The sequence below is a fragment of the Accipiter gentilis genome, chromosome 7 (genome assembly GCF_929443795.1).
Source record: "Accipiter gentilis chromosome 7, bAccGen1.1, whole genome shotgun sequence".
NCBI classification, from domain to species: Eukaryota; Metazoa; Chordata; class Aves; order Accipitriformes; family Accipitridae; genus Astur; species Astur gentilis.
The window spans coordinates 38,514,525-38,658,703 of record NC_064886.1 but is presented as its reverse complement, the minus strand read 5'-3'; positions in this window follow the sequence as shown (position 1 = coordinate 38,658,703).

Sequence of the window (144,179 nt, the reverse complement as noted above, 5' to 3'; positions counted from 1 at the left end):
TTAAAGTACAGCTGTCCTTCAGTCCAGAAGAGAAGTGAATGACCATAGCATCTGTAAAGTTTGTGTGTATATTTTTCGTATTGCTGAGGCATTTCAGTTTGCAATAACTGAGGGAGAAACCCACAAGCTTCTGTGACCAGTTCTGGCTACTAAGTGTGCATACACACATTCAAAAGTTCAACAAAGATAACCAGAAACTAGATGGTTCCCTGCCAATCACCAGCTAAAGTTAAAACGCCTATTTTAATATGTTGCATATCTGCAGTGTAGTGGCTAACCTTGGGACACAGCAAGCTGTAGGTGCTAATAAAAGGTGGGATTGGGGCTCTTAAACAAGAAGAACCTTTTTTGCACTCTGTGGTGTTCAAATGTGAAAGACAGTATTAGACTGGCTGTAGTTCCCATCTTGGGAGAAAGACTGGATACAGCTGGGCTCCTGGCAATTTCTGTCTTTATACATAATCATCAAAAGCCTGGACAACAACTGCCAATGGATAGGAAACTAGTACAGAATTGGGGTGAAACTTACTATCGATATTTTTTAGACAAGAGCTATATTTCTCATTACTTGAATATTCTGGGTGATCTTTGATGAAGGCCTCAATTAAACTGTCCAAAAATGTAGCCTGTAGTTTGATTATGCAATATTCTCATTTATTATTTCTTTATCTCAGTTTGGTCCAGAAGTAAGAGTTCCAAAGTATCATAAAGAGTCAGTGTATAACCAAAGAAATCTGAAAACACCACAGCAAGTGTACATACATAATTAGATATCATGATATTTCTCCATCACTAACAATATGAGCTCATTTACTAGGGTAAGACTGCTTGGAGCAATTTTGTTATTAGGAGTTTCTCCTGAAGGCTTTTTTTAATGTAAAGAAAGTTTGCGAACTTAATTGTGAGAGTTATTGGGACCATTGCTCATAGAACAGTGATGAGGAAAGTAGTTAGAAGTGAGTATAAGGCAGATTAAATTAAATATGAGGGAGATTAAATTTTGATTTGCATTTGCAGTTATTCTGGAAAAATCAGAATTCTTTGTTTTAAAGAGAAACAAATGCATTTGTAGAATTTATTTTACATCACTAATCTGTTTGGCAAACATCTGTGTCTATACAAGACACTGACTCTTTTCCTAAATGCTGCCCCTTGCGCATGGTGGGATTTTGCTGTAACCAGTAACTCCTAGACCAGATTACCTGAAAGCCAAGAGAAGGGGACCTCTTGATAGAGATACTTATTCTGAGATTCACATCCATTACTTGTCTGACAGAACTCAAGCTGCTGTAAACTTTCTGTCCAGTGTGAAAACTGTGGGGTTTTTGTAGTTATAATCAGAATTAGTGCAACTAGAGACTTGTTCTTTTGGTATTGGTGTTAATCTTGTATTGTTTTTAACCCTTCCTTCTTTGTAGGCATCTCAAGATTGCATATCTGGGTCCAAAACCAGAAATAAATTCAGTAGTAATCCAGAAAGCTTTTAGAGGTGGTATGTGGCCATTGTAAAACTTTTGGAAGGAATAAGGATTTGTGCTAGGTTGAGTTGTTTTATAACCCAGCGTTGCAGCCTTACCAGTTGCATTCTTCCTGCATGTGTCACTAACTTAGTGAACCTTTAAATGCTTTAGTCGCCTTCTTTAGCTCCATGTCAGCTAACCAGCAAAATGCATTATTCAGTTCAGTCTTTCCACAGCTAGAAAGCTTAGAAAAATGCCAAGAGAATGATAGTTCTAAAGGTACACTGAAGTGGCGTCAAAGCAGCATCCTGTGACAAATTTCTGTAGTGTTCTTGGAACTGGCAAGCTCTCAAGTAAATGTAAATATATGACTTTGACATCATTAGAGTGGAACCAGAAGCCACAGTGAAATACTGTATGCTATCTTTCATGTGGTGGAAATGTTTCTGTGAGGTTGTACATGTAAATTAAAAAATAGCCATTGGCACATGGTTTCCAAGTAACCAATGTATAAACATGGGTATGTGCTCTTTAAACACAACTTGAATTACACCATCAATCATGATTCGTGGGATTCTGTGTTCTCTTTCAAGTGGACACTTCAGTGCATCGTCAATAGCAGTGATCCATGATGTGAGGGCAGGAGCTACTGCCAAGTGCCAAATGTTGAAGGCACTTTTCAGTCTAATCCAGCTGCTTTCCCCTTCTTTGCATATCTTATTAATGTTTTCTCAAAATAGAATACCCCATGTCTTGAATGTAAGTTTTCACAACAGCTGACTGAGCAGGGGGATTTATCTTGTTTCTTTTGGGAAGATCTCATCTCCTTCAGAAATTGGTCTTTCAGAAGGTGTCAATTATCAGAGTTCCTGAATAGATCACAGGCAGGGATAGTATATCCCAATATCCCCTTGAGCTCAGGGGAAGAAGTGAAATGGGAACCTGAAGCATCGAAAGGTGATGATGTCCTTCCTTTTATCCTAACATCGTTCCTGGATTTTATGCAATGTTCAAGTTCAGCTCCTCTCTATATTTGAGGCGGGTTTCCTGTGTTCTAAGCAGTTGTTTTAAACCCATATTGCACCCTGTGTTTTGTGTGGCTTTTTCCTAATCTCTCCTTTTGTTGCTCTTTTACTTTGACCCATTAAATATTTAAGTATTTTCTAGAAAAGTTTTCTCATCTCATCTGCTGAACTTGCACATGAATGAAAATTAAAAACTGTTGCCAGCTTCCTTATGTACAGCAGCTATTATAAGAAAGTAAGTTCAGTAGCCATTCAGTGTTAAACTGTTATCACAATTTGTAAGTGATAGTGTGGAGTGCTGGTACTTACAGGTTTTCAGGCTGTGATTTTCTTGATCAAAGAAACGATCTCTGCTGCGGTATGAGTCTGTTGTTTGACAGCATTTGTCATAGTGTCTTCTTCCTCCTCTCTGACAAGTGAATGTGAGCCTTTTCAGCTTGCACAGCCCAAGGATTTATACTGAATAAACTCTGCTTGGAGATTCTCATGTCAATATAATAAACAGCTTTGGTTCTAGACTTAAAATCCTTTAAAAAAAATATGCCAGTGATAGTTGCCAAACAAATGTCTAAGCTCACTGGGCGTAAGTGGAATTTTGGTTACAGCATGCTCAGTGTGCAGGTAGGATGCAATTCAGGCAAGTAGAATGTAGCTGTCGGTCAACATTGGGGTAGCTTTTAAAAAACAGAAATTTAAAAAAGGAAAGTGTAGTTTTGTTCTTAAGTTATAACAGATGGATATAATTTTCTTTAGAAAGTCAGCTTTTAACTCTTTATGTTGGCAAGCTGCTATTCTAATGGCTATTCAGATCTGCTCCCATGTCTTAATCCAGGGAACTTTGTTTTCTCTTAAGTTGCCAGTCTTATGATGGTTCAACTGTGCTGACTTCAGTGGCTGTGATTTTGAGTGAGGGAAGGGAACTGGCTTCAAGGGCTGCCAGGAGAATGCTAGGATACCATCTCAGGTACTGATTCTGGGATGTGCTTAGCTGGCGGCCCACAGTGCCAGCTGAAATCTGTGTAGCTCAGGTTATTTAAAACATCTGATGCTGTACATTGAGTGGGTGTCTTCTTGTGAGGTTTTTTTCTCCCTCTGCTTATGGTGGTGCAGCAATCGTTATCCATGAGAACATATTGCTGAGAAGTGTGACAATGGCAAGTCCCTTAACTGCTGAGTGGTGGCATTGATGCATGAGGGATGATATTTAAATAGCACTTATTGGTCAAGCAACATTGACATAATGTGGAGCCATGACAAGCTGAGCCTGAATTCCATACCTAAAGAAGGTAAGCAAGCCGGTTAGGCTGTAGTTTGACCCCCAGGTGCTAGGTGTGTGACAGAGGTCGGTCAGTTCCTTGTTATGATCCCTTGATGTGCACATGCATGCAGCCTGCCCTCCTGTTCAAAGTTTCTTATCCTCTTGTGTAATTCCTAAAGCAAGTTTGTGTACCTTACCCCTCTCATCCTGGACTACACTTGGTCCTGGTAAATTTTCTGTGACACAGCTAGTACCGCACCTCTCATGCCTTCAGTGCACTTGACTCCTTGACTGATAACATGATGAAGGTGGAACGGATACATGGTTCTGAGAAAAATCAGTACTTTGAAGAATGTCCTGGATGTTTTTTACTGGAAATTTTACAATTTCTGGGGAATAATTAAGTCATGCAGTGGTTCTTGCAACTGGACAAAGTGCTTTAATGTGGCATTAGAAAGGGCACCTTTTAGGATGCTTGCTACTTCATGAATGACACACTTGATTCATGTTCATCTTTGGTCAAAACTACCTCTTAGTTTGGATTTAATCAGTCAGTTTTTCCACAAGGATGTAGCTCTATTTCTGGTCTAGTTCTGTGCTAGAATGAATACTGCATTAAGGCATAAATATCTTAACAACTTTAACCACATGCTAGCTTTTCTAGAAAGCATACTTAAGAACTAAAATTGTACACTATTCATAAATGTCTAGTTAGTTGACCACTCTTTGGTAAAGATAAGAGCTTTGAAGCAAGCTTGGACTTTCTGTGCAGCCTTTTAAATCCCAGCTGGGGCTGAATGATCTTTAACAAAAAGTGAACCAAGGCTGCAGATTGGAGCCCGTCAAGTACAGATCCTCTGCTGCTCCATCATTTGGAACTTCAAAATCTCTTAGGAAAAGCTGTAATAATTGACTTGGCAGATTAAGTACAACCGCTGCACCTGTAGAGCTTTTTCCTGCTCAAATTTTAGAGAACAGCATTTCTTTGGGGCTACCCAGCATATACTTCTACCTTGAAACAAATTTTGTGCTTTCTTTGGGGTTTAATGCTGTACTGAGCAAAGGAGGATATCCATTTGAGGCAGTCAAGTTATATAGTACCCGTAAAGCTGAAATCCCAGTCTCGTTTCTTTGCACTGTCTCAGTTCTCTTCCCTTTAAAATCAATGGCAGCACTGTAATTTTAACAGGAACACATCTGGTTTTTGAGAGCTTGTGCACGTTTCCCCTCAAGGAAAATAACAAATTGGTATTAATATTTGTAATGCCTGAAGAGGACTGGATATGATATAGTGAAGATGAACCAAAGACAGGCACTATTCGGTAATGCGTGCGTAAGTTCTTCGGTCAGCACCTGATCCTGAAATCTGCCTTCATTTTGAAGGCTAGGTGGCGAATCAGCACTTCCATAGTGGATCAGAGCTGTGAGTATTCTAGATCAGTATCTTGTGTCTGACAGTATTCAGTATATTGTGTTTTTATAGGCAGGTGAGGGACATTTTGCTATATAAATGTTAAAAAGAAAGTATCATTTTTCTGTGCTAAGAGTTCACCTCTTGTTGGGGATCTTTAGTTCCTTAACCTCACAGAGAACCAGAAGGTCTTGGCCTGTTAACGATGTGTTGTGTGATCTTGAGCAAACTACTTCACTTCCTTGTGCTCTGCTTCCCCTCCCACTCTTTTCTGTCAGTTTTCCAGAGCACAGGCTTTCTGCTATGTGCTTGCTCAGTGTCTAGTACAACAGGGCCCTGATCTCTTTTGGGGCCTTTAAATACTACCACTATATAAAATAAAAATAATCCATCTCACAAATAGGGATACAGGCTGGGAATTTCAAAAGGGCAGAAGAACGAGTCAGTTTTCATGGACTCCTTTGAAAGTCAAAGCTTTATGCTCAGAGGCTTAAGGCAATTTTCTGAGACCGGTCCTGTTGCTGTTGGCTTCAGTGATGTGGGACAGCAGAACAGACTCCAGAAATCTTCCATTGTATCTGTCCACCCTTTTAGATGTCACAAGGGAGATTTTTAGTGCAACAGATTGAACCTCAGATAAGATTACATGCTGTAATTACCAGTGGGATTTATTTGTCCAATTCTTTAAGCACTGAGTGGAAAAATGCATATACATCCCTTAAGAAAAGGGCAGTGTGTGCATTTTTCCACTCAAAGCTAAGTAAAGAATAAGATGACATGTAAGCATGGATGGGCAAAAAGATAAGTAAAGTTATTTATCAAAACAAATATTCAGATTTTCCTTGTACCAAATATGAGTATTTTGAATAGTTATAGAATGGCTGTAAAGTTTGTATTTTTTTATAGTTTTTTTTTTTTTAGCTGTAAATGTAAACTAAATTAAACTGATAGTTTTAATTAAATTTGAATTGGCTCTGGTATTACACCACTTTAAAAGCCACTGGAGAGACTCAAGTTGCATTTAAAATCTAGTGTTATAATTAGTGATATCTACATTTATTATCATGGTAACTGCACTTTAATGAATGTGTTCTGTACTAAACAAAGCTACAAAATCTAAACAGCTCTTAAGACCATGTTGATTTCAGTTACAGCTTATTCCCTTGGTCATCCACTTAGGTGAACTTGGATAATAAAACTACGCTTTAAAAGCTAATCAGGAGAAAGTGGTAAAAGTTAAGGGATAAAAATTAAATACTTTCCCTTGAAGTTAAGTAACTGTGCAGATGGAGTCTTCTGATCTTGTCTGACACCCCTGTGTCTAAGGTGCTGCTATCCTTTGCACACTAACCAGTGTATCTTGGAGACTTTAATGCGTTCTTCCACTTGATGTCCCAGGAGGAGAGGAAAGCATAGTTATAGTTAAAATCAGGAGTTCTTAGGTGCAGCACCATCTTTCCATCTGTTGGATTTACTGTCTGACTTCTTTCAGCCCTGTGGAAACTGAATATGGGGAATGGTGGTGGGTGTATGCTGTCATGTAATCTGAGCGAATACCAGTGCAAAATAGGGTAAAATTTACTACTGATGTTATTTTCACTACCCCAGACATATTTATTGTGAGGCTTTTTTTCCTAAGGGGAATCTTGTTAGGATATCCCTGTATTCATGAGGCTCCATCAGTGTTGGCTGCACCCCCTGTGGTTACTTTCATTGCTTCGGCCTCACTTGGGATTTTCAGGACATGTTTATTCATCTGGGAAAGAGTGGGTTTTGTACTGCTTTCCATATTGTTGCCTTTTCTGTATTTAGCTTCCTATTAAATGAAGGAGGTGTAAACATAAGGGAGTGGCAAAAGGCAGTATTTTACCAAATTTGGCCAGGAAGGCCAGTTTTTATGTGGGAATATTAGATCAACTGTGATTCCCTAGTTGAGATAGAATTCCCATATTCATTCTATGGGCAACTTGACTGTTCCAGAGAAAGGACACTGTCTCAAATGTGAAGTTGAAAAGCATTTAAGTTTTCCTTGTACTAAGCTACTGGAGAGGTTCTTGGCATAATTTTGTTCCTAGCTAAGCTGCATCAACATCCTTGGGTTGTTGTAAGAACTGTCTCGCTCCTCGGTTTCATGCTGTTCTCCTCTTCCAGGTGCAAAACAAGTTCTAGTAGTGTCTTCGGAGTGCTTTCCCTGGAGATTTCCCCTGCAGTTGTAATCACCACTATAGGATTCTCTTATGCTGCTTTGCCCATACTGTGCACTGTAAAGGGGCTGAGGTTGGGGGAGAGGATCTAACTGAAGGTTTTGGAGTAATTTCTGCAGAACCATATTGATTTCATTTCTATTAAATTCATTGAGTTTTCCCATAAGGGCTTTTTAATTTAACTGTTGCTAAAAAATGCTGCACAAATTACCTGGCAAGAATGTTGTGGAGTTATAAGCCCTTCAGGCAGTCCCTTAAAGGCAAAGCAGTAAAGTTGGGTGAACTATTCACAGCCAGGAGTTTTTTATTCAATGAATTTACCACTTTGTCTGTTCACAGATTACTGACAAACAGCCACTGACTTTTTATGAATTTGTTCATTATCCCAAATTATTCAATGCCTGGTTTATGCAATGCAGTTTTAGCTTCAGGGCTGCTGGCAGACTGATCCACAAGTATTGTTTGAATACCATGGTTTGTAATTCTTACAGAAAAGCCCTATAAAACTCAATAGAGGCCTGGTGTTTTATTTCTGGGCACATCTATAAAACTTAGCAGAAAATTATATCCTTACCATAAAATTCTACAGCTTGGTTTAAAGTAGTTATAATTTTCTACTGATTTCTATATGTTTTTAGTAGCATTTATGTAAAAAAAAAAAGTTTTTCATCACTGTTACTCTCAAGTTTTTGTAGTTTCTGAGCACGGAGAGAGTTGATAACATGGATGTAAATCTTTGGGAATTGACCTCTTTTGTCCTTGAATTTGGTTACACTGCAATTATGCTGATGCCCATTATAAGACCATTTTTTACTATTGGAGTGTCAGACCCTACTTGGTTCTGCCTACCATTAATCCTAAAATGAAAACTGAGGCATATAAAAAGAGACTGCCTAATATGCAAGTACATAAGATTTCTTGGTCCTTTTGAGTGGAAATAAATGCTCATGTCTTGTGATGGCTCCTCAAGGAATGAGGTTTCATTAGTGAGAATCAGGCTCCACTCAAATTCCAAGATGCCTCCGAACTTCAGAAGTGTTTTCTTGGGTCCAGACATGCACATTGGAAGTGTTATGACTGTTGGAGACTCGTGACACCAGTGTTGTTCCACTGAGATAAATAGCTTTGGCTATTTACTTAAATGAATTGAAGATATAAAATTCTCTTCTGGTAGGTTGTTTTGGCTTTAATTTGTTATATTTATGTTGTTTTTAAACATGTTCCCCACTGGCTTATTCTGGTGTGACAAGAAAAGGTATAGGTCCATGGAGAAGGAGTTGATCCTCTGGTATGTTTGGTAGACAACACTGTTAAAAAGTCTTTGATTAGCAAATGTGCATAAGGAACCAGTAATTTACCTGACAGATTGTGGGATATCTCCTTTTTGTGTAGTAATAATGTTACCAACATTGCATTAACTCTTAGTGCTGTATTATCAGCATGGTTTAAGGAAACCTCCCTACAAGCACTGCCCATGTAACAAGCTGGGTGTCACACACTGTTTGCAGCCACTTCACTGTTGAAGTACTGTATGGGAAGGGTGGATTGTAGGTTTTGCTACTTTTGCTTCTGGAACTTGCCAGTGTTCCTTTTATCCTACCTGAAATACTAGCTTCCAGTGACCTGTTGAATGGGAGTAGGATGTTAGTTTACCTGCTAACTCCATTGCTCTGGAACAGAGATGTCTTTAGCTAGTCAGATATAAAAAGAATTAAAACATCACTAGATGACATTTCTATAATGCGTTGGTGTTTCTGTAAGACATAATAAAATATTCAGCGCTTGAACAGATGGATATAGCCACAATCCTTCTGAAGACGTTATTTTAAGGATGTGGATTATACTGGATTAATAGGCCAATAACTTGGCAGAACTCAGCTTTTTGGTGTTTCAACTTGTAGAGCTAGTTATAATTTCCAATGATTTAGCTGTAAGTTACACCATTTACAAAAGATGAAAATTAACTTCTAAAATATGGATTATTTTTTCCTTTAATGAAAATTCTATTTCTAGATAATTTTAAGAACCTTAATTCTTTTAACTGCCAAACTGTTTCCTCTGGGCTAAACTTTGACAGATGCTTAGGATTATCAGGTTAAAATGTAATGGATAAAAGATGGTGAGAGGCTATGGAAGAGAAAGCTGTTGTTACTGAACATCAGTTTTCAGTAGTGGTTTTTTTTGATCCATCAGAAGATTTTTAAAATCTTGACACCTGTCAAGAAGGTATTACTGGTCATGATAAACCATATAGTCTTTAAATGCAATATTTAGCAACACCAGAATTATTCTGTAGTTAATGGTATTTTCTTGTTCAGCAAGAAGGAATAGAGTTTATACTGTGACCTCCAGAAACCCATACTACAATAGATCTTAATAATGGTGTGTATTTCTTGATTTAGATTTGGAAGCTGGCACATGTTGCCATGAGTTCTCCAAAATAAACTTGACTTTAGCCTTAGAAAATTCATTAAAAGGACCCAGGACAGTTACAGGAATCATCCTTTCCGTTTTAAAGAAACAAGGCATATAAAGGAAAACTAGCATCTTTTATTAGGCTATCTCATAAATTTGGAAGAAATACTGGCTCAGAGCACCAGCATAAGTCTGTCATAGTAAAATTCTTCAGCAAAACCTTGTGAGAACTTTTTGCTTATTGGGATACTCTGTAGCGTACAATTGTTTCACTACTGTCCTACCCTGGCACCAGAGGTGAGAGCTGGCTTAGAGGGGGGAGTGGTAGCTTTTATGGAGTTTATTTTAACTTACAGGAAAACAAGTTTAAATGGATCAATTTCTTATTACCCAATGCAGTTTTAAAAGAATGTTAGACAGATTTCATCAGCATTAGTTTACTACATTATTAATATAGTTATCATTAAAATCTCAACAGTTACTGTGCAATGCTATTTGAACTATCACAGTTATCTTTTATACTTAGCATGGGAACAACTGCAGCATCTCACACCACAGTGCATCATGGTGTCTGCATTCTTGAAAGCTGGTATAAATCTGGCACGTCCTCCTTGAATCCTGAGTGTTTAACAGTTACAGTGTGCAGATGTGTTGGTTTTTGGTAATGTGGTAAATCAGTGTAATAAAAAGATGGTACACTTTCCCATCGCATGGTTAAGAGAACATTCCTTAATTCAAATTTAATATTAAAATGTTTTGAGAGATACCAGTTCTGGAAAAAAATAGATGTGGTTCATTTACATGATTGTACATAAAATAAAGTTTTAATGTGTAGTTAATGCTTCTCAAGTTTAATGTATATTACCTTGGGAAGACTGTTTAGACGCTTGAGGAAAACCCATAAAAAAGACTTAATCTCGAATATTGATCTCCTGAGATCAGAAGATGATACTGCATAGCCAAAATATGGAATTATAAAATGTTGAGGTCATTCATGGAGAAACAATATTTTTATCCTGTGAGTTTACAAGGGGTTTCCTGAATCTAACTTTTGTCTTTAGATCTGAGTAGATAAACATATTCTTCTTTTGCCTTTTTTTTTTTTTTCTTTTTTGTCTTCTTGAAGTGTTTAACAGGGCTGAGGTGTTTTGCAGTTTGTAATTGTGCCTTTGCTATATTAAGGTAAGTGTAGACCTGCACTTGGCCTTGAGCCAGGCTTTGGTGAAATGTCTGGAAATAAACTTGTTAGAGAAACTTACATACTGCTATCAGGGTGAGGTTTTATCACGTATTTTCCACAGTGTATTTTCAACTGCATCTCTACCACATAATGTTTCAGGTATCCTAACCTAAGATACCATGGCTTATTCAAATGCTTAAGAAAAGTATACTGTGACCTATCATTGAAACAATCTGACATTATTCAGTGTACATGTCCTTCACTGCTCGAGTGTTACTCAAAGTGTCCATGATAATGCACTAAACGAAGGATGTTTCATGTGTTCTCAGCAAATAATTCATACACCAATCTGTGGTACTACTCCAGAACACCAGTTAGTGTTCTTATTGTGCTTTGAATGTGTGAGATGCTGAGTGTTCAGTATTGTTGTCAAGGGATTATCTTAAGTGAAGATCATAGTGGAAAAAGTGCAAGTGCTTTGTTTTGCTATTATTTTTTTCAAGTCCTTGGGAAAGATTATTTGCAATGTCCTTGCATGCTCTATAGCATCTTTACATGATCTTTTGATCATTTTTGTCAAATTAATATGCCTTTTATTATCACATTGAAGAGTGTCTTTCAGCCCATAGAGCATGTAAATTTTATGATAATGAGAAGCTCTTAGTGAGACTAGCATGCAGCATCTGGAGGCATTATAAAATGCATTAAAATGGCTGAAGACACCTACCCCCTCTTTGTCCCACCTCAATATAAGAGGATAAAAATTTAGCAGTTGAAAAGCATCATGTCAGGCCTTGCAAAAGTATTCTTGTGAGTTGTCACTGGTATTGCATAGCAAGAATGCCGACAGGGACTGCCATCCAGCTCTGTCTGTAATGAGAAACTTTCGCAGGGGTATGGCATTAGTACAGACAAAGCCCATCACGTTTTAGCAACACATCTGCAGGAGGGCAACAAAAAAAATGTCATTATTGTCCTATCCTTTTTCTTGTGCTTTCCACATGGAATTCAGCAAGCCTTCTTGGTTTAGAATATATTCATTACTGGAATTGATTTCACTTGAGAACTCTGATTACATAGTCTTGCATGAAAACCACTGCTTCTGGCTCTAGGCTCTGCACCAGAAAAATGCAGGCTCCAGCACTGGATCTGGTAGAATACTTTTGGAGACCTCTGCCACAAGAAGGAAACGGTGCTCAACTAGTATCTGTATCTGATTTACATCAGTTGAGCCCACAGCACCTCATCCTTTGCTGGGATACCTAAACTGGTAGCCTATATTTTTGTTCTTTTAACACATACCCCCACCCAAAAACCCCACCCACCAAAACCAACTAGCCCAAACCTCAGAGGTCTAATTCTTCTATGTTCAGTGCTGAATTGATTTCACTGCATTCCCTCCTGCTGTGTGCAAGTGTAAACAGGAACATCAGGCCTTGTGTGTGTTCATTTGCTGCTTGATGTAATGTATGCTGCTTACATCTATTGCTGACTTTGGCCTCTTGTTGTGTGCCAACACATTTTATGAAATGTAACTGAATTGTTGTATGTTGTTGCTCTCCCTCGCTTCAGCTGATGGCCGCTTGTTTTTGAACTAGCAACTGAGAAACAGTTCATCTACACGAGTCCATCACTTGCCTTTCCAGTTTTTATTGGAAGCTGAATCCTCCTTCTCCTGTCACTCATCCTTCCTCAAGCTATGGAGGCCAATCCCAGCAAATCTTCACGCACCATTGTATCTTTTCTAAAAGCCTGAATTATTTTTGCTGCCTTCTGATATATCTTTCTGGTTTTACAAATGTTTTCTCTGAACTGAATTGGGGAATAGAGTGATGCGTAGTATTGTGAAATTAGACCTTGTTCCTCACAAAATTCCTAAAAAACTGTGACTGATTTATCCTGCACCTTTATTTATAGCTTTTAGTGTGTCTTGTCGTCTTGTTCTATACCCAGATGGTTTTTTTTCTGGAAATCTCACTGCTAAGGAGATAAATTCCTAGTGAGGAATACTGAGCTGATTCTACTGTGAATTTTCCCAACTCCATACGAATGGAACTTCAGTAGTTAAGCTGAATTCTTTCTCTTTGCATTTGGTTCCAAGATCACATTTGAATCTGTTCCATTCTTTCCCAGTTAATTAGGCTAAGAACTGGGTTCAGAAACAAAGCTTGACCTTGACTGTCTGTGTAGAAGGTAGCCTGGTAAATGGGACTCTGTGCTGCCACAGACTGTGAGATGCTGGGCCAAGGTTGGGACCTTCTACTGCTGGATTAGTCTGTTAAAACAAACAAACAAAAAAACCCCAAACAAAACAAAAAACTCTGCATCAGCACTACTGTCTGTGCCCCATGTGTGGGTATAGTAGGAGGACAAATACATTCAGGAATCTGAGCCAGTTGTATACTGTGGCATTTCTGACTTAAAATTTGCTAGTCTGTGAAAGTATTATGATTTCTTGGGCGTACCATCATGGCTATTTGTTATCTTTTATTTTCCCTTTGGAATATATTTTGCATTCATGATATGTTCAGATTGAGTGGTACCTCTGAGGACTTTCTAAAGTAAGAAGCATAAAGAATTCTAACCCTGGGGCTGAGTTCTAAAGGACCCTACATTCATCATTATGGAAATAATTTGTCAAAAGAGCTTTGTTCGTATTTTGACACTGGAAGTATTAGTTAGCCAGACTTTTCTCAAGTGCTCAACAGATATCTGAGAATTCAGCTCTTCTATAACCAGCATTTCTGTATCTGTCCTGTGAAAAATCATGCTCCTGTTTCTAACAGACTAGAGGATGTGGACGGGGAAGTATCTGGCAGCTAGTAAACGAGTCATCCTATAGAAATAACGTGTATCTAGGTTGACACCACCTCACTCAGAATATACTTCTGGTGATGCTTCCTGAAGATATATGTGCTGAGCTTCTGGAAGTGCCTGTTCATAGTGTGTCTTTTGGAGCTATTTAGAGATATCTTTAGGATTAAATCATGTTCTCATGAATTTTGTCCTTTGACAGTTGCCCTTCCTTCAGAAATCTTAATCATGGAAATGTTTGTGAAATTTGTGTGTCAAAGTCCATGCAAATTCATTTAATCAATGAAGGGAATGTTGATAGAAGATTTTCAGTAGTTACTCTAGTGAGGAAATGCATGTTGTTTGTATTCTAGTTCAGCTTAAGGTCAACGTGTCAGATACTGAAGATACATAAACAAGGAGAGCCAAAGAGCTTAATCTCAGTTACCCTTATTGATGGTTTTCCTTCTTTGATCTTTCTCTAGCCTTTGCTAACAAGGTCTTCTAAGGATCAGTAACATCTTCAGGGGTGTGAATTAGGATTAGAAAACTTTTCCTTAGTGATCAAAATATATTGTTTATACTTTATTTCTGTTTAAAATCTTACATTTCTTTAAAAATTGAAACCTATCCACTTTGACAAAATAAGCCTGAGCTATGAGAAACCTCATCTTCTTAAATAACCTCTTTGACATGGTTTCTGTTTACTCTTTTTCCTAAATATATTTTTGAAGAGTTGTCATCATCAAAGACTCGCTGCTCCTCAGCTGATTGCATTTTTTCTTTATGTTTTATATAAAAGGACAAATCTCAGCCCTTTCGTCAGTGGGGCTGAAGAAACAGAGTTCATTCATCAAGGCAATTCAGAATTCCTTCACTGGAAATGCGAGCTCATGCCAGTTAGGAAAACTGCGTAGTGTTAGTCAGTATGAAAAATGCTTCATTCTTCCATCTCTCAGCCTCTCAGGAAACATCCTGACCTTCTCAGACTGGAAGAAAGTGTTCCCTGGAATATTGGAGAGCTCTGAGACATGTTTGAAAGTCCCACTGGAGCAGAATCTACCTAACATGGAGACATTGTTGAGGTTTGTATTCCTTTCAGGAAGATATTTTGTCATGTGTGGCTTTTCAGGAGAAAAAAACCCTGCAGTTGCTGATTTTTTTTCTATGGAATTTCCTGTTCTCTTCCTACTTTTTTGAAATTGACTGTACTCTATATTTGGAGAAAAAGGTAAAGTCCAAAAAAGATCAGACTGAGCCCAAATCCTCTGCTTTAGAGCATGATTAAAGACTTGCATTTCCCCAAACAGCTGTGTCACAAGACGCCAAGTGCAGAAGGCATGAATCATCTGTACCTTATCTCTATGAGAAGCCATCTTCAAAGCAGAAAGGAGGACAGTTCTAACCTCTAGAGATAAATGGCATATCGTAAATAGTGTGAGGCACTCAGATACTGTGATTATGAGCTCTATTGAAATGCCTATAAATAATACTAGGAGATGCCCAGATACTACAGCTTACTTAGGAAAATAAATAAACCACATAAAAATCTGGCAAGATGCAAGCTTCTCTCCCATATGAGGACACTTCACTTTCCTTTTCCATTTTCTATTCTGAGAGCAGGACCTGTCATGCAGGGACTAGGTCCTCATCCTTAACTTGCAATCCCTTGAGAAACAAAGAAGTAAATCACCATGTAAATTAGCATGAAAGCATCAAGGGTGGAAAACTCTTAAAGGCATACTTAGCTGTGTATCCTTTCCAAATTTTGAATCTAAAAGTAAAAAAAAGTAGCTGAGCAGAAACTTCTAGAATCTGAATTTTGAGAGTATTTGAATGTGACAGTGCAGATTCTGGTATGAAAGAAGAAAGAGGCAGATTGTCTACTGACTTCAGTGCGAGCATTAGATAAAGATTTCACAAAGGTGCTCATAGCAGTAATGCATTAGCTTCTGGTGACCACCCCACTTATCTGCTGGAGAACTGTACCATTCATTCAGCAAGATCAATATCTAAGGAAAAAAAAATAAAATGCATTGTTTGGAATTGTTCCTTTTTGTGTGTAATTTTTTTTTTTTTGTAGGCAATTTCAAGCTGTTGCAGTTCTGGTTAGTTTTACTTTCTCATCAAACATGTTGCTGTTAATATTACTTTTGTCCAATAGGCTGCAAGTAATTCTTGATATCAGTTACATGATGAGCAGGTCCAGAAACTCTGAAGCACACAGTTTGTGTTGGTAAGATCACTGAATTAGCCTGCTCTGTTACCAGTAATGTTAGTGAGCCTCACCAGTGGGGAAATTTGGTTGCAATGTGGATATTTGAGAGAAAAAAAAAAAATACTGCAATGAACTGAAGAGAATAATTTTTAAATTTGAAATATTACTTGAACAGAGATTCCTGTATTTGCCTAGCTCAGTGTGGTATGTTTCTAGGGGAGCACATACAAATCACTGTCTCATGAGTTCTGTCTTTTGTACAAAGACAAATGCTTTACAGTAAATTGCCATGGTTTTTCTTTCAGGTCTTAGCAAGTGCTTTTATTTCTCTCTTCTGATAATCCACTGTTTCATTTGAAGAAAATATTAATATTTAATCAGCATTTAGAATAGGGGAGGAAAGCTCACTTTCTTTTATACCGTCAGTTTTATTTTACATCATTGTTTATAAATGAAGAGCTAAGGAAATGGCCAGTGCACAAATCCAGTTTTACTAGCGTTCTTGATTACGTACAGTGCTCTGGAGCATCTTGGGGGGTAGGATTCCCCTTAGATAATGCTTTGGATCATGCTGAGAACATATGTGTTCTGTATAGATACAGCAGTTTAAAATAGAACTGTTGAGTTCTGGTTTTACTCTTCCAGTTTCAAAGGCAATGAGTCCCTTAGTCAGGTCTTGAGGAAGAAGGCGGCCATTGCTGAGAAAATTAAGTTTTTCTTTCTGTTGGAAATAAACTAGGCACAACCTTAAAGTATATATGGGATTTTGTTGATTCTGTGGCACTCACTGCAGGCTTCCTCTTCAGGATGTAGTGTTTAACCCACAGTCATGTTCTGCACACAGCAAAAATGGGAGGAGTTGCATGTACTAGGCAGTGTACAGAACCAGGTGCCTATGCTGTTTGGCTTACCAGTATAGTCTTGACATCTCTTTCACTTGGATGAAATTGAAGTGAGATGGAAAAATTTGAGCTTGCCAAGTAGTTAGAACAGGTTTATTTGTGCTGTAACACTTTTCTAGAATGATAAAGTGTAAGATTTTGAAAAGGTGTTTGATTAGATGCTCTTGAGATTTGCTTAAGCTGTAACTGTGAGAAGTGAAGAAATGTGTGCCTACCCATGCTTAATTTGCCAACTTTTTTTAAAAAAGAAAATCTCAAAACTTGTTTTGGTTTAAGCATCTGGGTGTCTGTAAGGTGCGAAGTTCACTGAATTCCTACTGTAGATGCTGTGAGTTGATGGGCATTGAAACTCATATCCGAAAGCAGTAGATCAAAATTAAGATTCGAACCATAACAATGTTCAACGGTTTTGGAATTCCATTTTAGTCCCATCATACTGATGATGTAAAACTGTGATTTAATTCTGGGCAAGTTTAGGTGCAAAGCAGTAGTTCATAGCTTTTGCAAGAAGGTATTTTTTCTGGAAATGATTATAAAAACTTTAGGCAGATAAACTTCCATAATTCTACAACTGTAAGGGAAAAAAGTACAGCTCTTATACCTTAGAAGCATCTTTTTACTATTAGTAGTACTAACAGGAATTGATAATTCTATTGTGAGCAGCACACTAGAAACTTCCCTGTGCATGGCACTTTGAATGCTAGGAGCAGTGTGATAAAGATAGGTGATAAACCTCATAAACAGAGAACCTTGCAGAAAGAGGAAAACAAACTGTGTGAGGGTATTTAGGCTTGGGGCTCTTGTAAGCTTTTTGGTTATGCTGCTGCAAGCATGAAATGGTTTGTAACATTTAAGTCAAGCCAAGTTCTCTACTTGCTAGTAGCGGTGAGAGGGTGAAATTTTGGATCTTGTTGACATCTGAGTAATCCAGCATCCAGTAATCTGTGGGTAAAGGACTTCTGCAAAAAAATTCTCTATCCTGATCTTTATAACCAGAATGCTAGGTGGGAATTCATGAAGTGGAATGGAGTAAGCTTCCAGTTCTACTGATCTGTTCTGTCTTTCCAGAGCTGTTTGATTCACTTTGTTGGTGACTGACACATGGTGTGACATGTACTATTGAACAGAACTCACTGACTCAAAATACAGCTTCTTGATCCTGTATCTTGCTCCTCTTTCTATAGAAGAGGACGGATGCTTAGGGCTGTGCTCACACGAACTGCGGCTCTTCTATCACCTGGTAATTTAATGAATCTTTTTCTCTCCCTCTTTCAGCCTGGGTGGCTCCACTGTGTGCATGGAAACTTACTTGGTTATTTCTTCTCAGAAGTAATGAAAAAGTCACAGGATTTTGGTCTTAAGTTCAAGAATATTTTGGTATGTGGTTATTTTGGTAAAGGGCACTCAAAGCTCATTCACTATTTCAGGAGTCCAATATGTGTTTTTTGAAAAATAGAAATAAAAATTGAGGAAACACTGGCTCACTGAAGTATTAAATATTCTTCTCCTATAAACTATGTCATAAATCAAGGAGACTTTCAAAACTATAGTTTGATTGTATATGGATGGATTGATTGATGGTACTTGTTTTAATTATATGTATAAATGTCAAGCAATTTCAGTAGGTAGTAGTCTAGTGGGCATTTATTATGACCAAATACCTACTTGAAATAGCTTGTAGTTTCAGAGCAATCAGTCTGGGTCTAATGGGGGCTGTCAGGGCCTTTGCCACAAAGTCTTGCTATTCATGTAATGGAAGTGTCGGCTGAGCCTTAGGTTCTCTGTAACATAACAGTAAATACTTTTGGGGGACCAAGGTCTTCCCAGTGGGCCAGCTCTTTAGAACTGTGTATTTGCAGCTGTGTGCAAAACCTAATAATTATGAACACAGTGTGATATCTTTGCTATCGTTTGCAAGTTCAGTTCCTGCAGATGATATCTGCATGTGGTACTGATAGATGTACATGTGTACCAAACAGGATAGCTTTGTGCTTCATGTTTGTGCAAATGTGGTCTCATCCTAGGAAGCTTGAAAATTAAGTCATTTGTATGTTAGGATTTGCTGTTCTGTGGATGTGTCCATTTCTTGATTTGTGCTATTATGAAATGAGCCAACAAGTTCATGAGTTTGTTTAATGACACAGAAAGAAACTTCTATGTAATATTCTCTTTTCTGAATTGTTATTGTTAGGAGATGTTGATATTTGGACATCAATGTTTTTCTTCTCTAGTCCTCAATTAAGAACAATTCTTAAGTCAGGTTATTGCTGCTGTATTTTTTCTGAAGGCCTGAAACCCCACATTCTTAGGAATTGTTCCCATTGTTGGTATCTAAGAGAAAGTAAAATTGGCAGAAAAAGAAATGTGGAAGTTCTTAATCTTTGTTTTAAGATATTTCACGAGCTGGGTCAGACTGTCAAATTGCTTGATGGATCCAAAACAAAGAGCAATGCTGTGAAAACATGTGAAAGACAAAAAAAGGTTAAAAGATTTTCTGGGGTCTCTGCACATTGAATAGTCATCAATTCTGTTACCAGAATGGCTCCTGGAATATGTCTGAAGATGCTAGTGAGAACATGGCCTCCCCTCTAATTAAATTCTCATCTTTGCCCAAATGGTTGAAAGGGCAACTGTCTTAAACCTTTGAACTTTATTTGTAATACAAAGCTTCAATTAGATAAAAGACAATAATTAGCAAATCTTTTATCTTTGGGCATAATTAAATCTTTAAGGAAGGACATCTTAATCAATGACTTGTAATGACAAGTTCATAAATAAATTAATTCCTCCAATGAGTGTCTGGCAGAGATCAATGAGTGTTAAAAGAGATTCAGGATGAGGGGACACCACTATAGAAACACTGTAGCTCAATTACACTTGGTTTAAAGATTCTCATCTATAAAGTATTAGCTTGTTCAAAAGATGATGTATTATTTAGAGAGATCATTAAAATATTAACCTCTAATATTGTAGAGCCTTTTTTGGAACTTCTATTGTTACGTATATATGTATTTCACCATGGTTTATGATTAGCTCTTTGTATAGGTTCTCTACCAAAATACATAGTCAGTTTGTTGCTGTCCTTGTTAAGTCCTGGTGACAAGTCTCATTACTGAAAGTAAAACTTGTCTGAGCAGACTAGATGTGTGCAGCCTCATTCACTTCACTGGTAAGGATATCCCATCCAGGTGAAAACTTCTATCATTAAGCTCAATATGCTTAAATGTTCTTACTCAGGACACTACTACATTTCTGTTCATTTAACACTTTAGCAAAGTACATAACTTGAGGGTTTTCTGTTGGTATAGGAACAGTAAAGTGAAGAAATAAAACAAGGTCACAATGGAATCTGGTCCTCTGAGACCTCTTCTGACCAGGGTGTTACTTGTGAGATGTTAAGCCCCAGAAGCTAACTCTTGCTGGAGGGAATGCAATGGCAGCATACCTCCTAGAGTTGTTAGTGGGAATTAGACCTTTTTAATATTACAACAGTGTTGTTCCCAAATGGCATTGGTAAATAGTTTTGCCTTCTGTCTCCCACTTACTCTGACCTTCTGGTTTTAGCTGACCAAAAATGGCAGCAGCTTTGCACCATTTTGTTTGTGTGATGCTCTTATTAAATCACACTTCTTTTCTTCCTCATTTAAATATCATAGGTATTTGTGGATATGTTATTTCGGTGCAATATTGGGTACCTCCCTCCCTCCTTCTCCTATCCTAATACTTTAAAGTTGAGTTAAAATAAAAAAAAGTAGCAAGTATGGCCAGCTGAACTCCCTTTTATGACATTTTTCCTGGGTTTTGCAGCGTTTAGAGTTAGAATATCTCTGAAAATAACTTTTTACATTCAACTTTTGAATGTGCCTGTCTGAGGAGTGATGATTTTGCTTGCTTTCCTTGTCTTTCCCTCTCTCTCCTGCATTCTCTTTCTGCTATAGGTAGCAAGAAGCTTGATACAGGTAAGTGGAGAATAAGTGCTGTAGCTTTTGATAAGGTGTTATCACCATTGGACAAAGGGACTGCAAACTGACAGAATAGGTGCTAAATCACTATGGTTGAATCTATCTTGGTTTCTTAAGGAGACAAGAATTATGAATGAGCAGTCTCTCCTACGTATTTCTCTCCTTCTCTGTATCACTTGAGCCTGCTGATTAACAAGTGCAAATGGACTTAAACATGCTGAGGTTTTCCAGCAAGCCTGGACTACCAACAGGTTGGGAGCTGTAGTCCCCCTAACCTAGCTGGCAGACCTGCAGCTGCTCTTGTGTTTGGTTTGCCTGGCGGCTAAGAGGAAGAGCTGTTTGGCCAATCTGCACGTATAGGTCTGGTCTAGTCACAGCCAGCGTTGTTCCTCTCCATCTGGAAGATGGAGCAAAACTAGACTAAACATGTGGAGATATTATGGTGGAGACAAGCTGGGAAAGAGAGGTTAGGGTGTTGCAGTGGAGAGAGATCCAGGACGTGCCAGAGCTTGAGGGTATGGAGGTAGGGGAGGAAGTCAGTGTAAGTAGAAACTGAGGAGGTTGCATTTAAACCAGAGGAGGTGAAAGCATGGAAAAGTCAGCTATGTTAGGCTGCTTTGATCTCTTTTCTAATTTAGGGAATGAAAAACTGAGTAGTTCTATACTGTCCAACAGTATTAATTAAATAATTACAGTTTCTCCTAGTTTATTAGTAAGCTGCACTACAAATTTATTTTGGTTTTGAGTGGTGAAAATATGCAGCTTCTAGAATGATCGATTCTTTCTGTTGTGCGGGGCACTGAATATCAGATAAAGTTGAAATGTTAGCAATTTCCGATCTGAAACTTGTTAAACAGCACAACAGATGGAAAGTTCTGTTCAGGTTATGAGCGTCCAGATCTGTCACTGATTAAAAGAAGGGTAGCATATGCTGGTGGCTGGTCTTGTTAGATATCTCTTTAGAATAGAAAGACAGGTTTCCCATCCTTGTAATCCAGTAGCCCTGCTGCTGACAGACAGTATCTGCTGCCCCTCACATGTTGTAAAGATCAGTTGCTATCCATATGAAACTACATTATACCTCAGAGCATCTTTGGACAGATTTGTTCACAACCTGGATGTTTGCTGTTCTTCAGAAGGGTGATAGGAATCTAACCTCTTGCCTCCTCAGAGATATTCTCCCTTCAGAGCTGTCATCCAGGTTGTCAAAACTTATCCTTAGCAAGTTTCAGCTTTAAAGTCCTCTTATCAACACCGTAACATTCCTGTCCATCCCATTATGCCTTGTCAATGAGAGCCTTTGCGCATTTCATTTGAAGCAGCCTAGGAATCTTTTGCTAAATTCCTTCAAAGGAATTTAAATAGTCCTAATGATCATATTACCTTACAGACTTTTAAATGTTTCACCAGCTGCTCGATTCAGTGCAGTATAAATTGTAAGCCTTTCTGCGGTAATCTCAGCATTTGTTTGGAAGTTAAATATTAACAGATTTTTTTTTTTTTTTTTTTTTTTTTTTCTTTCTCTCAGACACTAGGCTCTTGCACCTGCTTAATTCCCTGCAGGGTCTGTTAGAAGCAAATGTTGCTTTCCTTTCAAGAGCTCTGGGTTTTGTTCTGTGTATGTGCTTTACATGAGGTCAGTTTGAAGAAGACTTAGACTGATGGACCTCTCTGCATCTTGCAAACATGCATTCTGTCCCAGTAGAAATCTTAGTTGGCGAAGGAGCTCCCAACTGCATAGATAAACTCTAGCTGAGCAGTGGATTTGATGCAAACAGATTAATTCAGTGTGATGCCCTTTACAAGGTTTCATTCTACATTATTACTATCCTGTTCTTCAGCATGCTGGTACTTTAGGTCATTCAAGAAGAGAGGAAAAAGCACAAATGAAGGAAACAAATTAGTTACGTATATGGGCTAAATACTGGAAGCAATGTAAGTGGCTAAGCCGATACAACAGTCTTATCTTAGGTATTTGTCATTCAAAGACACAAAGATGGACTGCCTCCCACTCATTTCAAAATGAATCTCAAATGTATTATCATTTTCAATGATTTCCGTCAGAGAATAATAAAGAGATCTGATGCCTAGGGTACTTAATGTTCTGTGATGTGTATTGTAATAGCTATTTTAAGTGTAGGAAATACCCTAATAAGAAACAGTTTGCTAGTGTGCTGATCTAGTTGATTCTTATCATAGTATTCTCTGTAAAATAATAATTGGAAGATATGACAATAGAGATGTCTGATTAAACTGTTAAGATCTGATAAAACTTGGGCAAAATTAGACAGATCACTTCAAGAAGAGCCTTATTAAAAAAAACAAACCCTCAATTACTAACATTTCTCTTTTCAGCTACCTTTTATTTAAAACATTTTGTGACCTTTGCTAAATATAGTAGTTGATGAATTGAAACGCTCTGAATCTTAATTAAAGAAAAAAACAACCTCTAAACCCAGAACATGTTAAATATCTTTTAATAAAAGAAGTATCCAGTGAATCAAGACTGTACTTTTAAAGGAATATTTAACTGGTTGGAGATTTAGATTTTTTTGAAGTAGGTATTTAAGTCATTAACAAAAAAGTAAGCTTATAAGTAATTGCCTCTTCTTATATCTCCTGGCTTTCCCCTCTCTAACCACCCCCGTCCCCCCCCCCCCGTCCCCCCTGTCCCCAGATGAAAAATTGTTTTGTGTTGTGTCGTTCCCTCGCCAGTTTCTTGTTTCTGGCAAGGAAACTGTAGTTGCAGTGGCTTGTTCCTTTCCTCTTCTCATTCAGCATGTACTATTCTGTCCTTAGTGCCTGACATCTTTTCTGCTCTATGTTCCTCATCTCTCTCTCCGCACCCCCCCCCCCCCCCCATTCCTGTATTCATGAACTTGTTAGACTCGTCTGCTTGCTCATGTAACTTCATTTGGTGTCTGTCCCACATATATTACCTTTCTTTCTTGTAATTATACTTTCTTGAAGAATTGATTTTATTATGCTTTTTACAAGCTCCAGTTCAGCAGAATTCTTAAAAGAATTCAGTCTCATCCTGAATAAGACTACTTCCTTTCAATTTTCTGGGATTCATGAGCACATGGCTTAGTCCAACAGGAATTGTATTTTACTTTTTAACTGCCTGCTTTTTCTTTAGTAAGATTCTTTTTTGTCAGCCACGTTATCTATTATATTTTTTCCCCCTCGATTTTATTATCTGATAATTTATATTGGTATTCATTGATTCTGGTTTTGCTGTGTGTTTATATATATATATTTATTTTTTTTTAGTGCTCACTCTCATCTTCTCTTCCATTCTATTTTGATTCAGTTTTTCTAAAGCAAATGCCATGTTTTTCCTTAAGGAAGTCTACAATTCCAAGTCTTCTCACTTCAGCTTCACAATCCCAAAACTCCCATAATGGCAGTCCTTACCAGAATAGTCCATAAAATTCTGATTTGACTGGCAATATGCTTTGGTTTTTCCCAGCAGGGCAGTAACTAATTGTATCACCCTGCTGTAAAAACTCTGACCTCAGCATTTCCAAAACTCACTGCAACATATGGACCAGGTATGAAATATAGAATACGTGGTGCAGAGATTTAAATGTCCTATGTCAAAAGTAGTATTTCTGAAAAATTTTTCATTGATTGCTTTTAAGATTTTTCTCAGATTGTCAGCTGCTGGTATTACGCTGAAGCTGTGGTCTTGTTACTGCAAGGTTAGGTTGTGCTTGAACCTGCAGTTATAGTAAGCTTTGAAGGTGATAGAATCTGATCCAACCAAAAAAGCCTGTTTCTTCTTCAAAAAATATTATTCCTTGAATTCTGTTCAGTTGGGTTTTCAAAAATTAGAACAGACCTTTTCAGAATTTATTTGGTCTAAAGTGAGCATTGTAATAACAACTCTAGTAAATTTTTACTATCTTCATCTGTCTGAATAAATTCTCAAAGAATAGACTTTCTTTTGGTCTTTTGAAGTCTCCTTTCACTGTCTTTAATTCTCAGTGCTTACCTCAGCCTTTTAGTAGGTCAGTCTGAGGACTTACCTCAGTCCTCAATAGCTTCTAGATACCTTGGATTTGGGGGGGGTTGTGTGTGTTGTTGCGTTTTTTGTAGATTTTGTTGTTGTTGTTTGGGTGTGTGTTTTTTGGTTTTGTTTGGTTTTGGTTTTTTGTTTGTTTGTTTTTGTTTTTTTTTTTTTAAATTCTAGTACCAAGGATCTCCAACTCTGCAGTCAGGCCACTGGGATAGCTGAGCACTGAACGTATTAATGTAAATGATACAGTCACTGCACCAGCAGCATCAGCTCTGATGAATGTCAGGGAGTTACTTTTCCTGCCAAGTCTTAACTGAGGACTCAGTTTTCATTTGTGAGTGCAGGGCTCTGGGGCTTTTCAGGGATGTTATGTGCTTTCATTTTCATTTGTCCAGGATGGGAAATCAGCACTGCTTGGAAAGGGTGGCATATTTAACATCCCACCCCCAATTACACTGGTGCCAATATATGGGAGTCAGCTTAAATATATCCTCCTACTAACTACTGATGGACTGGTGCTAAATGTTTATTTTGGCTTAAAGGGATACTGTTGAGATGTAATCACAGGATGATTTTGTTTCAAATTTTCCATTCAGTGCATAGTTTTCTGGCTGACTTACTTGGCTGTGTGTTTCAACACATATATGTATATACGTGGTTATTCAGTGGTCTACATAAAAAATAACAACATTGCCTTTACACATTATTAATATGCATTTACAAATGAATGAGTAACTTAAATAGTTCCTTGCAGATGTTACTAAAATGAGCTAAAAGAAAAAAAATGGAGATATGTAAAAACTGAATATAATTCTAGTTATTTATGGGGTTTGCTTGCCTTTTTTTTTTTTTTTTTTTTTTAGGCTACTTTCTGGCTTTAAGTGCACTCCCTGCTTTTGGCTCTTATACAGTTGTGCAGTGGTGCTGTACGCTAGCATCTAAGAGGCATGAGTACAGTGGAGTGGCTTCTTTTTTAATGATTACAGAATCACAGCATATTTTTCTAGTAGAGAAAAACTAGTGTTCAGTTGGATGTTTAGTTTTCTGAGGTTCTGTAATGGTCATCTACATTACAACTCCACATTCTGGCCTTGAAAAGTAGTAAGTTGTTAGGGCTGGGTATATCAGTCTTGCCTTTGGAAGAAGAAATTTTTTATGAACATTAACAGCAAGGACAGAAGAGAAGTTAACTTTTTTATTATTGAGAAGTCTTGTTTCTTGTTCTGAGTTTGTGCATTCATCTTCGATCTGAGCATGGTAGTGACCTGAACTAGCCTGTCAATACATTATCTGCAATTTTGCATAATGATGTACAGACTAAGATTTGTTAATCACTTAAAACAAAAGGCTTTAATTGTTCATTTAGGATCTAACTTTCTTAGCAGCCATCCTCTTCAATTGAAAAAACCCTTGAGGCATCCACACCTCTATCTTTCTACAGAGCACAATCAAATCAATGCAGTCATATTTAAAGAAGTCAAAGTCTCTGATTACTGTCGTACAAAGGGTGGTCATTATAAGCAGTTCAGTATTATGTTCACTGTGATGTTTACCACAGTGGCACCCTAGTTTAGTCAAGACTTGAGGCAGCATGAGAATAAATTTATTATCTCTATAGCAATGGTTATATCCTTGGTCATCTTGTAGTTTTTCTGCCTGGTTTCTGGTAGAAAAAAACCCTGAGTGTGTGGGAGAAAAAGATGAATTGAGAAGCGGAAGAAAACTGTCTTGTCTTTTCTTTCACAAAGAATGTATCTGTTCTCACTTCTAAGTCAACCAGGAGTAGAGAGACACTTTACCAATAATATTCTTCACGCAAGTGATGCTATGGCTACCACATGGCTGTTCTATAATTGTAAGGTGATGATTGTGTGATGCCAACTGGGAGGCAGGAATGAGGTTAGGCAATGCTGAATTGGAGGGGAGTGGTACAGTGATGCAATCTGCTTATTACCTTGTAGCTGGTGAAGTGAGGTAGCCTCCTTTCAGAGACCTGGCTTCACAGAAAAAAATGCTGCTGTTGACATTCCAAGTAATAAAGATATCAAGAATTAGGTTTGGGGTGAGTTGTTGTTAGTTTGCTTTTTAGCACAGCTCTGCTTCTTAGCTATAAGTAGCGATGCCCTGATAGAAGTGAAGGCAGCTCAAGTCATTGGCACTTGTCAGCCACTGCCTCTGCTTTTTGGCATTGCAAACACTTCCAGCTCAGTGCTTCCCTCAGCACCTGGGAAAAGAAATAGAAACAATTAAACTTCAGGACTAGGTTTATTTTTAGATGTATTTCCAGCTTATTTGGAATCCTATGTGTGGCCAAAAATATTTTTGATATATTTTGAGTAAAATTTCCTGCAAAATATTACCTATTTCTGTAATAAGCACCATCTGAAAAGACTACAGGCTCAGCTATAAGAATATTGGAAAGTATCTGCATGTGTAGCAAAGCTGGTAGGAAAGGAGAGGATTTGCTGAATAGCTTATGGGATTTGGCCCCTATTTCCACCCCACCCCACCCCCCCCCCTTCAAAAATAATCAGAGAGAAAAGGATTCAAAGAGGGCACGAATAGATGCACACTCCACTACAAGGGACCACAACAGAACTTGGAGGTGCTCACCTCTGAAGGAGGTGCTGATTTAAAAACTTTTATTTGTTAATGTCCCAGTCATCTTGGTATCTCATCCTAAAAGAGCCCATGTATTAAATGCTTTCCTGCCACTTTAAAAGATGTACAGGTCAGCTGAGCCATCCTGGGTTTGAAGTAGATTTCATGAAACTTGATCGCTCTATACCAACATATTAGTCAAATAAGAATTTAGAAACAATTGAGAGTTGCTAGAATACACAAACTTTCAAGATCTGTAAACCTGAGCATCTCTGATTTTATGGGCTCAAGCCAGGCACAGATGCAATTACTGAAGTGGGTCCAACAATTCATTACTCAGGTATGAAATATGGGCACAAAGTTTAGGTAGGGGATCACTGATTATAAAATTTACAGTTGACACTAGTGTACATTCAAGTCTAAATTTTGGAATTTGGCTCAAATATACCCCAACTCTAGTAATAGTACATAAATACTTAGGGCAGTGAGCTGATGATATAGCTGTAGTACTGTAAGCTAAAATCCTGAAAATGGGACTGCAGCCATTGACTTCAGTGGAGCCAGAAAGTATTTCCTCATCCTTTTACATGGTAATTAGGGTTGGCCATGAAGTCAGTCCTCCATCTGTATTAAACCTTGGGGCCTACACTAAAGTCACTATGTGGCTGCTCTTACTCCAGAGTGGTTGCAAGATGTATCCCAGGTGCATATTGAGGGCCTCAGCTGCCTAAGGAATTGGTCAGTAGGCAACTATTCTTCTGCATATTTGTGTATATATAGAGTTGTCAGTAGGCAACTATTATTCTTGTGTATATTTGCAGGCAGGAGGGAAGGGGGAATGAAGGGGTCAGGACCAAGCATGTTTAGGGATGGTTGAACTGCAAGTGGGCCACAGTAGAGGCTGACCTGTCTGGAAGTATTTCAGACCTTTCAGGGCCAGACTGGACTGCTAGGGAGAGCTGTGTTTTGGAGTTTATGATTGGTCTCATAAGAGCGAGGATGCCTTTGATGTTGGCCCTTACTATCAGCACTGTGTGCTGATACTGCCTGAATGACTTGCCTAAATTGATGTAAGAAGCTGGTGGTGCTGCAAGAACAGCTTTAACTTACATTGTCTGGGATTTTAGGTTAGTATTATAAACCCCAGACCTCGCTTCCTTGTACTTTCTTTCAGGCCGTGTCTTTATCAGTGACTCTGGCAGCTGGCTGAAAGTAGTATTTGCACAAAGTTGAGCTACATTTGAATATTTGTTGTCACTTTTTGAAAACCTCAGAATTGTGACTTTTTCTGGCAAAGTAACTAGAGATGTAAAAATCAACGAAGGAAACAGTTAATAGACTTCAGGGCAATCAGAGGGCTTTGGCTCCTACTGCAAAATATTAACGGCTGTAATTTGACCTCTTAGCCAATTAATTTTGGCCAGTGTAAAATTCCATACACTAAATCTGTTTACGATACTTCACTATTCTAGGCATCTGATACTGTGCCAAGACCTTAATATGTCTCTGAACAGAGGTCAAGTCATGGCCTTAAAATGAAGACTTGAAATATAAGCTCTGTGTGGGTGGGTAGCCTTATGTCCCTAAGGGGCTTATGAGTTCCTTTTCTATTGCTGTATGATCTGAAACTCTGGTCGCTGCTTTCTGTATTACCTTCTTGTATTTCTCAATCAAAATAAATCCATCTTGCAGCTCAGATATGGCCTCTCTTTTTTGCAGTTTGTCCCTACCTTTGTTTTTCACACATGGCTTTATTTAGGTATGCTAGCAGTTATCTGTTGTCCATGTTGTACATATGTTCAAAAACTTATCTCTGTTAGATTTCCTTGACAAGTCTAAGTTATATCCATCTTGTACTTGGGATGAACCAGTTGTATCCTGGTCATTCTGCCTGTGCTACCCAGTCATTTAGCGTGTCATTTTCCTGTCTTTGGCTTTTGGGCCTGAATTTCCCTCTGTTAAAGTCTATGAATAAAAAAATCTCTTTTCCTTCCAGCTTGCAGAGTGAATAATATTGGTTGCTGCATGGCAACATATTAAGAATACCAAGTTGTGTTAGGTTCAAATGGATGCTAGTTACTTCTGCATATATACTGACTGGATTAAAGCCTATCTCAGTTCCTTTAGTTGATACCAAGCTGTATGTAGCTGGCATTTTGTTATGAATTGGATGAACTGGTATGCTTAAGTCCATGCTGTGTGAAACACAGTGCAGCACTATATTACCAGTGCCATGTAAATGTGCATCTAGTGGTAAGAGGCTCAGGGCAGGCAAAGTCTAAATTGTATCAAATTCTGTTAAAGTTGTCTGACTTCTAGGTAGAGGCCTGGACCACTGCTTTGTTCTCAAGAACCAGTTGACATGTGTTTTATATCATAATGAAAGAGCAGTTTTCTGAGATACTGTAAAGTTCTTGTGTACTTGTTTTATTAAAGTCTACTGTTGGCATGTTCTGAACATTTTTTTTGTGCAGGATTGAAATGTTGTGCACGGTAAGTTAAAGGTGTGCCAAGTAGCTTGAAAATGAAAGCATGAAGTACGTATCTGCTGTTCCACAGGCCTGGATGTGTTAGCAATCATGTGCCTGAGACCTTGAGAAGCATCTGTAAAAGGAAACAAAGCCTAACAAAATTATATGAGTCAAGTCTCCAAAACGTTTGAATCTTTAGATAATTAAATAAAAATGTCTCCCTTATTACTACTTTTTGGATTGTCTTCTAAAGTACTTCAGTATGTAGAAGTGCTGAAAGCAAATGGTAATCCAGTTGGAGTCACTCACTGCAGAATGCAGATTAAGATTAACTGAAGTGTAGGAATGGCAGATGACTGATAATTACCTGCCAAGGATTAGTGTGCCCCAGTTAAATGGCAAAGTAGTACATCCATCAGGGACTGACCTATATCTGCCTGCACAGCACCTGATACAACTATTGCTTTAACAGCAACTGCTACAATTATTTGTCTATTATACTTTTCTTTTATCTGTTGGCCATTACAGAGGATATTACTGTTTGAAAGATGAACTTTGAAGGCTAATAATGAAGAATGCCAGTAATAAGGCATTCTAACCTCGTATTAGGAAGTCAAAGAAATTTTGAGGCCAAATTCTTGATTCGCTTGAACCTGATTTATATTAAATTCAGTGGATATAAGCTAGTTTGCCAGAAGTCTAGTCCTTGACTGAAAGAATTTATTGGGGGGTGGGGGGAGGAGTTGGGGTGTTAGGGGATGATGGTGAGGGGGATGGGGAGTAAAGGGACCAAAATTAAAAAAACACAAGAACAAATTGCCTAGTCATTTCCATTTTGAATTTACTTAGCCATTAAAACAAATGAGATTGTCTTTGTCTGTGATATATAGTTCCCAGCTGATGTAAAGGGTATGAAAATAGTTAATGGCTTAAAGAAGAGAAACAATAGGGTTTTATATTATCTGAGGAGATTGTCTTTGTAAAGCTGTTCCCTGGGTACTGACAGGTGGTGTTGAATTTTGCATACCTTGTATACTTGAAAGAATAAGATTTTTAGAAGGAAATAAATCACAAAACCCTGTGCAGCAAAGGTTGCTTCTTGAAGTGGAAGAAGTTAACCAAATTTCCCAGCCCCTGAATGGAGCTACATAGTATGAATGGAACAACAGAACTAAAGCTGGACAAACTGGATGATATACCCTGTGGGGAATAACCCTTGTTTTAAATGTTTGTTTTGGGGGTTATTTTCTAACCTGTCATGGTAGAGAGCACCAGTGAAGTTGACTGGAGTGCACAGCCTGCAATCTTGTGTATCTGGGAGGGTTTGGGAGAAGTGTTCTAGCTCAAGCCCATCTGTTGAAGAGAAACCTCTGCCTTGCTGAAGCCTTGCTTTGCTCATGATGTCGAGGGACAAAAGAGCTTGTCACATCTGGCAAGTTTCTCCCACGTTTATAACTTGCTGCGTTGTGGAGTGAGCGCAACATTCAAGTAAAAACTCTATTGAATGAAACTGTACAAGGTGTGGGCTATTCCAGTATTTCAGGATAGGATTTAATCGAATCTTTTATATGATGGTGGTGGGGGAAGGAAGAGGGAGAAACAGCACAGAGGATGCGCACTTCTGTGATTTGGGTATTTGAGGTTTCTTCAGTCCTAGGAAAAGAAACTGGTTTTTCATAAGGTGTTAGGCCAGAAAGCACACTATATTGTTTTTTTTTTTTTCTTTTTTTAATGTAAAAGTTTTTTCAAACAGACCACCAGATGGTAGTGTTTCCTTTGTAATTAGAACTGTAAATGAGTACTCTTGTTTGGCATAGGTCACTCAAGGACTGCTCAATATGTAGGCAGAATTAGAGAATTCTAAGTAAGGAGCAATATTAGTTAACTAAGCAAAAAGAAAGGGGGGAAGCCCATCTGTAATCTTCAGCAAGTGAGACAAAGGAATTAGTGGGACAGAGGCTCATGTCCTGTGTACTACAGATAAGCTGCTTGCCTGGAATCACAGAAATATCGCAGGTGATTAAAGTAATAAGCCATGAGACAACCTGAAAATGTTCCATCCTTTGCAATAGTAAAAGTTACTGTTCAACTGCAGTGCTTTTCAGAAACATCAGACCTGACATGGTTTTGTTGTTTAAATGGGATGTACAGTATCACTTATTGCACAAAGTTTTGCTGGCAAGTAGATAGAGCACAGAGGTGATGGATTCAGGAGGACAAAATTAGCTGCTGGTGTCTGTCTTGGGCAAGTCTCTTCACTAGGGTGTGCCATGGGTTCCTTTTTTTCAGGTGAGGAAAAGATTACTGATAACCATTATCAGGTTCTTGGAGTGAACTAAAATATTATTCAAGAGTTCTGTATATTATTTCAGCTGCACATGGCTTTCATTGACTGTCTCAAATAATATATTTGGGTCGGTTTGCTTACATGTTTTGAAAGGCCTCATTTTTTTTCAGCCTCAGAACTGGAAACAGAAATTGTACCACACAATGTGACGTTTCACAGAGTTGTGAGAAAGTGATTTTAAAGACAGTCCTAACGGAGAGCTTTATACCAGGAGTTTTCAATTCATTTCTGGACAGAAAGTGATGGAGAAATACTGTAGAAGGTTACATTGGATACTTATTTGTCTTTTAAATGAATTACCCTACACCTGTGTGTGGTTACTTTGCTTTTGTTTTGTTGGAATACTCTCACAATATTGGTTTTGGGAAGTTCATGGATGCAAGGCATTTTTAAGAGGACGTATCTGACTATTAGTAGATGATATTTCCAATTACCATTCCTAAAAAGTTACAGTGGATGTCTGAGTCTGTATATGATATGATCATCCACTCAAACCAAGGAAAATGGCTGTAACGCCAACCTGTCTCGACATCTGGCTGTAAAAAATTTCAGACATGTATTTTAAAATGAACTGCTCACCAGTGAGCCTCAAATTAAAACAAGTATTTGCAGAATTACATTGTGTGGGCAAGGCAAAGGACTTTGTATGCAGAAAAAAAAATACTAGTTTCGGGTGATTCACCCAAAATGAAGGGGGGGAAAAAAAAGCACCCCTTCTTTGGATAACTGACTCTTATTGCCTGTTCAACTGTGCCACTAATAATTTTAGTGGAAGTTTTTAAAAAATTCATTATTTTCATAGAACAATATCGCTCTATGCAGCATAGGTTGTCAGAGAATCTTGGCCCTAATTCCCAGGGGGAAACCCACAATGTGTCCCTGTTTGTGTGTTGGGCTCTAAGTTCCTCCCTTGCCCCTCTGACCTGCTCTTTCTCTGGCCAGGATTCCTCCACTCCCCCTTAAACCTTGTGTCATCTTCTGTCTTGGTTCCTAAAAATCCTTCTTTTTTGCCTGAGGGACAGATGCATTTGCACTGGAAATGCTTTCTGCACCTGTGAGGATATAGACCGTGTAATTTCTGAGCTCTGGGTCTGCAATGTGTAGATTTTCCTGTGCAGCACTATGTAGGTGAATGCAGAATAAAATCTGTATTACAACATCAAAATAGTTTGCTTTAAATATGATGTACGCTTGCAAAGTAGTGTCCCACAGCCTTTGATGTGTACTGGTGATTACAGAATGCTAAGCTTACCGCTGAGTTTACTTTAAAATCTACACTTATGATGTTTAATATCACTTTAAACCAATGTCCGTGTTATGTGTATGGGGATCTAAAAGGACATTTTTGGACATTTTAGTTGATCAACACAAATGTGTGCTCACAAGAGTATGTGGCACTCTAAGATGTCCATAAGTAGGCAAAGTCTAGATGTTGGGACTGAACCTGTACAATGTCTTTGAATTCTGGGAAGATTCAAAAGCAAAACAGCAGCAACTGTCCAGCAAAGTGAGGTTAAGAAGTGAGCAGGTGAACTCAATAGTGAAAACATGTACAATAGCTGGAAGTCACTGCACTTCTGGCTCCTACATCATGTTTTGTATAATTCTGGGTGTGATTACAGCACTTTGTGCATCATTTTTAAACCATTGAAAAATGAGCCAATTTGTATGGGCAGAAAAGACTTGCAGAACAGAGAGCTGATCCTACTACCAAATTTTAAAAAAAAAAAAAAAGACCATATCTGCTTATAATAATGTTTTATTAGAAATGCATTTTAGTTGTGTTTAAGGAGTCTGTTTTCAAGCTGCAAATGGCTCCTGTAGAATTTTTCTGAGATAACTAAAGGCCACTTTTTTTATTGCAACATGCCTCATCCTTCGCTGAATCATTTTGATTTTCTCATGTTATATGTTTGTCATTCCTCACCGTTTTAAGATTTTGTCACTATCTGTCTTGTGGTGTTTAATCAATCATTTGTTGGTTGCATGTAATAGAGAATATTTCAACTGAGTATTCAAACACTGCATTGCTGCTACAGTGCTACTTTTGACACTTTGTTTTTACTCCTTTCTAACTCAAATACTAAGATGTTAGCTTGGAAAATAGGAGACATCATATCATCTCCAAATTTTTAACTTTATTTGCTATTTTAAATTTTATCTGATCAATATTTATCATATTTTTTTCAGTTGGGCTACCTGTGTGTCTTAGAAGTAGGTAGTGTTACATGTATAGTGGCAGCCAGAGGTAAACTCAATTAGATGAGCGGCAAACTCTTTTTATACTCCCAGTTTTACAGCGTGTGTGAAGCATTCCAATTTCTGCATGTAAAATGTTTTTAAAACATTTTACATGTTGCTGTTCAGGAGCTCCCAGTTCTGTGTAGGCCAAGCTGATACTTTGCTTTACAGTACAGTATGTATCTTTAAGACAAAGACACAAGGTAGGTTTTAAGAGAAGATCTGTAAGTAAGATGTGTTAAATAGTGAATACTGGACCTGTAATCCATGTTTCAATTAAAAACAAATATCCATCATCATACGAATGCCATATCTCTTTTCTTTTTGTCGAGAGCCTTAGGTGCCCCGGGGGGGAAATTGCGATTGTGGTTTGGTGTGGGGTTTATTTCTGCTCAAATGCTAAACTGTTCCTAAAGATTTCTCAGTATTTTGGTTTGGTTAAGTTTTTTGTTTGTTTTGTTTTGGTTTTTTTTCCTCCTGTGAACATCTTTTGTCCTTTTCATAATGTAATGGCCTTGATTTCATTATTCTTTCTTTTTAATACTATGCACATCTTTGACCTGTTACCCTGCCTCCCCCTCTCAAGCAATGGCTCTGCATGCTGACCAACACCTCAACAAGCTTTTTCATGTGTATTCTGAGGAAGGGAATATTGTGATGTTGCCTCCAGCTGCCTGCCTTCTGTCTGAATTACTTTTCTAAAGGTTATGCCGTGGTATGCACACAACTCCTTGGTGAACAAAAGACAGAAAGTTAAGTGTTAATATTTTGCTAATGTTACTTAAAACAACAGCAACCTTAGAATCAGGACACAGTGACCACTGTCACTGGCCAGGTTAAAATGGCCCTCATAGATAACTTTAAATCCAGAATTCCTTAGCAGAGATAAAACTTCCCATTAAATGCTATAAGGTGGTTTAATAGTAATAAATCTGGAGAAGGAAGAATAGTGTGCTCTGATAGTGTTAATAGCAGTTGAATATATGTAGTTCTGGAAAGCCCTACTAAACATCCCTCTAGGGTACACCTGCATCTGCACTAAAATATGAGACCATATTGCAGAGGGAAGTTACCCTACCATCATCTCTGTTCTGTGCTGTCTTCTCACAGGGAAATAGCAAACGAGTTGCTACCTCTTATCCTGGGAATTTGTGTATAGTGAGGAACTTGGTTACTGTGCAACTCAACCAGGGCTGCGTCTGTGCTTGGGGAAGGGAAGGAGGCTATGTGAAAGTAGCCTTTTTCTGCCACACAGTTGTATTTTAACTTTTTTTTTTATAATCTTTGGACATACTGTTATAACCCAATGGCAAGCAATTGCTTAGGTTTCCAGAGGAAGGGCAGAAAATGGAGGTTTAGCTGTCAGTATTGACAGAAAAACTTTTGGTTTCCTTTTTCTCATAGGCTGAGTTCAAATAAGCACATTATGGCCATTATCCCTCATGACTCAAACAAATTACATAAATCCTTTGCAAGAGCGAGCTGTAAGGAGGGACCCCAGGAGGAGCTGTGGTCAGGTCAGCCAGCAGAATTAATTTATGCCTATCTCTGTCACAAAAAAGTAAATGGCGTTTGAATTTGGTTCTGTCGTAACCTCTTGAGGTTGATCAGTCAGAATTAAAGCAAAATGGGAGCTGGTTTCCAGTCTCGCTCGCTGCCTCCCAACCTGCTGCTGTCAAAATGATTCTCCTTTTTCATATTTTTTTCCTTCAATACAAGATGTCCATCATAGGCCTAAATCTCAGAAATACTGATTTTGATCAGCTAACCCTCCTTTATTTTCAAATAAGTTCCAGTCGCTGTACACATTTAATTGGCGCTTTTCCCCAGCAACCTAATGCTCAGTTTGGAGTAATGGGAACACAAACCATTAATAAAAGATTAAAGAAAAAGCAAAACACCAGGATTTAAAATTCCAAACATATCTCTGTAGACTGTCTTTATAAAAGGCAGTTTCTTCGGCAGGCGTTGAAATGCAATTCTTCCTACACATTAAATAATAAAATCAGACATGTGAACTTTCAGATTGCTGTGCTGAGCAAAATGGATGTAGTTCTTTTAAGTCCATAAAAGTAAGGAAAGTCAGATTTTAAGAACCAAGATCACACTTGAACACAGTTGGAAAACTATAGCATGTTAGCAAAACCTCATTAAGCTGTCATAGGCTTTTTTGTGCATTTCCTTTCCCAGTCTTTTTGATTGCCAAGTTATTTATGTGTAAATACTCTTTTCTAACTCTATTCCCCCTCCTCCTTCTATGATACTGTTTGTGACAACATGGTGGTTACCATGGGGATTGTGACGTGTGATGTCATATACAGCAGTGTGACCTTGGTGAGCCAGCGAGTCTGCTGAAAGATGGAGATGGACAGAATAACTAAGGCAGCAAAAATGGAAAAATATTTCAGGAAAAATGATTGAATTTTAATAAGAATAAAACACTGGTGCGTGGGGTTGGTTTTGTTCTTTAAAGTTCACCAGAATGTATGTCAAAAGCTTTTCTTTTTTGGCCTGAAACTTACCGGTTCTGGTTTTTGGAATATATGCTGTGTGATATGTAGCTAAGGAGAGACCTTTCCTCTACCAAGACAAGCAATATGAGGTAAGCTTAGAATGAAAATCGTAACTCTATCCCAGCTTCCAGAAAAGGGAGCATTAAATCAGACGCTATAACTGCTTAGCACTTCTCTAATACTTAACATGTGGAAATGTTATTGAATCTTCACAACACCCCAATATGAAAAGTAAGCAAGTGCTAGTGTCCCCAGTTAAAGATTGGTGAATGTGCGATAATCTGAACAGTAAGTGAACTCTCATAAAGTGACTCATCAAATTATTGGCAGCAATGGGATAAAGATCTGGAAATTCCTATCTTTATAGTCCCATGTTTGTTTCACTGGATCAGATTTGCCTTTCATTGAGAATACAATTTTCAAACTTGACCTGTTCAATTAAATAATAGTCTCACTCATACCAATATTACTATTATTTTTTAGAGACGGGTAAGCCTAGAGTTATCACAGGATATTGATATTTCTTAAATGTGCAGAAGATTATGCGTAGAACTCATGCAAATGCTTTTGCAATGAATTTGTGAGCTGAATGGGGCTGAAATGGGCTCACCCATGTATATGGGGATGTCTGCAAATTGAGCATCATGTATGCAAAGCATCCTTTTTTGTTTTCTGGTTGTTTGGGTTTTTTTTTCTCCCTCCCCTGAACCTTGAGTATCTCCCCCTTCTCATACATGCCATGTGTGCGCTAACTCCTAATTTATATCCATTTCAAGTGAGAGGAGAATCAGGGCCTTTGACTTGTAAGTCTCACTCAATACACACTTTTATGGTCAGGGTTACAATGGAAATACTGACAAACTCAGATATTTAACTATAACAGCACAGTGTGTGACACGATAATAAAGATATGCTTTACTGCCAAACTGACTTGTGTAGACATTAGGGGAATGATGCTTTTTAGTTTGCCTGTTGTAAATATACATACTTTGGCATGGAAAAGGTGTTTGCCAGGTCAAAGTCATTGCTCCAAAAAAAAATGCAATAATGAAATAGTATAAATAGTGAAGGACCCAACACCTCCAGTAAAAGTTATCAACTTTGAAGACCAAACTGCCAAATTATTATTTCTTATGTTCATGTATCAAACACAGTATATCTGCACACCATTACTTACAGTGTCAACAGTATGGATTCTCTATGCATGTAACTCCCACTGAGATCATTAGTCGGTCTGTTTGTGAAAGGACTACAGACACACATCACTAAAATGTATGAAGTTCGTATTTGCAGGGGGTTACATCACATGTGGAACTTGAAAAGAAAGACCCTTCTTTGTTTAAAAAAAAAAAAAAAAAAAAAAGTAAGTATCTCGAGTCTTATCAGTGTAAAAAGCTGCCATTTATTTCAGTCTGGATCAGACAAATGAGGCTTTCATCCAGTAATGGATGGGGGAATAGGGCTGGTTTTACTCCTAAACATCTTTTGTAAATAGGACCTTCCTCTATTAGAGCTGAATTACTATCTTGGAGGTTTTGTTTCTCTTCCACAGTGCTAAAATAATGGTTTTTCTGTTTGAAGACCTTTTAAAAAATATGTTGTTTTGTTAAAGCTACAATGTCCTCCCACCCCAGACCTGAGACTGAGTCAACTGAAAGTTGAGCTTAGTGATGGGGAGAGTTTCTTTATTTTTCATCTATTATTTTTTTGCCAAAATGTCCTTTGCTATCTACTCTCCTTTCTCACTTTCTGTTCCTCCCAAGAGCAAAACAGAGGCTTATTTGCTATAGTGACATTTCTGAAAATCTGCATGGCAGCATCACTGTTGCCTATGGAATAGTCATCATGTTCAATTTTGTTGATCCTGTATTTGTTTGCTGGAAAGCAAATCCATCTATTATCTTCAAAGTCTATTTTCCCAGGTTTCTGTTGCTTAAAGAGCTATACCCAGCTAGAGCAGAGTCCTTGACTGCAAAAGCTTATGATATTAATGTTTTGCTCTGCTGTTCTAATGATCAGTGTGATGTTTTGAAAGTGTTCTGTCTTGTCAGCCCTGTTGTTTTTGCAGTCTGTGTTGATTTGGATGTCAGCTATGTTTCCAATAAACTTCTGAACCCTGAGTACTTTCTAGTGGGGAAGAAAAAAGATGCTTTGTTTACCATGCTATGAAAATTAGAGACCAAAGACTTTCAAAAATAGGAGCCTACAGTTAGGATCCTTAACCTATGTTTAGATTTCTGAAGCAGTGGCCTAATTTTCAACAGGGCTGAGCATCCAGGAGCTCCTGTTTGGGGTCAATACTCTCTGGACAGGTTTTTAGATATTCCACACGAGGAGGGTTTAGTGTCTAATATAAAATTTACTTACTTGTAGGTATTCAGTGTTGCATGGGATTTTGACTGAGTGGAGTGATACAGCAATAGTCCAAAATCACAACACAAACACAATATAGTGATTGCACCCTACAGCTGGATCACAGTACAAATGTCGCTCCCTTTGCTGGTCTCTACATGCTCACCATCATGATGCTGGGATTCCCTGGTCTCTGGGAAGGAATATGTGGGTTGAAGCCAGCTCAAGCCTGCTGCTTTCTCCAAAGTTTACTTTGGTTGTTCAATTTTATACCCTGAGCTGAGCCACATACACACTTCCCCATGTTGGTCTGGTTGGTCCAGGAAGATAATACTGACTATCAATTATTTTAAGGAAGTCCATTTACCAGTTGACCCACTCAACTGATACAGTCTTTGTCTAAAACAAAGGCCACCCTCTGATCCCCTTTGTGTTGAGATAAGTTCAACCTCCTTTAAGATAGCTGTGGTCACTTCCTACATTCTGTTCTGAGCTTCATGAGCACATTGTCTTTGCCTGTGTTCTCTGAGCTACCTTCCGTGGTAGGCATTCACTGATCAGTCACAGTATCCCACTGGGACTTATTCAATGTGAAGTGGACTGTGGGTAGCTCCTGCTGGTTCTTAGTGTGCAGTTGGTATTTCAAGAGCTCTTCAGTAGCAAAAACTGTAAATGCTGGTTGCAGATTCAATTCGGATTGTACTCCTGTTTTGTACATGCTTGTGTTATTTGGGGAACCTGGAAGGTGAGGAATGAAACTTCCTGGGATAAAATTTGGTTTCTATTCTGAACAGAACTCTTGCATATTTTTTTGGAATAAAATTTCTCTGCTGTATTTTCAGGCAAGAACAAAACCCAATATACTTAAAAAGAAAACAAAAGTTGGAATGAATTCCCTTCTCTCCGTCGAGCTTCATTTGTGGAGAGAATTTTGGCATATGAAATTTGGAGTAAAAGTTCTCTGGCCATGTTTTCAAGCAGAAACAGAGCAAATAGTCTTTACAAATAAGTAGTTGGAACAAATAATTTTGCTTTCAAGCCAACAGTGCATGCAAGGGTAAAAGGAAAGAAGCTGATGATGCTTTTGACTGAAGATTATATTTTCTTCCATATATGGAAAACAAGGTACTGGCTAATTCAACTTCAAAGACAGAGATGAGCCCAGATTTTATATTCTAGTCCTTCAAAGCCTTGAAGGAGAACTGGGCAGGCACAAGTGAAAGCTCAAGTATGTCTTCTAAATTCCCGGGCTGCAGCAGAATTTGAGATTTCTCAAGGGTTACTTGGCTATCTCCAGCTTCTTAGGAGGTTCCTGTACAGAGGAACAAGCACTCCTGCATTCTTTTTTGAACATCTTCTGGAGCTGTTGACTAAGCCAGTCCCCATGCCTTTAGCTAACTGTCCCACTAAAATTGACCTTGTGAGGAGATGCATAGCAGAGAAACACTTGTTCTGGAGCTGCTGGACTGGAAATGTAATCTCTTAGATCTTCTGCTGTTCCTCTGCTGCTCTGGGGCTGGTCCTGAGGACAACCAGAGGTTGCAGTGCAGCATGGGCAAATCTGCAGAGCATTCCCCAGGAACTAGCTCCTCTGATGTATTGATATAGCAATATCTTAGAAGAAAAACGTAAAATGAAATGATGGTAGAACTTAATGAGCATCTTCTGGATGTTTCCATGTCCTTTGTCTTTCTACTAGCAACTGCAACCCAACTTGTGCTTTGCTATTTTTAGTGTAGAGGTCAGTCTTGGAATGTGTCCTCAGATGCTCTTTGGCAAGCCCATGCAGCTAGGTTTGCCAACGGTTAAGCTGGATTTCCTAGAAGATAGTGAGAGTCTAAATGAGTCACCTAAAAGTCGGTACCTGAGATGGAAAAGCAACTGTGGAGCCCAGACTGCTCAATCTCTTGCCATAACCAGTAGGCAATGCTCCTCTTGCTAATATAAACAAGAGGTTCAGGCACAAACAGCAAATATTATCATATTCTCAAGAGTTTCTTAAGAATATATCAATTTAACACATTTTTTTCTTTCTTTTTAAAATATAGCATATGCTTCCGCCATTTTGAGCGTTAATCCTGTGGTCAGAATATGCCTCTTGGGTATTTTCCTACTAATGAAGTAACTTGCTGCAGAGATGCCATAATATCCTAACAATCTACATGTTCTCTGGCCACAGTACTTAAAGTTTTAGCTTCTTCTTGAATATGTTGGTTGGAAACATGCCTTTTTTAGAAGCTAGATACTTTTTATTGGATTTGATGGGAAATATAAATTGGGTTTGGAAAAGGGCTAACCCTTCAAGCCCTCGATTCTCCCTATTAAGATTTTCCTTGCAACTTGGCCTCTTTTAAACTCCCATCTCGTGCATACTCTTTTCTAATCTGATACCTCAGCGTACATATCTAAACATGATCAGTGACAGTTTTAGCTGCGGGGTGAGACTTTCTGTGACAAGGGCAGTGAGCTCTGATTTGAGACCATTCATTGCAAGTGACTTCAGCTGTCTCTTCAAGTGACATCCAGCTACTTGAGGAATGGGGGATGACGAAAGTTCTTTGGACAGAAAACTTTCACTGACAAGAAGGTGACAGGTCCTTGCACAGCTGGTCTCTGATATGCCTTGGAAGAGGCCTACATAGTTACTAATTTAGGTTTAGCGGTGACTGCAAGCATGGAGCAGACAAGTTCTTGTAGATTTGTAACTCATCTGCAGGAATGACAGGAGTTGGAGCTACACTTACGGTGCTTGTGTTGTATAAGATTTCCAATAGTCCATGTTTATTTAAAGAGCTAAGTAAACTGAACTGCAAGCTATTCTCATTCTCATTAATGCTTCTTAACATGTAGCTGAACATGGTGTATTCTGTTAATTTGTTCATATATTTAAGGTGGATACTGACCTTTTTTTAATGGTCTGTCAAGTTATAGTAATGGTTTCCTCAGTCTTAGGGCTGTCTATTCCTTCCTCTTTTTTTTTTTTTTTTTTTTTTTTTTTTCTGTCCTAATTTTCCCCAATGTCTCCTATCAGTTTTTCAGCTCTAGTGGTGCTATCAAGAATGAAAACTCTTAATATGTGGGAAGTGGGTGGCTGGGGTTTTTTTGTGGTGTTTTTTTTTTGTTTGTTTGTGTGTTTGTTTTTTAAAGGGACATCTTGCCTTGCTCAGAACAAATGCATGCAACTCCTAAATCACTGTGCTATGTGTCCACCGTTGCTCCCCCTGGCAATAACACTTAAGGGAAGTCAAAAGATCCTTCCAAACTAGGAGGAGAGTGATGTGGCAGCCTGAAAACACACAAGTGAACTGTCCAGAGTACAAGGGGTAAGCGCTGGCCATTGCACAGGCAGCTGTGATACTTTTTGGCATGTTTGGTGTCATCTAGTTAGGAATGTGGGCTTTTTGATCCCAGCTCTGCCACCAACCACTTTGGCCACTGTCAAATTGTTATACTATGGCACATAAGTAACTGCTGATTACTTATGTATCTGTGTATATGCAGTAAAGCTTTAAATGTTGGAAGCGTCCACTATGATGAATCCTCACTTGAGAAGAAAGTGTTTACCCCTTAAATATCAGGTAGCTCTTGAAATAAACCATGATGGAAACCTCAAAAATTTGAGGCCTTTGAGGCCCAGCCATTATCTTGAGAAATAAGGTGACTTATTGTGGACATTTGAATAATGCTGTTGTGGCAGACCTGATTTCAGAGGCTCCTTCTTTCCCACCATCACTTATGACTCCTGTTCCCACTGCCTACTGTGCCTTTCCTGTTCAGCTTTTTGTGTGGTTGGGCTCTAAGTCTCCAACAGTCATTGTATTTTATTCTTGAAGAACACCATTTCACATACATGATTTAGAGCATGGCCATAGAAGTGGTCAAATTGGCACAGCTGAGAGCACAGTCGCTTCCAGCATGTGGTGGTGGAGAGAGAATGGCAGCAGAGGGGTGAGTCTGCCAAATGTATCAAACGTGCTGCTGACAGAAGAGCCTTGCTGAAGCACTATCTCAATGGACTATTAAATGGAAGATAGGAGAAGTGAGACTAATTGTTATGAAGGAAGTAATGGAGACCACAGCAACACAAACACTGGGTGGTCCTGAGCTGAGCTCCAGGGGAAGTGTGGCCATTTACACCGCTCAAAAACTTGTCCTCTTCTGTGTATGGGAGTATTTGTCACCCTATCAATACAGTTTCAGCTCTCCTGTAAGGTCTTTGTTTTTTTGTATCTGAAATATCACCTAGTTTACATTTAAGATTACAGAAATGTAATCTGTTTCTCAGCAATTACATTTCAGTCCACAGCTGGTGTAAGTCAGCAGAGCTCAACTGACTGCACAGGAGTCATAGCATTTGCAGCCGCCGAGGCTTTGGCCCTCAGTAAATAAACACCAGTGTATTATTGCACAGATTTGACCTCATTTGTTTTTTTTTCCATCTCCTTGACACATCATTGAGCAAATTGTCATTGAAGCAAGGGAGTAGGAGAGGAGATAATTAAATATTACATAAGGATAATAAAGTGTGAGTAAAATTATTTCTATGGTTTAACATGTATGTGTTTTTTAGTAATTTCTTTGCTAGTTGGAAAATATGAGCTCTGTGTAATGCCAAATAAACAGTTTGCTGTAGATATTCAAAAGGACCAAGTACACCTCTTACAGATACTTTGTTGACAGTTAAAAAAATGACGTATCTATTATTCATGCTGAGCAGTATGACAGGAGGAATGTTGCCCTAACTTTTGCATGGTAAACAAGGAAAGTGGAAAGCAGTGTAGCTTGTAAAGGCAATTCGGTTTGCTTAAAGAAACCCTGTCTTTTCAGTAGCGTGATTTGTAGCATGACTGAGTTGAAACTTGGTAGACTCAGCACTACAGTGGCAACACTTCTTTTGATTTCAGCAGGTCTGTAATTTGGCTTTCTGTATGCATGTTTATGACTAAGGTCTCAGGCACAGAAACTTGATGCAGACAAGTATATATATATTTTTTTTTTTTCTTTTCCGGAAGTCACTATCCGTAAAGGAATGAGTGATGCTTGGCTTTCTGACAACAAACCTTTGATTCTTAATGACTCATCTGCATGAGCTGATAAAACACTTAATGTTGTGAAGCCCTTTCCTGAAGCGTTGGCTTGGCAGAATGTCATGTGAGGAAAAAAAAAAAAGAAAGAACAGCGTTTGGAGGTGTTTGTGGCTCTTCTCTTATTGAAGCTGGTATGCTGTTTTTAATTTCATGAAAATTATGGGTACACATAAAATAACAGTATATGGTGAGATGTCTGCTTTACACTTGATGATTACGCATTGCTTACTGTTGACATGTGATGTGGGTTTTGTTCACCAAAGGAAACTTGGTTACATGTAATGTGAAAGATGTAACAGAGAGCACATCTTAACTTACCTAGAAAGCTGACCAAAATGAAGGGCTCAGTCCCTCAGTCATTAAAACCAGTGTGATTCTGGGTTTACAGCTGCTCCTCACTTGCTTTCAAACGTATGTCCGAGTGCTTTTCTGCTTTTGTATTTGCCCTGCGTTTCTAGGATTTTAGTGCAATGTGCGTAATGCAGAAGTGCATGTCAATGAAAATTGTTCAATTCAGCCTTGCAGCGTGGAGGAGTAAGATGTGGGAGACAGCCCTAGAAAGTGCTGGTAACAGGGAAAAGATGCTGCATTTGCTGTCAGAGAAGTGGGTACTGCATATAGGTTTGATCCGAGTAAAGCCTGAGTACTCTCGGTCTCTGGCTGGGTAATACTCATCCTCAGAAATCTTGGGACTGTGATGCAGGGAGCCAGCTAGCAGTTCCTCTTAAAGTGGGCGCACATCGCAGAGACGAGCCAGGGTGTGCCTCCGGGATCAGAGTCTGTCCTTTGACTTAATGCCGAATAAGCACACTTGAAAATAAAAGAAATTGAAACAAATTGGTGCAGCTAATGAAGTTTTTGCTAACTTCTCTCACACTGTTTGCTCTCAAGCACAGCTTTGAAACAGAAGCGAAACCTTTGTGCAGTGCTTCGTAGTGAGGCATTGAAAATGCGCTGGTGGCACGGTGCGCTGCGTTCCTCCCCACCGGCGTGGGCAGCCCGCTGCAGGGATGTCTGAGCTGGCGGTGGCATGCGTGAGCACACGCAGGCAGGTGCCCAGCACACCCCTTGCTGTACTCCACGTACCTCGCATAAAACCAGGAGTGTTCTGCACCCACAGCATTCCTTGGTCTCTCCAGGGGGATAAAGGCAGGTACAGAGCAAAAGGGGAAATACACTGATAAAATGCTCCTTTTATTCATTATGCTCTTTCACAGGATGGGCTCCCTGGGGCCATGGGGAGGTTGGGTGTTGCAGTTGGAGTATCGTAGATCTGAATCCCTTCGACTCCAAGGACAGACCTAAGGGAGGTGGGATCGTGAACGAGGGAGCCATTTGGTTTACTTTAGGCCGTCTGATGATTTCCCATTGTACGCCATTGAAGGTTGACCCAAGACCTGTCTGTGGTCTTCTGGCTGAGGCATAGATTGCTTTGTGACTCCCTGCATCAAGAAGGGAGTGAGGAGAAGTGAGGCTCTAGTATTGCCCAGGTCTGCATCGCTCTACAGAGCACTGTGGCTCAAAGGTAGAAGAAATTGTGCAGGACGAGGAGCATAGCATAGTCTGTATATTTAGCCCATCTGGCAGGGCTCTTGGGAAGGGATTGCATCTTCTTCAGACCTGGTATTGCATCTGACTGGCTAAAAGTCACAAGTTGAGCCAACAATATTTCATCACTGAGTGATTGTTGTGGTGTGGAAGTAGAAGTGCCTAAGGCCTTGGATTTATCTGTGGCTGGTTTCTCAAGAAACCTAAGTATAGATTTATCTGTATAAGGAAATTAATTTTGTTCAGGAGAGAATTTGTAACGGAATGCAGAAATTATTCTGGAATAAGGCAAGTAAACTTGTTATTTAAATCGGCTCCATACCTTGTGATAAATAGATCAAGAAGCTGGACAATTTATTGAATAAATTGCCCAGACATGTCTAAATTATTTGCAGTGTCATTTTCACCTGAGCCTGAGGAATGTGAGGCCAAATTTCAGCTGACTATATTACATTCCTCTCTAGAGCCAGAAATAGGATATCAGCTGTTGTAAATTGATTAATGAAGGTATTGTTGTTTAGACCAGACCCTTAGGCTTGTAATGCTTAAGCTTTAGCATAAATGACCAAACCGAGCCATTCTTTAGAAGACATAGCTTTAAAAGCCATTTGTCTAGTTCAGAAGCAGAAAATATAATGACTTTCATTGTTTTGGGTCTTTTTATTGTCTGTGTTGCCTCCCAAAATGTCTGTGCCCAATTTACTTTTTTTTTTTTTTTTTTTTTTTCCTCCTGCCTCCTGAACCTGTATGGCATCATATTAGCATGGCACATGAAGATCCTGAGGTGAAAATAAATCCACAAAGATAAATATCAAACTTTGAGATGCTGTTCCATGTAACTGAATGTTTATCTGAACTTCACACACAGCATCCAGTTAGATAATTTGCCCACAAGGCAAGTTTGTTTCATTTTTCACAATGTTCTGCTACTTGAGATTACTTATTCACTGCAGCAGAGCTATGGACTAGCCTGATTTGTTAAGCAAGCACTGTGAGGATAGATACTGCAGTACTATCTTTCATGGAAAACTTCGGAGTGAGAAGCAATGAACTCTTGCCTAGTGCATCATGTTCCAGGATGGGCTAGAAAAACTGGTAAGGGTGCAGCTGTGGAGGTAAGAGGAGAGTCCTCCCTTGTGGAAATGTCTTTTCCCTCTGATCCCTTCTGCTTGCCCTGTAATAACCTTACACCAATATTCCAAAGCTCTTGATTTTTTTATTTTTTTTTTTTTTTTTTTAGTTTTTTTTTTTTTTAAAGAAAGATCAAGAACTTGATTGTATCTGTAGTTAACTTCCTGGATGTATGTTTAGTTAGCAAAATAGAGAGACGAGGTATTTATTCCACCAATAAGCACAAAAACCTTATTTCAGGCTTCTTAACTGAAATTTGATAATTAGTATTATATTAGACATTTCTTTACACTTACTAATCATTCTTGCATGAATGTGTTTGACAGGGGAAGCAGAGCTTATGTGCTGTATTAATTGCAATACATCTTGAAAGGCATTGTCATGGGATTTCTGTTCCTTTCCACCTTTATGTATATGAAGTTAAACTGCCCACTAAAAATTTAGCAAACTTAAACTGCAGCCAAAGAAAACATCTGCTTTGGACATGACTTACTTTATTTTCTAGCAGGAGGGCTCCATATATCAGTGCCTTGCCTTGTCTAATTTCATTAATGTGATCTTGTGTCCATCCTGTGGCAGTTTAATAGCCATTATTTGTGGCCTCCATCAAATAAAGCATTGACCATAAATCCAACTACACGTAAATGAAGATATAAATGTCAATCTGCATTACTGTATAATATTTATTATTTTAATTAAATGAAACTGATTGTGACATTTATTAGATCACAAGTTCCTTGTTAATGGCAATGAATACAAAAAAAATTTGCTTATTTTAGAATGGGAAAAAAGCTGCTTATTTTATATAATTTTTAGAAATTTTCCTAATGTTATTGTCTTAGGTTATCAAAGCTAGGGATCTGTGTGTGGAACACAGTGTTTGTGTTTCTTTTGGGGACATAAACTAGTTAGTGATGCTGAACATGACATATACTGCAGAAACATCAAGGAACAAATGTATTAGGAAGGTGAATGCACTGCTTTTGTTAGTCACTTCATAATACAAGTATTTACATTTAACTGAGCCATTTTTTTTCTTCTACTCTAAATAGCAGGAATTATCCAATCTAAAGTCAGATATTCCAGGTTTGTGCTGGTAGTACTTATAATTTCTTCAGTATGAGGATAATACGGTCTGTAGCTTAAAGGATTTAATTTCCAAAGTTTTGTGAAAAACACAGAAAATCTATAATTTTAAAATACTGAATTCCAATCCTGTATAATGTAGTCCCAAAGATAGAAGTCCATTACAAATTAGAGACTGTTCTTATTTATTCTCCTTTGGTTGCTTTGTTCATTGTGCTTTTAATGTACAGAAAGAACAGCACATGTTATTTGCATGGGATATAGGAAAGGATAATGGATAAAATTCCATGGTCTTGATGTTGGCAAAATTCCTTAATCTGGCAAATCTCACATGTCAGTAAGAAGTGTAAGAATGAAGGTTTGATATCTGGTACATTTCTTCAGTTGCAGGGAGTTAGATTTTATCAAAACTGAATTTACAGCAGCCTATTTAAAGTAAGAACAGCCTTTGTATGTCAAAGAGAGGTCATCAGCTTCTTACCAAGTAGACTGTATTTAAAAAAGCATCTGGATGATGGAGATCTTAAATTTTATTTAAGAAACAAAAGAACTGAGATATGGTTTATTGTTTTATATCAGAAAATATTGATCCTGCTCCTGTTGCTAATGAAATCAGTGGCAAAACCCCAATTAACTTGTCTGGAAGTGCAGAAACTTAGGAAATCAGGATTAAAAGGAAATTTCGTCTTTCTGTATATAACTTCATTTGTATTTGTTTTTCACAATGATTCCTTGAAAATGAATGGAAACATTCACACTGACTTAAAGGGAAATTGATTCAGATCTTCAAACATCTGAGACTGTTTTCAGAGTAGTTTCAAATGTTTTCTACAGATCTCTAATATCTTTCACAATGAGCCTAAAAGGTTTTTAAGCAGGAAACCACTAAATTGTCTATATTTCAGATTACTTTTAACTAAAAATGTTTATAGTGTATTTGTAACAAAGCTGGTCATGAGGTCCCTGTCTGTATCAAATCCGATTGCTCAGCTCTAATTTAATTCCATTAAAGAGGAGAAAATACTGCTCCAGAGTTTATCCTTTTGGTCAGTATTAACCATGTATATTCATAGCACTCTTTAAGTAATTACTAGATATTATCTTTAAAGCTAAGTGCTCAGCATTATATGGCATGACATAAAAGAAAAAAAATTAGCAAAAGCGGAGCTGAGAAGCTGGTACAGAAGAGAGACTGGAATCAGAGTAAAAGATAACAGTTTTCATTTTTCAGGTGCTACTCTCCTGTATTTATTTCAAGGCTTGTTTCCTGTGATGAAATTACCAAGGAAATGCTTTTTCCTTTACCAAAACCCTAAAATCAAATGAAGTGAAGGTGAGAATACTTCTGACATGGAGCCCCACTTTTAAGTTAGCAGTTTTATTTCAGTATCATTTTTTCAGCAAATACTTAAAAATTTTTTTCTGTTATTTTGTGTGCAGCTGTGTAGAGACATAAGTATGTAACACTTCTGTATTACTCCTGAGTTACTGTAATGTGTTTTTTCTTAATTTCCTCTTCGTTTATAAAAAAAATCTGTGCTTGTATAGATTTGTATTTTCTTGAAACTTTTCTAATAGCTAAAACAGATAGATCTTGGACTTGTGTTCATTCCCTCTGTACAAAACACTTTTTTTCTGTCTTGCACCGATGAGGTGAAAACATTCTTCTTTCTTTTTACTCTTGCAATGAAATGAGAATTGGCAATGTTGAGGTAACCACTGACAGTGTGCTTCACTTATTGCTTCTTTCAAACCTGGTCTTACACTCCTTCTAGCTCAGAAGCCTGTGAGAGATTTGTACGTACACACACTGATAGAAATAATTTCATTTCCAAATGCTGGTCCTGACAACGAAGTTTCATGTTCAGCATCTGCTGTGATGCCTCATCTGAATATTGCAGCACTATACCAGAGTCCTTTGCTCCAAAGTCTTGCTGACTGTTAGATGAAGGTCACTTTTAATGTACTGGAATATCAGTGTTTGGTAACGTGGTTGGTTGGCCCTGTTCAAATCCTATAACACAGTAAAAGTAAATTCACTTCCATGAATTCTGTCGTATTTTTGATATTCAGTCATATTTGCTAGATGAGATCTTTCTTTTGTCATCATGTACCAAACTGAATTCTTAAATGTTCTTGGAAGCTGTCTTAGATTACATTTATGTTCTTTCTTACATGTCAAGACCGTGGTGATTTCCTGAAACTATTCTAGCCATCTTGAGTTTCAAGTGCATTTCAGTGTCAGTTTAGGTTGTGTAACCCTCTGATACCAAAATGATTTTGAAGGATTCTGTAAATACTTAGCTTTTTGTTCTAGAAATTGAGAGGAGTCTACTCCATCTGTAAGTCTTAGCAGTCTTCAGTCATTCTGATTTCTTGATTCCTTGTTCCAACATGATTTTAATTTCCTTCTGTGTTTGTTCTTCCCCTGGGAAATTAATCTGAGTTCTGACATGTGTTCTCTATCTTCTTTGTTGAATCTATGAGGCAAAGAATTGATGTTGTTTGTAGTAGTGGCTATACCTCCTGCCAATAAACTATACTTTTTGCTGCTTTAAGGCATTGTCTTTTCTTCTACTGGTTCTTGCTTGTGTACCTAAAAATAAACCCTGACACTCTCCAAAGAAGTGGCTTTTTGTTTTTCTTCTTCTTGTGCTCTCTTCAGTCTTCTCTGACTGTTCCACTTTTCTGCTGTGGCCTGATGCATTCAGCTCCTTCCAAAAGCTGATTGACCCTCTCATTCCACATGCGCCTTTCCTTTCCTGTGCAAAGTGTGAGGGAGTCTGGCCTTCTAGGCTCATTTTCTGAAGTGTCACTGATTTGTTCTGTTACTTTAGGCAAGTCACTTAATCTCACTGTGGTGCAGTTTATCCACTATAAAATAAGTCTAATAATCCTTGCCCGCTTTGCTGAGCCCTGAATCTTGTTTGCCTTCTTTACATGTGCAGTCCTAAGGGTATTATAAAGCTTCAATTATTAATGTTTGGAAAGTGCTTTGAGATCTTTGGATGGAAATCCCTGTATAATCATATTTAGCACTTAGCATTTCACAGCACAGTGCAGACGCTACGTAATCCTCAGAATACTCCTGTGAGACAGAATTACCTGTCAATACAATTATTATCCTCACTTTACTGGATAGTGAGGCAGAAGGATTAGGACCTAATCCTACTTCTCTTCAAATAAATGGGAGTTCTTCTCTTGACTTCAGCAGGAGCTGGAAGAAGTCTTCTGTGACACATCAAGTTTTGAGCTGTCTGGGATGCCAACACACACTCAACCTCATGGACCCTTCTTCCCCTCCATAGTACAGAGTTTGGTATTTCCTGGTCATGGTATCTAGACTTTCTTGCATGATTAATTTTTAATCTTCCTCTTCACTATTTGGTTACCTTCTATATTATTTTATCTTTTTTTTTTTCAATATCTTTCCAAGTCGTAGCACATTTACCTCCTGATGCTGCATGTAACCCTGGGAGATATATAATCCATTAATTTTTCCACATCACCTTTGCAATCCTCTTCCTTCACCGATTTATCCAGTCCAGTTCTTTCGCCTCTTTTTAACAACTTTATTTTTTCTGCTGGACATGTTATTGCAGACTGAACTGCTTAACTGGAACTGCAAAATTTAAAATGGAACTTAACTGCAAACTGGAACACTGCTTCTATATAGTTGACCTTATCAAATTCCTACTCAAGAGAAATTTTAGCCCAGTTTTCTTGTTGTGAATATTGTACATAGTACTCTATCATCGTTATAATAATTTCATGGCTGTGATTATGCTAACCTGCCCTTTATTTCTCCCAGTTATTTCAGTCTGTTCCAATATTAGACGAAGTAGAGCTGCCTCACACTGTGGACGCTTGGGATCCAGTCTTCCCCTTGAAATGCTAACCAAAGCAGTGCTATAAAAAGACTGCAAGAACAAGTCTTTAAAATATGAATAAAAATTATTTTAAGAAATCTCTTATGTGAAGGAGAGTTTGGATGACAGACCGTAGTAAGTTCATTCTTCAGAAATGAGTTCTAAAACTTGTTTGTCAAAGAAGAAAAATCAGTCTTGCTGAGTCGTTGCATAATGCAAACATGTAAGAAGAAATTCCTCCTTAATATCAGATCCTGACCACACCATTGCAGGATCACCAAAATAAGCAGAATCTGTCTTATAATAATGAGACAAAATAATTTCTCTTCTGTCACATTGATGGTGCTTTTCTACGTGTTGGCCCGCTTTGTTCAAGGGACCATTTTGGAGTACGCTGCTGTTCAATGTAAATAAAGATGTTACCATCCATACTGATTTGTTTCTGAAGACACTCACAATTTTGAGTCAAGAGACTCTGAATGAACCTGCTACTGCTGTCTGTGGAAGAGGATTCAAGGCTGAGGCTTGGCCACAGCTGCTGTTGATCACTTGCCTTTCTCCAGCTGAGGAGCTTTGGAAGACCTTCTTCCATACCACCTCTGTACAGTGCTGGAAAAGGCATTTGGACAGAAGCTAGGTTATAGGCATTGCCATGGGCTCTCAGGGGCCAGTAATACCTCTGGCAAAAGCAGCATTAAGCTAATTAAAAGCTATCAGCAGTAGCACCATATTTCTAGCAATTTCTTTGCTTGAAACAGCTATTATTGAGCATTAAAGGTAAAATCAATTCTATAAAGGTAAACAATTTTGTAGTAATGTGACCATGACCTATAAAGTGACAATCTGACATTAATTTTTAAGGATCATATATTCACATATGCTGTCATTGTAGAGCAAGTAACATGACTGGAAGTAGGCCTATGCATTTTGAGAATGCATTTACAGTTTAACATGCTGTAACAAATGTAAGGAGGCTCCCTCTCTCTCCCTCTAATTTTTTTTCACCAGCTTGACAGTTTTTCAAACATATTCACTGTCAGCCCTAACAACCTGTCAACAACTGCCATTATGTGAGAATTGCAAAGACTTGCTTGAGCACTGTGAAAACTGACAGACATGCCACAAGGATAAGTTCCTCAGAAACAGAGGGCTAAAACTTTTGAAAGGTGCTCCAGCCCTTCCAAGGCGAAATGAACAGTCAGATATCAGGGGAAGAAAACATACACTTGTCACATCTGATATCTATTTCTTTTTCCCTCAAATTGAGGTGTATGTGAAAGAATAAAACATAGATTAGGACAAACTCTGCAACTTACTAGAGTTGGTGCAATTTTCCCCACTGTCAAGCATGTATGTAAGAAAGGCCAAATTTATCCACTGTCTGTGGGGCTAGTACAAATCCTGGGGAACATGAATAAAATTCACCCTTGTAGAAAAATCTTCTATATATGAAATAGAAAAAAAAAAACCCACTATGTGGCTTACTGTAATTGAGACTATTATTTTTTTTAACATTCACTAGAATATCATGCTCAGAAGTGATTCTGCAATGCGCTGAGCACCTTATAGGGCTCATTGTCTTACTCTGTACACAAGTGTTAAACAGCTGCAATTCTGCTGACACCCATGAATGTACTAGCTTCTGAAACTGATGTAGTGGAGAGCATCTATGTTTCCCATGGAAATAAAATGGTCTAATCAGGTTTGTGGGAGAAGAAGAAATGATGGTGATCCTTAGTTGTATAGGACAGTATGTCCATTCTGTACACTGGTGCATCGTGTTTGAGTAACAACACACAGTGAAATCTTCAGGAATTCTGCTCTCTGAACATCTTAGGGAAAAGTGGCATCTGAACTCCTTAGTAAAGCCAGTCAATGGCACTGGGAGATGTTCAGGGTAGCCAAACAGACAGGAAAATTCTCAAACTATGAATTTCCTGGCTCAGTTATTGTTTCATTCTAGATGTTGTTCCGAAGTCATGAGCAGTGAACAGCCATTGAAGATGCTGGCTCTCAGTGAGTGCACGCCTCCTCTGATGGGGGTAACTGATGGGCACTCAAGTCATATCACCATTACATCTCCTTCTCATTTGAAGCCTCATATGACTTTACTAGAAGGGCTGTGAACTGAACTTAATTAGAAAATTCATGTACTGTTAGCTTTGAAATGTGCCCCATGGTACTGAGCTGCTGGAAGAATTTTAAATCCTAAACAGTCCCCATTTTTTGTCATTTGCCATCAGTCCCATGGGAACATATTTGTACCTTGATTTATGCATTGATTCTAATGGGATTTCTGAACATAAGCCTGTGTGCACCAAGAAGAAATTTGAATATGCCTGTTCCTGTTGTTTTAATTTAAAGAAAAAACACACACACCCCCCCAGTGATATTGAAGTTTCTTTTGTTGAATGTATATGAAATGGTGTGTGTATGACTAAAGGAAATCATAGGCATGAGTCTTCTATACTTCATATGAAATTGCAGCTAATTATAGTCTTATGGAAAAGTAAGTGGAAATACTTTTTTGCTTCACGATATAAAAATGCTGTAAAATAATGAATTAAAGAAATGTTTACTGTCTAGTTTATAAGCTATGAGTTTCATTCATTTGAGGTTTAGCTGGAAAGCAATCACTCAGAGTCTCAGAAGATGCTCAGTATCTTGCTGATGTAACACAGCAGAAACTGTTAGTGATAGTGAAGCATGTTCTTGTGGTTCAGTGTTGGATTTTCAGCTCTTTCGTAGTCATCATCTGTGACCAGAAGCAATTAATTCAACCCTTTGGTCTGCGTTTTGCAGCTGTGGGATAGCATCATGATATTCCTTTGCTGTTTGGGAGCTGTGAGAATAAAGTTAGAGTTGAAGGTACTGAGGTCATCCAGTGATGAAGCAATAGAAATGCCAAGGTAGTTAGATACGACGATTGCTTTGTTTGGATGCCTATCAGAAAATAGGAACTATGACAAAAAAACCACAAACCAGGGCAACAGCAAGAACGTCTGTCAGAAATTGCTTCATTATAATTCCCTGGCAGGGTATGGCTGAGGTGTGTTTTGGGGCTTGGGCATGGCTTTTATGTTAATCTGTGTTTGTCTTTCAGCTCACAGTGGTGCATTTGCAGGGCCAGTTTCTCTGGTGGAGATGATTAACTTGGGAGGCTGTGCAAAGGGTGGGTGTAGAGTTGAGTGTGAGCTCATGTTGGTGTAGGCTGTGTTCCTTACAAGGCCAATAGTGTTCCCTTGGAAACGTCTCATTTTCTTTAAATATTCTGTGACACAAACTTAGAAAAACCCTTCTAAAATATGCTTACTAATAATTATCTAATAGCAACTCTTTTTGCCTATTATCAAACCGAGTAAGAAGAGAAGCCTCTTCTGTATTTTTTTAAAGAGCTCTTCACTAGAAGATACTTAATTCTCCATTAACCTTAAGCTAAGAGTTATGCCTAATAGTGTATTGTGGTCCTCTAAAACAATGTTTGCTGTAGGGGAAGACACTGTAAGTGGCCTGAAATAGCACAACTCTGAAAGACAAAGAGGCTTTATGCTTCTTTGTTAGTGTCTTCTATTATTTCTTTATTCCCCATGTTCTTTTTCATTTGCAATTGTAACAATAAGAGTAATATTCATAGCATATCCTTTTTAGGTAGATTTTCCTTGGCTTAAAAATATATCTCAAGCATTTAACGACACTTAGAGTAAACAACATTTAAGGTAATGTTTTTTTTCCTTTTGTAACCCACCAAGTTAATTTTCTATATAGACACTCTCCCACTAGTTGTTGCTTTTTAAAATTTTTGTTTGTTGTTATTTGGTTTTATACTTCTGAGCTACACAAGGAAAGGGTATCCTTTGGTTCAATGTTTATCTGGTGGTCTAATCTTGGGTCACAGATGAGCTTAAATCAAAGCTTCAGCGATATTTATCTAATTGAGTCTAAGCTGTGGCAGCCTGTTGCCAGATTGTGGTAAGATCTGAAAAAACACTTGAGATGCTCATCTAACCCTCTGGTTGCAAGGGGCTACCTTTTCTTTTTTCCCTTGATTTCACTGTTGTTCTTAAGATGGAGATTGTTCAGGTAATACAGTTAGCTGAAATAGGATCTGGTTTTTATTAAATGGGAGACTGCCTGTGTATTTTGAGTGTCTTTCAGTACATGTGGGAATATGTAAGGTTATAAATCACAGAAAGAAAACACCATAGCACTTCAATAAAACATCCTGCTCTAGAGTGTCTGGGACAGAGAACATGAGCGTTTCACTACTTTCATGGAACATAATAAGTCACTCAGAAGACAAAGTACTTGTAATTTCTTGTTCTAATGTCTAACATTCTTGGGCAGGATTCCCATCCAGGGCTACTACCTAAAGGTAAAGGGCCTGACACTTTAGAGTAATCTCTCTTCTCTGGAAAGTTCTCAGGTTGAAATTCAAGTATTGCCCTGTATCAGGAACATTCTTGGTCTTGCTGTTCAGCATCTCGGAAAGTGACTGTAAACATGTAAAAAAGTTTCCTTGACCATCATATAATCAATGAAAAGTACTTTCTTCTTAACCTGAGCTTCTTTCTGACCGATTTCTGAGGTCCTGTATTCATGTTGACTTGCTCAATCCACAAAAAAATCCCATAACTTGTAAATTGACTACATGGTACCAAGACCTCGCTAGGACCAGAAAAGGACTAATATGTGTTTCCCACAAGGACTTTCATTTGCTGACGACAGGTTTCAGTTGTCCATCTTCACACATCTATGAAGAAATATTGATTCCAAGGATTCCAGAGATATTTGATGGTTTCAGGACTGAAGGCTCATGTTTTTTTCATCCACCACCATTCCAGTTCATCTTTTTTAAACCCTGCTGTGACTCTGGAGTTCAGGTACCAAGCATTACTTGTCTGCCTCAGCCAGTCACTTTTGACATCAAGTGTACTTGATCTGGGGCTGGTAGTTTACTTCAAACATTGTTCATATGAATGGGTCTGGCAGCTGGGAGACTGCAAAAAAAGTGCATGAACAGTGATTCTTGTTTTCTGTCTTCAAAACAGATCTATTGTACTGTTTCTGCTGGCTGTTTTGAAGAGTCTTGACTTTGAAGCTGGAGAGAAATCATTATCTAAGTCGCATTCATTTAAAGTTGAGGCCAGTGGTCTCATAAGTGATCACTCACATTAGCCTTATGAACCTTCTCCATGGATGGGTGAGAAGAATATTGCTTTATTGTAAGGTGATTTAAATAAGAAAAAAAAAATCTATGCGCTGTGAGTGCACACAGTATATTATATGTATTTATACATTATGCATCCCAACTCCTATCATTTGATTATAGATCACAGCTGTTTCTTTTCTCTCTTGACCTCCTTTAGTTTGTGACATGCTCTGCTATCATTCTCTCATGCTCCTAGTATTTTTACTATTGAAAATACTGTAATTTTCTTTTTCTCATTGTCAGGTATTTAGTCATTTTTTTGTCCTGTCTTAGACCTTAAACTCAGAAATTGAACTGTCTTGATTTTATTTTATTTTTTTTTAAGAAATGACAACTCATGTTTATTTGATTTTTAAATCTATGTGGCAGGTCTTTCTCTAACACTCAGATCTCACCTAAAGCTTTTTCCTAGGGGTCTAAAAATGCCTTTCAAAAAAGGTAAATCTGGTTGTCTCTATTTAACCCAGGGGAAACTGAAACACTGAGATGAGTGCTTTGCTTAGAGAAAAAGCAGATCAGAGGAAGCACAGGCACAGAATGGACAAGCGTAATATTATTCAGCCATGTATGAGGACCATTACAGGGAGAAGTTTCTGTGCTAAAATCACATTGAGACTTGGGACTGTAAACTTGTTACAGCTTGAAAACTCTTCCCTTCTGGGATTGAAATGGAGCAATTCAGTACTAGAGGTCAAAGCGACACTAGGTTTGGGTGGACAGTCAGGGCAGAGGGTAAGAGCAGAGCAACAGTGGAAAGGGATGAGGTGGAAAGGATGTGGTCATGTTAATTCAGTGCGGCTTCACACAACAGCACAAGGAGATTTATAGGAGTGGTTTTGAAAGGGAAAAGTGGACATGGTAAATAGGTAAGTCAGTGACAATTTGTGAAATTGCACCTTTGTGTCATAGTTTATTAGTAATTTCCTCATGCTATGTTTGGATGATTTTCCACTAGCAGTAAGAGGGATCAAATGGCGACCAACGTACCTTTCTGAATTACTAATTTAGGAAAGTAACAAAAGAATTGGGCTGCAGTGTGTGAATCATCCCAGATGAAGGTCAAAAATTACTGCCCTGTTCTGACTTTGGTTTCGTTAAAGGTACCTGAGCTTTTTAGAAACAGTTAGCTGATAACTTTCTTAGTGTGTAAGAAGCCCTGAGAAAATTGTGAAAATGCGAGAAAGCAGAAGGAACAATCTAGCGTATCAGAGGAGTGAATGCAGTTGTAGTTTTGGTAACACTGCTGCCCCAGCAGCAGCCATCAGTGCCTGGAGCCCCATCCTTTTGGGTGCCATCTGTAGCAAGATGCAGGCAAAGCATTGCAAGGAGGAACAGAAGAACAGAAACTGGTGCAAGTTTCCCAAGACCACACGGCAGGTCAGAACACACAAGGGTCGTGGTTGCAGCACCTCGTTCTGCGGCCGTCCCTTCCCTCCACGGTGAAGGCTCACAGCCTGCTGTGTTTATTGAGGCAAGGCCTCTGATACTTTGCAGCGGTTCTCTTTCAGATCTAAGGGGTATGATTCAGCAGGGGTATGATTCAGCCTGTCTCAGCTGAGGACTGCATGCGGAATAGCGTGAATGCACCTGTCTTAGAGCGCTATACTGCTCTCAATCTGTTAAACGTAAGCAGTTTTGGGGTAAAATCAATGGAGATACTGATTCTGGTGAAATATAAATGCTATCCCTGCTCAGTTTTGTTGATTGCCTATCATGCCTCTCATCTGGGAGGAAAACTGTATGGGATTATGGTTTTGATTTATTTCTTTTTATGGGTTATTATACTGTGTGGAAGTTTAATTCTTTTGTAAACAAACAAGCAAAAAAAATGTATCATAAAGCAAAAGACTCTCTCCTGAAGAATTTTATATTCTGTATCAGGCAGATATAAACCATTGGCATCAGAAGCAAGAAGCCTAGGAGATACTTGGATAGTGAAGACTTTCTGAAGGAAAAGTATGAGATTTTGATGAAAGAGGAGATGGCTTTTTGGTTGAGAAAGACTTTGCAGGGTATTGGTGGAACTTCTTGGACAAGTTAAGGCAAAGGTGGTGTGCAACCCACTTCTTGCTGCTGCGTGCAGAGATGACTACTAATCTTGTGGAACAATTGCCCTGGTTTCAGTATCTCCCAGTGAGGAGTCTCCAAAGAAATAGTCTGGGGTTTATGCTGTTGTAATAACAGTTTTTGACTCACTATATGAAGTCCATTAAATTATGCATGAGATGTGCATTTTGCCCAGTTTGAACTATCCACACTAATGGAAGCACTAATGTTAAATGAATGGTATCTTTGAACTAATGTGATTCTTAACTGGCAAGCAATACGCTGTCAGTGTGAAAATGCAGGAAACCTAAATACATAGCCATGTCATGAAAAAGGGTGGTGGTGTGTACCTATAGGGGGAACTTGTAGCATGCTGGAAAACAAATAGCTACAGGCCACTCTTAGACAACTAAACAAATAATATGAACAGCCACATCCAAATTTGTTTGATTAATGGATGCAGAAATATCAGAGTGTAATGTAGGTAGAGGTAAGCTTTGTCTGACTCAAAGTGTGGTATAGTGCCAAGAAATGAAATCTCAGAATCTCCTACCCTGAGATCAAGCAGGAGACAGGGTCTGACCGAGCCCAGGAGACCTTGGTACTCAAAGATGCTTATTTATATGCCATATAAAATAGGACTTTTTTCAGGCTTTGAGGGACTCTGCTGGCTCAGCCCATATGGCGAATGGCAGCCTTTCATTTATGAACAACAACAGAAAAGTATTCCAATGCTCAGAAGCATATTGGGCAGCAAGGCCATATGAGAAAGCCCAATATGCTGTTAAACAGCTGTCTGGACCCCTGTTTACAGGAGAGTGATGAGATTAAGAGCAGGTTTGTATTTTCCTCTAGATGTGTGCTGTTTCAGGGTTTCCGCAGACAGCTTGAAATCTGCTGTGTGGTTTGACAGGCTCCCCTGTTTCAGTCTGCGCAGTTGTGGATGTTTCAGGGCTGTGTTTATCTTGGCTTTTTTTCCTTGCACGCATGACCTGTGAGGTCCCTGCATGAGACCAGTTGCGTTTCTTGTGCAGGGCCACTCAGCAAACTGAAAAAGCACATCTGGGAATGCTTTAATACTTGCAAAAGCTTGCATGCCCTCCTTCCCTCCTGTTACTGCAAAGATTTCATGTGAATGGAAGAGAAGCAGGAGAGCAAGTGGTGGCTTAAACAGTTTTCTGACCTCTCTGTGCTGTCTTCTTCAAAGCAGGTCTGGGTGAATAGGACAGGGCAGAGAGAGGGGTCGTTATAGCGTGTCTGCTGTGTCCCGGAGGCTGCTCTCACCCTTAGTTTGGATGAGCTTATGGATGGAGAAATTGGGCCTTTCCCCCAGTTTTTAGGGCTGTTCCCGAAGGCAGGTGTTGATTCCACATAAGTCTGGGGACCACAGGCTTTTGCTCCAGCTGAAGCGACTGGGAGTGTCATTATTCGTGCTGATAGAGACAGGATTGTTGTTCTAGTTACTCCATGTCTGATTATGATTGGTTGTATAAAATACTATTGCTAATCCTATACAATAAAAGCTATAGTTCATTCACCAATAGCATTATAAACTTGGATTTAAAAAAACCTTTTTGTCATTGTTTGGGGAATTTTAGTATATTTTTTATATTTATGAGACTTCATCTTGAACCACTCAAGCATATTTCACTGGTAAGGAAAAGCTGAAATTCTCAGCTGTAGCAGGACTCCAGGAGCTAAAGCTTTAAGAATCGTCCTGGATGGAATAATCTCCCCAACAGGTTTGGAAATCGTTGGGGAAGTCCTTCGTGTATTTGTTTGCTTCATTCCATCTCCTTTCCTTTTTTTTTAGTAACATCAGTATTGACTTCTGTACTTTGCTGTTAGAAAAGTCTTAATTTGACTGAGTATTTTAATAAACAGAATCCCTAGAAGTAACAACTTCAGGCACAATAAATTGTTCTCAGGTCCTGACATTAACAGAAGCCTGTGCCTACATCAGCCAGTGATAAAAGCCCTCTCCCTATGGGGTACTTCCCCAGTTGGACTAGTTTTTCCAAATTCTTTATTTTTTTCATATCGGGCTTACATTTGTGAGACTTCTTGAGGGTTTGAGGTGTCGTCGTCCGTCCCCCCCCCCCCTTTTTTTTTTTCTTCTTTTTTCCCCCTGTATTTCTGCTTCAAATGGGAGAGAAGTAATTCTCAGAAATGTGGTAACTTTTATGACTTGATTTTCAGAGACTTCCAGCTCCCAAAGTTGCTTAAATTTTTTATAGAGGAGACTCTATTACCCTATATTTTATTGGGCTTCAGACATACCTTCATGTCTTGGGAAGGCTGGTAGGGAACAGGTTGGAAATACTAGACAGAGTTTTTAAAAAGAACTTGCCAAGAAGATTGTCTGGGTGATTTGTAAAGAGACAGATATTAACACATGTTTGAGTTTTCATGTTCACTGATTTTTCAGAAGCTCTGAGGGAACATTTTTCAAACCTGTGAATTCAGGACTGTAGTCCTTGCTGTCCTTCAGTGGAACTTTTTATCCTGATTCCTCAAATTAGTTTGAAAAAAAATATGTTTATAACATAAGTGTATAGAATAATATAATATTAAGCCAGCCTTTATAAATATATAAAGGTATAGGTATCAGCTTTAGTGTCATTGTGTACCTAATCAAGACCTCTAAAGACAATTTCTACAATAACATTCTCATTTTTAGGGGTAAAATTGGCAAAGCAAAATAAAATAGTTTCTATTTTCCCCAGTATCTTTGGACTGTAAAAAACAGGACTCCAAAGGGAGATTGCAAAGGTCATGGAAACAGTTAAACCACAGTTTAAGACAGCTGTTGTGTTCTCCTTATTCTGTTTTTCTAACCTTATATTTGCACTTATTTTTTCAGCTGCTTTTCTTTAGAATCCCTGAGATAAATAATAAGAGGTGTAGTAATATCCCTGCTGTTAAAACAGTATCAGCAAATAACCTGTGTGAGCCCAATTCTTTCCTTGTAGAGAATCCTAGGTTCAGAAGATAGCAAGTTTACACAGCTCTGTCACTCATAACAGCAGTTTGTACTTGTATGCATCCAGAAAGATAGAATTTACATTTGAGGTGAGATCCTGTTTGAAAACAAGACGCTTTTTCCTCTCCTTTGGGAATCTCTGCAGTTTAAGTAAAGAAAGCAGATGCAAAGTGCTCTGATGACCAGCAACTGAATGTTAAAAAAAACCAACAAACAACCAAAAACCATACAACCCCAACCCAAATTAAATACAAGGATGCTGTGCTTCTTTGGGACCAGGCAGATCATGGACTTGTGGAGTTGACTGTAGCCATTAATAGGAAAGAGATTGTTTTACAGCTCTAAAAGGGTGTAGGGGATGCTCTGTCAGCACCTGTGAGAACAAGGTCCATGCTACAAGGAACTTAAGTTTTGGTCAAGACTTCATATGACAAACAGGATGTGTGGATGAAGTTGACTATGTATGAATGGGTGGCTGGGAAGAAAAGGGTAGAAGTAATGGATAGAGAAGTGGCCAGGAAGGAAGGTATTGAATTCCCTCAGCAAAAGCATGCAGTGATCATGAAGAAATAGGTTCTTCTGTTTTTCTTGGCTTCCTGCATGCCTCACAGAAGAACTAAGCTTTCAGAAGGAATTTGAGTAAGACTTTGAGAGCCTACAGGCAAAGGCAAGTTCAGGAATGGTTTTCCATGCAGAATAGCACCTGCTCAGTGCAGGGAATATTGGAAGATAGAGTTGGCATTATCTGGCACATGATATACAGGAGCTGTGTGAGAAGTAGGAGTCAATGAAGTTTTGCAAGTATTACAGGGAGCAGTTGTGCATCTACTAGCAGCATTGCTAATATGCCCGAGAACAAAAAGAACAATTCAGCAGCAGTCAGTGTTCTGTAGCTCTGGTAATCAAGGAATGCCAAAAATTAGAAATGAAAAGTCCTATTAGTTCATCTCCCCCTATAAAGGGATGTTTCCTTTGTTATGTATGATAGTAATTAGCTTGCTTGCAAGGGGAGGAAGTATGGAACAGAAGAGATTTAAAATAGTGATGGAGAGCCCAGGGCTGGGGGGATGAGACTGCAACAGAGGATTATCAGGACTGAGAACAATGGTTTAGTACTTTCCACCTCCAAAACATTGCATAGATATTAACCAATTAATCTGCACAAATGAGCCATGAAAATGATCAGTGGCTTTGTTGAAGTCCAAACACAGTGAAATCATGTTTCAGATTTAGCACTTAATGTTCCCAGTCTTATGGCTTAAACAGGAGAGAGAGGGTTTGAGATTTCAAAGAGGGGCTGACTCTAGGTGAGCATCCAAGACCACCATTACGTTGCTGGGGGGTGTACGGCTGGAAGATCCTTTCATAGATTTAAAGGCAGCAAGGACTGCTTACTCTGACGCATAACAGAAGCTATACAGTTTCACTAGTGATTCCTTTTAAAGTTCTTTTACTTGTAATTAAACTGAAGTACACCTTTTCAAAAGAAGGTTTTGGTTTTAGTATTCTAAAACATAAATAACTTGCCACATTAATTTAAAACTTGTTCCAATAATTAGTTAGCTTTCCTCCCACTCTCTCCTTTTAAGTAAAGAGATAGTAAAAGAGAGATCTTCAAAGACGGAAATAATTGTTGCTTTCTACATAGATAGAGAGTTGGGTTTTGTTGCACCTCTAGTGATTGTCTTATGAGGCCAGAAATATAAACATTACGTTCTTGAACTTTTTCCAAATCTTTCTTATGCAATCCAGAAACATTTGGGTTCTCCCAGCATTTTAAAAATTATTTTCAGTTGTTACGCTATGGCTTATGCAGCAAATAACAGGTGTGTGTGTTTTCAATTCTGGGACTTGCTCTTGGAGAAAAATAATTAACACTGGCAGGAGTTTGATTGCATTAATTCACAAAAAGAAACACCCAAACGATAAATCCATAGTGGGAGAACTGCCCATATGTTACAGATTGGCTTAACATGGATGAGGCATTAAATAAACTAAGTCTGAAAAATAAAAACCTTATCAGCTTTATTAGTGTTGAACTCTGTGGCTTCCACTGGGGCTGACACACTTAATTAAAGATGCTCTGGTCTAATTAGGTTGCACATCAAAAATACAAATACAAGTTGGGTTTTTTAAAGACCTGTCTGAGCTCCAATTCCCAATGTTGTGAATATTTATTTTATTCAGTTAGTCTCCACCTAGACTGAGTGTTGTTAAGTTAGCTAACACAAAAATACAGGGATGGTGATATTTAGATGTCTTGCAGTGAACGAGGCTGGCTCAGATCCTGAATGCCTGTATGTATATCTGAAGAAGACAAGTGTGGGCTAGGGGGAAAGATGACTTTATTTTGAATTTTAAATCATTATCTGATTCTATTTGACTGGCTTAATTCTATTGGTGACTAGCTCATGAAGAAATCCATCGCCTTCATTTGTTTTACTACCTATGGGATTGATTCCCCTGTGGGTCCAGTCCAACCTCTATCAAGGTCAATGGGAAAACTGCCATCGATTTAATAGAAGATGGTTCAGAATCAATGGGAATGCTGCATGTCAAAATGGAGGAGTGTTTCTTCCATCTCCCATGCTTTAAAAACTGAATTCTTCTCCTTCTATCAAACAGGACAGATCTATCATACCCTGTGGTGTGTTCCCATGGTTTTTTTCTTCATGGCAGGGTTGAGCATGGAAGCCTTTGATTCAGCCGCTCTAGTTCCTCTATATGACTCTTTTTTCAGATTGATATTGGAGCTTTATAACCTTGTCAGTCTTTTACTGCCTTTTTTTTGTACTAGTTTTTGAAGGTTCCCCCCCTCCCCCCTTTTTTAAAAAAAAAATTAATTTGTAATTTTCCTTAATGCAAATTGCAGCTGCTTCTGACATCAATGGTTTTGTATGCTCTTATGTTCAGGACAGCAGGTCTGAACTTGACGTCCCATCTACTGGCAATAATTTTCACTCATGATGATGGCATTTGGGCAATTCCAAATGGCTGTGAACAAAATGCTTCTATTTCTAATGCCTCTCTAACCAGATAATTATAGCTCAGCCAAACATATATTGGCTGAGGACAGGTATAAAATGAGAGCATTTCTAAGCCTTTTCATTAACAGAAAATGCAAGCCCATGCATAGCTTTTTAGAATCCACCATTGATTTCTGGTGCTGTTTTGGTAGCTCTAAATCTTAAGTGACACCTAGACCTCCCTCAGTGGTAGAAGAGGGTTGAGATCAGCAGCATGAGGCCTGCGATTCTTGCTGATTTTACTCAGTTTGTGAAACCTGAACCGATGTGTTGGAAAATGGACACCTAGGAAGAAATGGTTGGCCACGGTTTTAAGTCTGGCCTCATTTACAACTGTGAACACAGTAATATGTCCCAAATATTATCCCTGTCACGTCCTATCGTGGAGTTATTTTGCTTTTGCACATTCAGTGTTAACTTTGATTTTTCTTAGTGACTAGAAAGCACACAGACTATCTGCCTTTTGCAGTTTGCTGTACCAGGGTTTGTTGCTGGATTAGGATTTTGGAATCATTTAAAACTATTTCTTGGAGAAAGAAGACAGACAATTCTGATTTATTAGGAGTGACTTAGTGTTAAATGGAGTGCAACTCCAGGCTGCCTTGAGCTGTTTTGGCTTTGTTTCCTGCTTTACTCATTGTATGTGTGTATTTGTGTGTGCACATCCATACACATTCAAACCTCAAAGCTGAAGAAAACAGTCTCCTTGCTCAACCAGTGATCTACCTAGAGATAGCTAAGTACTGTAAGTGGGTGTGATGTCTCAGTGGCTGAATTACTCTTTTTAATCATTTCTGCTCAACAAATCTACAGTAATTCTACAGATCCACAAGTCGGCTTCATATTCTGTGCCCCATAATTGAGAGCAATTCCAGGATCCACGTTCGCCATTGCCTGCCTGACTAAGGACATAAATACAATTGCAGTAGGTACTCAAGGCAGCAGTGAGCAAAGGAGAGATGCAGTACTACAAGAACCATTGCTGTTGAGACACTGGTTAGCTACGTCTGGGTCTGGCCCAGATATAGCAACCCTGACAAACAGCAAGGGCTACCTGTGTGGGTAGGTGGTGGGACCTGCCAACGTGTTTGCCATTGCTACATCTAAGACCCTCTCTGCTTGTAGACCAAGCTACTGATTTTATTTTTCTTACACTGGATAGCATTGAATGTCATGCATCTGTAATCTGTGGTGTGATTTGCTGCTTTTCTCCATGCACTGCTGTCTTCAGGCCCTTGAGGGAGAAAAGGCTTGATGCATAAATTGTGAGCCATGACAGAAAACGTGGCCTTGTATGTTTTACTATTAGTATGAGCCATCTCAGAATGGAGTGGCAGCTTTATCAGTGAATATCCAGCAGTTTTTTTCAGATGAAGTTAGACATTTAGGAATAGATGCACCTCTTTCTACTTTCCGAACATACATTTTGTTATGACACCTTACGGAGCTCATTTTAAACCCTGCTTCAGGGCAAAAATATTTATGGCACACTTTAAATAAAGCATATTATGTGTTTTGTACAAACATATGTATCATTGTCCCCCTAGCTGGAGCTGATATAATTTCTGACACCAAGTGCTATGCCTCATGCAAAATTCATGACATGTCATTGCATAAGAATGAATGTGTTTCTTTAAAATACAGGCTTTCCAGCCGTGATAACCACTTCGTTTTCAGTTTCAAGAACCAAAATCCTTCCTTGCTGTTAGTGTTTTAGTGAAACACTGTGTCAGTGACTGGCAGCCTCAGAGTCTAGGTGGTAGGGTGATTGTGGTTTTCTCCTGCAGATGGTCTTTACATCTAAGTCAACGGTATTTGTGGCTCTATATTCAACATAAATCATCCCTTAGAGTAGCAGCAGGGCTGGTCAGTGAATACTTGTCTGACTTTTGGATATATAAGCATCCCCTTGTTAAAAGCTTTCAATACTGAAACTTTTCAGTTTCTAATCCTTATTTATAAAGAGAGGAAAAGAAAATAGTTCTGTTAACAACATACCTGTGGCAGAAAAATATCGTAAAGTCATAATGTACTGCTGCATGCATGTACAGGCATAGATTAAGTCTGCTTTGTGCATAGCGCGGCACAAGCATAATGTAAAAGTGGTCCCCAACCTCATGGATGAACAAAATGAACAAATAAGGGGGCACAAAGATAGTGGGGGGGGGGAAAAGCTGATTTGACAAAAAACCCACAAACCCCGCTCCCCAAGCCCCCTAAAACCCAACAAACCCCAAAACTTCAGGGTGTGGATGGAGAAGAGCTGAGCAGTGTCAGGCCTTGCCTTCTAATACTGGAAAGTGCCTGCGCTGATCTGGGCTCCTCCGCTTGCTTCCCAGGGGCGAGAGACAGCAGTCTCAGCTGGGATGTGGTGCTATTTATTCTCATCTCATAGCTGTGGAGCCAAGGAGCAGTGTTTAGGAAGTTCATCTCTGGTCTCTATCAGCTCCTTAGCAGCTTCATCTCTCTGCTGGGGAAGAGGTGGTGGAGAGTCTCCACTAGAGGCAACTGAGAGGCCATGGAAGAACACGATTACTTTTTGAACAGCTGAAGGGGTGATTAAAGCATAACTTTAAAAAGGAAATATTAGTTAAAAATTAAAGATTGGAAAGTCAGGAGGAAAAGGGTTTAAAATAAAGGCACTGTTCTTAAATTGTCCTGGACAAGCTGTGCTGTTCGCAGGGTGCGCTTGCAGCTGTGCGGTGGTTCTTGAAGAGACCTGGCACGTGGCTTTCTCCCGGGGCAAAGTGGCTTCCCCTGTGGCTGAGGTCAAGTCTAGCTGGCACCGTAACGCGTGGATGATGATTTCTAAGGCCGTGTTTCGTAGCACATTGAAAGCCTGGTACTGTGACAGCGACTGCCCCTTAAAACCATGCTGGGATGTTGATGAAACACAGCAAAACCTATTGAGTCCTATTAGTTATAAAGGCTAGAGAGTGTTGTCTCTTACATTAGCACTAACATCATCTTCTTGTGCAGAAAATCACTGCTCTGACGCACCTGGCTCCATCTCCCTGCCATTAAACCAATTAATACAACAAATGGTATTTTATAATAAATATGTGTCACTTTCATGATTTTAACTGGTCTTTTGATTTGTTTCCCATTTTATGTTGTTTAGACAGACTGATTTAGACAGTTAAAAATCCACTTAACCATGATACATTGTGGCTGCCTGACAGACAATAACATTGATATATATGACTAGATGAATCTCTAATTAGATTTTGGCAGCGCTGTCACAGTCAGGGAAAGTTTCCCCAAGTACTCTATTGAAATGATATTTTATGCAACCTCATGGAACAAAGGCCATTTTTAATTAAGCAGGTCCCCTCAAAGGGACGTTAAACTTAATGTCATTTTTTTCAGTGGCCTTTGCCCTTTGCCTTCTCAAATATACTCTTTGGTAGCACAACTTAAAGTGTGTATTAAAAAAAGTAAATAAAGCAGATAAAAATAGGTTAAAAAATGATAACTGAAGCTTGCCCTGAATGCTATATGTAAAATTAGTTGTAAGCGTGGAAGCAACAGTCATTTGATAAATTATTATTGTTATTTATATAGTCAAGGAAAAATGTAGTTTAGAACCAGAAAATTATTATATGATTGCATAATAATATCAATTTTCTGTAAACCTCAGCTTTTATGAACACTTCAAAGTAACTATAGAACAGAAGAGACTATTAAGCAAATGAAAAACCTATTTCCAATAACATCTCCCTAAAATACTTCAGGTTAGTTTCAGAGCTGGGGAGAGGCCTCTCAGAGGTCTCTGGATACTAGTGCAATTTAAATGTGAAATAAGAAGTACATACAGCTATGCTACACTTAACGGAGATGTACAACATCTTACTTTCTCCAAACCTGCAGTGAGCTAGGTGTTAAAATCTGCATTGCTTGACTTAACATTTGCCATGATAGCTGCACATGAAAGATATAAAAGAAGCAATCAGATTTCCTCTTCTGGATCTGGACTGTTCAGGTTTCATCAAGACTGCAGAGAGCAGATGTGAGCACAAGATCTGGAGTGCTAACCTGGGAGTATCTATCGGCCCACTGGCATACAAGTTAAATAAAAGCTTTCCCTGTGGATGTTTACAGCTTAGAGAAAAACAAACAATAAATGTACTATTCCTGTATCCTAGCATTTAATGAGTAAAGATCCATTTATTCCGAAGTACTTATTAAGAAATCTCTAATGATACTAGTTGGAGTTGTGTGTGTGGATTGCTATACATCAAGAAAAAAAGGAGTTGAGGAGAGTGGTGCTGTGGGAAGGGCCAGAATATGTTGAAAGTTTTCCAATCCCATCAATTTCAATGGGAGCAGAGCATTTTTTTTTCATCCTATAGAGATGAATCCTCTAATTAGCAAAACAAGGGCTGTTGGACAGTCATTGATGTCTGTAGCAATTTTGCCATTAATTGCAAGAAGTGCAGAATTCGACCTAGTCTACTCAGACCATCTATACATATCACTAAGGAGGTCATTCTGTGGATTTGCTTATACGAAGAAGTTAGTGCGGTAATTTCAAGTGTGAAGGCAGAATGTATCACACTGATGTCCTGTGTGGGCATGTGTGGTCCCCTTTAAAGCAAGAGTTAGGCTACAGCTTATTTTCGTATGAAAATAATACCCATGAAAATACAAATGGGAATTTGCTGTTCCCATTCCATCTCTATTAATTCCAAAAGTGAATGGCAATGGCAACATTTGAGAAGATTTGCTCCTCTCCCATGCCAGTGAGCAATTTTGTACAAAACTATTCTTTTTATATATATGTTTGAGGAACCGGAGTGTAGTAAACTGAAAAACAAGTTCTGTGGACATTGTAACATGGTGTGATCAACTGAACTCAAATATTAAACGTTCCAGAACTTCAAGAAAAAGGTAACTACTTTGTTTTGGGTTTTGCTTTTTGTTTGATTATTATTTTTATCCACCCCCCCCCCCCACCCCCCACCCCCGGTTTTTTCCTAGTTGTAAATTTATTTGGAGGGATTATAGTTCATGACTTCTCATTTTTGTAATGCGTTTTGGCTTCGTACTAGTATTTGGTGAGATTTTCTCAGCAACTCTGAATGGAGAAGGTAAGTTTACTTACCTCTGCTCTACCCTGTGATTTGTGAGGAAGACGTGGTTAAGATCAGCTTATAACACCCAAGAAAATAGAAGCTTTCCATGCATGATTTTTAAGGGAGTACACTCGGCACCTACTAGCTTAGTGCTGTCATGGTAAGCCTTGTCAGGAAAAGATACACCCACCAGTGCAGTTTTAGGTGACCATTTCTGGGATGTTTAGCTAATGTTCTAGTCACCCTTTTCTGTCTCCTCCTTGAGCTCTAAATTTATTTGCTTAGGCATTTAAGTCTTATTTTAGGGCAGGAGCTTATTTTTCCTCAATAACCCCAATTTGCCTTAAACAGTAGATCTGATATCTTCTCTACTGATGAAAAAGATAGGAGGCTGTTAGCGCTGGTGCTATTTATATTGTGCTGATGGGTCTTAACCATCTCACTGAGCAGTGCTGATGGTTTAAAATAATGACTAGGCAATAAATTTTTACTGGGACAGATGTACAAATAGTACCAAAAAGAGAGGGCTGCTCAGGGTCAGACTATGAAAAGAATGGTGTCCCAGATTATAGTGCAAGGTGAAACCGTTTCATATACTGGTAGGACCTGACGATACATGGTTTTAACTTTAGCCATCGAGACTTATTTGCTATCATTAAGAAGATCCACAGGTATCTAATACTTAGACCTGAGTCATAGTCATCTCAACTTGTGTTTTCAAAACTATTAATCTGGAGAGAGGAGGAGTGTCTCTACCAACCGTTGACTTCAGTGGGAACCAAAGCTGCACCCAGAAAAATCCTGGTCTTGCACTGATAGTTGCAGTCCTCTGCCATTTCCAAAACCTCCATGAGACTCCTGGAATTCCTGTCACGACTGTACCAGATGTGGATAATGGGAAGACAAATAATTAATCTTGACTTTAGTATAGGACAGCATAAGTAACTTGTGCTAATTTACCATGATGTCCTACTGTTATACTGAGTATTGTGTTATTTGATAGCAATGTGTGTTTCTATCACTGAAGACATTTTTCATAAGTATTTTTTCCACTAGAAAATTATAAAACAAACCCAGATGTTTTATTTTCCATTGTTTCTGTTTTCAGCTCGACACTTTAGTTTTCTTACTACAAAAAGTCAGGTTTTGTTTTTACCATTTAAAAAATGTCCATACTTAACCAGCTCTGATATTCACACTGCATCATCTACTTTCCACCAACTCACACTAAGATATTTTTCAAGAAATGGATAAAGTATATAGAGCAGCAGGTGGAAAGTGGGTAAGTTTAAACCAAATGTAAAAGGTCATGTTAAAATTGTGATTTAAAGTATGAGCAAAAAGGTAGATCCTTTTGACCTAAGTGGTTCATCACCTGTTTTAATCACTAACCAAACTTCAGTGAAATTTCTGTACCTGGATAATACTATGTGAGTATTTGCTAAGTTCATGCTACATGCACGTGGAAGAATCCAGCAGCATTTGTTTGTTCAGCAGATACACATTTTGAGTTCTGTAGTCAAATGGGAGCTATTATAACCTTGCTAACGATAGTTTTCAATGTGATACAATCAAAACATTGTATGCTTTTGCTGAAGACAGCAGTGTCATTGTAAAGACTGTATGTTTGAATGGTAGTCTTAAATACCTGTACTGCACACACTTTTTTCCCCTCAGGACACCAGGCTTGTGAGATAATATATACAGTACTTCAGAATGTAATAAAACACTCATCAATTGTCAAATGTAGAATTCACCTAGCCCATGTTCTAGTGTGGATTTATGCCATCTGATTTGGAGAAGCAATTAAAAATTATCAAGCTGGCAGTTAAGTAGTTTTATCCTATACTTAGGTATCATAGTGTCAGAGATAGTCCACCACTGGAAAAGATGCCAGTTTGGCAAAATATGTAGTTTACCCCTTGGAAGCTGTAGTGCTTGTATGTCCTTCCAGATATCTTTTTTGTTTGCTCTGTTATCATTATACAATAGTGAGCATCACATGACCGGTGTTTGATTTGGTTATAATGTTTTCTTTCTTCTGGTTGAACTGTAGAGATAAGTGACTGTTCAGTCCAAGGTCTTGGATTTTAAATGAACAGCTAGCTGTTCCTTCATTCATCACTTTACACCTAAATGACAAACCACGAGCATGGAAAAGGAAGGTAACACAAGGGTCTTTGTTAGCAAATAGGGACATCACATTGTAGCTTTGCTGAGAGTACTTGGCTGTTATAGAATACCTTCTACTCAGTAATTCAAAACACTTTACAAATACTTCTATTTTCAGCTTCTTAGCATTCCTGTGCACTGAGGAAATGTTACTTTCCCATCTTGCAAATGGGTATACAGAAGAACAGAATGTGGAAATGGCTGAGTAGCTTTATCAGTTCTGGAGGGTATCCCTGTAGCAGGCAGCTGGCACACAGGACAGGTGCCAGGATGTTTGCATTTATATCAGCAACCTATGTGAAGACCCTGACTCCTCAGCTTCATTTTGTTGTTTACCTTTAAGCAAGGATGTGACTGGAAGCATAGGTGACAAGCTGAACAGGTCTGTTGTAAGCAACTTGAGGTGCAAAGACACAGCCAAGAAAATAACAGTTGCTTGAAATGATCTTACTGTCCCTAATCCTTTCCCATCACAGACTGATTTTTTTATTTTTTTATTTTTATTTCAGAAGAAAATTAGGGGAAATCAGAAGGAAGAGAAAGAACAGGAAGGGTACAGCTGTTTTCCTTCACAAAGAACTGTGTTAGGGTAGGTATAGGGGTGAAAAGAAGAATTAAAAAAAGCCTGTCCTTATGGTTGGCAAGTGTTGCCACTGCAGTGGTCAGTGGATGTTTTCCACATGTGTACGTGAGGGCAGCAAGGATCCTAGAGCTTGTTTTTCTTCTGTGTGCAGCACAGCACGTTGGCCTAGATTTTATTGCTGTGACCTGAACTCATCTTTGTACCATAGGGGAAATACTTGCCGTGCTTTACAGATCTTGGAGACAGTCTCATTTTCTCAGCACAGAGCTAATATATCAAGCTAATTTACTGCCGTGGTGTGTTGCAAAGCCTATATAATACTGAGTAAACATTGTTGGCTTATACATTAACTGTAACTAAAACCCTGTGCAAACTTTATTCTGGCTTCAGGGTTTTCCTTGAAGGAGTGACTAAGAAGGGTAGAGGGATTTTTTTTTTTTCTTTTTTTTCCCCTTGGTTGTTGGTGGCTTGGGTTTTTTTGTTTTGGTTTGGTTTTTTTTTGTTTTTTTTCTGCGTTGAGGAAACTTTACTCTTGAACTTGACAGTTCTGTTAATTCTAGGTCAAGTGGCAGGCATGGTTGGAGCTTTCTGTCTGGATCACTCAGTTGACTCCTTTTCTTTGTCAGGATCTCTTAGCAGTGTTTAATGTGCTTTCTTTTTCCTATTTGGTGTGCAAATATAGCTGAAGAAAATGAGAATCTAGATGTCTGTCTGCTTTGGAAACTTAGTGGAGCTGCTGTGCCTTCATATGGCTAAGGATTATAATGTTTTCGATGATCTTCTAAAAAAGGAAACCAAATATTTAGTTCTTTGAATTTATGTGGGATTCCTTATCTGAGGATTGTAACGTGCTTTACCAGCAGGAATCAATTAGAAAATAAAGCACTCATTTAAGTAATATCCTTTAAAAGGGAGGCAGGATACCACCAAGATATTATTTTATTTGGTGAAAAGAAATACCAGTGTTTGTCAGTATATAGGTTAAAACCATTGAAATTTGATTAAAAAACCCCATTGTGATCATTTGCTATGGTTCTCAGTGATCCAGTTGTATAGATGAACAGACCAAAGTTGTAGATCTTAAGTAACTAGCCCAGTATCAGGCAAAAAGGCAAATGACCAATGCAGGAATTAGTAATCCTGATTCTCAGAGCCCAAACTAGCTGAGAGTGCTTTCTGAATGCAACCTGCAAAAATGATGCTCTTATCCATTAGATTAACAGTGCACAACTGCCAAACTTACCAAGCAAGGAGTGAACTGAAGGGATCCGGTGAAGGTATTGATTTGTTACCATAAAAGTCTGACTAGGCTCAGTCCTGCCTGTATCTGAACAAAGCATGCGTTTGGGTTCTTGTTTGAGGATTGTTCAGATACCTTGTAATTGTTGAAGTAGTAAGGCACTGGTAAGAGAAAACAGCAGTGGAATGAGTATATGCCGGAAGCTCATAAATCCAGTCTATTAAAAGAGGTGGTAGAAACACCATTGCTTTGGAAATTTAAGAGTAGACTGGTTGCTCTTGTAGAAAGCGTCCTCGAAGGAACCTGTCCTAGAAAGGTCTGGGCAAAAGCATTTTTCTGTGTGCAATTCCTATGAAACTTTTGTTCCCAGTGTGTACATTTCTATTATTTACAGTAACCATATGTTCTAGTGTTACTGGGACTTTCCCAGATTCTCATGTGATACTGTCCCAGTGTTCTGGGAACATGAAATAACATTAATCAGAAAACGTAAGGGCTTTATTTGTATTCAGGGCATATTGCTCTGTCGAATTTATTCTGGCTTAACTGTGAACAAACTTTCTGGTGGATGAGTGTTAATCTTATTGAACAGTGGTAGGAATGAAAAGCAAAACATCATCGGAGCTGTTGTTTTGCTCAAAGTGAATATTAATGTCACCTATTCTGTGTTTCATTATAAACTTGGTGCATTACTGGAAAAAAATTCTCTCCCATGAGAAAGAGCCAAATATCACTATGAAGATAGATTCTGACAATAGGGACATTAGTGTTTATTCTTGAAAAACAATCCCATGTGTCTTCTGCAGGAGTCTGGCAACCCCAAAATGAGTCACTAAAAAGCATCCCATTCTTTTGTTTTTAAAATTGAATCACTTTTAATCACTTTAGATTTCTACTACACGGGGACAAAATTTCAGTGGAAGGAATACTTACAAACTTTCCCTCTCAACTCACATTCCTTTATGTCTCCTTCATAGGAGTTTACTACTGCTAGGGCCTGATTTGAAAGTGTCACAGTCTGTACAATAATGGCTGTGATGCTTTTGGAGTTTGCTACAAAACAAAAGATCATTTCTCACTGTTTTTCTTGCACTAGTGGGGAGGGAGGGAAGCAGCCTCTGGATTGTTTTCTGTTTGTTCTTCAAAGGAAGCCAATTGAATCATGTTTTTGTTTTTTATTGAAGTACAGTCAAGAGAAGATTCTTTCGTGGAGGATGGGTAAACAGATTACACAGAATCCTATTTTTACTTCATTTTGAGATACAAGTTAGCTTTGGACCTGAATTTTGGTATTTTTTTGTATACTACTTAATTTTCTGATTGAGCCTGGAGGTCAGAATTCTCCAGTGGATTGAGAGTCTTTTCTGTTCCTGCCTAAAGCAGGAACAAATGGATACTACAGGCCTGATCTAAACCCCAGTGAGGGAAATGGAAAGATGTCATTGACTTTGGGGTTTGGATCAGGTGCCTGTTAGAGATTGTGTTTTCATATATGTAAGCAAAATCCTGGAAGAAAAATATCTGTTAGTTTCAGATTTCATTACAAACTCCAAATTTGTACCATTCTTTCTAGATCTTGCTTTTGGAAACTCTTATTATAGCGTAAGAAGAGTGTAGATAATCTTTGAATTGTACAGACAGTAAAAGCAAATAATGTACTTACCAGCAAGGAAAGAAAGACAAGGTAGCTTGTTACATGGAGCTGCGAGACCGTTCCATTGTCTTCACTGAGATTGCTGAATTTCACAGATATGCTTTCCCAGTGCTTGGGAATCCAAAATCTCTTATGGTTTTCTAACATTTTTAGTAAGTTCATGATTGACTCAAGTAATAATTATTTTCTTGCAGCAGAGAGTATCCATGTTTAACTGTTCACCCAAATGTCTCAAAATCCTTCATGGGTTGAAAAGGGCCTTTGAGAAGCAAAGTTGTGCAGTGATGGAACTGGAGTGTAACCTGCATGTTCTCTTTCCCAGTCCGTGACTTTATTCATTCAGCCACCGTTCTTCTCATCATTTTATGATCAGCTAGCAACCTTTTCCAATGCCAATTGGATTTTTCGGATAAAGCCACTAATTTCGATTGTACAATAGAAATCAGCTTTCAATGGTATTTCAATTAACCTTGCTATTAAAGAAATTGCTTTTTGCCAATACTCAGTGGTTGGTTGACATTCAGAGAACACATGATTCCTTTAATACAATCTGTATTGAAAGAACAACCTGCATTTGTTGTCTTTGAACTAGGTTCTTGTAGTTTGGGTCGTTTTCAATATAGCTGACATACAGCAGACTAAAAACAAATGCACAAAGTCCTTTGAATTAAAAGCTTTCAAATATTCTCTGCTATATTCTATTCCATTTGGGCATGTATCATGTGAATGGCAAGTCCTTTTTTTTGTAGATGGCATAAGTTATTTACTTAACCCACTGCTGAAAATAATACATGAGTCTAAAGGTGCAGACAAGCGCATGGTAAGACGTTATTGATGCCTCTAATCCTTTATGTGCTGGTGGGAGGCCAGACTCGGTAAAGTTCCTATTCCAGCACGCAATTCTGGTCTGATGTGCGGTGCCAGGCTTGGTGCCAGTTTGTGTGCTGTCTGTGCTTAGCACAAAGAGGAAATAAACTCTGTTGGAGTCTTGCCAAAGGTTTTAAGGTTCAGGTGGGGTTGCTCCCCAGTAACCCCTGCTAAGAGCCACCTTGTTAAGATTTGCTGAAATACCTGTGCAGGGAATCATGACTCTCTAGTTGTTTGGCGGGACAGAATTCCGAGTTCTGTTTTTTTTCTAGGGCAGTAGGAGTTGACCGTCTTCCCCTGAAACATTGTTCATAACTGAAGGCCAGGTGGCTTTGCAGCACGATGGGGTCACACAGCCCTTTGAGGAAGCACTGAATATCTGAGATTGGGACATCTGTACAACAGGGTTCCTGCTACGTTGCGTTGGTTAGTGCTAATGCATTTCAGAGGAATGAGGAAAGTATGAGGAATCCTACATATCCTCCTTGATATAGATTAGACTGCTATACAAGTGACTTATAAGAAGTCAGTGCCACCAGTGCAAATCCAGGAAAATGATTATATGGATGAACAGATGAACAAAGCATTTTGGGAGAGATCCTGAGATTTTTTTCCCAGCAGGAAAAAGACTTTGAAGGGTACTAGTGCTGGATTTCCTACCAGAGGATGGCTTTTGTAATCACACTGTAAATTCTAATCATGTGTTACAATGAGAGATACTTGGAACATACTGAATACGAGGTTGCAGACTTGAGATGATTACTTCACTGTGCCCATCCTTGTATTTAGTATAGCATGAATCAGTGGGGGGTTTTAAGTAGGTGTTTTGTTTAGCAAAATATTGACTACTTAGGGCTAAACTGCCCAACATGCCCATATTCCGCCATTTCAGTGGCTTTTCGTATAGTCGTTTTAAAGTACCCATATCTGCTTTTGAAGAAAAGTAAGCACACAGGGTCTGATGTTGGGCATTAACACATGTGAGCCTGTATTTGCAAGCAACTTGCAACAAGGTTCAGCCTATGGACGACCCTGCAAAGATTGCATGTACGAGAATGGAAAAATGCATATGGAAATCATGCACATTTTGCCGACGAACTTGTTCATGCAGGAATGTGATAATCTGGCTCCAGACATTGTTCAAGGGATTTCTAGTTGGCATCTGGCTAAGTGGAGTTTATCGGTTGTGTTCAAAGCAGTCCAGCCTGCTTTTAAAATTTCATTGTTTGTTTTCAGACAAAGTCAAACCCTCTGCCTCCAATTTGCTTTTTCATTCCTGAAGACCCCAAATGTTAAAAACATCCCAGTCAGAAGAAGTGGGCTTTTCTAGTTTTTATGTCTTTAATTGAAATCTGAGCCAAAAGACCCTGGCAGTGTTTGAGAACTTGAATTAACTGAGAAGTAAAGACCAATCTGAAATTACAGCAGATGATAGAATAGAGCACTAAATAAGAATATAATAAAATAATAAAAAAGAGACAGCCAAGTTGTCAGCAGCATAACAGTATTTTAGATAATCCCCTCTGGGCCATTTTCTTAACAGCAACCAGTTGTGTTTATCCGAAGATTAGTGCAGAGACTTTTGATTTTACAGTGCATGTTCCCCATTTACTTTTAAAAAAATGTTTATATGCTTTTATATATATCACTTGGTATTCCATGTGAGGCAAATAATACCACATTGCTTTAGGTTTTATTGGCAATGCATTTAATGTTTGGGATGGGGTCTGTAGTAAAGAGAAAGCAAAATTATTTGGTCCTATAGGCTGATTAAATGAGGATTAGAGCCAAATGTTTGGGTCCCAGGAAACTGGCCAAGCCTGGATACTCACAATGTCAACTTGCACGTACAGTACATAGTTTAATATTTTATCATGAGTCTTTTTTTTTGAAAGAAGCTGTTTGCCATTTCAGCTCTGTTCACAAGACAAGAAATCAGCTGAATCAGTTAAAAATAAAAATCTTCCTTTGGCTTAATGTGACAGTAGAGTTTTGCCCAAATAGGAGTACAGATCTACTGTGCTAGAAGGAGGGAGAGGGGGAATTGTAAGAATATGGCTTTCACAATGCTGCCCAGTCCTGTTACAAAAAGGAGAAAAGGACTTGCCAGCAATTGGAAACAGAGGCTTGGGTTTCTGCTTGCTTTTAAGAGATTTCTCTCATTTCAATAGATGTTTGAATAAAAATGTTAAAATGAGCTGTCAAAAAGGATTATTATTTTTGCATCTGATTTAACCTCATTTAAACAGGAAAGTTGCATTATAACAGTGCAAATCCTGAAATAAGAGTGGCTTTATCTGAACTCCTTTCCTGGATCAAATCTGTGATCAATTGGAAACAGGTGTAAGTTAAAATGAAGCAGGAGTGTTCACACTAAGATTGGCCCTGGTTTAATTAAATTGATTTTCAGATCAATTTAAATTGAGCTGATGCAATTTGCCCTGTTATTTAAATTAGGCCTGCAGGAGTAGTCTTGGAATGAGGGGACTGTACACAATGTGAGTAAGAGTATCTGAATCAGGACCATTATTATTATTTACGGGAATCTACTTGTCAATGAATTATTTTTTTCAAATTAGGGGGTAGCAGCCATAATAGGCCACTGGTGTTGGCTCCATTGATAATTATACCATTTTTCTCCTTTTTATAATTGTCCTAGTATGAACTGTGCTATTTTAGCAGAAAGTGTTAATTATTTTATCAACAATTGGCAGACCCTGCTTCAATTTACTGGTTTCTCTTTAACCAAAACAAAGATTACAGGCCCTATTCCATAGCTCAGCTGCTGAATCTTTACTAAGAAACTTGGGAACCCCTTTCTCGTGAAACACTGTGTAAAGCTTTAAGCACTCTTTGAAGCTGAGTTGTATTAAATGATAGACAAAAAAAGCCCTCTGAAGAATTGGTGCTTAATTACAACTTAATTAGCATAATTATGCATGCTAATAGCATCTCAAATGAATAGCAGTTGTCAGGAGGTTGGGACCATCTGTAAGAGTGTCGGATTAATACATCATTTTTTATTTCTAACAACGCTGTAACTCTTTCCCTGAAAGTGATTTTCATTAATCAAGTTCATTTTTATTATATAGAAAATTTGGCATTTTTCATTATGGGCCATTATCCGTTTCCCCATGCAGTCCTAATACAATACTAATGAGACCCCATGTGGCTACTCCACACTGACAATGGTAGTACAGGTGTATTATTATAATTGTTACAAACAGCACATTGTACCTCAGGACTAGTAGAGTTCTAATCTCAAGATATCAAGGTTTCCACTTGGTACCTTCCCCTGGGTCCAGTACAATTTCCAGAGCTTTATGAAAAACATACATGTTTGTGGTTATGAGGAAGCAGATTTAAAGAGATAGAAGCGTGTTTGCTTTAGAGCCGGAAAACTTCGAAGTTCAGTAAGCTGCTTTGGAGATTTTTTTCTTTTACTGGCTGTACTAAGCTTTGAGCTGAAAAGAAATTGCTTGCTCCAAAGAGCTGCTGAGGGGGACAGGGATGATGCAGTGGATACTCTAAAAGTGTCAGTATTTACTTAAGAGTGTTTGTGTGTGTGTAAGATCAAATTCCTGAAGTATTATTCACTATAAAATTTAGTAAAAAAGGGGCATTGGAAAACTTGCCCTGGATATCTGAATGTCTGCAGAAGAAATGTATGGACCCAAGTAGTCAAGTTCTAGTGGTACACAGTGTGTACATGCACATGGAAAGTGGCTTTTGAAAGTTTAGAACATCTTTTGCATTTAATGAATTGGCCAGTCTCTGCTGTCAGACATGCTACTGGAAATCCAAAGCACAATGATTTAAGTCTATGGACTTAGTTCAGATTTACAGTGCAGCAGCTTAGTGCATAGCTGACCTTAAGGCTTGTGTTTTAGCTTTAACTAATTGGTTAATGTTTGCTTTGTAGAGTCAAAAATCTCTGTGTAAGCTCCAAGGATTATTTTTATTTAGTAGCATGTTGGTATATTCATGCCTAATGTTTGTATTTGATTTTTTTTTTTCTCTGAATGCAATGTGTTTTTTTCAGATGAGATTTTCCCAAGGGATTTTTTCTCTTACTTTCCGTAAATAGCCTTCTGAAAACTAAAGGCCTTCCAGTAAATTCTGATTTCCTTTGGTGGCCTGACTATAGAATGAATGGAGCAGTTCTGGAAATGCATTTTTAAGGAGAGGGTGTGAAAGGGAGAGGAGAGAAGGACAGTCAACAAAGCTGCTGTGCCTGTGTTTTACCAGACTGCCAAGGGAGCTGCACAGTTCAGACTGCACTTCTAATCAACCCTAAACAAAAGAACACTGAAAATAGCTCTGACACAGTCCTCATCATAACTCAGGACTTAGTGGCAGGCACCAGTAAATCCTGCTCTCTTGTTGTTCGTGAATATATTTGTGCATATAAACCCTTCTTCAACATCTACCAGGGTTAGGCATCTCCGTGGAACAACCCCATCAACTTTTCCCCCACTGTTCAATCAATCTAGACTTGGAGACGAATGCTCTGTGGCTTAGGAACAGGTGGAGATTGAGAAAATAGGGCCTGGCCAGGGTCGAATAAGATTGCATGTAAATTAGCAACATTAATATGTGAAACAAAAGCTCAGCAGAGATTATTTGTCCTGGTGTACAGCTACTCAAAATATGATACAGACCCTGGATAAAATATCAGCAGTACCCTGAGGTTAAACCTCTCTCCCAGCATCTAATGTGCTTGAATGTCATTTTCCACTGAAAATTCCAATATAAACAAGCAAGATGGTATTTAAATAGGAACTACAAATTGCTAGGACAGTACCACAGTTTGTGTCTCCCATTGGTCTGCTCCACAATCTCGACTTCGGAGTCCCAGGCAGGGCAGGGAAGGTACTCCACAGTTCAAGCCGTCTGCATGGTATATAATCCTATTATTTCTAAGGTACCAGCACAGCCTCTGCCTGCTAATACTCATTATCTGGGGTGTCTGGTTATTAAGTTAGCCCGGTAACTGCTAGTTTGTTACTGTAAAAATTGAGAGAGATTAATCCATGCGTGAACTGAACACCCAGAAAAACATTGATGGTGTCCACAGTGAGGTCAGCTTCTAAGCAAGTTAAAATCTGAGTCTGCTCAGAGTTGCCCCCCACCAACATGCAGTTAAGCATGGGGATCTGACAGCTTACTCTATCCTGGGCATGTGCGCTCAGTACTGGGTATCTTTTGTTCAGGGATTTTAGAATAGGCTTAATTGTATTGCCTTGGATAATGTTTTCTGATGTCATTAAACATCTACTGGAGAACTAAGAATAGAACTTCAAAGTAATGTCACCTGTAACATTTGCATTCAGATTTTCTGAAGAGAAACACTAACGGTTGCTGCAGCCCTTGAATTCTGTGTGTTACATTTAACTCTAAATTCCCTGAGCAAGGCAAAAGGTGAAACTCCTTAAAAACCAACCTCCCCCAAAATAGTGAAATGTCAGGAAACTAATAAAAATCAACAGACATGTTTCCTTCTTTTGCCTTGTTTTTCCTCAGTGTTGGATTTAATCATGGATTTCAGTAGGAGGGGAGGATGCGTATTAAATTTTTAAGTATAATTGGTCCAGTTTGACTGCTCTGTGCTCAAAGCCTTCAGCTCCAGTTCTGTCCTCTGCAGATTTTAAATACTGTGCATCCATGAACCCTTTTGCAGGTCACTATCAGATGGTCAGCACCTGACCATGCGACAGAACCAGAAAGAGTTATTGCAACTCAACCTGAAATGTAATTTATCAAGTTAAACAGTGCATCTGTGGCTTTTCAAATTCAGTTTTTATGTTGTTGCAAAAATTGTAGTACATAATATGCGGGAAACACTGTGTTATGGATAGTATATGATAACAGAGGCCTGTAGGTACGCTGCAGAGATGGTGAAGCCTGTCTGTGGAGCGATGTGTGCACTGAAGTGCTCTGGAGCAACTTGCACAGCGTCTGTCTTTGCTCTTGGGTATCAGGCCGAGGGTGGTCTTGGAGGAGCTGCAGCCCCTCATGCCATTTGGCTCACTGCAGGGCACCAAGAGATGTTGCTCATTCTGGCTGGGAGGATCTCAGGGAGGGAAAGGACAGTGCCAAGGAACTTTGCTGTTGGAGTGATTTTTTTTTTTTTTTTCTCCCCAACCCCCCAGTCCTCTAGAAGATCCTGACCCTCAGCTCTAAAAGATAATCCTGGAACAGTTTGTCTCTCCCCTCTTTCTGTGGTTCCTCCTAACCTTTTGCTCTACTGTGAAATGTAGGGGGATTAATTTTCACTGATAGCACAAAATTTCATGTTGAGGGAAAAGCAAACCAAAGAATGAGAAGCCCGATGCTACTGAAATCTTAGATGGCAAAACACCACTCTGCCTAGGCCTGATGTGAGGGAGCAGCTTTCTCTGTTGTCATCTATTCATTTTGCTTGAATTGGCTTCTATATATGAAACCCAGGGTATGCAATGACTACAGCAGAGAATGGGTGCAATGATCCAACTGCAGTAAAGTACTGGCACATGGGAGCTGGTTATTAGTTTACATGAAAAGAATCACAGGGTGGAGGTTATAAGTGGAAGCAAAATATGTGCTGCAGATGGCTGTCTGTTGACATTGCTATGGACAGATTATGCTTTCCAGAGATAAAAGAGTAATCATAAACTGGATGTCCTGCCAGGAGTGTATATATACTTGAGTAATAGACTTGGACTATGGGGTTAGTTTCCAAGTTCATATTAAGTATGTATTTTCAAGAAATTTGTGGATTCTCGGATTCAGTATTTAGCTCATCATGAAAAGAGCTCCAGGCCATGAAGCTTGGGCCTGAATCCAAACTTTTACCAGATTTAGCAGATTTGGAAACTAGTGTTTCCCTTTTGAGCTGGAGTTCCATTGATGATGATGATGATTCTTAAAGCAAGAAACGAAGCCCCAAAGATCCATCCGTTGTGCAGGCTCCCAGGCTTCTGAAGGCGCTTCTGCACTCTCCTGTGTGCGGGCACCTTGTAGGTAAGTGCTGATACGTACAGTGTGTCTGGGCACCAGGCTGGTAGTGCCAGAAGAGCATATTTATCAGAATGTGCGTAAGCATTCTCTTCCAAGCTGGAAACATAATTTGCTAGTCATGGGCCCAAGAGGAGAACTTCCCAGGCAAAGGGATCAGTAACCCCCTTTCTCTGTTTTACTACATTCTGTTTTGGCATCTGTGCTGAGCTTTTCTCATGTTATGGTTTTGACTAGAAGAGTCCCTAAAATGTGGCTTTTGGGCTAAACCCCACTGTACGATGTCCTACGCAATATTTGTCTGACAATAGCGGTAGGATTTTGCCAACAGATCCCCAATACCTCCTTGGAGGTTAGAAACATGTTGCTGAAGTATTTGAGTGCATTTGAAAAGGTTCTTCACAGCTGGGGAAAAGCACACTTGTTGGGCTTTAATAAAAGACCTGTTAGTTGTCTGGTTAACAGCATTCTTATTAATGCATAAAACTTCCATTGTTTCTTAATTTACTTGAAAGGGTTGTTTAGACCCTTAATTGCCCTATAACAATATAGTGATAGTAAGTTAGATTTCAATCAACATACTCATGAATTGCCAGTATTTTAGCAATAAATTGCTAGCTAATAAACTTGTAGCTTCCTTTGTAAATGCCAGCTAAAGGCCTAAACATTCCTCGCAGAGTTAATTGCACATTTAGTGCTCATGTAATTTTGAATTAATTACATGCCAAATGGATTTATGTTGTATGTACTTAATAAACCTTGGTAAGTGCCCTTTTAACAATCAGTTGGTATTTAGGATCCTATTTGTGTAAAAAGAATGACTTATGACACTGGGTCATGATGTTTCTACCACATGCTTATGTGCTGACTGTAGTGTGTGGTGGTTTCTATGAGATTCAGGACCAGAAGCTGCAGAATTAAATGAGCGCAGGTGTGAATCCAACAGAGGCTTGTGAAGATTTACCATATCCCAGATTGATCCCATAGTCGGGAGATGGAGTCTACATAGGTTTCCGTGATCCAGAGCCCACTAGAGTGAGCAGAATGGTTAGTGCTGGTTTTATTTTACGTTTGGGCTGTATTGCAAATGTAGAACAACTCTGGAAGCAATACGTGGCATGGCAGCAACAGTAAGAACCAGTGGCAAAAAAGAGCAGCACCCAACACCCAGCTGAAATGGAAGAGAAAATCCTTACCAGACTGCTTATTTGACATCCCTTTTTAAAGTACTATTTTGTCAGCCTCAGACTAGTAACCTATAAGGAAATTTGCTTTCCTTCCTAGGTAAGTATTTAATATGTGAAATTTTAAAAAGCTTTAAATCTGTCAACACTAGTAGTGTGGACTTGAATTTAAACACAAGAAGCACGGATGTTTAGGTAAATAGGCAGGTAAACTAGCTTTCCATGCAAAAATTGCTCCCAGGGTTGATCTTTTTAAGGTCCTTCTGCTTTTAAAATGTTAGGCATAAAGAGTTCACTCAAAACCTTGTGTGTGTGTTGTCCTGAAGTTCCAGGGGCTTTATTTTGGTTTTGACATGCCAGGAGCAGTGTGTAATGAGTTTGACATCATGGCTTTACACACATATGCATTCAGGGTTTTTTATCTAAGTAACAGCAACCCATTCCTGAAAGATTTTGCAACCTTTAACACACAAATGGTAACCTGTAGGCTGCGGGCTTTTAAAAATTTAATTATTGACCTTTATTAGTTTTCTTTTTCCTCTGCAGATAACACATCATTTAGTGCATTTTAATATGTAGTGAGTGCTCAGTAATAATATTTCAGGGAGATATCATTGTCAGGTTGCAGCGATGTTCGAGTGTTCATGTGACAGGAATTCCCCTTTAGAATAACACACCGAATAGCAGGCTTTTGCCCTCTTTACGTAGAGATAAAGGCTGAGCAACTTGGGAATACAGAGGCAGGTCAGGGTGAAGAGAAAAGGGCAACAATAAAATGAAAAAGCAGTTCCTTAGGGCCTGAAGTGGAGTTCTACATAAAACAGAATTGTATAAGTTCTTCCACTGCTGTGAAAATGTCTGATTTCCCTTGTTGTCAAGAGGTCGGGAAGGCAGGTTTACAAGCACCAGATAACTGATGCAGCAGTATTACTAAAGATGTTCCTTTTTTTTGTCCCAGTGAGTGCCATTCAGTTAAATTGTTACGCTGGCAGACTTGAGGTATCTAAATAACCAAGGCATCTGGAAAAATGTCATCTCTTACTTTGCTGGGTTCTGGAATAACTTAAGTATATATTTACTTACGTTATACTGGAAAAAATAGTTGCCGTGTTTTGAAATGGATGCACATTAGACCATGAGATATTGGTGACTGTGCGATTAAGCAGTGGCATACCAGGTAGCAGTCATCAGTGCAGGATAATAGACCATGCTGCTAGTTAAGCATCCCTAGTGAAGCAAAGGTAGTTGCAACCTGCTGAAATCAATGATCATTTGTTAATGCCAGTTGCAGAGCAAAGCCGGGATATCAGGTGTTGAATTTTGAGTTGAAAAGCTCTCTGTTTACATGTGAAATTCCAGCAGATATGAATGGAAAAAGAGATCACATCTTAATGATCTCACAGCATATGTTTTTTATGAAATGGGGAAATTGGGCTTAGACTACTGTCAGGTACAGTTTTCATTATAGCTCCAAGCTCAAACAGGATTGATTTTGCTTGGGCTATACAACATGGAGAAGCAGATGTATCACATATATTAATGAGCAGTTCTGCCCATCAGGGAAGCAATATTGCCAACCCCAAATGCTCAAACAACAGAAGAAGGAATGACAACAGTAATAATAAATGTTGAGTTCTGTTTCACATTTCTAAGCACCTTCCTTTATTTTTTTTTCTTTTGCCCTCTGAGTCTCTGTACCCAAGTGAACTAGAAGTTAAGATTCTCTCGAGTTGAGCAGTTGTCTTTAAATGCCACCTCTTCCGAGATGTATGACAGAGTTGCAAAACTGACATCTTCTAGCTTTAGTACTTTTTAGGCATTTTCCTAGAGGCTTTTTTATATTCCACCAAAGTAAAGTTTATCAATTTAAAACCACTGTGCAGTAATCTCCAGGACCTTTTCCTAGCCTGCTTACAGGGGAGAGCATGAAGACTTATCTGTCTGCTTATCTCTGTAAAATGCGCTGTGGAAGGACACCCGTCAGGCTCTCCTTACAGTTATTTTCCTCTGGATGTTGCCCTCAGAGGTGATTAACCAGAGTCTTCCTCATCGGAACCCTTTTCTTGCTGCAACTTCCAAAGAGGTAGGGTGGTGGGCCCATAGCTGGAAGGCTGTGATGACTGTACACTATACAATGTGTATTTTAAGCCTAGTGCTCTGGAAGTGTGTTTCTCCAGCTCTTACTTGCTGCTCTTGCCCGCCTCGGTTTTAGCTTTGAGGTTTACTTTGGTCTTATGGGAAGGGTCTTATAACACTTAAGTCATTTAAGTTTGTGACACAGTGAAGTCCTTAGAAATTTTTTCACCTTTTTTCCAAAAATGTGTTTTTTCCAAAGAGGAAAATTTATTTCATACTTCAGATGGGGGAAAAAAATAATTGAAAAACTCTGCCTAGAGATGGTGTTTTTTTAAAATAAAATGGTTCTTGTATAAATGCCAAGGTTTTATTTTGATATTATATTTTCAAAGTAAATCTAACTTCCTGAGGTGGCTTTGGTTAGTATAAAAACTAAACCGAACAAAAAACGTCACCCCAAACCCCCTATACTAGAGGAGAAAGTTACATAAAAGGGCTAAATATTTTCTGTCATCCCCAAGTAAATTATTTTCTCTTTGTTTGTTTCATTCTGAAAAGTGAATCTCCCCAGAACTAATGCAGTGACAAAGGTCAGAGAATAAACTCGTGCAGAGGGAAATTTAGGGAGAGAATAAAAAATGTGTGACAGTCAGTGAGGTGAGGAGATAAACACAACTGTTCCCTGGATGGCAAAAGTTTTACAAAGGGCCTTGCATTAGTTGTGCTGGGGTTATGCATAGAAATTTGAAGAAAACCCTGCCAAATAAACAAGAACACACTAGAGTATGGACACCAGAGGAAGTTGCAAGTTGTATTAATTACGCTCACTGATGTAAAGGTGAGAAAAATCGGGCCAGGTTCTAAAATGTAGAACTTTTTGGTTGAACATGCAAATATTAAATACATTGTCACCTGGAAAAAAAAAAAAAAAAAAAAGTAACTCACCTCCTTACAGAAGGTAAGGTTTTGAACTGCACTAAACTCATGAAGCACTGGCTTACTGCCCCTCTTTACCTGAACACCAAAGAAGAGAAAAATGTAAGTTTCAGAATCTCCAGTTTAACTTCATCACTGCTGTTTTTCTCAGTAGTTCTCCTCGTAGCTGAGCTTGACGTTTTTGTTTTGTTACCTGGTCAGTGTGTAAAGGACTTGCTCTTTGGCTGAGCACATCTGTCACAAATATTTTCTTTCAGAAAGTCAAATTCTGCAGCCTGTGGAGGGCCTTCACTTTGGTGGAGCTGTGCGTGGTGTTTACTTGATAATTAATATACATGAATTTGCTTTAAGGAGAGGAAGGAGACAAATCTCTTTCCAGCAGCGCTTTTTTGGGCAGGATCACGTGTTACTGCAGCATACACATGACCGTGCAATGTCCTGTCCTCTCTGTCCCCATTTCTAGCAGATCTAGGCTGTCTCTCACCTTCCTCATCAACCCAGAAGCGGTTTGGGGAAATGTAGGTCTCTCTGAGCCACTTAGAAGCAGACAGAGGCAGCTTCACATGCTGCACTGGAACTCGGGGACCTTGGATGTTTTTGCCATTTCAAGGCCTAATGACTGCACCCCATGTATGAGTTAAGTATCTGTTCTCTCCTTAAAGTCCATGAGAAACCCCCTGGAGCAACAGTCCCAAAGATCTTGGATTTACCATGTAATTTTCCTTTGCTAAATGGCCTAGAACAGCAATGGATATCACTTCACAAAAGTATAGTTAAAATTAACAATGCAAGATGCTGCCCAAGAATTGCAAATGCTGGACAGGGACCCAGCTGCAACTTCTTATACTACTCAAAGGATTTCTGTCTGTAAGTTAGGTTACTCACATCATTAAGCATTTACAGGAACATTCTCCGTACTTATACATCATCAGCCTTTATAATCTTGTTAGCCCTGACCCCTGGAGCTCCGCTTTGTGTTCAGGTGGCAGGCTCAGTAATTTATCCCATCCAGGCACTTCATGACCCAGTTGTGTGATGTTCCAACTTTTCTATGCGTAGTACAAGCAGTTGCATGCAGCAAAATGGCCAAAAGGTGAAAAGAAATGAACTCGTGGAACGTTGGATGCTTTCTGCGTCTTGCAGCCAGGGCCAGACTGAGAGGAGCCGAGGACTCTGGTGGGCAGGCTCCAGGTGACCTCCGATCTCCAGGTGGTCTTGGAGTCAGGCTTTTCATACTAAGGTGAAAGCTCACTGGTACGTCAGAGGGGACCAGAGTATTCTTTTCTGTATCATTTTGGAGGATTTTAGAAAAGTTGTTCCCTTTACTATTTCTGACACACTACATGTCTGTGCTTCTTTTGAGCGTACTTCAGGCCAAACAGAATTGCTATGTATCTTAATTAGAGGATGGAAATAACCAGCAGCTCCATCTTCAGTGGAAATTTCTCATGCAGAACAAAGGCGGATTATAACCTCATGTACTTATTTTCTTGTCATTGCAAACTGCACAGCTTTTTAGAGTTAAAGATCACCATTTGGAGAAGGTCTGAGCAAAACTAGGTTTTCAGATCATTTCCCTTTATTTGTACTTATAAAGTTTAGTGTTATAAAATAAGGCTGGATTTTTTCAGTCAAACAATTATAGCCACTGACATGGAACTTTGAATTTTCAGAATTTAGGGGTTTTCTTTTATTTGTTTTATCACCTATGAGCTTTTATTATTTTTCTTTTTTTCTTTTTATCATGGTTTCCTAAAGGCTTGTTCATCACTCTTTCTAGTATGCATATGTCTGTTGCATCCCTTCCCAGTGACTTCTATTTTGGGGCCTATTTCACAAAATTTGATAGATGACATGGGTGTCAAGGTTAAGTGCCTCCAAGTTTTCTGAAAACAGATGTGTGGGTGCACTCACCTCTGCAGGAGAATCCATTCAGGAGCTCACATTTGAGACCCAGGGGAGGGTAGAAAGTAACCGCCTTCAGTTCCAGTGCTCGCAGGATGACTTGACTAAAAATGTTCCTTTTGATCCTGTAATTTTCCAAAGCTTGTTTTGTGAGAAAGTTATGTGTGACCTAAGAAAGAAATCAAATGGAAAAATAAACCTCAAACCTTTTGAAACGATCATTTAGATTTGCACAAAGATGGGGGAAAGAAAGAATAAAAAGAACAAAGTAGGACAATGTATTTTTGGTAATTCAGAAGTTAAAAATATTGGGAAAAAATTCTTTGTGGAAAAGTGCGGAAAGGTGAAAATTAGTTCTAGCTGTGGTAGGTAGAAAGCACTCCAAAGCCTTTGGCACTGTTTTTTTTGGTTTTTTTTGGGTTTTTTTGTTTTTTTTTTTTTAATTTTTAATTTTTTTTTTAACTTTTAACTGTCTGTCGCTTAGTTGCATCTCCCTGCTGTACACTATACAGCCCATATTGTTATATATGCTCCCTCCCTTCCCAACTTTTTGAGCAAATCATGTGCATGGACATGCCAGTGTTCTTGATTCCCCAAGCAAGAGCTGGACAAAACCACAAAAACTTACCACACAGGTAAATTTTGAATCTTTTTCCCCCCAATATCCTCCCTCACTCTGTCATCAGCCAAAGCACAGTTTGATCTTGTACTTGCAGATCTTCTTGGGAGTCCCCTTTTCCTCTGTTAAAACAGAAGGCGAGGGCGAGCCATGGAATCAAGTCTGAACTCCATCTTTGACATCTGGAAGAATTCAGCAGCAGATACCGTCATGAGGCCTGCTCCAACGCCCACAGAAAGGGAGCGTTTCCCCTGTGGTCCTGGCCCTTCAGAACTGACATCTCTGTGCCGCGGGTCTGACAAAACTCCCAGAGACAAACACCCTCTCTCTTGGATCCAGAAAGTCAGGGTAAATAAACTTGGCATTTTGAGTCCTTGTCTCAAGGAGTTGTCAATAATGCCCACTTGTTCTTGAGCCTGTCAAATCCACTGACAAATTAGGGTGAAGACATCTCCCCTTCTTGTTTAAAAGCCAGCAAAGTCTCGTTATTTACTGTTCCCTCAGCTCCATCGTCATCATAATGTAACACAGCCTTGTTGGAGTGAAGCCTGGTCAGGGTATGTTTGTTTTTAGAAAAAGCTTTTGAGATGTAGGAATTTGTCCTATTGCTAGAAAAGAACGATTAGTTTTTATTCCCAGCCCTCATGTCAGCATGTTCCTATCAGGTGACTTCTCATGCCTCAGTGTCCTACCCTAGACAGTGCAGGTAATAACATCTGCCCATCTTAGCAGTCCGACTGAGCCCAGTATAACACACTACCAGAGGTACCTTTCTCGTGCTCAGACGTTGTGCTTCCCTCTCCAAGAACAGCTGGGGGCTCCTCTGTGAACGGGAGCTTGAGCTCACTGGGTAAAGATGCTCCCTTTGTAAGGAGGGAGAAGTATCATTATTGACTAATATTGTTATTGGCTCTAAACTAGCTAGCTCAAGTTGCTAACATACGTTCATAATTATGCAAGATTCCACTATAATGAATGGGATTAATTATAAGAACAGGCTACATCATAATTGATTAATAGAATTAATAGTGTTTTATTTATGTCGTATGTGGCAAGGCCAGAATGGGAGGGGGATAAAGGGTGGACTCTGAAAGGCAAGATGAGATTTAAAGCGAATACCTTGAAACAAAGACAGTCCACGTGGTACCACTGGATGTCATTCATAGGTAGTACTGCAGGCATAGTAGTGATGACTATCCGCTATGATGTCTTGAAGCAGACATCAGGTATTACAATACAGCGCTACAGAAGTTTCTGCTTTTTTCTGGTGGCAAATAGTTTTTCTGGTTTGCTGAGAAAGGAAAAACTTAATTCACATTCACTGCAGACAGCTTCTTCCTCTGCTTTTGACATTTAACCCTATGCTAAGGGGCCCAGAGCCTGCTAAATCTACAGCCCCCACTGTTAGCACTAACATATCGTATCAAAATTCTTGACTTCTAGCAACCAGGGATTAAAGTGAAATAAAAGTTGGAGAGAATGATTTTCTCACCGTCTCTCCCTTGCCATTATATTCAAGCCACACTTCCTGCATCCGCTATAAATATTTAAAGCAACAGTAGCCAACGTTTAAAGATTGGGACGGAAGCAGAAATCTAACCGTGTCTGCGTCTTCCTTTGCAGCATGCGGCAGCTTTGCGCAGCACATTCAGCCAGAGGTCATGTGCATTCTTAATGAGGTCGTCTACCCTCTGCTTACATGGGAAGCAATATGAAACTTCAGTGAGAGTTTTAATTGCTAACCATGCTTTATAGCCTTGGATGAATTGGAGAAAGCTTTATAATAATGTACATCCAGGCTTACCAGGCAATCGTGGTTATGCAAGAGGTTGTAATTAGTAAAAAGGCTGGAAAATGCATCTCCATTTCTACAGCTTCCATACAATAAATCCTCATACAGTTTCTCAATCTGAAATTTATCTCTCTTTTGGGTGCCTGTTACTTCTGGAGTGACAGCTTTTAAAAAAAAAAGAAGAGAGAAAGTACTAGGAAGACAGGGAATTAAAGTCTAAGGATAAATTCATAACAAATCCAAGTGTTTAAAAACATGGATTTCCCAACTAATGTTCCCAAACTGATTTACTTTCCCCCCATTTTGGAACGAAATGCGTCTCTTCCTTCTTCTGTATCACATTAGCTACTTTCTGAGAAGTTATTTTGGGCATGAGGATTTTGCTGAGGAATTGAGGAAGTCCGTGACCTCTCCTTTAATTTCTCAACAGCCACTTTAGAGGCAACAGGACTTTTAATTATGTGTATATCACAGCACTGGTTTAGAATAATCTTAACAACCTGTCTTCCACGCACACTGAAGAAGTACTCCCACAGACAAACATGACAGCCGTGTTAAAGTGTTACCATTTTTTTGTTTCTACTTGAGGTTTTGGGATTCATTCATTTGAATGTATTTTACTGAAAACTGGAAATCCTGCAGTGCTGCTTTTATTTCTCGTAACTGATCAATGGTTGGGCAGGGAGGAGAAGAGTGTACAATGGAAAGGAGCATGTGTCTATTGCAAAAGAATTGTTCTAATGCATGTGAGAGGTAGCAGAGAGAAAACTGCTGGTTTTAGAAGTTTTTCCTCCCTGTTTATTACTCCACTTAGAATTGAAAGTATTTTGTTTGAGTTCTGGCTCCATGGTATGTGAGGCATGAAATGAGACTGTTTATGCCAAGAGAATGATAACAGCTCGGACTAACTTTCAGGTCTGTGGATTCATAATCCGGACCCTTGTATGAAAGACATTTGCTATCACACTTTTCATCCACACCACATACTTAATAGTTGGTTTATTGCTACTTATAAGTGGGTCTATGGTTTCCTTTGGGCCTTGGAAGTGCTCACATTTGGACAGTGTACAATGTCAAAGCCTTAAAGACTGATCAACAAGAAGTCTTGCTCTTGGAATACTATTGACTTGTACAGTGAACAAGCTTGTTACTGTGATTTTATTCTGGATAAAGAGGCATCTGTAGTAACTCAAAGCAGCCTGAGAGAGGCTCCTTAGGACTTTTGAAGATGACATTTGATTTGCAGCCAGAATAACAGAGTTCCACCTAGACAACACACAAGCTTTTTTTCCTAAAGCTCTCTTTGGGAAGAGATCGTATCATAAATGATTTGAAGCATTTCCTGGGGCATTTAGTAACATCTTTAAGAACCTGATTTAACCCCCTGAGAGGTCAGTGGGAATTTTTCCTCTGACTTCAGGGTGCTTAAAGAAGGCATTTCTTTTCTGGTCTTTAAAAACAAAATCTTCCTGACTATTGTTTGTATTATTCTTCCTTCTTTTATTTCTACCACTGAACTCCTCTCTGGTATTAGTCTTTTAATCTCTATGGTAAAAAAGAAAAGAAAAAAAATTTGCTGATAAGCGGAGAGTGGACAGCGGATACATCAGCTCTGTGATTACCCTACTATATTTGGACATTGAAACAGAGAAGCTGCTGCCAATTGCAACCAGTCTATGGGGACCGGTGAATTCTGTCAATGAATGTTGTTCGATTGCTGTTTTTTTACTAGCGGCTGTCGCTATCTTTTTGGACCTACTAACACCCAGGTCGATAACTGAAAGACTGTGTGGATACAGAGATTTCCTCTGCTTCCCAAATTGGTAGCAGAGGTTATATGTTATAAATCATAGGCCATTACTTGATGAATCCGGATCATAATCTAAAGGAGACATACAGCTGGCGTACTTTTCTCAGCTGCCCTACTGGATTAATTATAGTATATTTCTAATCGATGTTCTTTGTCAAAAAGAAAAGCTGTGAAGTAATTCCTCTTAGAAAAATGTTTGACCCTTAGCCCTCAGTTGTCTTTTTACAGGCGAATGTAAATCAGGTGGCGTAGCTGGCCTACAGAGAAACCCTCGGATTGGCCAAAGCTGTAGAATCTGTCTCTGATTTTGGAGGATTCATCTGAAGTTTTTCATGCTATCCAGATCTGAGGGTTTAGTTAGGCCTATAAAGCCAGGTACATTTAATTCAGGTCACAATTGGGAGCTTTCTTAAAGTTCAGGAATATTTCTGCACGTGCACACACACAGACGCATGCACAAACAAGCTGCTTGTGCAGTTCTGCGGACAAAGCCAATTGAATTAAACCTGAGTCCTTTCATACTGTTTGCTACCAGGAGTTAATGAAGTGTTGCTTGCAATGCTTAGTGCTGTGTGTAATCAGTCACTAATTGTAGAAACAACTGATTTGAGGGAGTTCATGGCAATTATGAAATGCTCATAATGGCAGGAATGTACTAAAACAAAATAAAAAAGACATGCTTTTTTCTCGAGCAAAACCCAGCAACACAGCAGTGAAGTGGCTGGGATTTCAGGGGGAAAATAATAGCCTCTTCTCTGACACTCAGTAGAATCGGAAAGTGCGTATTAAATATCTGGCTCGAAAAAAATGTCAGTAGTTGTTCCTTTGCAAGTAATGTTAATCTAAAAAGTTTGGAGGCAATGTTGCTTATTTTCAATTTTGAAGGAATTTATGCTTTCAGCTCATCTGATGGCATGTCAAAGTATTAACCTGGCACTGGGCATAGGTGTGGGGGGAAGCAATGTGTTAATTTCCGTTTCTTTATGAATCAATCGATAAACAAACTATAATGTCACTATAAATCTTAGAAAAATTGCCTGCTAAGAAAATGTGAACATTTTTATGCAGTTCCTGTTTTCAGAAGCTTGAGTAAAGGATAGCCCTGAAATATGCTAAATCTGAATGCTAAGGTTAAATCAGCAACATAATCAGTCAGACTGGCTTTGCCTTCAACATGCAAAATTAATATCGCCATAGGATCTCTCTGTCTTAGCCCCGTTGCACACTGACAGTGCCTCAGAAAAGGTGGCAAGGCAGCACACGCTACCTGAGCTCTGCTGGTGCCCTCTCTGCTTCTGTTTGATGCAGATTTATCACACTAACAGGCTAAATCTCACTAAGCTACAGAGAGCTTTTAAGACAATTATACTGCAGTGTCCCCTTTCTGCAAGAGTCACAGTCATAATCTTGCTAAGCAGCAGTGGAAGAGCAAGTCGGATAATTAATCTGCAGTCTTCACCTTTCATTCATAATGACTTACTCACTTAAAAAAATGTAATGTATCTCCTAGGATGCTTGCCTTCTTAATGTAAATCCTTGATATGTGTATTTTTGATCTGTATATTTTTTCTTATGGTTACAGATAACTACACCTGCGCCCATAGGCCTGGGGAAAGCTGAATACACGAGGCTGTGTACTTGGTGTTTCCAGACCTGGAATCATAATTGATTTATGCCATCATGGGTGAGGTGCTCAATAGCCTCCTGATGTGCTGAAGTTTGCACAGCCCAGAGAGAAGGGATATATGAGAACTGGTAGCTCAATGGGAAAAGTTTGGGCAAAAACCTTCTCTGTTTCCCCGCTCCTCACCAATTTGAGCAAATTAGTGTGTGTTCAAACCCAGCCTGGAGGAGATGTTGTCATTGGCAGTTTTAAATAGTTCAAACAGTCTCTGTCAGTGGAGATGCGGGCAAAGATATATTATGGTGTTAGATTATCATGGTTAATCCAGTACTGCTTCTTCGTAGTTGGTTGGCACGTTGCAAAGCTTCTCTCTTCCTGACTACCTGGGCTGTAAAACTGTGTGCAACATCCTGCCAGTTAACAGGACTTCATTTCCTCTTGCCAAGAGAGAAAATATTGTCTGAAGTAAAAAGGTATGGAGATCCCCACAAGAGACAACATGCTTCTGTTTCAATCAACTATATCAGAAGAATTAATTTATGAATTAATTCATACTGGGTTAACAGGAGATAACAAGCTAAAACCACTTGTCTGTCAACTTGCTGGTCCAGGGACTCTCGTATCCTATCTGTTGGTATAAAAATCGGTAAGAAAAAGGAAAGTGTTCACAGGAACTGAGATACTGCGCCTCTGCTGTTTGTGTAGGCAAGTTCTGCACATGACTACTGACCTTCTGTTGACAGGTCTGGTTTTGTTGTGTTTTTCAGAGGTTTTGGGGAAGAGCTCAGCTGCACTAAGTGCTACTGGAACTATGGCAGTTTCTTGTAGCTGATGGCCTGATGCTCCCAGATTTTGGAGTGGAATGTTTCATGTTAATTTTAACAATAGCCTGTACTGAAAAGCTTTTCCTCCAGTAGCGCTTACATACAGAAAGGAGGAGAGAAAAGGGGGAAGAGTATTTATATCCTTCAATTAAGTTTATCTGGCATCCTTACAGAGAGCATCAGAAGATGAAACTGGGGCAAGAAATATGTCAAGTATATTCTAAGGTAATTTTTAAAAGAAAAAAAAGAAAACTTATTGAAATTCCCCATTTTATTCCTTTTTTTCTTGAAATTACAGCAGGTCCTGATCATTTACAATGTTGGCAGCTCCAAGCGTCAGTTAATGTTTTCAAGGCTGCATTTATCCAAACCACTGGTAATAATTTTTAGTAGAGTTTCTGTGAAAATGTAATCACTAAAGAAATGCAAAAAAATTGCATGTCTTATTGGATCTATACCATATAAAACACGGTGTTTTTAACACACTAAACCTGTTGGATTAGTTTACGGCTGCTGGGTACGGGACCCAGAGCTGTGTGATGTTAGCCGGTGGGGATTGTGTAGCTGCACTGGGGTGCGGAGGCACACGGGCTTGTAGGATAGACAACGGCGGGTGTGGAGACGCACTTGAAAGTCATTTTTCCTCTTTCTCGGGACTCACTCGTGCCTGACTAGCGCTGTGGAGCAGGGTTTGCAGGAGTGAAGGGACTGGAGCCATGCCTTTGACGTGTGCGTGCAGTTGCAGCTAGGCTGAGGTCAGAGCAGAAGAATGCTGCTGTAATTATGGCTGCAGGCAAGGGCTAAGCATAATGGGAATCAGGGTCTGGCTCAGCCAAAGATTTCCTGTATGATCCTGGTCAAGTCACTTAATTACTTTTGCCTCATTTCTCAGTTGTACAGTGTATATCCTAAGGCTTCAGTTACCTGCCTTGTCTATTTAAATCAAACTCCCTTTGAAGCCAGGACTGTACAATGAGACTATACTGTTAATTGGAGTCTCTGGGTGATAGTGTAATTGTGTGTAGTGTAATAACAACATTTCCTTGCAATTTGCATCAGCTTTGCCACTGAATCAGACCTCTGCAATGTTCGCAGTTTCATGCTGCTCCTGTTGAATGTCAGTGCACAGAACGCTGGCCCATTAAACATGGGCTAATCTCACTCAAGAGACTTATCACCGAGTTCACTGAAGTCAAAGGCAGACCTCATTTATTATTTTCTGGGGCTGGGATTTCCCCCTAAATCCCTTCTTGCGCTGGAGAAATGGAGCGAGAGGCCTGCTACCGTGTCCGCATGCGGTGTCCCTGCATCCCTGGCTGCAGATGCTGTGCGTGGTCTAACGTGGGAACTAGTTGTCCAGCTCGGTTCCACACAGTTCCTCGGGTTTAGGGTTAGTGGACCTGCGCTCACATGGTGAGAACCAGTTCTGCTACGTAAAGCTCTGAGGTAAGAAGTTTAGAAAAAGTAAAACCAACCCTTGGTTTCTCCCCTGAAGAGTTAGTGTTGTTTTCAAAGCCTTCTCGCAAAATAAGTCAAGTTTCATTTGATTTTAAAAGAAACAAGCAGAACACAAAATTAGCAAACTAACCTTTGCCATACAATTCCAGTGACATTTTGAACAGCATTTCATGCCTTGGTATGAACTGTCCTGACAGAAATTGCTATTTTGTAACTGTAAATACTGCTGAAATCCAAGCCTGTGTAAATATTTTTAAATGGGAGGAACATAGACAACATGTAATGCAAAGTTTAGGCTGATTCTGATAGAGATTGGATCTGCTAGAGTAACTCAGCTGGCTGTGATGGGGTCTATGGTAATTGGGACTGAAGTGACTGGTTAAGAACGGATTGTTTTCATAATTTTGAGTGGTAGTATGTGGTAAGGGAGAAATCCAACCCTGTCTAAAGGGCCTGCACGAATGCCATGAATCTCATATATCCCACTTAAACCCCTCAGAACGGGGCTTAAATGGGAAATTAATCAAAGAAATCAATACAAGGTCAAATGGTGTTTGTTTACCCCTGGAGTAGGCAGGAGTGAAAAATTCATTTGCAGTGTAAGTCTATGAAGTTGAGTGGGTTTTGCTGACTTTCAGGATGAATTTGGCTGGGAACCCGAGTGAATAATGAGTAGACACAGGTTAAGAAAGCTTACAATTGTTTATGGTTTTTGAGCAAAAGTCTCCTTTTTTTCCAACATTAGAAATGCGTAGAAGGAGTATTCAGATTCAAAATTTCCGTTTTATTTTTCAAAACGAGAATATTTAATCCATCAGTGGCGTCACAGAATTCCTCATATTTAAATGTATTTAAAGTGTGTATGTGTATTTTTCCCTCACCTCAAAAGCAAGAGGTGGAACATTTTATTATGGAGGAGGACCTGGAGAATGAGACAAGTTTTTACCAGTTGTGAAATGCCCCATCTCAGTCTGGGTACACATGGGGTAGATTCTTAGTTGTCCCTAACATCTTGTTTCTGCACCTGTTTAAATCAGCAGAGAAAACTTACAATCTTTGCTGGCAGGTGAGCAGTTTAACTCTGAAAATAGCATACTACAGTTTAATATGGAAAAGGTAGGATCTGAAGCTGCAGCTGATCTGCAGTTGCCATTAATCTATGAATTAGTCTACATACATCCTTGCCACCTCACAAGAACATTTATAGTAAAGGTTCTTCCATCTCTATGTGTGTGCATATGTGTGTGCGTGCATAAAATATACGTGTAGAAGCAGCTAAGAATTTGCCAGGTGCACCTTCTATTAATAGCAGGAGAGAATATACTCCTCCAGCACAGCCTCTGCTCGCTTTAGATAAAGGAGCTGCAAGATCCTTCCTATATAATGGGCTAAGTCATACCAAGGGTATTCATTACTAAAAGTGAAAATTTAAGTTAATATGAATTTAAGTGAATGCATAATTCAGTAAAATTGCTGTGTAGTTCTCTGTCTTACATGTTTATATGGGCATATACATAGACATGTATCTAGACAGTGTCATGGATTTAATTGCAGTGGTGACTTCCTAAGATGAAGCCACGTGCAGAGGGAAAGGAGCAGGTATTTGCTGATAACTCTGAACTTTGGTTTATGAGGTTGCTGTTACAGTCAATGAAGGGAAGTCAGTGGCACCAGAGGATAAACCAAAGTGCCTGAACAAGTTAGGCTATTAACTTTTTCCTAGCAGCTATATTAGGTGGTAAAAATATTCTCTGAATTTCAGACCTACTAACATTGGTCCTATTTATATCTGCATCATCTGAAAAGGTAGGATCTGTTTGCTGTAGGAGACAGACACAGGGCAGTATTTTCATTTGCTGAGTTCACTAAAACCCTGACTTGACTGAACAAAGTACTTTAATAAGTATGATGGGTTTTGGAGTCTGAAGCTTGGAATTATTCCTTCTCTTCAGTTACGCTAATGCATCTAATAAATTAACAAGTATAAGGATACCTTAATTCCAAACAAGGAGCCACTGGTTCATGCAGTCCATTGACATCTGTAGGTGCTTTTGCTGTTGCTGGGAGTTTTGCTCTTGACTTGAACAGGGCCAGGATTTCTTCTGAGGAGAGTGTTCCCACAAACAAGGATGACTTGCGTGAGTAAGAGCATCTGGACTGATTTGTGTGTGTCTTTAGATTTCCTCTCAGCACTATTTGAATGCCCCAAAAAGTAAAATAAATGCCACTGATGCATTCATGTCCTTTTCAATTTATGTAACACAAAACAATAGTTTCCACTTCTATTGTGTGATTTATGTTTCCATAATGCACAACTGGTGCTTTGACATGCTGCAGAAGAGAATTTGTTGGACACGGTAATACTGATAGAAAAATGTTCTCTCTATTTAGATGTCATGACTATTTTCTTTTTCAAGTGAAAATTCTAGTGTCACATACAAATGTTACCTTTTCCCCTGATTATCTTGTACAAAGCTAATAGTTTTGGAATAGATACAGATTTTTAATGCAATGCTATGGTTCTGGTTTATAGAAAAATGGATCAATTACCAAGGCAGGCTTCAAAGAGGGAGACTGCCCTAAGTTATAAATGGCTCAGTCCCTTAATTCTGTCATAATCCTATTTGATATATAGTTCTCAGTGCTGCTGAATCCTTTTAGGGCTCTTTGATCAAGTGAGTACTTTCAAATGTGATGCCTCCTGTCATCTAACCCCCTAAAAATAACACAACTTGCCATTTAATTTCTGGAAACATTAATTTTCCCTGGTTTTTTTTTGGTGGGTTTTTCTTTTTTTTTTTTAGTAGAGAAAACAAAAAGCCTGACTTTCATATTAGCTAGTTTAAGGAGAGAAAGAAGGACTACCAGAAACAAGACCCTTCTTTTATTTATCAAAGGCCCATTCCAATATTCCTGCTTAGGCTGATGGCCTGAGCTCTAACAGAGACAGGATCAGACCACTGGTACTTATGTATCAGCCATTAGATGCTGATGTTCTAGGCTTCACTGAGGACTTAATTAATTGAGAATATCAGATGTGTGAGAGATGGGAGAATATCACAGAAAGCTTCTATTTTCAGAAGTAACAAATGATTTGGCATTTATTTGGGGACACCTTACTGGATGCCTTGAAATTCGACTCTAAGGAACAGATCCCTGTACAGTGCCTCAGGTCTGGCTTTTTTCAGCATCCTGATGAGTCTTTTCCAGATCAGGTCATGGGACTCATTAGATGTGCGTGTTTGACATAGATCCTTTTCTTCCTCCCCATTTTTAAAAGAACACCAGGAAATTGTACAGTTACTAAGCCTGAGTTAATATTTTTTATATTATGGTGATGTGGTGCCAGAACTCCTGCTTTTCTGTTGGGCACTATAACTTCTGTAACTGCTAGTCAAAATCTAGCTCTGTAACAAGGAAAAGTATTCATGCAAATGGAAGATTTAATATTTGGCATATGACAAGGTCTTTTTTTCTTTCTCCTTTGCAACCACTGCCACTAAGTTACATTCAGCATTGGTATTCATTCTTCCTGTAACTGATATGCACCCAGGTAAGCAGATCCATCGACTTAACAAAGACAACTCAAGAGAGTGAGGGGTTGTAGGATCAAATTGTCCAGCCTCGTGCAAAGTTTTCAGCTGTTCTAGTTGGAAATTGGCAGCTCCTGGAGCTACACTTGGCAGTTTCCTGCAGGAGAAGCTTGGTCTGGGGCACTGGAATCCCAGGAGGAAAATGTAACTCGCACACAGGAATGGCTAGCTCAGCACCTCCTTTTTTTGCCCAGCCAGTCACATTTTCCAAGAGATCTTTTATACCCTGGAAAAGGAAAACACTGGAGGAGTGTGCCTGAGGTGAGTCTTGCAGACTTCTCACCACTGTGAAATGAACTTTGTACTCTTGGAAGCTATGGAGTTGTAGGCTCCGTTGGGAGCCACGGCTCACACCGTGCACACCCAGCAGTGGCAGCCTGCAGAATTTGATTTCTTTTCTATCTTTGCACCTCAGCTCAAAAGCCAGTCTGCTCTTGGCTTTCTTACACATGACTGCGACCTGTCTTCCCGCAGATGTGTCCCTTTGAAAGGTAAAGAGGGTAGGTTAAATCTTCAGTTTCATTGTAAATACTCTTAAATGGTAGATTAAATGTCCCTATCTGTCCCTTAGAGCAATTAGATTCTCATACAGCCTTCCAAATGAAGTGATGAGTGCACAACAGCCAACTGTCGTCATGATGGAACTAGGCTGGCTTGTAAAAAGGGCTGCGCAACGATGCAGCTGCCTGCGACGGTAGAGGACTGGATGCTTTCTCCCATAGACATAGATTATCCCAGCCAATCCTATGTTCCTGTTTCAGACCAGCTCTCCCTCAGCATTTACAAAGTAGAACAGACCATCCCAGACATAGTTCCAACCTGTTCAGATGTTATTCTGCTTCTGCCTACAGGTTATTGTATGTTCAGCTGGAAACCTGAGCATTTTGAACTCCTGAACCACCATCTGCTCAATCTATACAGTCTGTTTATCAAAGGGTTTAAGTGCACTGTAAGGTCCAAACCATTTTATGGAGCCCTGCCAGCTGAAATGAAATATTAGTTGCTGTATATTTTGAAAAACTGTCGCTTTGTAGGCCAAAAGAGCTTGGAGATCCCAGCTGGTAATCAAAGAGCAGTGTCACATTTTTCATGGTTAGGGGCTCCTTTGGTTCTGCAGATTCTTTAGAAACCTAACTGATGAATTAGCCAATCAAATTTAGATCTGAATTAAATCCAAAATGCCATCACTGAAGACCTGTATCACCAACAATAACAACCACTGCAAAAAGTCAAGCCTTGTGAAAATAAACATGCAAAGCATCTATGCAGGATGTTTAAATTCACGTTCAATAAATACCTCCTTAGAAAACAAAAGCTAAACACAAGTGTGATCCTGCAAGCACTTCTTCCTAGGTAGAGATGTCCTAATCTGTCACCATTAAGATTGGAAAGGGTTTGCTATTGATTTCTGTGGGCTAAATGCTAGGACTGCTCTCATTCCCCCTAGTCCACAGGGCAGATCACTGTGGATAAGAGAAAAAGCAGGCTTTAGGAGGCTTCAGTCCTTGGTCCCGTAATGCAATTAGTGACATTTAAGTCTGATTCTGCACCTTACTCGGTGCTCTGGCTAATCCAGTTAAGGCTACGCTCTGAGATGTTGCGTGCTACCAGAATGAATTGCTGAGCCTTAAACCTGACCTAGCGTCAAGTGAGAAACTTACTCTTTTAGACCTTTTATTGCTCTGGATCTGGCAGTGTGGCAGCAGTGGCTTTTGCCAGCTCTGGACTCACAAGAGCCATGTGCAGCTTGTCTGAGGATGGCTCAGGTGTGTACGATTTGAGAGGGAGAACCAGGCAGCGGTGAACACCGTGTAACTGGGGCAGTGCCTTTGGACGGTGCTTTCTCCAGCATCTTCCTAGATTGAGAGGCCACATGTCCTGAAGTAGGCATCTCATGGTGGGTCCTGGGAGGTGAGGATTGGAGTAAACGAGGGAAATTGTAGCCCTCTCTCCCATTTGCTGCTTCTCGCAGTGAACTTCTGAGCTAGCCCGAAGTGTGTGATGTCTACTGCTGTGCTTAGCCCTGCTGACCGGAATGTAACTCCTGGTACTTGGCAGGACCTCTGCAAGTTTGGGCCCTGGGGTTTGGAAAGAGGGGGAAGGGGAGAGCGGGATTACTCCTGAGACGAGCTCTGAACACGCAGCTGTCCTAGCTGAGACACTTGCCAGCCTTCTAAAATAAACCCACTCAAGCCACTCTTTTCTGATCAAAGAATGAAGTGGCTTAAGCTGGATAAAGCCTGTGTTGGTGACAGACTTCACTGCTAGGGCCAGCTCGTGCATTTCCTTCATTTAGCGATGGCTTTTAAGGATTTTGATTTAATTCTTTGGGTCTTAAATATAAGCAGAAAATTCTTATAGTTAATCATACATTTTTCTTTTAATTATGGAGTTTGGCAGCTTTAAAATAGAATACCATCTCTGCAGTGTTTCCTGTAAAACGTTCTATTAAAATGTATTGTTCTATCCTGCATTCCCTTTTTCCTGCAGCTGAGTTTAACACAGGGTAGTTAAAGAGACCACAACAGAGAGCAGTTGGCTTGTTACTTTTCAAGGAGAAATTGTTTCCAGTGAATGTATAACCTCCAGAGCCCCAGAACACATCTGATTTCCCCTCACCTCTGCTGTGACTTGTCCCATGACATGGGACTATCGATAATATATGTATCTTCTTACTGTACAGCTCTGTACATTCTCCTGTAGGTAGATCTGGTTAGAAAGCACTTGAAGTTTCCTTACACATCTCTACTTCCCAAGGGATCAATGTCTTGATGGATCACATTCAAACATATTCAACGTCTCACGGAGGGTGTGTGAAAGGACAACAGAATCACTTTCATTCTATCCATATCCATTTCCTACTGCACTCCCTGTTTTACAACTATTGGCATGCCAGGGGGGAACAGAACTTCTCAAGGTCACAGGAGGTGGAAAATAGCCGCTGTCAAGCTACAGAAACTTTTGAATCAGGATAGCAAAGGCACGACCTTTTTCTAAGTCCAAGGAGAAGTTAGTGGGATTTGCTGGTGGTGGCAGCGTACCTGCGTGTACAGTGGGGTTGTGGTAGGTTGGGGAATTTTTAGCCTTCGCAAATAAGGTTAAGTGCTTTTTTTTAAAAAGGTGATCGTCATCATTGCATTTTAAGGGTGGGAATAATTTTCTAAGTTTCTTGACTTTGCATTACAGGGAGTGAAGGAGAATAAGATTCCAGTGTTACTGCATTTCATCCTCACTTTACAGTGGGATCTGTACATGTGCCTTATAAAAGTGTGGTGCAGTTTTATGCACTGTACACTTGCTGTTTCAACTAAGTAGAGTTGTTTCATTGCTATTAAAAAGAAGATTCTGACAGACCATAGCCCAGGAGTGTCCAGCAGTTAACAGTCATTTGTAAGACGAGTTTTTTACTGCGACTCTTGTGGGGGTGGGAATTAAACCTGAATCTTCCACATCTGCAATTAAAGTCCTGGCTGTTCGGTTTCAGAGAAGGAAAGGAAGGAGCACATCACTTCCTTGCAGCCTTGAGATGGAACATCAAGCCCCTGTGAACGTATCCTAGCAGAATCTCTCCCAAGTCAAGAGGATGTATTTTGGATCTGCCAAAAGGAATGTTTGTCAGCGTCAATGCAATTCACTTCAGTTATGTGTGTTTGAGCGCGAATGCCAGCCAGGCAAGTGCATGCAGCATCCCGCGAGGCATCCAATTACCGCTGGAACTTTCTACTACAGATTTTCTAGGGTGGTTTTTTTTTACTGGAAAACATGATTTATGGAATTTTCTGAGAGGAAATTTCATTATTGTCACAAAAATATTCATCCCCCATTGGGGAAAGCAAATGAAGTATTTTGTTTCCACTTGGATTTCTTGAGTTTGTGGGTTTTAGAACCAAATCATGTTTTGGGTCCAATTGACATGTTATCTGTTTCTACCCTGACTGCCAGGGTGTCTTATGGGAGTTGTAGTTTTCTAGTGCTGCATGTAGGAGAGCACCAAACTTCATCATCTTTAAGCCAACCTTAATCTTCCACAGTTTTTAGCTGAACTAGTTCTTGTATCACAGGAACCCGCTGACTGTCAGCTGAGTAAGGGGCATCTTCAACTCACATCTAGTGTCCATATGCCAGAAGAGCTGTATTAAACAGGGAACAGCTGATTTTGCTCTGCAAAGACCCGCAGATTTCATAGCCTTGTAAAAGCAGGAACCAGATGTATACTTTAATGAAATTTAATGAATTCAGTATTGGCCTGCCAGCAAGGGAGGGAAGCAGAGATGATAGGAACTGAAGTGAGGTATTTATTCATTTCTTTGCAGAATTTATTGGGTCAAAACCAAGAAATATTTAAGCTGAGTTTTTCAAAGGGATGTAGGTTCCCAGCTCCCACTGATAGTCAGGAGCTGCAGGGCATACTCTCTCGAATTTTCTGGAAAATCTGAATGGCCTCAATGGATTTTTTTTCCTTACTCTTTTTTGTGCTTGAGGTGCTGAGAGACGTGTGTGGTGCTCATACATGGTGGGTAAATCTCTCTTCCCTGAGAATATAATGTATAGCATCACGTATAACACTCTTAAAGTGCCAGTCCTAAAGCATCGCAGAAGTTTCCTTAACTTTAGAAACTTGTCAGATAGGGATATTTATTTTCCTCATTTTATAAACTGGAAAACTAAGAAACAGAATAAACCATATGTAATCACACAAACTCGATCAGAAAGATACTCTGGATTTCCCAATAGATTTATTTTTCGTGTGTTCTGTTAGCATTGGCTCAAATTTATTTTATAGCAGTGATAGCATTCCCATTAGTGCATGACTTGGATGGTGGTAGGTTCCATACAGATTAATAAAGAAGTGGTGTTTCTGTGAAGGCTTTATAGCCTGAAAAGATCACTGCGTACCGTATGTGAGGAGAGCTGCTTAAAAGCAGCCTGCCTCTTCTTGTGCAGAAGGTGACATTTCAACACATTTGCACCATTGACTTTGCCCAACTTACACCTTTTTTTTTCACTTTGCAAGTGATATTTTGTTAATATTTGTCAATTTGCCAATGTTTGTGCCTCTTGCAGCCTTGAACAAAGCTTGTTACTGTTAGTGAACATATCTGCCTTTCTTGGCATCTTTCCATTTCATTCTTAGGATTCCATATGTTTTTAACATACTGAAAGTAAATTCTTCTTATTGCTGTAAATTCTTCTTATAGCTGTTAATTCTGCTGACCCTTCTATCCTTTTACCTCTCTTACCAGTTTTCTACAATTCTTGGTTTCTTATTTTTATCTGTTGTTTTCAATTTTCTTCCTCTTTACACCCCTATTTGTTATCTATTTTATTTATACATACTTGGCATTCATAAATAGCTGCTTTTCCTTCTCCCTCCATGTTACCCACTGGCTCCTTCTTTCCTAATTGCATCCTTCTGAGCTAATTAGTAATGCTCTCAGTATCAATCATAACTTTCTGTTTACATTCTTTCTACTACTGTAAGTGGCAAGGTTGGTTTAGTCAACAAAAGCAGCCAGATCCAGGGAAAGTGAAGGGCCAGGACAGAAAGAAATCTAAAAATGTCCTTTACATTTGACTTGACTCTTACTCTGTCCGAATGCCCTAGGATGGTGACTGACAAATTTCCACTTGTCCTTAGGATGACTGAGGTAGATATAAATAAACCACAACATGTGACCTAGCAAGGAGTGTGAGGGGTTGAAATCCCATCCCAAATAATCAATCCCACTGCAATTTCCTAAGTAAGATTGGAGAAGGGATAAGAGTCAGCTGTACTGAGCAGCAGTGATTAGCCTCATTTACCCTGAATTGCCTAGGAATGGCAAGGTTGTATAAGTGACCAGCTGAGCAAAAGTGTTGGAGGGAGGGGATGGAACGAAAATCTGGGTTTGTTTCCAGGTGATAGAAAGCAGTTGGCCATGAACTGTGCAACTCTAGAATTTCTGTGCAAATTGCAACTAGTTCATCGCCTGCTCAGTGTGGAAATTTTGTGAATGGAAGGGGCAGGTCCTGTCTCAGGGATTTCCTTTTTTTTTTTTTTTTTTTAATTTTCTGCCATATTCTTGCAATAGCAATTGTTTTTCATTCTCAGATGCAGACCTACGTGTTTCTATGTTGAGTTCTTGCAAGCAGAATTAAAAGCACTCTTAGGTTAGACCGAGACTAAGAGAAGCAGAGTAACCCCAGCCTGATCTCTAGGATGCTCTGGCTCACCTTGTGGAAAAGTAACGTATGCTTTGGCTTGAGAAACAGGCTCACATTAGGGGACCTGGCAGCAGAGTAGCAGGTGTGTTGCTTGCTGCAAATGAGTTCCCCTGGCAGCTCTATGTGGGGATGCGTGCCTGCTGCTGATCAGTACTTTGCCTGGCTCAAGCTCATTCTTGCTTTTCTGAGCACTTAAAATCAATATAAATTAATAAAAAGAAACCCAACAGCCCATAAACAACATTAGCTATGGAGCTGTTAAAATGCAAGCAGTCAAACTATATTTAATCTACTTTCTCACGTTAATCCTGTGCAAGACTGCATTTTTAAAATGCTACTATTTAGATCAGTAACAGGTGTTGCTCAAAGGAAACAATAAATGATTGTTACGGAGAGTTACTTTGAAAGAGGCTTCTTTGGGGCCATCTGAAGAAGTCAACTGGGCCGTATGTGTGCACCAACCGCTCAATGCGGAGTGACTCTGGACTGTGTGCACCGTCAGGGCTGACTCCTGGAACCAAGAGTCCTCCTTTGGTGCGGCACAGCTGGACCGACTCCTGCGAGCAGGGCAGCTGAGCTGTGCGGGTGCTCAGACCAGCGCTGCGCTGGCACCTGGCTGTTGGGGCCACCTTTCGAGTTGTCAAAAAATGGACTGAATTTCATTATTGCTCTGAGATCCATTTGTTTGCAGCTCAGCCCCCGCCTGGCTTCAAGTTAGCATCTCTGTAGTTCTCTGAAGTTCACCAAGCATGTTCATGCTTCTGATAAAATAACAGTGTTTAATATTAAATTACATATCCATGTCCTTTGGGAAGTACATGCTCTTGTAGGATTCATTTCAGTACAGTCCTTACTTTCAGTGTTACAACTTCTTCCTTGCTTTGTGTGTCAGACTTGTCTGATCTGACATAATTGTCTAGTTTTAATTATCTTCTAAGTTCTGGCATAATTTAGCACAGTGCTGAAGTATCTCCTTTCGACTTCATTTCTGTAGAGACATGGAATGATCCCCCTCTCCAGTAATAAGGCTCAGCCTGGTCACTCAAGTTCCAGGCAGCTTCTGAAAGCACAAGTCTCTCTATGCCCTGGTTGCAGCACCCAAAAAAATGAGTAAAAGCATGTGCTTACTTTGTGACACAAGGAAGGAGTGCTACATTTTGGAATGGATAGAGAGTGGAGCATCTGCCCTGCAGCCTCAGCATCACAGGGCTGGAGACGGTAAGGGGAAGGAAGGATATGCCTATAGTTCATACACTTCTGTGGAGAGCTTCCACGAGCGCTGAACTTTGATGCAGGATACTCACAACCTTGCTACTGTGTCCTGCTTCAACCCTAGTGTCTCAAAGGAACCTGAAACCAGCAACTTGACTGGTTAGGACCTCCCTGCACAGAAGAGCTCGGTAGAGAACAGGGAGAAGCTGAGAACACCTATTAGGACAGCGGGTTTGAGGCTTTCTTTTGGTTGTAGCAGAGACCAGGCTTTCTCCTCAATAGCCTACGTTTCAGGAAAACATCCTTTCTTCTGCCTCAAGCAGGTAGACGCATGCATATTTAGACCTCTCTTCTTTCTCTAATATGTGTGTGGGGGTGGGTTATATACATATGTATATACACACACCTATATACCATAACCACCCATCCCTCTTCCTATTGTAATGTTTTTTAAACATTTGTGATTATACAGCATCTTGTAAAGAATTAAGAAGTTCATAATTATTTATAAAGTTAATACTTATAATGAAATGGTTGCACTTTGATGTCTGTATATGTTTTCTAAGCTAGGATGACCTATATTGTAGAGGTATTATGTATAGTAGGTGATGCAGGGATTGGCTGGGGAATTACCCATGTTTAATGAACACTAAAATTAGAATTTGACTGAAATCCACATAAATGGCTCGACAGCAAGTTCGACTGCCCCTGGGGAGCTGTGGGCAGCTCAAATTTACCCACAGGCATTTTTGAAAATGTTTTTTTTGAATCAGCATAGTGTGCTTTTTGGAGCAGAGAGTGCAGCTTGCACTTTAAAATCCCTTCTCGTCACCTTGTCCCCCATTTTGGTGTTGAAAAGCCCTCCACAGAGAATACAGCATGAAGTATGTTGCAGGTATAATAAACGCTACACTGACGCTTTTTTGCAGTACTTGCCTTGGGAAGTCTTCTGCTTTCCCTGCTTGGTGGCCTCATTGCTTGGACTCTTGCTATTTTGAATTTCCAAATATTTGGTCTTTTCTGTAGGTATGTGTACTTTGGACAGGGCAAAACCTGGTCTAGCTGTTTTATATCTTACTGTCCACCACACTGCAACACTAAGAGCATGCAGCCACAGTGAATCCTAGCTTCAGAGATGAGGGCTTTTTTTGTTTTCACGTTAGAGGCTTGTTCTCTAACTCTGGGAAAAGGTAAATCTACCTGCTGTGCCTTTCTTTTCCCATAGGAGAGGGGATTAATTATCCTTTAGGAGGCCTGTTGTATCATGACTCATATATCATGATCACATATCCCAGTCACTGAAGGAAATAAGATTTCTGAAAGAATAACATACAGTACTTTGCACTTTGCACAGGCCTGGGAAAAAAGGCAAGTCTTACTTGCCTTGCATCAGCCGAAAAGTGGAGTCAAGAAACACGTTATTTCTGTTCAGGAAGGATTAGCAGATGCAGGCAGTCCTTTGCTCCTTTTGCTTTGTCCCAGCAGCTAACTGGTGACACTGAGCTGTGCCATGGCCGTGACTTTGGGATGTCTGGGTTGTATGTGACAGGACAACAGGCCCCTTGGCTTTTACTGCAGAGCCAGGCAGAAGTGGTTAGAGCTCATGGCCTGTTTAATTCACAGCCCAGTTGTGCAAGTGGAAAAATATTGCAATTATAATTGTCACCCACAGTCAGTGTGAGAATTCTTCCTAAGTTTCAAGGAGAAAATTGCTAATGTAAGAAGCCAGTGCTCTTCTAGAGAAAATCTTTAGGAAAATGAATATCCCAAGTCACAAGGGGAATACATCATTTTATTGGTGGGTTCATCTGTAGGACTTTGGTTTGTCTTAAGAGACATATATCTCCTTTTAGGATGTATCTTTAAGGAAGCTCTAGATAAAATGGAAAATGATAACACTGGTTTTGAGCTGTTTTATTGGGGTTTGTGACATGACATGGCTGCAGAGAAGTCAGTCCACCAGTGCCTCCTTAATTGGCATACTCTGGATTTGTTTTTTGCAGCTCTATGCCCCAAGCCTGAACTGTAGTCTAGCCTTTTAAGGCTTAAAGTCTGCATTGTTGCTTTTCTTTTACCTTCCCTTCCGTCTTTCTTCCTTTCTTTCTGTCTTTCCCCCAATTTTGACTTGCTACATAGCTGTAGGATGGTGGCTTGGCTGGAAACAGACAAGCCTTTTTATTTCTTTTGACTGCTTCTGCAAAGCTTGATGGGGAATTTACATAATCAATGAGGTAACCCTGTCACCCCAAACATGGAGTCTTTAAAGAGAATAGTTTTATGCAAATTAGATATTGATGGTGTAATGATTAATTGGCCCCAAGCCTTTGTTAATATGCAATTGTTGTAGTGTAACATGCATTTGTAATTATTTTGGTTTGCTTGTTCAAACAAGTGGTGGGCACTTAATTGCTTGCAGCAATTGAAGAGACAGGGTATCAGAGAGAAAAACAAAGGGCTGGTTAACTAGTTATCTGATATAATGTTAGATTTCCTTTGTGTATATTGTGTTACATCGGTCAGATTCTTAGGTGATAAAAATCAGTGCAACTCTCTTAGAGGGTATAGAACTATTCTGACTTCCAGCAGCTGAGGATGTGACTTGAAATGTTCCTGAAGTCAGATTTCAGTGTTGTATTTGGTGTTGGTCACCTGGGAGTTAGGATGGTCAGCTGTGTTGTTTATTGCTGTTGGGTATTATTATTAAAAAGAAACCACTTTGGTTCCAAAGGTTGCAATGAGTTAAAAGTATGCATTAGTGAGAAGCTGCTCGGAAGACTGTTTCAAGCAAACAAATAAGTATTTGAGCTACTTTACATTCTCCAAGGTGCTTATCTGCTCTGTGCGGCTTTCCAGCTAGTTTGATATCTGTTTTCCATTCCTTTTGCCTCTAGATCTGCATTTAGCAGACAAGGAAAAAAGCCTGTGTATTTGGAGGTGAAGAATCCTACATCTCCATAAATGTACTTAAGCTATTGACTGTGTCAGTTTTTTGTAGCATATGTATTTACTACATTTTGGCTTAGAGTACTTGAAGTTGTGAAGTTTGTCTCCTAGGACAAACATAATTTGGAAAGGATAGCAGAGGGATCCACCTAGGAACTGTGAACAAGAAGGAAGCAGCTGAGTATTAAGATCTTCTAAAAATGAAGTCTGTTAATAATTATATATATAAAAGTGAACTCTGTATATAATTATGTAATTATAGTATATAATTATTGTACCTACATAGCAATAGGGCATGAGGATAGAAGCTAAAATATGGAACAGAGAAAAGAATGGGAGTGAAGAGAGAGTAACATGCTTTTTGGCAGACAGATAGCAAGATGTTATTTGACTCAGCAGCAGAAAACAGAATTACTTAGAAAAGATATGGTTCTTGTCCTTTATTCCAGCAAATGAGACACTGGAAATGGGAGGGCTGTGTGTGTACTGTGGGTAGGACTTGGCTTAGCAATGATAGACTGTGAGGAGGCTGAGGGTGCAGGTTTTTGGGTTCCTCATTCCTGCTTTGGTCTATTGTTTCTCTGAAGGTCTGTCCCAAATTCCTGTGATATATAGCTTAACCTTGGTCACTTAAGTGGCACAAAATCCATGGAGAACCTGCAGCCCATTTACATCTCATTTAATAGGGCATATTATGACATGTATGCCTTGTCCTGAAGTTGGTACTGGAGTGTAAAATAAAATCTGGTTGTAAGGTAAGTTTTTTGTATGGTCAAAATGGATATAAAATTTTCCCCAAATGATTGTTATAAAGTTGCTGATGAGTTCTAGATTTTTTAAATTAATGGTATTATTACTAGGAGAAGGAAAGGTAGAACTTTACTTTCAACCGCTTATGAATTCTTTTACAGTACCTTTGTTTAAACCTACTTATGATAGTGGGGATTAATTATACAGATCCACTCTGTTTTGGTTAATATCCTTTGACCTAATGGTCAAGGATAAAATGTGTCCTGTCTTCTTTTGTATAATATCTGCTCTGCTTCCCAATTATGAAAATACCATTTAATCTCATAACAAATTAATAGTCTTTTTTTTTAACGTAGACCTAATAGGCAAGACAACAAATGAATGCTCCTGTCATCTATATAAAGAGTTCAAGCAGATGTCTTTGATCTTTCCATTCACTGAGAGACATTGGTGGCAAATGGTTTTAATTTGAAATTGAACATGTTAAAAAGCTGCTCAGAAATGATGAAGCCCAGTCATTAACCTGTGGAGCAACATCTTCTTTACCACCCACTTGAACCTCAGAGAAGTAGGCAGTTTTTCTTATGTTTGGGTAGCATCAGCCACAAAAGCTACACCAAAACTTTTAATTCCTCTCAACAGAGGAGAAATTAAGTATGTAAGGAAGAAATGATGCCTTGAGTTGCTAGGAAGGTCGAGTCAAAGGTAAAGTAAAAGAAGGCCAGTCTAGTTTTTGACCTGCAGATCCTGACCTGGTCATATTTTCACTGTAAGAGAAAGTAGTACCAAGTGGCCAAAAATAATCATAGATTTTAAGAGGGAACTTCACAAGCTCCTCTTGAATTCATCACTGATCATCATGAGCATCATGGGCTGTCAGCTAATTTCTCAGCCAGTGGGCAGCTTGTTCAGTAAATCCTTTGTAATCTTTTTCTGTACAGCCAGTGATAAGAAACAAAGAAACTTCCCCTTATCTACTAGTTAATAATAATATCTAGTAGTTGAGAGGCAGCTCAGCTAACAACCAGAGGAAGTGTGCAACGCTGGCTGGCATTACAGAAGTCAGTATCTGTTTAGAAAGAATTAAAAACAGCCCCAAAGCTAGCAAGAATCCCAGCATCTCCCAGCTCAGACATGATATTAGAAAGTAAAGAAACAGTAAGATGAATCATTTTACAAATGTCGGAAAAAAAACCCCAATTTGATGCAAGTTGGGCCAGGGGGCAAGGATGTCCAGGAAGAAATAAAGTCACAAATTGGCACACAAGTGATTGTATTTACCAGTTTAAATGAGATCTGGTAATAAAAAAAAAGTGCATCTTAATAACTTAAAAACCAAATTATGCCTCTTCAGCAAAAAGAAAATTCTATCTTTATGTGCAAAGGTGAAAGCAGGAGATCCAGCAGCAGAATAGCTAGTTCCAGACATCCACAGCAGCAAGTGTCTCAGGAAACGGCTAAATATTGAGTGAAGTGAACAAATGCTGAGGGAGGTTTCCATGCCAAAACGAGACCTTTAGGTAGGATTTCATTGCCTGATGTCTCTCCTGTGCTGCTTGGTGCTAAGAGGCTGTAGCTGCATCATCCCTAGTCTCCAAGCAAGGAATTTTCTCATCTCAGGAGACATCCTTGTGTGTAAAATTGCGTTGGGGAGCAGACGCAGCTGTTGGTTCTGGCTCCAGTCGTTTCTGAGGCTAAGGCCTCTTAAGAACACCAAGATTTAATGCAGCATTTTTAGATGAAATGCAATGCATATCCATAAATTGCATCCTAGAAAGGATATAATGAACATATCTATCTTAGGCCATAATCTGCAAAGAATCCACAGTCCTATCTTAGAGATACTACTGTACATCTGAAAAAACGTTATTGGAGTGAACGAAGTCTCTCAGTTTACACTGGCGCAGAAAACCTAATCCACAGTCTTTATTCTCTCTAACATTGCACATATATTTAAAGTATAATATATAATTTTCAACTGTATATTATTTATCCCTAAAAATGTTTGTAGGATAAATAAAAAAATTTGCATGATAAAGCGGACGAGCAATTCAGAGATGTCCTGGTCTCCTGGGTAAATTTGAATTTAAGCAGGTATTGTTATGCATTTTACAGAAATTTACATTGAAAGAAGAACTTTCTTTAAGTATTATACCAATACCCCAGAACAGTTATAAAAATTTAAGCTTCATAAACTGCTTAACTTGTGTTTTCTTAATACTCTTGTAGTTTAAAGAAGCTGAAATGTTTTATTATTATTATTCTTTAAAATTGTGTTTTCTTCAACTTCTCCACCAAACTTCAAGCAGATGCTTATGAGCAAGTTACAGAATAAACCCCAAAAGAAATGTTTCTCAGTGGAAACATGGACACAGTATTTACTATGGCACTAAGGTACAGTCAACTCCAATGCCTCATTTGTAATCAAAATGACAGCACCTCACCTACCTAGAACATAAGACATGAGGATGCCAACTCTATCATCAATCTTTGGTTATATTTCATCAGAACCAGGCTATTGTCTGTGCTTAAGATAGTTTAGGGAACTACAATAATTATTAAAACAAACCCTCATATATTGCTTTCTGCTAAATGGGTAGTGACAGGTTTTCATGTAAAATCAATCTCAAGATTAAACAAAAAATCATTATAATAAAAGAAGATAATTTAAATAACTGATTATGTGAAAGTGGTATAGAAAAATTACCCTTTCTGTTCACACGCTTAAGTAGCTCTATAGGAAATACGTGTAGTGTGTGGTCAAATTGTTTAAAATGCCAGACTGTCATCTCCCTGAGGCAGGCTGGTTGTGTCTTTGTTTTTGTCGCTGTAGCTATTAAAAAACTTAGATAGCCTGGAGAGCTAATGAAGATGGGAGTATTGTGAAGTTCATTGTGGCAAAGACCCACAATGGTAATGAAAGGGACAGACCTCGGAGTGGGAAGTAAATTCCAACTGCAGTTGTTTTTTCCTTTATTTTCAAAATCACAAAACTAAAGTTGCATAGTTGCTTCTGTCGCATCCTGCTGACTAGTAAATTCTGCAGCATGGAGTCAGGAATGCTGTGATTGCTGAGCGCTTTGTGGCTGCCTTAAGGAGCAAGATCCTGTTGGTTTGTGTAGAGTATTGCAAAGCAGTGGTAGCAGGCATGACCTCTGAAATGCTGGGACCCGTGTGTGCTGCTTGGGGCAGCAGGCAATGTTTGGAGCCCCTTTAGTTAGTTCATTATCATTTTCCTGGCAGGTAGAAATCCAAAATGACTAATTTCTCCATGTTCCGTGGAGAAATGGGAGGAACAGCAGTTCAGGCAATTGATATAGCAGTATCAGTGTATGTAGAGTATATTATTGTAGCTTTTTCCATTGGAGACATTCTCCTCAGGGCTGCCTTTCAGAAACATACCAGTGTGAAAAATGTGCGTTCTGCGCTAAGATTTGCTGTATCCCCATGCATTCTCATACAACAGAGAAACCCGTGACCCTGTTAGAAAGTTACCTACTGGGCCAAATCCAAAGGTGACATCTATGGTATTGCAAATTATATGTTGGTAGGACTGTCTAAGGGACTCTAAACTGTTGGAAGTTAAAGCGGCTATGGAGACCTATTTTGACATAAACTAGTACCCTCTTATTAGCTGCTTTTTGCACTTCCTTTCTACCAGTTTCCTACTGCATAACATGGGGAGGTTGAGAGTCCTTCTGGCTTAAGCTGTCTCTGAACCTGGTAATTTACCTGGCCACCCACCTCACCTTTGGTGGCGGCATCCCTAGGAACTGGTGTCAGTCCATGTCCTTCACCACTCCCAAAGGGCTTGAGGGATATTTGCTTTGGCAGGAAGCTCTCAGGGCAGGAGTACCCGCTTTTTAAACTGCAGTGCAGACTCTGCTGGTAATACAGAAGGTGGACACATCGTCATAGAGTCTGCCTGTAATAATTTGCTCTTGCTGGGGAGAAAAAACGTAACTGGATCCATTAAGGTGAACACAGGGTAGGAGACTAAGCATTTAGTTTCTGATGGATGACGGTGTAGATGTGATAAATGTTAGAATGGTTGCAGCAATAATGATTCTATGTTGTCCAAGAGGTTGCATTAATTTAATTAGATTTGTACTGGAGTTTGAGATGACCTGCCTCTACACAATGTCTTAAGCAGCCAACATGCACTGGAGGTGTACAAGAGAGAGGAGGTGGGGGGGGGGGGGTCTGTCTTTTTTTTTACTTCATAGACAATAAATTCTAGATCAAAGCAAAAACAAGCAATGATATGTGTAATTTTTTAACAGAAACTCTATAAATATTCAGTGCTGCTGTTTGGCAACATTAAGAAATCACTGAAAAATGCAGTCATTGCTAAATGTGTTCATTTGAGAGGTTTGCTGTTACAAATGTGAATCTTCAAAGGCCGTGAAACTTAACAATAGCTTTTCAGTATTAGACAGAGAGTTAATTATAACATCTATCACACAAGCAAGGTAACTAAAACAAATCCGTCTACCTCTTTATTTTTCAGCTTGTTGAGTGAATGCTGTCAGAAGGAATTTGCCTCAATGCATGTGCTTGGTGATGTTATCAAAGTATCTGTCAGGGAGAGCACTTTAATACTGTTCAGAGGCCTGAGCGAGCACATTGGGATTGGCAGAGACAGTGACAGAGGTGACTACGGTAGGTCCTGACAGTTTGAATACAGAATTATATAGTGCAGTGACAAAGTGTTCAGTTTATTTAGACTGGGGAACACGATGTGCAGGAGACAAAGGAGAAGCAAAGAAAAGGTTAAGTTACCAAAATTTTAATTGAGCTCCGAGTGACTGTTTTTGAATAATTGGTTGTGTCAAAACGTAATGATTACCGGCTTGGGAAGCTGCAGCCTTTCACCCTTAGGTCACTGGCTCAAATCCGGACTGTGCTGGTTGTAATGACTGATGTTCAATACCAGCTAATGTGAAATGAATTGCTGATCTCTGCCCAGCTTCTACCGGATAAGCATCTGCATCACCAACAGTGTGTGCTGGGAGTCTCGGCAAAGACAGCATCCAGAAGTAATCTCCTCCTTTTTATGTAAGTTCCCTGCTGACAATCGGTTGTCTGGTATGCGAGACCTTGCACTATTGCTACAGTAGCTTTATTAATGCGGTGGAAGGATGAGAACTTGCTTTTCAATGTTTCCTGCCCGGTGACTTTTGTGTGCGTTCGGTGAAACCTTTAGCAATCCTTCACTAACTATAAGAAGCCCTTCACAGCACTAACAGGACTGCTGGCAACCAGGGCATCAGTATTAATCACTGAGGATTGTTCTCTAGGGTCTGGGCACAGTCATTTCACTCCATGTTTAAGAATATTTTTGAGTCTTCATCTTCCAGAGACAGGGAAATAAAAATAATAGCCATGGCACAGACAACATTAACCCACACTATCACTCCCCTAACTGTGTCATGAGCTATTTTTTCTGCCGCTGGAGCTAGTGTGAGATCTGTTGCTGGAAGTCTCCCGGAACACACTGAATATTTCTGAATACACCTGTCTCTGTATAGGTCTGGCCCGGAGCCACTCCTCCTGAAAACATGCCATTCTGCAGGCAATGGGAGCTTGGAATAGGGATTTGCTATGATACCTCAGTAGATCAAAGCAATCCAGCAGTCACTGGGTTTTGCCATCTGAAGCGTATGTTCCTTGGAATAAGCAGCAGATGAAAAGTTTATTTGTGCATCCCAGAATAAATTGTAGAAAGGTACCTCTAGGCTGCCAGAGTATTTTCTAGGAATACAAGTTGGCCGTTTAATGGTGCTAAAATACCTAGATTTTGTTGGCACCTTTGAAAAATTCCAAATCTTCTGGACAGGCAACACAGATGAGAAAGACTCATAAACTTTTAAGTTGACAAAAGTTGTTTCCAAATAAAACAGCTCAGCTTTAGCAGTTTAAAGCCATTCCTGGCTTGTATATCTAGGGAGAAGTACCCTCCCTGCTGTAGTTTTGTCATTGAATTCAAAAGCGAAAGAGGTTTCTCCACTGATTCAGCAGGCCTGGAGAGGACTTTGAATCAGTATCAGTTTCATGAGTTCATGAAATCTTTTTTCTTATTACCCGAGTTACTTGGTGGTGAGTCACTTTATACTCTTCAGTGAGAATCAAGGAGGGGGTAAGAATGCACGTTCTCCGATTTCCTATTCCACTGTGTTACCCAAACAGCTGGATCTTCACGCAGACTCTCGTGGGAACGGCGAAGGTTATGAACCAAGCTGTTCGACTGGTTTGTGGGCCCTCTCCAGACACATTCCAGCTGAGAGTGCTGGCATTTGAATGAGAGAAGGTCCTGACATCTTAATTCTGGACTAGCAGGTATCACTCCCCATGCAAATATAATTTCTTAGAGCGTGAGCAAGTAACATATGTCCAGCCCCCGCACTGCAGAAGCCCCAGGGAATGGGCAACTGAAGTCCAAAAGCCAAACATATTTCCTGATTAATTGGGCCCTTGAGGCTTTTGGGTGACATTAAAGAATCTGCCAGTCATTTTTCCCCCTCTCACCTCTTCTTTTAGATAGTAAGTAATAAAATAACATAAAATCTGCTTTCAAGACCTCATTACAATGAGGCACTTCATTCCAGATGCTTTGTAGCTTCTGTGAGACCTCATCCTGTAAGGGGCAGGGTGCATATCTTGAATGCCTACTTCAACTACAGGAAGAATATAAGCTCAGCTGCTTTTCTTCCAGCAAGGGGTACTGGCTTGCACAGTGTTCACCATGTTCTGAATCTGATGGAACAAGGAGATAAGTTTTGGGATAAAAGGTTAGAATTAGAAAGGGAGCCATTTTCTAAAGCCAGAAAATACCTGCAGATTTAAGAGGTTAGTGGTGTGTTAAAAAAGTGTGATTCTAACTCTGTGTGGCTCACTTCAGGGGGAACAACCTTGAGATATAAGTGCCTTGACACTCAGAGATCAGGGAGAGCACTGGAGCAGACATTTTACCTCCTCTGGATCTACAGTGCACAGCATGAATGCAAGGCAGAGTGCCGAGTGTCTTCCACCGAGAATGCAAACAACATCGTGTTTTTGTCTTTTTCTCACATAACAGATCATTTTCCCTGTGTGGTCTGGCCCAGGAGTGTTGACTGTCTAAGCAACAATTCAGTGTTTTTAAAGAGCTTTATATTTTTATTTCTTTTTAACTAATAAGGGTGGCATGATTGATTACAAGCATCATGTGTGATGAATCTTGTCACCTCCAGCATAACTTCTGCAGAGAAATCACCTCTGTGGGTTCAGCTGACCATTAGGATTCAGCCCCTGACTGCTTGGCCTTTCCCCACCCAGGATGAGAAAGAAAATCCTAGCAAGGTACCAGCAAGGGCCATGGTTTTTTTCTGTTTTACATGATGTGTGTAAGGGGGAGTTCCCCGATGAAGGATAACGCTGGCATGCACCAACGAAGTGACAACCTCTTGGTATCCTTGTAAAATTCTACCCGGTTAAAGGGAACTGGAGAGGAGATATATGACTATTAAAGTAAAACATAACTGCCTGTCAGAGAAAAGTAGTGACAACATGCACCGAAAGCTCCGCCATCTAATGCCTGTCACCAGGAGCGGGTAGTTTTTAACATCGTTCATATTCCTCAATGAACGTGCTTGAATTGGCAGAGACAAGGATGGAGTTGACACGGGCAGGTTCTGTCAGCTCAAATCCAGAGGTGAACAGTGTGCATCTGAAACCCGGTCCTGACAGCTGCATCCAGGCGCAGGCATGTTTAGGAAGCAGGGAGCCGCGGGAGGGCAGGGGAGGTACCAGCCTGAGCTTCGCCTTCTCCCAAAGAGACAAGGTCCGCTTGGAGCAGAAAAAGAAAGGGGGCAGGGAGAGAGAAGGAACAACAAAAAACAATGCCTATTATGTTTCATGTCAATGTTGCTGTCATTAGGTAGTCGGAAAGATTTCAAACAGATAAACTCCCCTTTGGGATGGCAGACCGCCTTGGCAGCCAATTTTAGGCCTTGATTTGATTGATAAACTCTTTGTGACAAGGAAGGATAAAAGAGGCCCCTAGTTTGGTACATATAAATAGGAAATTAGCTGGCAAAGTTGTCAAAGATAATTAACTCTCTGATTCTGTGTGTCTATTCAGGTTGACATACTGAAATTATTTAGAAATGCACATGTCAACGCTCTGACAGAATTTGGTGCTGATCAGATAAACAGTTTTTGAGATGCCTGATTGTAAAATGATGTAAGAGCTTAGCTGGTGGTTTTATCATTATGCATTCTCTTAGCAGCAGCAGGTATCAAACGGCAACACCATCCTTTAATGTGCTAGATTCAGAGATCCGGGAGACAAAGTTAAGCGCGCTACTTCACAGCACTTAGCTCGCTTGTTTTGTTCCTTGCCCCTAGGTTAAAAAAAATACTAATAATGTGCTAAATTCCTGGGTGTTCATCTGCTCCTCATCCTTTCCCCAGGCACAATTGGAAGTAAGAAAGATAAGGGTCTGTGAGATAAGAGGTCTGAAAGCCATGGCATTTTGTTACTTCTTCAGAAGAGATAAACTACTCGCTGCTATAATCCCAAACTCAAAGATTGGCAAGGTTAGGAAAGTGCAACAGAAAAAAATCAGTGACTCTGAACAATGTCTTTATAGTGGCTCCTATTAAAGCAATGATAGAGAATAACAAATATATTTAGCATTGCAAACTCAGCGTCTTACCCACTGTCCCTTGTTTACATCTTGTCTGGAATGGTCGGTGTAGCACTACAGTTGCAATACGTGTCTGGAGTGTACCTTCTGAATGGGGTTTGATTTCCAAGTCCCATCAATGTCCTTGGAAAAGTTAAACTTGATGCATGTGTACGTGTTGTACAGCAGATGTGTGTTACCCTGAAGTCTTTTAGGGTAACTTGACTTTGATTTCTTCTTGGAGATTTCCTCCATCTGAAAGTGTTTTTCAGCCTCCAAAACAGCTGCTCCTTGGCAGTGTGAAGGTATAGGCACCGTAACATCTGTCTTGAACACGGTATCGATGGAACAGAGCTGGCCTTAGCTTTCCTTAAAGCACTAGGAGCTTCGTGCAGGTTGTAGGCTGTAATGACGGGTGCCAGAAAGCACCGTTACCCCAGTTCTGTGAGTGAATGCTATGGCAGCATCTAGTCAACTCACCATGCTATTCTCAGCAGATTGGGATTTTTAAGCCTCCAGAGTCTAAACTCAGTCTGGACGCTGGCTGTCCAGTCTTGCAGCTTTCTGTCACATCTTGAAAGCTGGCAATCAGCCCAGGTTTTTACCCTGGGATCTAACCCCTAGATAGACAGCTTTTCTTGAATGCTCACCTTTCCAGAGTTTTGTCCAAGGTGTGACTGCTTGATTTAGGGGGGAATGGGGAAGGAAATGAAAAGAAAATGAGTAAAGGGTTGGTATGACACACTGTTGCATTTACCTGGTGGATAAAGGAGGCAATGCTACAAACCACTAGAAAAATAACAGACATTTTACATGCAGAATCTCTGCCTTGTTTTGTCTGTAGCGCAAATAGCTGCCCCCGTAACCGGCTGGAGCTACTGCTGCTCTCTGAAGTACTGACCACTCTCTGCCTCCTGCCCTTTTTGTGCCTTTCTAACCATGGCTTTCCAGGCAGCGTGAGCTGGTGAAGTGTCTCTGCCACGCAGAGAGCAAGAGCTGAAACATTCAAATCGGGACTCTTGTGCCTCTCTGGCAAACCTGCCCTAACATACATAAGCCCTGGTTCTGATCATGCCGTTGATGAGGAACTCCAGGATCTTCCAAAGACCTACTGCCAAAACATACCACATACATAACCTGCCACGGGATTCACAAAGGGTAGACACAGGTTCTCTGCAACTCAATACTGATGAATACGCTACTGTCCTCGGTGTCGAAATGATAATGGCACATGCATTATTCTTCCTGAGAGCCCTACAGTTCCTTTTTATCATATTTTGCACTCATTTGTACAACGAACAATGTCTTGCCTCCCATCGCTTACTTACACACCAAGAAGTTTTTTGTCTGTTTATAAATAGGGTCTCACTTGACATAACACAATTCATGATATTATTTCCTCATCCATAAGCATTTCTGTATTGCTCATTCTTGCATTTACATTCTGCAACTATCTTGTACAACTAGGCACCCCAGGGGCCAGGAGCTGGGCTTTGGCAGTAAGATCTTATTTTTCCCTTTTTTGCTATTCATCTCAACAAGAGAGTTCAAGAATGATGAAGGTCTGTGGTGGTTAATAATGGAGTGGATGCAGGTACCTATTCGAAGTGCAGGGACAGGCAAGTGCTTTATAAAAAGATATCCTAAACACTGATGTCTTTGCTTTATTATGTTCATCATGTCTAATTCATACCTCCCAGCACATGGCAGCGTGGGTCTGCTCATAAAGAAACTGATATTCTCATGTATAATGCAGCATTATCTAACCTTCCATATAGATCACTGTTTCAGGATGACTTATCTTAGAGCTTCATGCCCCTATGTTGCGTGGTATCTATCTTACAATAGGTTTGCAACTTATCACAACTGAAACCAAAGGAATAAACTGGAAGGAAATGCACTTTTCTCTTGAGTGGTTCTTGTTAGAGCTTAGTTGAAATGTAGCGTCTTACAGAGACTGTTTATACACAATTTGATGATGAAGGCTCTGCTGCAGGCAACCTGGAAACACGAAACAGGGCTTTAATCATTACACTTCCACTTTTCTCCATTGGGAGCTGTAGGTGTGCAGCGCCTTAGAATAGCAACCTGCTTTTATTTTGATGCCTGATACGGATTTATGTGCCTGGGCATAGATATGCAGATTTGAAAACAATGTCCGTGTATACCAGACCTACCTGGAAGCCAGAGGTCTCACAAAAGGACCTGGGGCTTCTGGTGGATGACAAGCTGAACATGAGTCGGCTCTATGCCTCTGTGGCAAAGAAGGCCAACAGCATCCTGGGCTGCATTAGGAAGAGGGTTGAGAGAAGTGATTCTTACCCTCTGCTCGGGACTGGTGAGACACATCCAGGGTCTGTGTCCAGACCTGGGCTCCCAGTACAAGAAAGACTTGGACATACTGGAGAGAGTCCAGTGAAGGGCTACAGAATTGATTAAGGGACAGGAGAATCTGACTTATGGGAAGAGGCAAAGAGAGCTGAGGCTGTTTGGCCTGGAGAAGAGAAGGCTCAAGGGATATCTTGCCAGTTTATATCAATATCTGGTTGTGGAGAGTAAAGGAGACAGAGCATGACTCTTCTCAGTGCTGCACAAGTTGAAATACAGCAAATTCTGTTTAAATACAATTATTTTTTTTTTCAATATGAGGGTGGTCAAAAACTGTAGCAGGTTACCCAGAGTGTGCACGGAGTCTCCATCATTGGAGATACTCAGAATGCCACTGGACATGCTCCAGAGCAACCTGCTGTAACCAACTCTCCTTGAACAGAAGGGTTGGACTAGACTATCTCCAAAGGTCCTTTCCAACCCCTACGATTCTGTAATCCTTTGAGTATTTCCCATACAAATGGAAATACAATTCATAGTATGGAGTTGTCTTTTCCACAAAAGACAAGCATTCTTCTAAGAAGTGCATAGGTTATTATGTCCTGGAGCAGGAGTAACTTCCTCATAACTTGTTGGCAGATGCTTGACACATCTGTTTGCTTTAGACTTCCACTGAAAAGACATTTCTGTTCCTGCATCACATGTGTCAAATTCAGCTTCTGGGGAAATGTACAGATGTTCACACACAGAGAAGAAAAAAACATGCCACAGGAGTATGCCATAGTCATTGATACATCACACAAAGTATTAATGAGGAAAATATGTTTCCTTTAATTAAAATGTTTTGCCTAGGCTTAAGATGTGTTGTGATTTCAACAGGCTTTTATATGTATGTGGTTAAGTAAACGTGTTGGATGTGTGTGTGCACAGTGATGCTCACATGCTACTCTTCCCATATAGCTGTAAGAATGAGCCCAGTGTCGATGGTGAGGTTGTTTCGGGGGTTTTTTTAGGAAACTGGATGCCAATACTTCTGTTGCCTTTCATCTGCTACTTCGTTGTGTGGTTTTGCTCAGGAAAGTAGTTAGAGTACTTAGGGAACAGTCTGAGGCTTCTTAGGAGTTAAAAGTGGCAAATATCTGAAAACCAGGGTAAGTGCTACATGTGCTGTGAGGGCTGGGAAGCGGTGGGGTATTCAGGGAAATAAACAGGGTGAGAGAGAGGTCTCTCGCTTGTCTTCAATTCATCGTTCTTGTGGAGCTTAAAAAACAGTAGCTATTCTGTTTGATTTCCATATGTTGGCCATATGATCGTGCCGTCTGTGCATATCCTTTTTCCATTTCCCCGTACTTGATTTCCAGGCAGAATTCCATATATTTCAAAGGTGCAGTAAATTTTACTGTTAGTGGGTTTGGGAGCTTTTAGTCTTCTCGACTAGGGTATGTAATCTGTTTTTTAACCCAGTTCCAGACCTGACAACCTTCCTACCTGTTTTCCTCCTCTTCTGTAACGACAAGTTTTCTTTTTCCTTCAAATAGGACAAAATGTGTGGTCTTGAATGATGTGAACAGGCAATCTCTGATCGTTCTGCTTCTGCAGTCACATCATCATTTGGGGGTTGTGTAGTCTACTGCTCTGCATATGGTGCCAAAAGAGTTCAAGCTGTGAATAATTCAGTCGTCTTCCAGTATTATTGAGATGCCTACTACCTAGAAGACTCAGGGTACCCTTGTGGTATCTGACTTTAATCTTATCTGTGCCAGAAGCCTTATACAATTCTATGGAAGCCGGTGTCCAGTTCCGAGCTCTGAGGTCAGGATCCAAGCCTGAAAATGCTCTTTGACATGACTTGCCATCAGCAAGAGCCCATCTCACTATCTGAAATATTACAGCTAAATCCTGTTCCCCCCCAAAGACAAATACTGAGGCAATTCAGGTATTGCACTCTGGTAACTGTTGGCATATGCATTTCCCTAAAAATTCTGACTCGCATTACACAGACGGAGCAAAAATCTCAGAGTTCAGGGCCCACATCTGCTCCACAGCTGCAACAAACATCGAATATATCATCGGCTTTTGTGATGCAGGGTAAACTATGACAAATCTTGTCTTCCTAGCTAATTAATGAAAAGTCTTGGGAATATCTCAGCTTGAGAAAAGGAATGCAGGAATGGAAAAAGGGAATGACTATGGAAATTTTTTTACAGGAGGAGGAAAAAATGAGCCTTAGTAGCAAAGAAAGAATAGAAAATAGATTTTCCAAACTTCTTTTAGAAAACAGAATTACAAAATCAATGGATAAAAGGCAATTTGCTGGATCTACTGATGATTTGGATTTTAGTAATGCATTTGATGTGGTTTCTCATGACATTCCTGCTTGCAAAACAAGTTTACACTTTGGTTTGGGTATAAACATTGTGTCATAAGGACTGCAAACTGGCTGAAGGATAATTATTAACAGCAATGTATCGTGTTTTGGGGAGGTGTTTAGCAGAGGTTGGGACCAAGATGGGATTTATGTTGATTCTTAGCTACTGGTAATGATCTCAAAGAAGACTGTGCTAATAAAATCTTTAGATGGCAGTTGCTTGGGGGATTGGGTGGACCGTAAAGCTGCCCAGGTATGTCCAGGTAGACCTACAGAGGATGGGCATATGAACAGAAAACAGCAGAATGCCATGCAATATGGAAAACAAGAAGCTAATACATGAGGAAAAACTCATTCTGAGGGAGAAACCTAGAGGAACATTTTACTGACTCGAGGTGACAGATAACAGAAAATGAAATATAAATTTGTGGTGCAGTGACATGGCAACAAGAAGCCCCAAGTGGGATGGGGAATAGAGGCAGGAATTTTTTTACCAGCATTATAACCTCTCTCAGGACAGTATGCTTCATTTTGGGCACCTCAAGGCTAGACTGGGTGGAAATTCAGAGAAAATCAGCAAGTTTCTGTGTACATGTGTGGATGTGTTTATGTGCACCCAAGTGACAGTGGCTCAGTCTCTCTGAGAACTGCTGAAACTGAGGGCAAGGATATGAATGGGTAGTGACTGCGTGTAGGAATGTGACAGGCATAAACACCATGGTGTTAGAAAAAAACGATACAGGGTTTTATTAAGGGATTGCTAAGAATAATACAACTGAAACTATCAAGTAAAAAACTGAAGCAGGATATTAATGAAAACATCCTGAATGAATGAGATCATTAGGCTGGAACATTCTCCCTTGGGTCTTTTAAATTCAGTTTGGGGAACACTCAGCTCGGCACTGTGGGGATGCAGTTCTGCCTTTGTACTGGAGGGTGGGTGAGTTGAGCTGTTTTTTAGATTGTATGAGCTTCTCAAGTCTCAAGATGCTGCGCTTCCTGGGTTTACCCTGTTTGAAGTTTTCCACAGAGCAAACCCCATGTCAACCGCAAGTGAAAAGTCAAAATTGTCTCGCCTTTTGGCCTGAACAGGCCACCTGAGGCCTCACTGAGTTCTACGCTTATTGACATCCCAGCATCTATACTTTCAAAGGTTTGTGCAGTGGATGAATGGTACAAAATACGCAGGACAGTGTGGCCCTTCTGCACACGGGTATGCACGCTCAGAGGCCTACGCGATCGCCGTGTGTAGAAGCACAGGTCTGTGCAGACAAGGCTGAGGGGGTGTGGACAGACAGATTAATGTGAATTTGTGCGGTTCGTTGGTTGTGCAGAGCTTGAACAATCAAATCCCTTCAGTTCACTCTGCTAACTGGATTGCTTATGACAAAATCACAGCTTTTTCTCCAACCCTTTTTAATCTCCATTTTGAAAAAAATTGGAAATGACATGGTAAAGTAAGACCAATTAACATTAACAATTGCAGTTTATTTGCTTCCACTGTTTTACAGCATGCAGTCTGGTAGAGCAACATGCATTGCTGTTTTGGAGACATCAAAATAAGTAAGTAAATAAATACATAACCCTGTGGGCTTACAGATTGAGTCAAAGAACAGGAGATTATTCCTGGCACTGCACTCAGAAAAAATTGTTGCCTTTGAAAACACCAGACATTGACAGTTTTGCATCAGGACAAAATTAGGATGAGGTGGAATCTCTCCATTCACATTGTGCCAATTCAGCAGATGTTTCAGACAATTTTGGAAGGTAAAAAGAAATGAATAGAGACTAGAAACCAAAACCAACGCCAGATCCCTTGAGACAAAGGTTACTGTGTCTCCCCCTATCAACTCTCCTTTGTATGTAGCAAGATAGGGTTATCTAACCATTTACATTTGTATTTTAGTGCTGTGTAGCACTTTTATATAGAGAAGATGCCAAAGGTTTTAACGAAGAGGGTACGCGTCATTATCTCAATTTTACAGGTAAGGAAACAGAAGCACACAAAGGTGCTAAGACTTGCTGGCAAAGCACACAGCAAACCACAGCAGAGCCAAGCACCTGACAGATGATCCTGTGTGTTTGCCTTTGGGCCGTGTCATTTGTCATCTTAATGGTACAAACATTTTGGATTTAGTCACACTGGAAAAGCAGAGGACTTAGGAATAAAAACCCCAAACCCAACACTTCAGAAATTTGCCAACTAAAAGCAAAACATCTGATTTAAAAACTTCTAAGAAATAAATGTTGTGTTATTGTTCTCTGCGAGGGAAATGCTCTCAATTAGAGCTTTATAAATGTTAAGCTTTGCCCACCCTCATTCCACAAATTAAAACCAGCTACACTTGAGAGAAGCTACTAAGAAGGGTTAGTCAGTAAAAATACCAGTGATTATTCTAACATTTCATATTCTTTTACCAAAACAAAATAACATAAGCTTGGAGACTGACTGACTTCTATCATAAACATTAACATGCTGTGCTTGAACCTCTTGAGATCTGTCGAAAACCAAAATGTTTTGTCTCCATGTAGGTTTTTGCTAATGGATTTTCCATACATCCCTTGTTTCAGTTTCTCTTACCATGTGTGGGACTCAGAAACTCATTGCTGCTCTGGGCAGTATCCGTTCCTGCTACTACCTTAAAAACATCAAGGGGCTGATTGCACATTACTTTTTTATTATGCACTGTGTATTTTTAGAGGAGAAAGGAGCATTGTTTTCTACCATTTTGACTTAGTGTTCTGAGTGAAAAAGATATCAGGCGGGGGAAAGAGCAAGTTTGTCTTGCAATGTATTATGTGCTATGCTGATGTGTTTTAAGTGTGCTCCAAATAGTGAGTTTCATCCTTTATTGACATACTCTATTTGAATTGTATTTAACACTTTGATCCCCAATCCTTGAAGAGTACTCCACTGCACAGGTTTCTGTGTATTTAGTGAGGGAAAGGTAAAAAAAAAGAGGAAAAAAAGGCATTCACTGCCAGGGGAACTTCAAATATTGTTATAAGTATTGACCTTGCAGGAGAGCTCATAGGTAGAGCAATCCCACCATGTCTTCTTGCAGCTCCGATGCATTTCAGCTGATGAGTTTTCAAATGCTGCCCTTCCTGTTCGTAATTAATTTGTATTTAAGTATTGCTTGTATTTAAAAGGCTGCAAAGATTAAGCAGAACACCTATCTACCCATATCTCATCTGTACAGCGCAAGTAACCAACCGGACAAGAAGGTAACACAGTCTTTGTGAAAAACGGGAGAAAAATTCTCTTCCTTTCTTAAAAGGACAGGTCTTATTGTAACATCCTTGCCTCCTTTGCAGCCCTGCTAATTGTAGTGAAGTTGCCCCTGATTTTCACCTGAGTGAGACAGCACTTTGCCAGCTTCAACAGTTTGTGTTTTGTTAAAGTTTCAGAAAGAGTTAGGAACATGTTTTTAAAGATTTCTTTATTATTAGTTCTATTTGAATGTAATATTTGCTTATCTCTCACAAATAAAAAACATGCACCAGGAATAAAAAGAATAATGATTATGAGATTTGTTTAAAATTGTTGTCTCTTTTTACATAATAGTATTCACCTAACATTTTCCAGTTTTTCTTTACAGCCATATCGACTAGAAATTCAAACTTAAGCAAAAGCCAGCACAAAAATTACCCAAGCTTACGTTCTTGTGCAGGCTCTTGATTTAAGCAACACTTTAAAAAACATTAGCTATTGCAAGACTGAATAAAATCACTAGAGGTTGCAACATAGAGTGGGGGGAGTGCCTCACCCGCTATAAATTTGCCTGCCTCCCCAAAGTCAGTAGAGCTAGGACTCTTTGCACCAGCTGACATGTCTGTCCCAATATATTTAGACTTGCAATTGTTTTTGATTTAAGGGAAACGGTTAAAGTGCGGCCGCGTGGCTTGCACTGAAACTGGAGAGGGAGAGTCTCTTTGGCTGTTTCCCTTATAAATAAGTCAGCCTCTGAAGCTTATTCAAAATATTTAGAAAACAACACACAAATGAATAGAGTGAAGTAACAAAAAATGCAGAATGAGACCCTATAAATGCTGCATGATGAAGTGCTTGTACATAAGATACAGTTATAATTAAGTGTAATTACGTGTTTAGAGCAACATGTATCTCCTTTCTGGAAAGATGATGACAGCCTAGGTGAGAGTTGTCCTTGAATCCAAGTGGGGCTTGAGGACAATCCAGAAGCTTGGAGAATTGAGCTGATGGTCTGGGAGCCCTTGTGCAGATAAGAAAGTACCTCATCTGTAACTGACCCTGTGGAACTTAGAGCCCCCACGTAAAGGAGTGCTTTCTTGCTGGGGTAAAAGCGTGATCTCCACAGTTAGTGCTTCACAGACCACTTATGATTAGATCAACCTCTCACTGCCTATGGCTGCTTTTAAACTTACACAAAAAGCCCCAAACTTCGTCTAAGCAGTGAAATGCAGTGACACAGGAAGTTTTTTTGGTAGAAGATTCAGATGGAAGTGGCGTGAGTTGCCATAGTTACTATGTTTGGTAAAGGCATAAACCGTCATCTTACAATCTTTCTTCGACTTTGGTTATGACTGTTTGGTATAGTTTTGTGATTACTGTTGCTTCCTCTGAATTTCTGTTTTTACCAGCATGCACTGTACTCTGCTTTAGAATATAGAGAATATTTGCAGTATGCAGAATGCTGTATATTCTAGAAAAATTATACAGCCCCCCTGTTTTAGTGTGAAGTCTTTAGCCTGAGATTTTCACCTACCAAAGGTGGAGAATATACCAAGATAAGCCATAGTTAGTTAATGCCACACAATGAAATATCCCAGGTGGTTTTGTAGTACATTAAGAGTAGATTTTGCCAATCCTTTTTGTCTGGGTTTTCCTTACTCTCTGAGAAACCTCATTACAAGAATTAAAGTTTCTGCTGGCACATGCGTTAATCTATTTAAACAAGAATGCAAGAATCTGACCTATAATACTACTGACGCTTTCTCATATTTTTACCGGTGTAGAAACATGTCTTATTCCATGAATGCAGCGCCGGTTCCAAGAGAACTGTAGGATGCTGCTCAGTACGAGTAAGGTCATTTGAATTAATTCCTAAATATTATTACTTTGATGAAGTGCAAAATATTTCCAGTATTTGTTTGTCGTCATTGTCAGCAGCTATGCACCTGGCTCCTGGTGCTCCAAGAGGAAAGCTGCTCTACTTTTTTTTTTTTTTTTTTGCTATTTTTAATGCCTTTTTGCAATAAATGAACAATGAGCTTCTCCTCAGACATCTAAGCGCAGCACTGTGGCACCCCGCTCACTGCTGCCTCGCGATGTGAAAAGAACAAAAGCCAATAAGCAGTGATGACAACCATGTAATCCAGTGTTTCGCAGCCCTCTATCTCAGGGAAAAAGCTGCGTTCCAGTGCCACTCCGGCACAGGTGAATATCTCCTCCTGTCTGAGACTCAGCAGGAGGCAGAGATACTTCCAGGATGACTCTTTTACTCTGCTCTTTCCCTGCAGTACACTGAGATGCTGAAGACTGTTAGTATCCAAATCAGAATAATAGTCCTTTCCTGATATTACTCCTCGGTCAGAAGGGGAAGAGAAGCATCAAGATCACTTTCTAGAGAGGACATGCAAGGCAGATGTGACACATTGCTACTTAGGCTAGTGGGAACCTGGTTCTTCCTAATTGTTGTGCAGTCATTTGCTCTCAGGGCAGAGCACAAGCTTACCTAACACCTAACATTATTAGTCATGAAAAACTCAGATGTAGGAAGAACAGATGTAAAACGGAATCAAGGGAATGGATCAGCGTTTAATGCGGGGACTTTCTCGTTTATTTGAAATGCATGAATTACTTCTTCATATATTACTTCCTAAAAAACTTAAGAGTCACAGGACAGGTGACAGTTGCAGCGTTGAGTTTGTCAAGGGATGCTGTGGAGAGATGAAGCAGAGATCAGACAGACTCCATCCAGTCCAGCCTATGCTACTCAAAGGGATTTCAAAGTGCGCCAATGCAGCATCCTTTTTGGCCAATCCAAAAGCAATTTTCCTCATTTAGATGAGAAGCCATATGACCCTGAAAACAGCTTAGCTCTACACTGCTGTAGCAGCAAGGCAACGTACAACTATATTTGAAGGGTGATACTAAGAGATCTTTGCTGCTTTGTACAAGCAGCACTGAGGTTGCTCCATTCCCATCATTGGTTCAGAACGAAGTGACTGTCCTACAAATGGTTTTCTTTAGGGTAGAGGTAGCTCATAATCTGCTGTCACAAAGGTACTGTCTGTGATTATTCCCAAGTGTGTTTCTTGCCTTTCCCTAGAGCGATGAAGTTGATTTACTTGTAGAAAATAGGGGGAAGGTTTCATAACCAGTGTGTCACCACTGGTTTTTTTCCCCCCAGAGGCTGAAGTTACAGGTTTCTTCCTGCTGCAGAAAACTGGCAGCAGAAGTTCTGATTTTTTGGGTGATACTAACACCTCATTTCCACTTATTTCAGTGCCTCTGCTACTGGGGAAGTGTTTCATTGTATGTGATCCTCTGCAGCCATTCTAGAATGTAGCGCCTTCCTCTCCATTAATCTTTCTTATTGTTTCCAAATTTCTTTTGTTCTCATTATCAGCACAGACCATTGAAGTGCAGCCCTCAGACAGCATCTTAACATGACCTAAATAGTGGTGTAGACACCTGGTCTTTGAAAGAAGTTTTCTCCTGTGAGCCTAATTATAGTTGCTAATGCATTGATCCATAGGAAAAATGGTCCCACATAGCAACTGTATGGTCAAAGCTGGCAAAGGGAGCAGTTAACAGAAAGATACGCTGCGTGAGATCAAGACTCATAGCACTGCGTAGCTGTGAGAGATCTCAAGCTCCTCTCTGTTCTCTGTGTTGCTGAATTGCTGTAAGGTCTAACAGTTCTTCTTTGTATCAACCTATAAATACAGCTGTGTCTACTGGATTTTGCCCAAGGGCTTGTACATCATAGTTTGCTAAATTTTAATCATGCTTATGTTTGCATTTGAGTGGAGTTCACATGTCCCATAAAGCCCTTAATCCTCAGTTTGCCATCCCAGGCAAAATGCCCAGTCTCAGCTGAGGCCTTCCTAGCAAACTGCACTGACTCCATTGACTCCTCACCACATTCTCTAATGCATTTATGGATCTGATAAGAGCTCTGCTACGGATCTGCACTCCTTAGACCAGCAATATAAGCTGCTGTTGATACCCTTCGTTAAGAAATACTATACAAGCATCCTGTCAAGCAACTGAGATTCATCCATCTCTCCTGGTGATTTATAAAAAAAAGTATCTCCGTAGCAGTGTGCAGGCACACTGACAGCTGGAAAATATTTTAGCACAACTGCATGGAAACACTGAGTTTGTTCTAAGAGGTTTGAAAAGCACGTTGTAATTATTGTTTGACTCCTTTGTATACAGTGTTGCAAGATTACTCCCTTTTTAAAAAACAAATTAGCTGTGCAGTTTGCATCCAATTTCTGCATGCAATTACCATGATTACGTGTGCAGTTCACATAACTGCACATAGAAACTGTCAGAATTGTCCGTTTGGATATGCGAAGTGGAAATGCTGTTGTCTTTTGCATGCATTGGTTTGGCAGCTGATTTGCAAATCTGCCCCTACTTGTGGCCTGCTTTCCAGAGCAAAGTACTTGTTTCAATTTAAATAAATGGCATCTCTCAGTCATTCCTTAAAATTGACAATTATAGACTGAGGTGCATTCATTTGACAAGGACAGATCTTCTCCTAGAACAAATTATTCAGAGGAATTTCATTTGTTGTTTCTTTTTTTTTCCCCCCCTTTGATGTATGGTAGTACAAAGGAATCCAGGACATGGCTCTTCAGAAAAGAAAGACTTCTGAAATATCCTATGGGCAGCATTTTATTCATGTGTAGTTCTATTCACAAAACATTTCTTGAAACAGTTGCAGATGTGCTTGTTAAGATTTGCATGTGCTAAGTGCAGTACATTGAAACTCTGACCACAACGTGTTTTCAAGTTAAAATATAGCCTCCTCGTACATAGTGCTCTGATGAAAATACATGCAAAAATTATGATGTGCGCAAGCCCATGATCTGTCTCTGAAAACAGAGCAATTATGAGTACTATCACTTCTGAAGCTGTTAAAGAATCAAAACAAACCAGCCAGTGATATTTTATAGTTTCCATTCTGTTTTGCCTTTATTTTTATGTTATAACTTAACAGTTTCAGGCTGCAGCAGAAATTGAAACCCCTCAGAATATGAAACATATGTAAGAAGAGAGAGCTTTGAGCTCGATTACATCTGAAAAACACGTGTGAAGGGAATCTGTGGCTCAGAGAGAGACAGTAACGTCATCAACATCATACACCAAGTACATCACACACCAAGTCAGAGGCAAAGTCCTCACTGGAACTTAGGTCTTCTGGCTCTCAGTAGTTTGCTCTTAACACTGGACCAATACAATATTGTATTTTTTCCATATGTTATTACATACTTATTTCTATATTCCTCTCCCTTTTCTTCCAGGTTCTTGTAAAAACTTTGGAAATTATTGACTTTTTCTTGAATTCCCTAGGAAACCTTCTTACATCCACTTAAATACCAGCACCTTTTCTGCTAACATCCCTTGGCCTATGCAAGCTCTCTTTATCTTCATCTAAAGCTCCAGAGGGAAATGCTATTCATCTTTATTTCCTTAATTTGTCTTTCTCTTAGAAGCTGACCAACTTCTGATTTCCTTTATTCTAAGCCAGATTTGGATAGATCTGAAGCTTCAGAGCTTGGGGATATGGGATAGCACAGTTAGAGCAAGCAGAATTTGAATTCCTCAGTGGAGGTAGTACTGGATGAGGCTCCACCACTGAATGTGGTGAAGAAACTACAAAACTGCAGAAATGCTCTATGTCTGCTGATGCTGCTTAAACGGGACTGGTAAAAAATAGTGTGTCTATCGACTCTGAGCAAAAATGGAAGGGATTATTTGGGATCCTTTGAGTCATATACCAAAATTTTCACATGATCATCTCTAACACATCACATTCCTCAGGGCTGAGGCTGTGAGAGGTCTGCATCAGAGATGGAAATTGCTCCTCAGAGATCCCTCTGCTTTGCTGTGGGACCATGCCGATTTGTAAGTTCATCGGGGACTCAAAGGGACCTGGCAATATTGCTTTTACGAGCAACTTTTGACAGTTTTCTCCCAAAGACGGGGATTCAGAGTGCACAGAAACCCTTGATCTAACACAGCCCTGTTGGGTCACACAACGAAGCCTGGAAGCTATATTTCAACTGCTTCACACAGTACAGCTACCACAGGTTGTCCACTTGCGAAATGTGTTGTTGAGGAAAGAGAAAAAGGAGCTCTCTGGTAATGCCGTGTCTCAGAAATTACTGTATGACTATTTTCTTGGTTGCTAAAACAAGGCACAAAGCCTCTGAAGAAAATATTTATTAAGCCACAGATGGCAAAGCTGAGCCTCTGATTTCCCTAAATCCTTAAGAGGATTGTGGTACAGCTTATAGGAGCATCTTAGTGGCTGGATGCTCAGCTTCTTATTAGATATGTCATACATATATACACCCACAGTGACTTGAGCAGAGAAAGTGTTTGCATTCCAGCTTTGCTAATTACACACCTTAAATTAGAGTAACAGATAACTATTTTTTCTTTTCTTTTTTCTTGTTTGTGGGATGCCATGCTTTCGTGTACAACATGGCAAATGGCAAACGTATTTTGTATGTCTGATTTTAGATATGCTGTATATATTTTCCCGATTTTAATTACAAAATTGAGGGGAAGCAGTTACAGAAAGGTGAATGATCAGGGTAGTCATACCTTTGTTTTGAACAAAGCATAAAAAAGCAGCAGATCATACCAGATAAGTACAGAAAAATAAAGGAAAAGATGTAATTACTTTTACTGATGTGTCTTTTTTTCTGAGATACTGTTTTACTTGCGCTCCTTTGTTGTTCCCTACATTCTCTGAAATGCCTGTCTTTTGTTCTCCTGCTTTTATTCATCTTTATTTCTTCATATTTTACAGTTGTAGAGAGGTGAGGACTGAAAACGTGATTGGAAAAGATCACAGTAATCTGTGTCCAATCTTGGCACAGACTATTTTCAAGTCCTATCTCAGTTGTCTTCATCATGCTTTCTTACACGCTGCTGAGATTCTCCTATTTTTTGCTGATGTTGGTAACAGTGGCTTTTCAGCAAAATGTGCTCAATCCAGACAGTTGTCAGTACACCATAATTTTGTTGAAAGTTCCCTCATTCATAATATGACTTTGCTAGAAAACCCAGATCAACTTTTCTAGTGAAGGATGTTGAGGGATGATGGTAAATGTGATTTTTAAAGGAAAAGCCAGTGCAACAGATTTTCATGTTTGTCAGTTTTCAGATGAGGGTAACTTGCACACTTCCTGAATGAAAGAAAACACGGGACAACATGAGAGGGAGCAGGAGAGAAGATGTACAGCAGTCCTCTGACGCCACCAAACTGAGCAGAAACCATTACCCTCTTCTGCTGGACCACATAGTTTCTCAGGTTAGTTCTCAGTGCTGATCTCTTCTTTGCCATACATATATTTATTACTGAGAGAGAGGTTTTGAGCTAAGTGCTGCTTGGTAAAGGGCTCGAAAGTTTGGCCATATAAACCATCTTCCCTTATTTAATTTCTGCAGCTTCAGGGAAATGAGACTTTGTATATTGCTTGACAAAATTAATTGGATTATAGCAAAATAACACTTGAGTTTACATTAATGTTATCTTCACATCCAATTAATAGATTCCAAAGTATTGCTAGCAGCCAGATCCAAGGAAGAGAGTCCCTTTATAAGCAATTGTGCACTAGATTTTGACAAATCGCAGTTAATTTTTGAACCTCACCTTTTGCAACAGATTCTCAGATGGATTTTGTGATACCCACTGAAAATTATAAGCAGCACATTATAGCAGCTGTGCTCTTGTCTCTTCTGTATGCTGGAGAGATCAAAGAACCAAACCACTGCAGAGATTTAGCACAGTCTGCTTGTTCGGCTCCAGAAGAAACCTAGAGACAGTCCAGCGGGGATGCAGGGTGAATGATCACGAAAGTACGATCTTGGGTTGCAACGAGACAGAACAAAATGGACAATGTACGTATAACTAGAGAATTCAGCAGTGAGAATATTCATCTTCCAATTGCCATGATACTAAACCCAACAGTAATAACGACTGTGAAATGTAATTATAAATAGCTGAAATATGGTCAGCTGGTATAAAAATAAGGCACACTGTAAAGTGTATAGGACCGTGATTTTTCCACTCCGTAATGGAGACACACCTACCAAATTTGTAACTACAACAGAGGAAACATTAGTCTATAGAGCGAATAATATTTTCTCCTTACTGACATACCAGACTTCCTAGTTCATGCAAAACTCAGAAATACAAAGGGAGTTCTTTGGGTGTTGACTTTAAGAATACATTCAGTTTTTTAATTCCTGAAAATCCACTGGAAAGTGAGTCTAACTGCCCTGCCTCAGGTATCAGCTAAAATAAGTTGGCTGTCTGGAGAGGAAAGAAAGTGCTGCATATTTTTGAATGGCAAAAGAATTTTGTGGTTTCTGGTTAGCTCTGAATAAGCCATCAAGGATGAGTTGTTCCTTAATAGCATGATCGATTATGTCATGAGAAAATATACTATGCCAGACAGAGATCATCTGTGATTCAAAGCAACCATGCAATTACTGCTCTGAACTGTGCTGTGAACGTGGGCCACTTTGCCAGCTGAAGGGGAGAGCTGGTCAAGTTGTTGTGGAATTTAAAGACTGACTTGCGTAAGGCTGGATTCTGATTGCAGACCTGTTCTGTTGGATAATTTGCACTGTAAAAAAACCTTTGAATATTTATTGGTGGTTGCAGTGTTCTGGAATTGGTAGGAGGATTCCTACATCAGCTGCTTTTCAGCTTTATTTAAATTTTTATAGGGTAGTTTGGGGCAACTGTGTTCCAGCACAGCTAGGTGAAACTGGAGTGCACACAGGAAAAGTTTTGTCCCTGGCAAAGGTGTCATTACAGATTTGCTCAAGACTTTTGTCCCTAATTAAATGGGTGTCTTCCTTGACTTTGATCTTACGAGTCATTCATCTAGAAACTACTTACGTTCTGCAAGACATCCCTGAATAAGTCCTTCAATTTATTTATATCTGTAAGATGATTTAATACTAAGTTAATGATTTAGGGACCTATCTGATTCCCAGAAAAGCCAGTCAGAGACTCTCACTGTCCCCATCTAACCAACTGGGTATAATACCTACTTACGTTTAAATATCGTTTACATTTCCACAAAAGAATTTATATTACTTTCTAATACCTTGGATGCAGAGCTTTTTATAGATTATTACCCCATAAATCGTTAATCCTTACTTTTTAAGTTATCTTTCATTAGAAATGGAACAGAAAACAAAGCTACAAGTACAGACCTAAACCCTTCACATTTTGAGAGGTTCCAGATTCAGATACCTTGAACACAAACTTCATCTGTGGCTTTGGACTCAGACTAAACAGAAAATAAGCCTATCTTCAGGTTCCCATTTGAACATATGGTAAATTCTTAGGAGATTAGTTGGCCTGATGGGTTTGTGACACTGGAAGAAGGTCGAAATCAGAAAAGGTAATTTCCTTGCTCTCTACTGAAAAGAAGTAAAATTGATTTGTTGATGATATTTTAGGGAGATTTGTTTCTAGGGACAGCAGAGAAAAGCTAATTCAGCCAGAAAGTCTTCCTGTTTTCCAAGACAAATCTGTCTGTTCCTCTGTTACATTGCCATTGCCTTCAGCAGATGGGGAATTAGTAGCCAAGGAGTACAGGAGCAGCTAAAAAATTCTGTCCTTGACTTTAGAAGTCTAATGCATGGAAAATTCATTTTTGACTTGGGAACTGCTGGTTTATACAATCACTGGCGGCACATGCCTGTTTCATGAAGGAGTCTGAGAAGAAACTTTGGGAAATTTAGAAGAGCAGCTTGTGCTGTGATAAGCATTTTTGCTCACTTGGGCTGTTCGTGTCACTGAGGCATCCAGTTCCATGGTACGTAGTTCCTGCCTCACAGGAGTGGGTGCTGAGCTGTGATGATGAAAGCACGGCTCTTGATGAACTCATACGACAGCAAAGATGATAATTAGTGCAAAGGCATGTGGTAGAGCATCTAGCTCACGCTGAGGACAGTACGGAGCCATACCACCCACGAGGGATCTCTGGAATGATAGCTTAATTGAAAGGAGTTGCTCAAGCATGTACCACACCTGGCACAGAGTTAGAAACTTCTGCTTCAGGTAATGTTTTAACAAGTTGTTTTATTTTTTCTGTTGTCACCTGAACCAGAAGATTCTGGTGCCTGCTTATTGCATAGATACACCTCAGGTTAGGCACCAAAACTTTTTTTTTTTTCTTTTTCTTTTGTTTTGTTTTTTAAAGTGGTTGCATTCGTGTGCTCAGGCCTCTTCTGTACTTCAGATCCCAATTCAAACAGTAAATGGGAGGATGCAAAGAAAGCCACCATGAGTGCACAGGTGAGAGGTAGAGTGTTCTACTTCATTCCAAAGAACAGGAATCATATCTGGTCAGTCAAGCTTTTATCCCAGCTCCAATTCTTATAGAAATTATTTGTAGAAAAAAATGAGCATTTGAAGTTAGGCTCCTAAATCTAAATTATATGGGCTGATTTATAACAAGAATCAAAACCCCAGCACTTCCTCACTGATTGTAATTTAAGGTTAAACACAAAAAGTAGCAGTCATATCAATAACATACACCAAAGTAAAAAAAACAAAAACAAAAAAGCCCTACCCTGCCTAACAAGTCCTTCTCTTTCGAAGACACCCCTGCCTCTTTTTCTTTCCTCCAGAGAAGAAATTTGCCTCATATCTGGAAGAATAAATAATTAAAGCTATTTTGGAGAAAGAAGAGAGAATCAATTCCTATGTCAAGTATCTTCAGAGAAGTTCCTAGTGTTAAGTATGGAACAGGCTGGAGATTGAATGTTTTTTGGTGATATGCACTGCGGCTCAGTGTTTGGTGATCTGAGAGCTCACAGATAGGCAAAAATTTATTCTACTGCATGCTGCAGCTGATGAGTTTCTGGCCTGGTATGGCCTGGCTCTGTCTATCACTCAGAAGAGAGTTGATGCTTTTTGCACCACCGTCAGTTTCTGGATGACTTCAAGACTGGACTCTCAACAGATCACTGCATGAAGCATCAGTCACGATGGTCAACAGGGAGGAAGAGTATTTTATGTCATTGTTGGTGGAGACAAGTGAATAAAAGCTGTGGGAAGCTCGTTGTCCAAAAGAAATTGGGGATCTTATCAGATTCTGAGTTGTGAAACCAGGTGGCAACCAGCCTCCAATATCTGGAGCAGATCTTAATGCAAGCCCTCTCTGGTTGCTGTTCACAATCCGTACTGCTTCCAGACCCGGTCTTACCCTGCCAGATCAAAAAAAGACACACTGTTGTCATCCTGACATCATCAGAATTGATGCTATCGCACTCCTAATAGTCTTGCGTGTGCATTTAATGAAAGGAAGCATAAATTTGGAACTTGGTAAAAACCCCACTTAGAGCACAGAATAGTTTATAATGGTCTCAAATACGTACTGGCGACCTGCTAATGTTTGAATATCTGAGAGTGAACATCTGTCTTTTCTTAACACAGCTCTAAGAACAGATCGTCAACCAACACAATTAGCATCCCCTGTACCGTACCCATGCTGGTGCCCAGATTGACAGAGGTCAAGGTGATCTGACACGCTGGAATGTTGCTATCTTTTCCATAAGGGAAAGGACAAGAGAAAGTTTAAAGCAAATATCCTATTGTCCCTTATCTACTACTAGTCCAAAATGAAATCACAGCCTTGTTTCTTTATGAAAGCACACAATAGCATTTCATTTCAGTGACCCGGCAGTTTGCTGCCCAGCGAGCTGACTCAAAGGTAGGCTATATTCAGCCTAATCCCCTGAGCCCCAACTACTTTTGGGAAAGTTAAGCACTGCTGAAAGCTTCTGGTGTTGAGTAGGGAGCCTACAGCCATCCAATAAAAACCACTAAGCACAGAGACTGAGGGGGTCTGATTGCAGCCTCTTGTGTGTTAAAGCTGCAAAGTTTCCAAGTACAGTCCAGTTGGTTGTAAACAGCATTCCTCTGCTGGGGTGGCAAACGATACCTTCCTCCCTGCTGGGCCTCAAGATGTAGCCAAAACTTGTTTACTCTGTAATTTAGAGTTCATTGTAATCTAAATAGGGATTTTTGCAATGCAAATAGGGCTGTACAGAATGTAATACATTTTATTTATCGCTACTGTTTATTATAGCTATATAACTTATCACTCATCACATAGACTGGATTGCAAAACACAATGTTTCAAACACACTTTAACTCTCAGATCATGATCAGTAAAGAGAATATATTATACTTTTAATATGCTCTTTCCCCCACAGTATTTTACAATAGCCTGCATAATCCCCATTTTGTAGAAAAAGATTCCAAGAACTTAAAAAAAAGAAAAAAAAATCTTGATTCATGTGCAAAGGTTGTTTCTGATTGCATAAAGTGGGCAGACGTCTAATGGGTTCTTTTATTTGATTTCCTGAAGTGCCCTATTGTGTTGGCTGGTACACATATATGGGGAAGCCTGCTATTAACCCCAAAATTCAGAGTGTTAGAAGATAATCTTCCGTAATAACCTAATGCTGACATAAATAATTGCAGTTCAGCATAGCTAGAATGGTCTGCTGGACTTAGTGCTCTTTAAAGGTGCAGAAACTAGAAATGCAGTACAGAGGTTCAGGAACAGCAATGTTCATATGCAGGAAAAAAGTCTTCTCTCTCTTTGGCCTGTAGGAGGTGATCTAGGTTTGCTTCTTCTGTAATTTACAGCCTGTCATAAACTAATACTCAGGCTCAATAAAAAATGAAATTAAAATAGTGCCCAGCGAAGTGGGATGAGGTGGTTAATGTTTGTTACATACCCTGATGCTGGACCTTGACCTGCTGACAACACCCACCATTCTCCAGGTGACACTGCAGATAAATGATTCTCTTCAGCAAGGAAAACAAGTGGTAAAATGATAAATGCTTGAATCGCTGTCGATGGAATACCGTGCCTCTTATGCAGCTCAGAGATTAGAAATCTTTTATTAGCCGATTACAGTTCTAAGTAAATGTATTAAGACTCTGTCTAAGTAACCTGGTTCTGTGGGCACTACTAAACTACCCAGCTCCTCCCGTACCCCGTTGCATTCAAGAGGGCATTGCAGCTGGGAACAGGTAACCCAGAGAGACCTAGCACCTCCATCCAAGGAGGCTTTCAGGACTTGGCCAGAGCCAAGTCTGATCTCCAGTTGGCATTAGCCCCTGCCCTGGGAGGAAGGTGCAACTAGATGGTAGCTATAGATTTCATTGAATCTGTCCAGCTCCTTCCAACTCCCCAACTTCAATAATGCCGTGATAAGTGCTGATGTGTTCTAGGTCTTAACGCAGCACTCATCACCATCGTATCTGAGACTATGGTCTGTACTGCAAGGGTTGCAAAAGCGGTGGTGTGCCAGGAGATCCCAGTGCCTCAGGCATCTAAGTTCCCGTCTAGCACATGCACCTGGGTTCCTTCCCACAATAAAAAGAGCAAGAGGATTAAGTTGTGATGTGTTTCTGGATTTTGGCCTAAAATGGAATTGAGGGCATGGCTGAAGAATATGAGTAGGTTGAGGAAATGCTACTTCTTCTACAGTTCAGACACAGCCCAAATGCCTAAAGATACTGCTGATTTTAGCTGAATATTGTCACAATAAGTTGTTTTTCAGTAATAACATTAGTGCTGGGAATGGTCACCATAAGAGAGGGTAAAGCTGGAGGGAGACACTCAGAAATCAGTGCAGGTACTTGGCAAACTGGAATACCTCACGGTGTTGGAATTAGCAAAGCTGTTTTAGCATTTCCCCTGCTGGTATCCACTCTTGTAAATAAGAATTTAATTTTCGTTGATATAATTGCAATCAGCAAAATGTTTTGTAGAAGTAGACCTTCTGTGAATTGTGCATTTCTGCAACTTTTTCTCTGATACCAGAAATTCAGACTGGACTTGACATACTGTTCTGCTTTGACTTCCATTTAATTTGGGCAATATGATAACACTGAAATAATGTGAAAGTGGTAGCAAGTAGTCTACATTTGAATATATTATCTTAGGTCTCACCAGCAGCAGAAGTTGCATTTACGTAGATAGATGATAGTATAAGAGTCGCCATTACTGACTATTCCATAACGTAGGTAGTTTTTCACTGTCTGTGTATAAGAGGCAGTGCTTATTGGGTTAGGACTACTAGCAGCAGCCTGTTGGTTTTTTTTTTCTTAAGTAATCAAAAACTCCAACAACTCCAAAAATAATAGTCACTGTGGAGTAGCTGGTGTAAAGATGGTAGCAGTAAAACTGTCATTTTTTAAAATGCCATTTGGGAACTTCCACAGTTTATTTGCTGAATGATTAGGGACACTGTCAAAGAGTAAAAGATTTGCAAGTAAACTGTCCAACGTTCAAAGCTACACGCTTGTCATAAGAGCAGTTACACTGCAGCTAAATCCTTGGTGATGTGAATAGCTGTCAGCTCTCAATTAAATCGGGAAGGGATCGCTTCATAACAGTGTTTTGCCTTACCTTTTAGATAAGCGAGCCTATTGTTTTCAGCACCAGAGCAACTACCAGTGTACACAGTGCCGCTCATAGCATATTGGTGGTACCAGTTGTTTTCAGCGCACAAAGCGGTGAATATTAACAGGAAAGAAAATGCCTAATACTTCTTCCTCTAGCTGAGGTGTATTGATGTACAAGGGTCAGAAGAAATATTCCTGCCTGAAGTGCAAGCAGGGAACAACCTAGCTCACCGCGGCCGGTGGCCCAAGGG